This window comes from Neoarius graeffei, chromosome 13 (assembly GCF_027579695.1).
Source record: "Neoarius graeffei isolate fNeoGra1 chromosome 13, fNeoGra1.pri, whole genome shotgun sequence".
Lineage (NCBI taxonomy): Eukaryota > Metazoa > Chordata > Actinopteri > Siluriformes > Ariidae > Neoarius > Neoarius graeffei.
In genome coordinates, this window is record NC_083581.1 from 54151445 (window position 1) to 54295623 (window position 144179).

The 144179-nt window shown below is 41.3% G+C and overlaps 1 protein-coding gene and 1 long non-coding RNA gene across 2 annotated transcripts; one reads left to right on the forward strand and one right to left on the reverse strand.

Annotated features, from left to right (window-relative positions):
• The first annotated feature begins 10754 nt into the window (after positions 1-10754).
• ntsr1 (neurotensin receptor 1 (high affinity)) lies at positions 10755-93831 on the forward strand. Its single transcript, XM_060936889.1, has 4 exons — positions 10755-11420; positions 48501-48702; positions 67068-67152; positions 93585-93831. Exons 1-4 carry the CDS (start codon positions 10755-10757, stop codon positions 93829-93831), a joined length of 1200 nt encoding a protein of 399 aa, XP_060792872.1.
• Positions 24345-27236, reverse strand: LOC132896174 (uncharacterized). Its single transcript, XR_009655954.1, has 3 exons — positions 27153-27236; positions 25970-26065; positions 24345-24683 (listed from the first exon to the last, which is right to left on the reverse strand). It is a non-coding gene; the product is annotated as an uncharacterized LOC132896174 (long non-coding RNA).
• Positions 93832-144179: the final 50348 nt, after the last annotated feature.

A 144179-nucleotide genomic window follows, 5' to 3' on the forward strand; every position in this document is an offset into this window, starting at 1 on the left:
TTTTTAAATAAACATTATCAAATCTGGAGCCTTTAAAGGCATTTTTTTAACTCTGGCTTTTTTGTTGTTGTTCCTCTTGTTTCCTCTGGTTATTTAACGATGGTGTTGTGATACAGGCTCATCCAGAAGTCCTTGCAGTCTGGAAACAGTTGAGAAAAAAGATGTTTATAAATGTAGCTATAAAATCTCATCTCATTATCTCTAGCCGCTTTATCCTGTTCTACAGGGTCGCAGGCAAGCTGGAGCCTATCCCAGCTGACTACGGGCGAAAGGCGGGGTACACCCTGGACAAGCCGCCAGGTCATCACAGGGCTTAGCTATAAAATGTAGAAATAAAATACAAACTGTGCTTGTCAACTAATCTCTACATACCAGTGCATATAATATCATTAAAGCTAGCTTGATACCTAACCAATGATTTAGTATGCTAGTGAGAAAGCCAATATAGCTCAGAGTAGGTACTACACACTTTTAAATTGTGGAACTTTGAACTCAAAGTTTCCTTTTTAATTGTCTGTATAAAATGTTTATATTCAGAAACCTACAATGTGGTTATAATAATGACATGATGCTGAGAATTGACCGGTTTAACTTGTGGCCACAGTAAAGGGAAATGGCTAACAACAGCCAAAAGTATATTTGCTTAATTAATCCTGCAACTTTTGAGGGGGAAGGAAATATCATGTCCTTTTGAAGATAACCAGACAAAGAGAGCCAAAGAGCAGAGGCAGTTTGCTGCTCATGTACCTGGGAGGGAGAGGTAGCTTTCACAATCAGAGGAAAACAGAGCTAGCACACAGGTGAATTAGTTCATTTATAACCTTTTATTACATGGAATTTGTGAAAAATACTGTGCTCCATTAAAAAAAAAACATAATGAAGCGTTTCACTTATGACAGTAGCAGCAGCAGGGCTGCCAATATTCACCTATTTGATGGTGAAGATTTATATCAACAAGTACAAGAGCAAGGTTCTTGACCTTATAATATACAAAACGTCATTCAAGATTCACTGCTGGGTGTACAGTGAATAAATTAAGTAATTTCTATCTAAACCCATAATCACACTGTTTAAATACTGTATTTGGATTGCATATGTGCAGCACTTAATCCAATCTAACATGTCAAATGTTGATAAATTGTATCATTATTACTAAAGATAATAGAGTCCTCTGTTCAAAGACTACAAGAGGATAAATGCTTATTATAACCTGCTCACAATTTCTTGTTTGTGGCAGTCAGTTGAATGCTTACTATTAAATGAGCCACAGAAATAAGCTGGGTCCTTATCTAGAGGATAGTGCTTGTCTGAAATTAGACTCATTAATTGAAAGTAAATAAAAGACAATGTCCTATGATGGTGTATTTGTTTGTGTGTGTTCTTTGCGATTATTAATTCAAAAGAAATTAGAAAGTGTACCCAGCTTCATTGTGTTAATGTAAGCTTTCCTTGTCTATCTCTATAGCTGCCTTAAACCTGCCTGAAGAAGCCTTAAACCCTCTCAAAAATTGTAAACATGCTTGACTTTCTGTATATCCTCCTGACTACCAGGGGGAAAAAAAGTTTTTAAATCTCTATTTTTTTTTAACTTCCCCAATTGTTTGAAAGGGAATGAGGACATTGACAAGAGTTTTTATGAAAAAAAAGTTTTTATTTTTAAGATATAACATGTTCTCTACAGTGGACATCGGAATGTCATACATGTGAAATAGTATGATAATCACAATCTGTAAATGAAAATACAAACAATTCCACTTACAAATGAGTCACACTTCTATACATGAGTGAGACATCGAACATCAGGTTTTTTTTGTTTATATTGTGATCTTTGATGTATTTCTGATTGATTCATGGGGTATGATATTTCAAAAAGCAATTCCCCTTCTTTGAGACACAAAGGAATACCTTGCACTTGGTGCACATCACATAGGTTTTACTTTTGCAACCAGATCTGCAACACCTTGATGCATGTGTTTCATCTACCATCTCCGGGAGATGGATGGCCCCATAGTATCTCAGAGCTGCATTTGGCTGTGGTTTCCACTTTTGACGTGGGGGAGTGTAGTCATCCTCACTGTCACTTGCAACTCCTGCTTGGGCCCGAGTAATCAACTGCTCACCAAGGAACATTTTGAATTCAAGAAACTTCAGTGCTTTCTTTCCCAGAATCTGGCAATCAGTTTTGTACTGAAGCCATGCATTGGTGACTGCCAGATCAAAAAAGTGGAAAATTGCATGCACTGTCCATTTCCGACTGCGAGTGGCCATCCTGTAGAAGCTTAGCATCCTGTCAGCCAAGTCCACGCCACCCATATTAGTGTTGTATTCAACAAATGCCTGTGGCCTTGACACCTGGACAAACCTTTTGCCTTTCTTAGACCATCTCCTGTGTGTGTCCTCCGGCTCGATGCCATAGGCAGTTGATGCCATGGCCACTGGCTTGTTATCCATCCACTTTAAGACGGCGACTTCAGGAGGACTTTGTCTGACCACCATCTCCGATGCCCCTCTTCCTTTCTTTGTGAAAGGCCTGTCCGCTATGATGTTGCAATCATTTGGAACTCTGTTGTTCATGAGAGTTCCAGTACCGGTCAACCCTTTTGCATTCAGGATTTCCAGGAGGTTCACGCTTGTAAAGAACCTGTCAAAGAAGAGGTGCGTTCCTTGGGGAACAGATTCTGCCAAATGAAGGACAGCTTGTTCTCCAATGCCCTGTCCTTCTGTGACTCTAAAGGTGGCTTTGCCTTGGTAGACCACAAAGTCTAGGATCAGACCATTTGGTGTTTCCAAGACAAACACCTTCAATCCAGTCGGGTATGGTTTGCTTGGTACATACTGGCGAACTGGGCAGTGACCCGTAAATGGAACCATTCACACTCACACCTACGGTCAATTTAGAGTCACCAGTTAACCTAACCTGCATGTCTTTGGACTGTGGGGGAAACCGGAGCACCCAGAGGAAACCCACGCGGACACGGGGAGAACACGCAAACTCCACACAGAAAGGCCCTTGCCGGCCACGGGGCTCGAACCCGGACCTTCTTGCTGTGAGGCGACAGCGCTAACCACTACACCACCGTGCCGCCCAAATGAAAAATGTTTTCTGTAAATTGTAATGTATTTGTATGAAAATATAAAGTCAATGTGTACATTGTAGTCTTGCTCCATAGTGGACGACAGCTGGACGAAGATGAGGAGCATTCGACATCTTCTTGCTCCTCTGCCTGTACTCGCCCTGCTTCACCTTCATCCTCAGAGCTGTCTGAATCCTCTGCTTCACCTTCAAACACCCCACCTTGCTCTTCCTCATCAGACAACTCAATATCTGAGTTTCCCTCAACAATTTGCAGTAAAATCTTCTCTGCCTCTGATAGTGACTCCCTGCCTTCTGATTTGCAAAAAATACAGAACAAAATAGAAAAAGCAACTACAAATGTCCACTACGGAGGACATTTCTTAAAAGGGGAAAATATTGTGGTAAAACATGTTACATTAACTAATAAATTGATTTAATGTGTTCTTAAGAGGTTCATGTAAAACATAATACCAATATTTGAAGACAACATTTGTTAAGTTTAAAGTATTATGCACGCACTTTTCCTTTGACCATAAAATGCCTTTGTGGTGAGGGAAGCCATTTTCTTTGCAGAGGAAAAGGAAGTTCCCAAAACCCCACCCCTACAAATGAGGTATCATTTAAAAGTTCTAAATGTCCTCTTTAAGGCACAGTAGGAGTTAGCTCAGTACTATGTAAGGGGTGGGAGATATTCAGGTTTACAAATGTCCTCCAGAGAGAACAAATATATTTTATGGTATCCCTAAGACAAGATCAACTGTGATTTACATAGAGAAATACTGCCAAAAAACATGTTCATATTCTAAATTGCTTACTTTTTTTTTTAACAATGAACTTACTCTTCAGTGTCTCCTCCATTTATGCAAAAGAAACCCTATTCCTCAGGTATTTCAGCCAAGGGGGAAGCAGAGAAGCCTTTTATTAAGAGGAATGTTTGAGAGTGTATTCAATTTATATCTTTTTCTATTAATGAATTCAACAATCTTCTGTGCCTTTCTTTTTATGTAAGCACTGATGTCTTATATGCACAAAAAAGCAGACAGAGAGAACATTGAATCACGGCAAGTAATATCATATCTATTTGATATGCATCTCCATGAATAAGAAAAGACAGACAGACATACATTAAAGGCTGACATAAGAGGGGAAAATTACATGTTACTGTAGAACAAGACACATTAGAGGCCTCTTCGCTGAACTGGCAACTGGCTGGATCCAAGCCTCAGGGTGTTGGATTTGTGCAAGCAGCTTTTGCTGTGATGTGCCTTTGTCATTAAGAGCCCATTGCTTTGTTATGCAGTGGACTTTCTTTTTGTTGAGGATCATTAACCTTTGTATGTTATAATGTGAGAAAAAAATGAGTTAAGTAGTTCATTCCAAGCTGTTGATTTTTTTCAAACTTACATATGAATTAGTTTTACATGACAGGTTTTAACACAAGTGACACTATGCTCATTTATTCTCCATAAATCATGAAGGGAATTTAAGGGTTTTTTTTAAACAATTTTTTCTTTAATGGAATCATCCTCCATGGAATCCATTAAGTAAATATTTGTGATGCACTTAGTGATGCTGATGCTAATTTGTTGGTTAGTGCTGTATTTTTGTCATTCCTCCAAGATGTTAGTTGTTGTGTGCTGCACTGACATCACAGCAGGATATGCTTGTACAGTTACAGTGCCCTTTAATAATTTCAATTATCTCAAACGTAAGGGATAATGTTTCACATAAGGGTTTTGCTGTTAGCTCCTAAAACAAAAGAGTAAGAGCAACTTTTTTGGTTCATCATTTTCCACTTGCATTCAGTGTTATATGAAGGAGAAATACAATGTAGAAGTAATGGAGACAACAAACTTTGGACTCAATGCTACAGACTGCAATCCTGAATTTGAGGCACAGACCTGGCTTGGCTACATAGTAATCTATGAGATGGAATACATGATGGAGTTAATGGCAGTCATAACATCAAAGCTGAAGCTTTGGTACCTTATCTGTTTTAGGAGAGTGCACGGATGAGAGAGCTGGACAAACTGCAGCACTGTTGCATCTTTAGGTAGAAATGAAGCAAGGGCTAAATCCCACTAGCACAGCTATCAGCAGGTAGTCAAATGGCATTGGGGTAATGTAGAAGACCACTAAGCATAGGAAATAGACCAACATGTCATTGAAACAATTTTCAACTTAAAAAAAAGTCAACTCTGAATTTCATTACAAAATAAATTTGATGCCACAGAAGCTTGCATGTTAATTATAAAGATTAATATGCAAGTTGTTTTTGCGGGATTTTTCCTTTAAGAAGTAACCTGAAAGCATACATTTCATTCTGAAATTACAAGTTGGAGGGTGCTTGTTTCCACCAGATGTCTGATAACTTTTCTACTTTTTCCCTCTTTTGGTCTCTAGGTAGTGTTCTTACACATTGATTCTTTCCACACTCCTGACAGATAACACATACCCATTTTAACTTCACATTGGCCGATTCATCATTATTGCACATAATAACACACATTTTATATAATCAGAAGAAAGTTCAGGGTTTTTTTTTTCAAAGCCATAGTCTGTGTCCTTCTGCCAGAAAAGATTCAAGGACTCGGCAGTGAATGAGTTGTTTCTCCTCAGTACTGTAGGGTTCAAAAAATGTATCTCAAAAACACAGTTCTAATTTAATTTAACCCTAGGACACAATGCCAAATTAGCTGTCCATTAGAAGACACTGTATCACGGTTTTAAACTATATTCAAGAGGAAGGTTGAGCTGTCTAAAAAAAATGCATTACACAAGAAACAAGTCTTTCATTTGAATTGGATATATTGAATTGAGGCCACGTAATAGATTACTATTATGTGGCCTCAATTCAGTATATCCAATTCAAATGAAATATGGTAGAGGGGGGCAGGGGGGGCACCCCCCCTAAAATTATGTTGGGGGGTGCAGCCCCCCCAAGTTACGATGGGAGTCCTTTGACTATTTACAAGGAAGAAAAGGTGAGAGTAATGTGAATAAACAGCCCGCTGCGCACCTTTGTTTTCCCTTATTAAATCCCGCTGTGTCCCTTCATCCTAGCACCCCGGCGCCATCCCTTTGTACTGTAGGTTGGTAGCACCCATTCACACCAAAACCAATGCAAATTAGCCTGGCCCTGATGTCACCAATTGCCTCTGCTTTCCAGGATTTTCCTTATTTGGCTTACGCAGAACTGCAAAACCCATCACTTTTAGTAGACAAGCTGATTTATGAATATTCTGTGGACTAATTAACCCCTTTCTGTGGCAACTGTCTAAACATGTCTGGTCTCCTTGGGTACTCACGCCAAAGCGGGGACCCTGTGACAGCAAGGCTATGACAATGTCACTACATTTGTATCTGATAACTCATGTCCTGTCTGGATGGCTAGATAGCATTCACGAGGCAAACAAGCAGTTTTGGCTGCCCAAAAACTTGATGCTGCTCTAGATCTACATGAATTTGCTTGCTGCCCTGACCACTCACTGAAAATCAGTATGAAGAGTTTCAGACAAATATCCATTGCAAACTTTTTGGGCTTGACAAAGGCACCCAAGTTGCTTGATGATAATGAGGTAAGTTTTCAGTATACATTTTTTTAGCATCCCAAATCTCATCTCATCTCATTATCTCTAGCCGCTTTATCCTGTTCTACAGGGTCGCAGGCAAGCTGGAGCCTATCCCAGCTGACTACGGGCGAAAGGCGGGGTACACCCTGGACAAGTCACCAGGTCATCACAGGGCTGACACATAGACACAGACAACCATTCACGCTCACATTCACACCTACGCTCAATTTAGAGTCACCAGTTAACCTAACCTGCATGTCTTTGGACTGTGGGGGAAACCGGAGCACCAGGGGGAAACCCACGCGGACACGGGGAGAACATGCAAACTCCACACAGAAAGGCCCTCGCCGGCCACGGGGCTCGAACCCGGACCTTCTTGCTGTGAGGCAACAGCGCTAACCACTACACCACCGTGCCGCCCACATCCCAAATCAAATTTTGCAAACCAAGAAATGAATTTACTCCCACTGAAAGACTAAAGGAAAGACAGTTATTAGTGTGCTTGCTCAAGCACACAGCAGCCTTCGGCTGCTGTGTGCTGCACACTATTGTTCTTAAGTTTACTTATTCTGCCTTATTCCGACACGTTTTTGGATCCACTACTCCTCCTAGGGTGTTCGAGATAGAGATACCGTTCCAACTCTGAGACGTCTGGCCCGAAGTGGTGTAGTGTGCTTGTATACAGCTTTTGGATCAATGCACCCATTCTCTTGTTGTTTTTCTTTTGTTTTTTCCCATAGATAATGAATAGGACTCATGAATCGAATCGTCCTACTCGGACACGCTCCATCGCAGATGCACCAAACCTCATGTGATACTTCAGGCCAACTCCCCCGACACATACATGCAATCGGTTCTGACCCGCACTCATATTTTTCCTTTCTTTTTGCTCATCCCTTTTTCCTCCATAGGCTTGCATTGATTTTTTGCCCCATTAAAAATGAATGGTGTTTCAGGAGGAAAAACTTTCACTCTCCATCAATTTTTTTAACCAAGTGACCAAACTTCAAGAAACTTCACTTGATGCCTCAGGCCAAGTCCCCGTACAGATCCATCCCCTCATCTGAGGCCTGCACTCATCTTTTCCTTGGTTTTCATGCATCTCTTTTTACCTCCATAGGCTTCCATTGATTTTTGGCCCCATTCAAATGAATGGAGTTTTGCTCAGTAACACTTCACCACACATCCACCAAACTTCATATGGCACCTCAGGCCAAATCACCCATCACACACATGATATCGGTTCTGACCCACACTCATCTTTGTCTTGCCTTTCATCTGTCCATTTTTCTCCATTTTGCCACTAATCAATGGAAGCTTGACTGAGTCATTCCTCCCTTCCCCCATAGGTGATGATGCATTTGGCAAGGATCTGCTCATTTGAGACTTTGACAGCAAATCAACTTCAACTCAATGGCCACTTTATTAGGAATACTTATATGCACACGATAGCAATTAGCATATAAGCATTCACATTACCATGCTAGCTGTTAGCATGCTACCCATTACAATATCATACCTGCTGTTAGCTCGCGAGTTGTTAGCATGTTCACCATTAGCATGTTATCATGAGAGCTGTTAACATGTTAGGATTAGCATGGTAGCATGCTAACTGTTAGCATGTTAGCTGTTAGCATGTCACCCTCAGCGTGTTAGCATGCTAAAAGTTAACATACTATCCATTAGCATGTTAGCCTGTTAGCTGTTAGCATGATAGTTGTCAGCATATTAGCCTTAAAAAGTGTTATAATTTTAACAAATAGCATGTTAATCATTAGCATGTTAGAATGCTAGCTGTTAGCATGTTATGTATTAGCATGTTATCTATTAACATGTTAGCATTAACATGTTAACATCCTAGATTTTAGCATGTTAGTATGCTGTTAGCATGAGAAAACTAAGGGAATGTAGTTTTTCCAATTTACCAATACAGTCCCATATGTCATTCATACATGCTTCAGTACACCTATATCACACAGTTTTGATTTTAAAAATATGCAATAAACAAACAAAAATTCATTCGCACCTGATCTGGGGTCACAATCGGTCATTACCAGTCAGTTGGATTTCCCGGGAGCTGACAGCAGTGCTTGAAGGATCGGGAATATTACTTTCATGGGCTTATTCCTCGGTCAAAACAGGATTGCCGAGAGATGTGATCGGTTTTTAGGTATTATTACGTGTTTATTCAAAATTTCCAAGGCTATTTGACCTAATCACTGAAATATTTGACAAGCACTGTGTGAAGTTTTGTCATGATACATGTTGACAGTAACCCATGGTAAAAGGGTGTTATCTTCTCAACGATACTAAGTAGACGTAATTACGTTTTAGTATCATTGGTTCTGTTTCATATAGAAAAAAATACATGGACGAAATGTACTCTAATAGAGACATTAAACTTAGCTTTACTCCACCAAAATTTTCTTCTCAAAATGCGGGAAATAGCATTTTAGAGGGTTACAAATTCCAAAATTTCTAGGAATCTAGGGGGTCCGGGCATGCCCCCAGACCCCCCTAGATTTGGCACGCCTTTGGCACGCAACATGTCACCCCCCATCCAAAACTTCTGCCGCCGCCTCTGAATATTAATAATTGTAGGTGTGGTTTAACTTAAGACAGTGTGGAGTGTGGTCATGGCCCAAGCAAACTGATTAAATTAGACATGAGGCATTCTGAGGAGATGTAGCCATCAGACGAATACCAAATCCCATCTCATTAACACACATTATCACTGGTCCAAGCCACACAAAATCATGCATATAATGCAACATTTAGATTATTAGCATCACTGCAGCGGCATGATGGTTAGCACTATCGCCTCACAGCAAGAAGGTCCTGGGTTTGAGCCCAGCAGCCGGCGAGGGCCTTTCTGTGTAGAGTTTGCATGTCCTCTCCGTGTCTGCGTGGGTTTCCTCCGGGTGCTCCGGTTTCCCCACAGTCCAAAGACATGCAGGTTAGGTTAACTGGTGACTCTAAATTGACCGTAGGTGTGAATGTGAGTGTGAATGGTTGTCTGTGTCTATGTGTCAGCCCTGTGATAACCTGGCGACTTGTCCAGGGTGTACCCCGCCTTTCGCCCGTAGTCAGCTGGGATAGGCTCCAGCTTGCCTGCGACCCTGTAGAACAGGATAAAGCAGCTAGCGATAATGAGATGAGATGAGACATCACTGCAGCTGCACGGTGGTTAGCACTGTCGCCTCACAGCAAGAAAGTCTGGATTTGAGCCCCGTGGCCAGCGAGGGCCTTTCTGTGTGGAGTTTGCATGTTCTCTCCGTGTCTGTGTGGGTTTCCTCCGGGTGCTCCGGTTTCCCCCACAGTCCAAAGACATGCAGGTTAGGTTAATTGGTGGCTCTAAATTGACCGTAGGTGTGAATGTGAATGGTTGTTTGTCTCTGTGTCAGCCCTGCGATAACCTGGCGACTTGTCCATGTACCCTGCCTCTCGCCCATAGTCAGCTGGTATAGGTTCCAGCTTGCCTCTGTAGATAAGCGGCTGCAGATAATGGATGGATGGACATCACTGCACAGTGTAAGGTGCAGTCCAAGTGACTGGAGTGTCATGATTTTGGCAAAAAAAAAAAAAAGTCATTATCCTTTCGGTAACACTTTACAATAAGGTCTACAAATGCGTGTGTGTGTGTGTGTGTGTGTGTGTGTGTGTTAAAAAGAAGCCTCACGATTTCCCGCTTTCTTCTTCCACATGAATGAAAACTATATTTTGTTTGTAAAAAAAAATCTAATTTAGTTTGATGTTTGCCTATTTAAGGAACGTTGGAAAAGATTAAATGAAAAAAAAGAATAGTACGCATAGCTCGTACTATAGAGGTTTTATTATTATAATTATTATTATTATTACGTCAATCAATGCACATACGTCACCACTCGCCGTCTGATAAGTCTCCCGCCTCCACGCGCGCGGGATATAAACGCGCACCAGGTTCAGTGCGCTCGGGCATCTGAGAGTCGAGCGCAATAACCCGCTCCATTTCCCGTTACCCTTTGAGAAAAGCTTTTAGCATAATTACTGCATTTTCTGTGAATGCCTCGTCTGTTGTGGAGTAAGTCCAAATTCCTGCTAAAGTGAGAAACCGAAGTGAGAACAGGATGGATCCGAATGGCACGCTCACAGAGCTCGATTCCCTAAAATTGCGCGTCTTGACGGAGCAAGTGGCGCGCGCTAACAGTTCGGCACCGCTTCGCCATAACAAGACAGATTCCACTTCTCACAAAGACTTGGACGTGAACACGGACATTTACTCTAAATTGCTCGTCACCGTGATTTACGTGGTTCTGTTCGCTATCGGTTGCCTCGGGAACTCTATAACGTTGTACACCCTGCTGACAAAGAAGTCTCTTCAGAACTTGCAGAGCACCGTGCACTACCACCTGGCCAGCTTGGCAGTGTCTGATCTGCTCATCCTGCTGTTCAGCATGCCCGTGGAGCTCTATAACTTCATCTGGGTGCACCATCCCTGGGCTTTTGGCGCAGCCGCGTGCAAGGGCTACTACTTACTGCGTGACGGCTGCTCGTATGCCACGGCTTTCAACGTGGCGAGCCTGAGCGCCGAGCGCTACATGGCCATCTGCCATCCATTTAAGGCGAAAAGCGTGATGTCGCGCAGCCGTACCAAGAAGCTGATCAGTGCCATGTGGGTCGCTTCCTTTCTACTCGCCACACCTATGCTCTTTACCATGGGCCAGATGAGTGTGGACAGTGAACTCATATGCACCACTATCGTGTCCTCGGTCACAGCCAAAACCGTTCTTCAGGTGAGCAGCTAAAAATTTTGGACCCAGCAATACTTCATTCATTCATTCATTCATTCACTAATCCAACCATTGATTCATGCATAAATGCATTTATTATTTGTCATGTTGTCATTTATTTTTAGTTCATAAATATTTTAGATATTGTAACTTTTTGGACATACGCAAAGGTGAATTCAGGTATATTTGGGGGATCAGGCAAATTGGGAAAGTATAACTAAGCATTTCTTTTCTGATCCGATAATTGAAAGCCAAAACGTACATCACTAGCCCCTTACAGTGGAACAGTCTGATAGAGATTCAATAATAAATCTGGCCTCATTTAAGCGGGTGCGTTAAGCTGACAACTGAAACCTTGAGGTAGGAAAAACTGCATATGGTTTGGCGATTTTTTTTAATTATTGTTTATAAGGCATATATGCATAAGATATAGCTTACTACTTTCACAAAATAAGCATAAAATTGGTCATGGATATTGTTCATAATCTAAAAATTTTCAGGCAATAGTTGGGTCTTAAAAGGGTCTTCTAGTGAAATAAAACACTAACATTAATCTAATCTAAATATGATACATTTATTGCAAAATAGAATGGCACCAAGAAAACAGGAAGAGATGTAGAGAAGCAGAGAGAGAGAGAGAGAGTCATCCACAAAAGTAGTATGCTGAGATTTTTTTTTTTTACCTAATTTACTGTGTTCATATATGATTTTAGAGTTGATGTGATTTTTGGCTCAGCCTTTGGCTGAAGCCTATAGAGGCGCCTGGCACCTGTCTGTATGTGTATGTTTACAGTGCCTTGCAAAAGTATTCATACCCCTTGAACTTCTTCACATTTTTCCACCTTACAACCATGAACTTAAATTTTTTTTATTGAGATTTTATGTGATAGACCAACACAGAGTAGCACATAATTGTGAAGTGAAACGAAAATGATAAATGGTCTTAAAAATTTTAAACAAATAAAAATCTGAAAAATGTGGTGTGCATTAGTATTCAGCCCCCTGTCCTCTGATACCTCTAAATACAATCCAGTGCAATCAATTGCCTTCAGAAGTCATATAATTAGTTAATAGAGTCCTACTGTTTGTAATTTACTCTCAGCATAAATACACTTGTTCTGTGAAGGCCTCAGTGGTTTGTTAGAGAACACTGAAGAACAAACAGCATCAGGAAGACCAAAGAACTCACCAGACAGGTCAGGGATAAAGTTCTGGAGAAGTTTAAAGCAGGGTTAGGTTATAAAAAAAATATCCCAAGCTCTGAACATCTCAAGAAGCACTGTTTAATCCATCATTCAAAAATGGAAAAAGTATGGCACAACTGCAAACCTACCAAGACATGGCCGTCCACCTAAACTGACAGAGCGAGCAAGGAGAGCACTGGTCAGAGAAGCAGCCAAGAGGCCCATGATCACTCTGGAGGAGCTGCAGAAATCCACAGCTCAGGTGGGAGAATCTGTGCACAGGACAACTATAAGTCATACACTCCACAAATCTGGCCTTTTTGGAAGAGTGGTAAGAAGAAAGCCATTGTTGAAAGACAGGCATAAGAAGCCATGTAGGGGACACAGCAAACGTGGAAGAAGGTGCTTTGGTCAGATGAGACCAAAGTTGAACTTTTTGGCCTAAATGCAAAGCGCTATGTGTGGCGGAAAACTCACACTGCTCATCACCCTGCACACACCATCCCCACTGTGAAACATGGTGGTGGCAGCATCATGCTATGGGGATGCTTTTCTTCAGCAGGGACAGGGAAGCTGGTCAGAGTTGATGGGAAGATGGATGGAGCTAAATACAGGGCAATCCTGGAAGAAAGCCTGTTGGAGGCTGCAAAAGACTTGAGACTGGGAAGGAGATTCACCTTCCAGCAAGACAGTGACCCTAAACATACAGCCAGAGCTACAATGGAATGGTTTAGATCAAAGAATATTCATGTGTTAGAATGGCCCAGTCAAAGTCCAGACCTAAACCCCATTGAGCATCTGTGGCAAGACTTGAAAATTGCTGTTCACAGATGCTCTCCATCCAATCTGGCTTAGCTTGAGCTATTTTGCAAAAAAGAACGGGCAAAAATTTCAGTGTCTAGATGTGCAAAGCTGGTAGAGACATACCACAAAAGACTTGCAGCTGTAACTGCAACAAAAGGTGGCTCTACAAAGTATTGACGCAGGGGGTCTGAATACTAATGCACATCACATTTTTCAGATTTTTACTTGTTTAAAATTTTTAAGACCATTTATCATTGTCGTTTCACTTCACAATTATGTGCTACTCTGTGTTGGTCTATCACATAAAATCTCAATAAAAAACTTTTAAGTTTGTGGTTGTAAGGTGGAAAAATGTGAAAAAGTTCAAGGGGTATGAATACTTTTGCAAGGCACTGTAACTGAGTTTGAGCATGTTTAAGAATGTAATTGGCATGCCAGCTTCAGGTAGCGGTTCCACAGTCGCAGTGTTGGGCCACTCTGTACTGACTATGTAAGTGCCATGTTACATAACCACAGTTCATGATGTCAGCCTCTGTGGCTGAGCAGCCTAGAGCAGGAAAGGAGCAACTTTTGCAATGTCGGTTCAAATCCTGGTGTCGCCATAAAAGGCTGAGCTCAATTTTCTTTGGCTGAAGCCTATAGAGACACCTGGCACCTGTCTGTATGTGTATGTTTAACCATGTTTAAGAATGTAATTGGTGTGCCAGCCTCAGGTAACAATTCCACAGTCGTGGTGTGGTGCGACTGCGTACTGGCTATGTAAGTGCCATGTTACATAACCGCAGCTTGTGATGTAATCCTCTGTGGCTGAGTGGTCTCGAACACTATCAAAGAAAAGAACAAATTTTTAAACTTTGGTTCAAATCCTAATGTCAAAGTAAAAGGCTGAGCTCAGACATGCAGGGGTCTCTCGTTTTTGTAAATCCTGTGTTATGCTGCTACTGCACAAAAGGAATTATAAAATATTGCTCACCTTTTAGTGGTGGTTTTCAAACTGTTATTTTTACTTCATCTGTTCAAGATGAATTTTAGAAAAAAAGGATTGATTATGAATTTTGAAAAAGTATTGAAAATGTTTTTAAAGGAACAGTCCACCGTACTTCCATAATGAAATATGCTCTTATCTGAATTGAGACGAGCTGCTCCGTACCTATCCGAGCTTTGCGCGACCTCCCAGTCAGTCAGACGCAGTCAGACGCGCTGTCACTCCTGTTAGCAATGTAGCTAGGCTCAGTATGGCCAATGGTATTTTTTGGGGCTGTAGTTAGATGCGACCAAACTCTTCCACGTTTTTCCTGTTTACATAGGTTTATATGACCAGTGATATGAAACAAGTTCAGTTACACAAATTGAAACGTAGCGATTTTCTATGCTATGGAAAGTCCGCACTATAATGACAGGCGTACTAACACCTTCTGCGCGCTTCGGCAGCGCATTGATACGGAGCTCAGATATCAATGCGCTGCCGAAGCGCGCAGAAGGTGTTAGTACACCTGTCATTATAGTGTGGACTTTCCATAGCATAGAAAATCGCTACGTTTCAATTTGTGTAACTGAACTTGTTTCATATCACTGGTCATATAAACCTATGTAAACAGGAAAAACGCGGAAGAGTTTGGTCACATCTAACTACAGCCCCAAAAAATACCATTGGCCATACTGAGCCTAGCTACATTGCTAATAGGAGTGACAGTGCGTCTGACTGCGTCTGACTGACTGGGAGGTCGCGCAAAGCTCGGATAGGTACGGAGCAGCTCGTCTCAATTCAGATAAGAGCATATTTCATTATGGAAATACGGTGGACTGTTCCTTTAAGGATGCTGCTGTTGTTGTTGTTGTTACTGTAAGAATTGAATGAGAGAATGTTGCATAGGCAAATGTCTTAATATAATTAGTACTTTGGAGATGTCATCAAATTCTGCTATTGACATGATTTATTGATGCCATGAATGAGTTTGCGCCAAATAAATACTGTTTTAAACATGTAATTAAGGATGTAAACTAGAAGGGCACTAGGTAGAGTACATACCTCCACTAAGCCACATATTCAGATTTGCATCAAAACCTAATGGATTGTTCCTTGGCCCATGGCCCATTTTTCCTCAGAATTTCATCAAAATCTGTTCACTACTTTTTGAGTTACATTGGGAACAGACAACAAAATCCTGCATCCACATACATATCTGGATCCTGAATCCACATGCATATCCAGCTTTGCATCAAAATCTAATCAATTGTTCATTGGCCCATGGCCCACCTTTCCACAAAATTTCATCAAAATCTGTTCCCTACTTTTTGAGTTACATTGGAGACAGACAAGCAAACAAACAAACAAACAAACACAAATCAACAAACAAACAGAGGCGAAAACATAACCTCCTCCAACAAAGTTGCTGAAGGAAATAAAACTCAACCCGGGAAATATATGTGTCCCAAATAACCAAAAATGCTGTACCAAGTTACCAAAGATGTTATTAAAATGTTTTAATGCATAACTATTGTTATGCTACAGATAATTGCTTTATCTGTAACATATACTTGAGTAATTGTTAAATTATTTTGTACACAGATGTACGTCTGTCCTATTACGTTATGACAGGTGTATTTTAGCTCATGAAATAATTAGAAACTACAAGGTTAGTTATCTTCAATATATGTTTTATCAAAACTATAGGTGTGTAACATTAACATGCATACAACGTCTGTCAATATTGAATTTCAAATTTTGACCCCTTTGTCCTCTTTATATAGCACTAAAGCAAATTATGAGCCATGTGCAGTACAATGCTATGCAACATCAAGCTGAGGTAGTTGCGGTGAAAATGCTAAAAATATAATATAAATATGTATAAATACAGAAATTATTAAGAAATCATGTATTTATGTGTGTATGTATAAATAGCACTAGGACAATTCAATCTGTATCTGAATTGGTTTAGTGCTCCAAATATTCATAAAAAATATGAATATTTGGAGCACTAAACAAAAACCAGCTAGGCTAATTTACTCCACTCCAACCCTAACCAGACAGTTTCTAAGGATGCTATAAAATGCATTGCAACAAAGAACGTGGTCTTTATCCCATGAGATTTATATTTATAAAATTGAAACATATCATTTATAAATATAAAATATAAAAACCTTACAGGATATAATGTATTCATATTCAGTTACATCCCTAGAATATGGCATATTTCTTGTATATTCACTAAAACATAACTTTGCACCAGGCACCTTCGCAGGTAGATTACGTGGGCAGCTTGCATCCCTGCTCTCTTGCTCTCAGTCTGTACAAAGGCCCTCTTTCTCGGTATGTATAGCAATTATATTTTTTTAAATTAAATTATATGGCCTCTAGCTGGCTCACAATGTAAAGAGGCATGCTGAGAGTGTGGTCTAAAAACTTGCAAATGGCGTCTCATTCCAGGCTGTGCCATTGTCCAAGTACACATCAGCTAAGAAATGTTTGGCAATGCCCTTGCATAAATGCTTGGATTAATCAGTGTTTGGAAGACCAGCTGTTCATTATATACATGAAGAAAATTAGTGTAATTTGGATTGCTTGAAACAGCTCAACATTAAGGGTGGTTTTGCACATAGTTTTTTTAGCAGAGCTATAAATAAAGATACAAATTTCGTTGTCCGGTGGTCAAGTGTTTATGAGATACGTTGCCTTGCACTTACAGTCAGGTACCCTGTGGTGGTACACGTACATTATTCATACGGAGCTTCATACTTAAGAGAATATGGTAATGCATCGATCGTATTTTTGATGGCTTTGCGAACATACAATGTCCATATGAACGATGTACATGTACCACCACAGGGTACCCAATGGTAAGCACAAGGCTCATAAACACCTGACCGCCAGACAACAAAATTTGTATCTTTATTTACATAAGATAGATGGGGTTTCATCCAGCGGTTATTTTTAATTTGCTTTTTAAAAAATAACATGGGATTATTTACTAACACATTGTATGGAAACTATTCATGAATTTCAAAAAGAACTAGTTAAAACAGTTTTATAAGTTCACTAGCTTACTGATGTATTTTGGCGATAGACAGATGTAAGTACAGAAAGAGTTTATTAGTAAGCTCGCTAGCAAACAGTTCCAAAACGTCAGACAAAGACAGAGTCGAAAAACAGGCAATGGTCAAGCGAGGCACAAACAAGATATCACAGGGAAAGATGAAGGAATAAAATCCCAGAACAAAAACGTGAGTCAAAATCAGGAAATACAAAATGCAAAGCTTTGTAACATCAGATACAGGGTACAGAGTGTATACATTATAAAGTCTGTGTGTTACGGAGAGTCCTTATAAGTGTGAACTGTGATAGCTCTCTGATCAGGTACAGGTACATGGCAATTAGCCTGAATAAGATTCAGCGTGAGTTGCCGTGTGGTGTAGGCCGCACACTCCAAGCACCAACATGCGTGGACATGACCATGGATTAAAGTTTTCCGTCGTGTGACGGATTTCCGTCAACTGAACTCTCCCAAGGCCAAATGTGAGGTTGGTGCTGATCCGAGGAGAATTAAAATGACGGGTGGTTGGGTAGAGATTGGGTTATAATACTGATGTGTTGCAACACCATCAACTATCAGCAGGGTTTATTTAACTTTTTTGTTTTTGAGCCATGCTTTGTGTCGTTCATTTCCTATGTTTGATCATGTTTAAACGTTCGCTGTCTACGGTGCGGCATTAAAAAAACATGCGCTGTCAAAATTGGCAAAATACATTCCCATGTGCTTGGCGTGCTTGTGTCTGACCATTTCTGTTTTGTATTAAATTAAATCTTGCCAAAATGACTTAGTTCAAACCTGGACATATAGAAATAGAGCATGTTAAAAAAAAAACGAAAAAATAAACCCCGGAAAGCCTGCTCCTCTGCTTCAGCCAGACTTGAAGACCCGACGGTGCAATGCTTGCAGACTGTCAGAAGTAATTAGACCTAAATTTATAGCTAACAAATCAGCAGACGCCCCAACAATTATTATTTTCGTTAGGCCAATGTGTAAGGTATGTTAGAACCGTGCCTTATAGCCAGGGCTTAATTTGAGGGGGAGCAAGCCGGAGCGCGCTCCGGAACCTCGGACGTTGGCTCCGGCAGCTATTTACACTGGATCCGGTGATCCGCCACCTCTCTTGACTATGTAACAAAATAAAAATAATAATAATAATTAAATAAATAAATGCAAGTTTATTTAGTGTTAATGTCTGATTTTGATATCTGTCTTGTTGATGATTTCTCTCATGAAATGACATCCACAAAATATCTGTTTGTATATTATGGAAAAGGAGGGTGCACACTGCCATTCTAGAGGGCATTTGACCGTGTAGCGTGCGTAGCCTATGTCTATGTTTTTCGCTAGCACAGGGGGAAAATGCAAAAAAAGCAAGAAAGTTTGCTGAAGTTTTTCAAACCATCCGGACAGCCGGATCCCAAACGAGCTAAGCTTGCGGTGGACGGTGGTGGCCACAGAGAAGGTAGCAGCTCAGTCAGCAGGAATGTCGAAGATCAGGGAGATCATGGTGAGACAGCTAAGGTAGGGTGACCAGACGTCCCGGTTTTACCGGGACAGTCCTGATTTGGGGTTGTGTGTCCCGAGTCCCGACAAAAGTCTGTCGGGACACGGATATGTCCCGGTTTTCGCCACTCGCGACATTTGCGACTGAGCAGCATGGGAATCATTAGCGGAGAAATGTCTGCATTTACTATTTTGATGAATTGACAGGAATCGCAAACTTTCCTGGTTACTGCCCCCTGGCCCTGTGGCATGGGTGTTTATTTAGCCACATTATTCCAGACAACAGAACGTGTTGCCATGCAACAATAAAATAAACATTAACTGGCGCGAATGTTCTTGTCTAGCAGCTAGCAGCAGTAATGCCGCAGCAATTATGCCGAAAAGAAAATGTACCTTTTCCAAAGGTTTACAGGGCACCTACCCCTTCCTCCGAGAGGTGCAGAACAATGCGCACAAAGCCTACTGCACACACTGTAATGGCCAATTTATGCTGACAATGCAGTCCTCGCAGATGGCGTCGCAGATGGCGTCTGCGAAGCCCCCCCCCTTCGTAGATGCTCTGCGCGCACCTCCCAAAAATTGTGACCACCGCAGAAGCCTCGCAGACAGCGTCGCAGACAAGAGGGCTCTGATTGGTCCACTCTACATCCGCTGTACACGCACTTCCGCTTCCCTACTTTCCCGGTTTGTTTTGTTTTCACTACCGCCATTTTTAAAAACACGAGCGAAGATGGAGCAGCACGAAGAGCGGTTAATCGAGGAAGTACGTACACCTATACGACTCCAGTTCTAGTCATTATAAGTAACCGGAGGATAAACACTCCACTAACCACACCCACCAACTACTCCTAGCGATTTCGCGACTTCGCGCCCCCTTGCGTTGTGGCGGTGAATAACATCACGCACGCCTATTACTCCCCGCTCAACGATAAATTACAACTGTCTGCGAAAAGCTATCTGCGAAAGCCTTGTCGCAAGAGCATGCAGAGGCCTTAAGTGCTTTGTTCTTGTACTGAGTTGGGTAGCCTATGTTGCAAATGCTGTGCACTCCTGTGGGGGCTTTCCTCGGGCTGTCGCCCCTCTCCTCCTTTACTGCTGTTTTGTTTGAGTGTATATTTTACGGAAGCCGCGAGAGGCCCTTCATATAATCTTTTTTTATTCACCTTATTATCCCGAGATAACGACATAATTAATTCAGGATCTCAAGAAAACAACACAACTAATTCGAGATCTCGAGAAAACAAAACCGTTATTTCATGATCTCAGCTGGATCACTGTATCTCCGTCGGTAGAGACGAAGCCGGGCCAGTCTTCTGCGGAGGGTGCTGCGGACTAATTTTGAAATTATCCCTTATTAAAAGACTTAATGCAATCTCTCCCTGTGTCAACCCCTGATCAAAATATTGCCTTATTAGGTGATCGATTATTCCAGACATTCTATTGACCGTCAGCATATCACAAGTCTCTTGGCGCACCTGAATGAACCATTTCTCAGCTGTTTATTCGAGATCATGAAATAATTGGTTTGTTTTCTCGAGATCTCGGAATAACGGTTTTGTTTTCTCGAGATCTCGAATTAGTTGTGTTGTTTTCTCGAGATCCTGAATTAATTATGCATGGATTAAAGAAAAAAAATTATTTGACTGAAAATTTACGGGGGGGGGGGGGGGGGGGGGGGGGGGTGTTATGGGTGGATTTCGATGAAATTCTGAGAATGGTTAACTTAGAACTGATAACTTTATTATCAATTAATTAATGGATTAATATTCAATTTATTGCACTTTCTTTCTATTGCTTCCGTATATTATTTTTTGTGGCAAACCACACAAATGCAAGCGCCTGGAATGTTTAGGTTTTTGCACCATGAACTAAATGGCTTTCTGTTTTCAGCTATTTCATACAGCCAAGCCCACCTCCACTTGTTTTTTTTATACCTTTATCGATGGCAGACACATCAGTGCCTTCTTTCATGTAAAGCGCATCCATGCTGCCGAAACCGAAAGCAGAATGACATGCTCCTCTATGCTCGACGTCAATATAGAAAAAAGTTTGGATCCTCGCTTAAATTAAAATTATAATTTGACCTTACTTTGTGTTGAATACGACTTCAAAAACAATTCAAGATTTTATTAAGAGAAATATTGTGGCCAACACGAGTGTTAAGTTACCTAAAAGATCACGTGAAGTTGGCTGCTATCTACTTTGCGTTCGTTCTCATTTTCCTCCACCATTTCATAGGCCAGAAACAGATGTTTTGACGTAATTTAACTTAGTAGGCTATGATTATTATTTAACCGTAGTCTTCTAGACATTTTGACTGTTTGGGGCATTGAACGCTGGTGTACGATTTTCAGGGAATAAAGTTTAGCGCATGTCGGAACATCATTGCGCTCACAGCCTCCAACTCCTCAAACGTCCTTTAAATTGTGATATAACGTAGGCTATAAGGCACGGTTCTAACATACCTTACACATTGGCCTAACGAAAATAATAATTGTTGGGGCATCTGCTGATTTGTTAGCTATAAATTTAGGTCTAATTACTTCTGACAGTCTGCAAGCATTGCACCGTCGGGTCTTCAAGTCTGGCTGAAGCAGAGAAGCGGGCTTTCCGGGGTTTATTTTTTTTCGTTTTTTTTAAACATGCTCTATTTCTATATGTCCAAGTTTGAACTAAGTCATTTTGGCAAGATTTAATTTAATACAAAACAGAAATGGTCAGATACAAGCACGCCAAGCACATGGGAATGTATTTTGCCAATTTTGACAGCGCATGTTTTTTTAATGCCGCACCGTAGACAGCGAATGTTTAAACATGATCAAACATAGGAAATGAACGACACAAAGCATGGCTCAAAAACAAAAAAGTTAAATAAACCCTGCTGATAGTTGATGGTGTTGCAACACATCAGTGTTATAACCCAATCTCTACCCAACCACCCGTCATTTTAATTCTCCTCGGATCAGCACCGACCTCACATTTGGCCTTGGGAGAGTTCAGTTGAAGGAAATCCGTCACACGACGGAAAACTTTAATCCATGATTATGTCGTTATCTCGGGATAACAAGGTGAATAAAAAAAAGGATTATATGAAGGGCCTCTCTCGGCTTCCGTAGTATATATTCTCAAATCACTTGTCTCTTTTTTGTTTCTGTTTAACATACCATTCTGACAGTTTGGCCATATTGCTGTGTTGAACAGCTTGTTGCACCTTCCATTAAAGTGTTCACTTTTGTACACATCTTCTTGCTTTATTCATTCAGTTGTGGGGAATGGTTAGTAAGGTTGATTCTGGCCTAGGCTATGTTGAGGTCACATATCTACTTTTTAAGTTCATGCTGTAGTGCATACAATTTTAGAGATATAGCCTACATGTGCATATGCATTCTTCTTGGTGTTCTCACAAACAGGTGAAATAAATCAGTTTAAATTTGGCCTATGGACATAGCCTGGCCTATTCTCAGCCATTACAAAATCTGTTGTCTGACCATAATTTAACTGATCTGTATACCACTATGCTACTAGATAACAAAATGCCTGTTTGTTTTATTTCATGTGAGATGTTGATAAATGTGAGCTTCAACAAAATGATAAGAGCACCTCTCTGAGTGTCACGTTTACGTAAAAAAAAAGGTGTGCGTGCACGAGCATGGTCACGCGCAAAAGTGTCCCGGTTTCAGACTAGGGAAATCTGGTCACCCTAAGCTAAGGATGACAGTGAAGCTAGTGACCTGCTAGTGCACCAGTCAGAGGGAATGAGGAGCGGGAAGGTCTCGTTACTGATGACGGTGAAGCAGCAAGTGGGGAAATCTGGACCAAAGAACAGTTTAAAGAAAAACAAAAAACGTATCCATGATATGTGGACTGAGATATGTGTAAGTAAGATGAACTTTATTATTCTTTGCTGTGCTAGTTAATATCGATATTTTGCTGAGCCTTGGTGTTTTCGTTGTTAAATTTAACGTGGCCAAGTCATGTTTGCAGTGTGCAAGTCTTTGAATGTTTGTTTTCATGCTGCAGAGATATCTATTTTTCAAGGACTTGGTGTATGTTTGTGTTTGCTATTTTATCCGGGTACATCCCAGTCCTTCACTGGCTTTAGTGATATTGTCTTGCTTTGTTGACTAAATACAGCATTAAACATAGGAATTTGTACTCTGTCCGGATTTGGTGTGACTAGTGTTATTACAATACATGCCCAGAAGCGCCCCCCTCCAGGGGCGCAGATAGGATTTTTGAACTGGGGGGGACTGAGCTGTCAGCAAATGATTCCATTTTGTGTATATATATATATATATATATATATATATATATATATATATATATATATATATATATATATATATATATAAAATATACTACCGTTCAAAAGTTTGGGGTCACTTTGAAATGTCCTTATTTTTGAAAGAAAAGCACTGTTCTTTTCAATGAAGATCACTTTAAACTAATCAGAAATACACTCTATACATTGCTAATGTGGTAAATGACTATTCTAGCTGCAAATGTCTGGTTTTTGGTGCAATATCTCCATAGGTGTATACACTGTAAAAAAAATATTTGCTCAGTTTACTTGAAAAAGCAAGGCAACCCATATCAAGGGTTTTTTGGAGTAAACTCAACTAAGAAATCAAGAAATGTATTTAAGGGTTTTTCCAAGTATGCCCAACAAGACGACAGAACTTGTTCAATCAATTAAATTAAAATATCTTTTTACTTGTTTTTCCAAGTATGCCCAACAAGAGGACAAAACTTGTTTAATCAATTAAATCAAAATATCTTCTTACTTGAAAAATCATTTTTACTAGTTATTTTTGTGACTTAAAAACTAAAGTTATGTTAAATGATTGTCACAACTTAGATTAAAAAGTAGGGGGAAAAAAGTCAAATAGACAATTCATGTGCACAACCATTTCCTTTATTTTAAACACATACTAACAGTATGCAAAAAAACATGCACTGGGGGTTTCAAACCAGGTAAAGTGGAAAGGCAACTGGGACATTCTTCCAAATGACTCTTACTAAATTTGATCAAAACAGTTTCAACACATTTCACTGAATACGCTTAAAAAATACGCTTAAAAACACCCATCACAGAGAGAGAGACTTTCTGTATAACCTCAAAAGTGTATCTCAGGTTTTTGAATTGATCAAAATAGTCTCAAAACACACATTTTAGCACATACAGGACTTGTAAACATAAGCAGTTACTGTATACACAGTGGTGTGACCTGTAGTATTTAGTAAATAAACCTTAAGCCCTTAAACAATTAACAAGTAAAAATCCGTATAAAACAATCAATTAACTGTTCAACAAACCAACAACTGTTCAACAACCGCCTCTTGCCCTCACCTGACTTGCAGCTCCGAGAGAGAGAGAGAGAGAGAGAGAGATAGAGAGAAATGGACTTGCCACATTAGCGCAGACATTTCTGCATTTTACCTCGGAGTGATTGAGCTCGTGCAGAGCAGCAGTGTGCTCCCATGTCAAGGAAAACTTTCTGTAAAACCTCAAAAGTGTATCTCAGGTTTTTGGGGTATTCCATGTTGATGCAATACAGCAGGCCAAACAAGTATGCGACTGCTGAAGGAAGGTCCTTTATGCCCTGAACGATGACACTCTCTTCCAAAATCACGCCAATGTTGATGACCGTAGGTAGGGACGTAACGGATGCTACATCATCCTCAAAGACTGTCAGTATGGCAATTTTTACACCTTTGGTGTAATCCTCCTCTTCATCTGTGTCCTGAGAGTGTGCAAAGACAGAAGACATTACTGAATGTGTGAATGAAATTCACTGCTCCAATAAATAAAGGGAACACCAAAACCATGCAATGCAACTCCAAGTCAATCATACTTCTGTGATACCAGCCAGTCCAGTTAGTAATGAAGCAACGCTCATTATGAATCCATTTTGAGCAAATTTAACAAGCAATGGGTAGAAAGTAGAGGTAATAACCAAAATACACCCCACACAGGCCATTTCTCTTTTTTCATCCTTTCTGGCTGATTTTTTTGGTCACATGTGCATTTTGACAGTTTCACACCCTTGTAGGTACCACGTGACAATCTCCTTCACCCACTGAATTTGCTTAGGTAGTGCTCTTCATCCAAGATGACACAATGTGTGCTGCGGCAAGAAGGTTTGCTGTGTCCCCCAGCACAGTGTCCAGAGCGTGGAGGAGATGCCAGGAGACATGCCAGTACACCAGGGAACGTGGAGGAGGCCATAGGACGGTTTACAACCCAGCAGCGGAATTGCTTTCTCCTTCCTTGTACCAGGTGGCACGGAAAGAGCACTGCCAGAGCCCTGCAAAATGAGCTTTGCAGGCCACTAATGTGCATGTTGATGCTCAAATGGTCAGAACCAGACTTCATGAGGAGGGTATGAGGGCCTGGTACGTGAGGCCTATGCTCACAGAGCGGCACCGTATGGAGCGATTTGCATAAATGAGAGAACATCAAAATCTACATATTCTTGCATTGGCACCCTGTGCTCTTCACAAATGATGTTGCAGGCAGCATACCATTCTCCATGGCATCTCCTGACGTTGTCATGTCTGTCACATGTGTTCAGTGTGAACTGCTCTCATCTGTGAAGAGCACAGGGCACCAATGGTGAATGTGCCAATCTTGATGTTCTATGGTATATGCAAATCAATCCCTACGGTGCCACTCTGTAAACATAGGAACCACGTGTGGACACCAGACCCTCATACCCTCCTCATGAAGTCTGTTTCTGACCATTTGAGCATCAACATGCACATCAGTGGCCTGCAAAGCTCTTTTTGCAGGGCTCTGGCAGTGGTTTTTCTGTGCCACCTTGCACAAAGAAGGCGATAGCGATCCTGCTGCTGGGTTGTAAACTGTCCTATTGCCTCCTCCACGTCCCCTGATGTACTGGCATGTCTCCTGGCATCTCCTCCAAGCTCTGGACACTGTGCTGGGGGACAAAGCAAACCTTCTTGCCACAGTGCACATTGCCCAACATTATCACATGTTGAGAGTATCAGAGAATAAATTGATTCTTACCAGACATGTCTTGAAAAGATTTGATGCATCCTCCTTGAGGTAAATGGGCAATCCTTCCAAGGCCACTCTCCTCCTATGTTCTGCTATCGCCGTCACCTGGGCACACAGAGATACAGAATTTATTTAGTGGCATGTCAGTGAATATTGTTATTCATTTAGGCCATGTCAGTAAACTGTGTTTAGTAGTAAGCAACTGGACTTCTGTTTGGAGCTTTAAAGTTGTTTCATTCATCCGAAAGGGTTCTTCAGTACTGGCTAGAAGTGAAGATACCATTCGGATGTGAAGTGAAGCATCTTCCAGACCCAAAATGAAGTCCAGTTGTTTACAACTATGCTCTTTTGAACACTTAGTGACATTAGCTGGTACTCCCCACTGAAGACCACCTGGCAGGGTATTAAAGCCAACTACATGAAGTATCCACTATCAAATTGGATGTTTTAAGAAATCCAGCATCAAAATATGATGGCTGTATTGGGTGTGAGGCAGCAATTCTAATTCTGTACACAACATAAATCTGTGGAATGCATTTAGTCTTACATTCAAAGCTTCTATATGAAATTCCAGAAAATGTAATTGGATGAACTTTACAGCAAACAGTCAAAAGAGAGCCACTGTGATTGGTCCTCTCGACAACAACGAACTACTTCCTTGTTCTAAACCATCACCCCTCACATTTCTGCAGATTTGTTAGTATATCTTTTCATGGGACAACATTAAAGAAATTTCACTTTGACACAATGAAAAGTAGTTACTGTACAGCTTATATAACCGTTTCAATATATTGTTCACTCAAAATAATTAAAAATACAGCCATTAATGTCTCATCCTCTGGCAAAATCCTATGTAAAATGCATGGTAGAAACGGCTGACTTTAGGTCTCTGGCTGTATGATTTTTGTGCTTCCTGCTTTTGTGATTGGCAAAGTTGGTGAACTTATTTGTTTTATAGGCACAGCCAACAAATGGACATGTTACAAGTTCACCACTCTTCAAATGTCTTCCGAGATGGCTAAAAAATGCACTTAAACTGCAGACATCTTTGAAAGCACAATGCTCACAACTGAAATTTGATGTGGTGTGAATTGTATGGGTTTTTTATGGTAGCGTGAAAGATGAGATTTTAGAGTACTTGATGAGCGGAAGGTGCACACACAGTCAGGATAAAGGCAAGGCCAATTCTTACCTTGATGACCCCCTCAGTGTCTCAGGAGATAATGTTTCAGCAGGGTCTGGACATCCGGGTGGATGAATTTACACTCTCTGCATTGCATCACGAAAAAACATGGGGAAACTAGTTAGTTTAATTAAGGCGGTTAAAACCCAACAATGAAGAATAAAAACATCTGACTATCAACAGAATCTGGAGCAAAACCATTCAAACAATTCAAATATAATACTTTTATAATTTACAGTACAGTTTTGGCGTTTTAAGTGTTTGGCAGTCGGAAAGCATTAGCAGGAAACACTGCCATCTTAAACATCACACATTGCACCTAGCCTCATTTCATGAATGTTAAAATAGCCTGCTTTTTGTTGATGAGGCTTATGTGAAGTAGGAAATGGATCGTAAGCTTGCCATACTTCTGTTATATTGGTATGGTGACCGAACCGAAATTGTTGTAATTATTATAATTAAAGTAACACTATTATTCTGCAAGCACACTCACTAAACTGCGAACCATGGGACGCACAAGCTTTCAATGGCGCCACATTTGCCTAAAATGCCCAGACATTAAGGTCCTGACTAACGTCGGTGAAATAAACAAGTAGTCGGTCTCCATTGTGATAGAACAAACAAGCATTTATGTGCCACCTTTTCCTGCTCTAAGAGTAGAACCTAGACATAATACGAGTCCCGTTCGTTTATGCTTTTCTAATTTAGACTGAGGCCAACGTTAATTAAGCTAACGTCGAGGGAGGGAGGGAGACCTTCCACGCTAACGACAAGTGCAACCCACGTTTTCAATTAGCTACCTAGAGCCTTCAACAGACCCTTTTGCAGCAGGCAATATAACAGTTGTTTGAATCAACATGAATAAAGTGTAATTACAACTGAACATAGATGCCCTCCTACACATCAATAGTCAATATATCAATAAGCCTCATCAACAAAAAGCAGGCTTTTAACATTCATAAACTGAGGTAAAACTAGCCGGTCATTTCAAAACGGACTGTACAAGGATATAGGCTAGATAAGTTTTGTACTTCACATAAAACGGTGCAATGTGCAATGTTGATTAGTTTATCGATTATTTTTGAGTGGTAAAAGATTAACCTTCGTTCCTGATGATTACGCGAGGGATGAGCTTCTGAATTTGATCCACTTCCAAAAGCGTGCGTGGAGTTGTGTCTCTAGTGCCCCTCGAGCCGCTTCGGACGTTATCAGCCCCTGGCTCGGGGAAACCCTGTTGCGTGCCCCGTTTTTTCCAGACAAGTTGAGCTCACTTAGTTATAGAAGTCTCCAGATGAATACATTCAGAACTTGATATGACAACTTCTTATTGCGAGTTAATAGTGTTTTCTTGTCATCTTAGTTCTGTTTACTCATATCAACGTGTGGGCAGAAAAAAATGAAGTTCTATTTTTTACAGTGTAGAGGCCCATTTCCAGCAACTATCACTCCAGTGTTCTAATGGTACAATGTGTTTGCTCATTGCCTCAGAAGGCTAATGGATGATTAGAAAACCCTTGTACAATCATGTTAGCACAGCTGAAAACAGTTTAGCTCTTTAGAGAAGCTATGAAACTGACCTTCCTTTGAGCAGATTGAGTTTCTGGAGCATCACATTTGTGGGGTCGATTAAATGCTCAAAATGGCCAGAAAAATGTCTTGACTATATTTTCTATTCATTTTACAACTTATGGTGGTAAATAAAAGTGTGACTTTTCATGGAAAACACAAAATTGTCTGGGTGACCCCAAACTTTTGAACGGTAGTGTGTATACATGTTATTTCACCTCCCTCACTGCCATCACCAGGAACTACCTGCAGGCCAGGACAATGATAACATTTTAACATAGCCTATGGAAATCCAAAGTTTACACATTATCATCACGCACAGAAATTGCAAAACTGCAAAACTAGTTTTAAAACCGCTAAGTTCCAACTGTTAAACATAGCGAGAGGCTGGGCTACGTGTGTGTGTGTAAAGTGTAAACCAGTGCATCCTGACTTTCTAACTATGCCTGTGTGTTGCGTGAGCGGCAGTCAGTCAACAACTCTTCACAAAGTTTCCTTATGAAACAATATGCTCGCTGAAATTATGGCAGGGAACGCCAGATTAAACATTAAAACTGCCTTCTGAGCACTGTATCTACAGGCTACCACCGAGAGAAGGAGGCTACCAGAAAGACATCACTCCGTACGATTTTACTTTCACTACGACATTACTTTGAACAGACTATCAAAAAATTGCAAGGTGATATGATAAAGTAAGGCACAGTTTACTTACAGTCTTTTTTTTTTTTAAAAACGATGCAATCGTTTTCTGCCTTTTGGCACCCTTCATCATGCCGTGTTGGGGTCCTGAACTAGGAGCTGTCCCCGATATGCCTGTCAAACTTGTTGTGGGTAACCATAGCAACCAAGCTCGAGCTCGCAACCTGTGCAGTCTGCGCAGTTGCAACTATGTATGTACTGCTGTGCACCTCAATAAACCGAATGGTAATTAGTCTTTTGATTTTTCCGTGAGGTTTGCCTTATGCAAAGAAAGACAGCATAGACGTTTTTTCCTCCCTATAAGTGGGGGGGACCGAACGAGGTGAATTTAAATCTGGGTGGGACGAATCCCCCCCCCCATCCCCCCCATCTGTGCCCGTGCCCCCCTCTTCTTTTTTTTTCACACCGGAGCCACTCATCCTCTGCGCTCCGGGACCTCCCACTTTACAAATTAAGCACTGCTTATAGCCTACGTTATATCACAATTTAAAGGACGTTTGAGGAGTTGGAGGCTGCGAGCGCAATGATATTCCGACATGCGCTAAACTTTATTCCCTGAAAATCATACACCAGCGTTCAATGCCCCAAACAGTCAAAATGTCTAGAAGACTACGGTTAAATAATAATCATAGCCTACTAAGTTAAATTACGTCAAAACATCTGTTTCTGGCCTATGAAATGATGGAGGAAAATGAGAACGAACGCAAAGTAGATAGCAGCCAACTTCACGTGATCTTTTAGGTGACTTAACACTTGTGTTGGCCACAATATTTCTCTTAATAAAATCTTGAATTGTTTTTGAAGTCGTATTCAACACAAAGTAAGGTCAAATTATAATTTTAATTTTAATTTAAGCGAAGATCCAAACTTTTTTCTATATTGACGTCGAGCATAGAGGAGCATGTCATTCTGCTTTCGGTTTCAGCAGCATGGATGCGCTTTACACGAAAGAAGGCACTGATGTGTCTGCCATCGATAAAGGTGTAAAAAACAAGTGGAGGTAGGCTTGGCTGTACAAAATAGGTGAAAACGGAAAGCCATTTAGTTCATGGTGCAAAAACCTAAACATTCCAGGCGCTTGCATTTGTGTGGTTTGCCACAAAAAATAATATACGGAAGCAATGGAAAGAAAGTGCAATAAATTGAATATATTAATCCATTAATTAATTGATAATAAAGTTATCAGTTCTAAGTTAACCATTCTCAGAATTTCATTGAAATCCACCCATAACCCCCCCCCCCGTAAATTTTCAGTCAAATAATTTTTTTTTGCTTTAATCCATGGACATGACAGTTGGACAGTTGACAGTTGTAAGCAGAAAATTGTTTGACATATCAAGTTTGAAATATCAAGATTGTAGCTCTAACTTTCAGTTCTTGCATTCAGTTAGGGAGGATGTTTTCCAGTAGGTTTTTTCCCGAAGCATTTTATCCTGCTGTTTTGTTTTTTCATAGTGGGCATTGTATCTTTTCATTGTATACTTTTTTAACCTAAACAATTTCTTACTCTGCACACTCGTGCAGACATCCCAACCTGCAGAAACTCATTTCAGGGAGGTGTTGTGACCCCCCCGCCGCTGATGGGAAAAAAGTCATGCGCCCCCCCCCCAAAAAAAAAAATAAATAAAATAAATAAAGATGCACATAACAGGGGGGCGATGTAACTTCAACAAATTTTAATTAACTGCTAGCATGTTACAGAGCAAGCCATATAAAACAACACTTATGATATTTCCTTTCATTTTTGCTTTTACATGAATAGAACACAACTTTTTCAGTAACTATTTACATAGGTTGGACATAGCCAGAACGTAGGCCTACTTCCATGTCTTTTCCATGTTAGGATCCAATTTCCTTTCATATCTTCACATGAATAGAACACTGTTTTTTAGCCTAAATGTAGGCCTATTCCTTTTCGTGTGACTTTTGCAGGGTTTCATTGTATTTTGATGCTGCTTGCTTTGCAGACTTGAGCAATTTCCCTGAAACTTCAAGCTCATAGTACTCTGTGTCAATGAATTTGTTGATTTTACAGGACATCAGGTTCACAAGAGTTTGTGAGACATCTGACACCTGAATTCAGTTTTGATGTGACGCACCAAACTGAATGCTCTCTCCACATCACAATTGGAATTAGGCAGAACCAACAACACCTTCATTAACTGGCAGAGCTCCTTGAATCTGACCTGCCCTGAGCTTACTGATTTTACCTTGGATAGCTTCCCCCAGAACTCATCGATTGACAAATTCTTGTAATTTGGGACCAGTGCTTCCAAATTGGTAGAGGTATATTCCAGGACTTCCAAGTGGAGTTGTTCTCTGGCATCTGCCTTCATCACATTAGGGAATCTCTCAGCCAAAGTCAAAATCTGCTCTCGTTTCATATCATCTTGGCTCTCTGGATTAACCACTGACAGATTTGTCAAGATTTGGTCTCTCATTAGGAACTTTTCCTTTACTTTTTGGAAGCTCCTGACATAGAATGCTCTGGCATCTTTGAAGAATTGCTTTGTCTTGTAAGGGGGGAGGGCTTCCTCACTTAGCAAGTGCCTCTTTGTCAAGAACCCAACAAAAAGCTCTTTATCTTCACAGTGGATTTCAGGGTTACTCACGTCTATCTCCTGCACTTTCTGTTCTCTCAACACCTTTGGCACAATAAATCTGCTTGCTATGTCATGCAGGAGCTCTTCAACACTGTCGTTTAATTTGAAAAGAATGGGTGCCTTGTTTTGAAAAATCAAATTAAATTTGTCAAAACACTGTGTGACATTGTGGAGAAAGCAAGTGTAAATTTTCATAACTGGGTCTGTCAGCCTCTTCTGAATATCACAGGACTTCTGATTCTCACTATGTGATTCAAAATAAGAAGTAAAGGCAAGCCATTGGTTAAGTAGATGGTCCAAACATTTTCCCAAAGAAAGCCATCGTGTAGGGCAGTGCTTTTGTACTCTCTGCTGGGCTACATTACAGAAGTCCTGAAACTATTTAAGTTCCTCTCTTCTTTTTGAACTTTTCTCAAAGTAGTAGTAGATGTCAATTAGCAATTCTTCAGGTGACATTGAGAGCTCTTTAGCAGCAGTTTTGGCACATATGTTAACCAAGTGACTAGGACAGCCAACACTGTATATATGTGGGGCCTGTGCTTTCACTCTTGATAAGACAGAGTTGTTTTTGCCAATCATAACATTGCAGTTGTCACTGCTGAAACCTATGCAATTAGACCATTCAAGGCCTTTTTCATGCATGGATGATGCAATGCAGTTGAATACATTTTCAGCTTTGGCATCATTGCACACTGGCATATCCACAAATCCACCTGTCCCCTTATCCTGTGCTTCACTGTAGTACCTAACTAAAATAGCACATTCTCTCTCACACATGATGTCATTGCTTTCATTAACCAAAGTACTGTATGGCCTTTTTTCTGTCCAGATTAATTTGTACACATCCTCTGAACATTCAGGTTCCAGTGCCAGGTTCATCATAGCTGCTGTCTTAGTGGAGGAGCAGGCATAATTTCTTGCTATTTCTGAGTCTGGAAACATCTTCCTAAATAACTTGCTAGTGGGGCGGCATGGTGGTGTAGTGGTTCGCGCTGTCGCCTCACAGTTAGAAGGTCCGGGTTCGAGCCCCGTAGCCAGCAAGGGCCTTTCTGTGCGGAGTTTGCATGTTCTCCCCGTGTCCGCGTGGGTTTGCTCCGGTTTCCCCCACAGTCCAAAGACATGCAGGTTAGGTTAACTGGTGACTCTAAATTGACCGTAGGTGTGAATGGTTGTCTGGTGTCTATGTGTCAGCCCTGTGATGACCTGGCGACTTGTCCAGGGTGTACCCCGCCTTTCACCTGTAGTCAGCTGGGATGGGCTCCAGCTTGCCTGCGACCCTGTAGAACAGGATAAAGTGGCTAGAGATAATGAGATGAGATGAGAACTTGCCAGTGTGCCTACACACATGGAATGGCACATTATGTTCAACAACAAAAGATGTGAAATACACCTCAGCTGTAGTAACCTTCTCAATGAGTGCTTTTCTGATGAAAAGAACTGAGATATATTGGAGCAGCCTTCCCTGCGCTTAGCCTCCCTAATATGTTGTGCTCCCTAAAAGATATGAAAGCATATTATATTATATTATATTATATTATATTATATTATATTATATTATATTATATTATATTAATGCAAACTGCTTATTCATACATTGTTACTTTACAGAAATCTTCAATATGTTTGGTCTTTTCATGACAGCCTGTTGTAGACCTAAATATAATGCACATGAAATGACACTCCTCACCTCAACATGTCCTTTACAATCATTTAAGCCACCATGGGCAATGCTGAAATCATTGTTGCAAACCAGGGCCGTGCAAAGACCTTTGGAGGGGCAGGGGCTCAACATTCAAAAAAGGGCACTTGGAACAAATTTTTCAGACAAGTTAACTTTTTATTCAAAACTAAATTTCAATTGCAACTGAACATTCTGTGTGTGTGTGTGTGTGTGTGTGTGTGTGTGTGTGTGTGTGAGATCCATCTAAATCCTGCAGTATTCTTCAAAGCAGCAGTCTTCGGTTTGCCATGTTCTTGAAAATGTCTATGACAACACTGTATTCAATATGGATATCTTTCTCAATTGCCAGCAGAAGAAGGTCTGACAGCCTTTCTTCATGACAAAGGCTGCAGAGTTTTGTCTTCATAGCTTTAACTTTGAAAAGGAACGCTCTACCGTTGCAGTTGACACAGGTAGTGTTCCATATATTTTCAGCAGCTCAGCCAGCTCTGGAAAAACCAAGTTGGCATTGTTCTCCTTGAGCACATGGATGCCACACTGGGGAGGCAAGAGTAGGAGGAGTGAAAGACTTTAAGTTCCGTCAGTAATTTCTCCTCTTCCTCAATCTCATAAAACTCACAAAGCTTCCTGACAGATGCTAGTGCTTCTTCTGGACTTTTCCGTGTTTGCCAGTTGTTTTGTTCAGTGAGGTGTTGCAAAGCACTCAACACTTCCCATGTAGTATCAACTGGACAGAGATCCACTGCCTTTTGCTGCCTCCCGCAGCTCCTTCTCTTTCTGCTTCTTTATCCTCTCTTTCCTTGGCATCTTTGCATAATACAGGCTTTCACTTATTTAGAAAACGTTTCCCTATGTTTTAACTCAACTAACCTAAGCTACTATAACATAATAGTCTTGATAGAATATGTTGTGGACGTCATCATTCAGCCTTAAGTTTTCGAAGCTGCTAGAATATGTTATTAACGCCGTCGTTCAAACTAAAGTTTCCGAATCTGCCGCATTAATGAAATGGATGGAGCAAACGGTTTAAATATAGCCTAGGCGGCTTCATTAAATGATAAACAACCCTACGCATTTACTGTTGTGTTCTAAGCTGCACAATATTGCATGTTCAGATAAGAAATGAAAGGAGACTTTCAGTGTGACCTTCCCATGCCGTTCCTCGCACCGTCTCCCACTGTCAACCGCCTGCATGCGCTTTCTGCACAGAGGGTCACTGAATGCATGACGTCACGGATTGATGCCCGCATTTACATAGAAAAACGTTATTTTATAAATCTATAATTTCATATATTATTGTCAAATTGTAGAGAATATTGATGTTGGAGCTAACTTATCTTTTACAAATATTAAAAAATAAATAAAAACAACAAAACAGTCCCTATGAAAAGGGCACTTTGGACAGCAAACAGAAAAGGGGCAGGGGCTAGAGCACCTGTAGCACCGGTTCATTGCACGTGGGTGTTGCAAACAGTACATCACGCGAAACTGTCATTATTTTTGACCCTTATTAGACCGGGAGATTCTTTTGTGTAATCTGAGGTGAAGTGGGTTTTGCATTTTCGTTTTTTGGGGTGCGTGCTCTCTCTCTACCATGACGATCCTGTAGGCTGCACTGACTGAACTGAAAATTCGGTCCTCGAGAGAAGAGATAAAAGCCCGCCCACACTGAAAGCTGATTGGCTTATTGTGCTGAGTAAACCAATCAGGATGCTCTTTGTCTAGCATTCGCTACATGAACAGGCACACACACAGTCTTTCTCGCACTCCGTCATATGCACACATTCTAAGATGCGCGATGCAGACATTACTGTTTCGCTTGCACGCTCTTGCTCGCTTGCTCTAGATTCCGGGAGATATTCTCCAATTTGCGGGCATCAGGGAGCCACTATCAATATGCGGGAGACTCCCGGAACTTACGGGAGACTTGGGATGTCTGCTCGTGTAAACATAGTCATTATATATCTCATCTCATTCATCTCATTATCTCTAGCCGCTTTATCCTTCTACAGGGTTGCAGGCAAGCTGGAGCCTATCCCAGCTGACTACGGGCGAAAGGCGGGGTACACCCTGGACAAGTCGCCAGGTCATCACAGGGCTGACACATAGACACAGACAACCATTCACACTCACATTCACACCTACGGTCAATTTAGAGTCACCAGTTAACCTAACCTGCATGTCTTTGGACTGTGGGGGAAACCGGAGCACCCGGAGGAAACCCACGCGGACACGGGGAGAACATGCAAACTCCACACAGAAAGGCCCTCGCCGGACCCGGGGTTCGAACCCAGGACCTTCTTGCTGTGAGGCGACAGCGCTAACCACTACACCACCGTGCCGCCCGTCATTTTATATATATATATATATATATATATATCAGATCAGATCAAGTTTTTATTGCAGACTCCAACGTCCAACATTGACATTTAAAAAAAAAAAACAACATACAATACAAATACACAACATACAGTACAGTGTATCAGGTACAAAATCACCTCGTATTAAAAAGTACTGGCACAAGTTCATTACTACAAAGGATACATACATTAAGAAAAGTACAATTATTAAAAACAGAATTAAATATCATTTTACCCCTCCTACAATAGACACAGATACCAGTGTTTCCATATATAGGATTGATATCTTACAGAACTGCACCTAGGATTGGTCAACTCTATAAGGAGATTATTCTGGGACCCCTGCAACCTGCCTATGAATTTATACATCAGTCCTCTCAGGGTGGCCTGAAAGGTGGCTACCCTTACTTCACAGAACAGCTTGCTGGCACTACTACCCCTGGGCTTCTTAAGCAGGATTCTAAGACAATCGTTATACGCAACCTGAAGTTTGCGCAGACTCTCCTTCTTATACCTTATCCAGAGGTGAGCTGTGTACATAGGGGTGCAGTATGCTCTGAACAAGTTCACCTTCACCTCATCAGAGCAGTAGTAAAATTTTCTCACCAACACATTGGCTTGGACATACAAAGTCCTTCTCTGTCTAAGCATATCAGCATCATCCTCCATTTTATCATTAATGATATGGCCTAAATATTTAGCACTGGAGCACACAGACAAGATTTGCCCAGATAATTGGAACGGTGGAAAGTTAAGGTGTTTATCCTCCTTGGTCCTACATATCATTACTATGCTCTTCTTAGCATTATACTTTATGTCAAACTTGACCCCATAGTCTGAACATATATTGAGGAGCAGTTGGAATCCTGCACTACTGGGAGATATAATAGCTAAGTCATCAGCATACATGATATGATTGATTAAGGTGTTCCCTATTATACACCCTGTTCTGCATTCTCTCAGCTGCCTTGACAGGTCATCCATGTACAGGCTAAATACGCTTGGGGATAGAAGCCCACCCTGTTGCACCCCATTGCCTACTTTAAAGGGAGAGGATAATACATTACCCCATTTAACCTGCATAGTTTGCCTGTCGTACCAATATGCCAAAATACGTATTATGCATCTTGGGACACCCCTTTGCTCCAACTTAGTGAAGAGTTTATGATGGTTCACTCGATCGAACGCCTTAGAAGCATCAATAAAGCCCAACAGCATTGTTGACCCCTGCCCTCTGTATTTTTCCACAACTTCTTTTAGTGCATAAATACACATATCCGTACTGTGCTTACTCTTAAAGCCAAATTGGTTATCAGTAGTGCAGATAAGGTCCCCAAGTTTGTAAATTAAGACCCTTTCTAGCACTTTAGACAATATGCTGGCCAGAGCAATAGGCCGATAATTGTCCATACTCCCTACCTTGCCAGCCTTGTCTTTAATAACTGGAACAAGGACAACGGTCAGCATAGAATCTGGAAGGATGCCGTGTGTCATCAACCCTGTAAGACATATGGATAGTAACACTGCTACCCTAGGGCTAGCTAGCTTCAGGTGCTCTGCAGTGATATTATCCAAACCACATGCTTTGCCATCAGCTAGCTGCTTTATAGCTTGGAAAATCTCAGAGGGGCAGATGTGTACCACCTCCTCCTCTATATTACCTGTACAGTAAGGTTCACTTTTAATGCAGTTGAATAGAGCAGCATAATGCTGCCTCCATAGTTCTGTAATGTTTTCCCCACCGGATACCCCTTCAATGTTACATGGCAGTGGTGTTTTCCCCCTATTTATGTTTTTGACTTCTTTCCAAAAACCAATGACATTATTGTCAAGCAGTTCCCCAGCCATGAGGTCTGCTCTCAGGGCTTGCTCATGATTACCCACATAACGCACTGCATATTTGTATCTTAGATTAGTTGCCTTTTTATGTTCTAAAACAGGCCCCTGCCTAGGTCTACCAGCCATAACCCAGGCCTTATGGGCCGCCTTAGCTTCTGCATGGGGGCCAGCAACATACCTGTTCCAGCCAGGCTTAATGTTCTTAGCTTTATTAAAATAAGTGAGAAGCGGTTTACTAGCCTCTACTAAGGCATCCACAATACAGTTGTAAAACTCACAGAGATCAACACAATGATGAATGTTCTTACAATTAACATTGGTGCATAGAATAGCATGCATAGGCAGTTCTATTTTACTCAAGAGCGCATCTGATCTTCCATAATACAAAGATACATCCTCTGAGGAAAGTTTAATCCAGTCAACCTTTTCCCTATTTCCGATATTGTCCTCCCTCAAAGTCTCAGGGAGGCTACCAGTGTCTAGTACAATCTCTATAGGGAAATGATCAGTTGTGGTTGCATCATAAAGTACTTTCATATGTTCCAGCGTGGCATGAGCATCCGCAGTGCATATCACATGATCAAGCCAACTTGTTGTTTTGTGGGCCTCACTATAGTAAGTGAAGCTATCCTCAGGTAAAAGCAACTGACTAGATAACACCAGTTTATTTTCATCACACATCCTTAGCATATGTTTAGCAAAAGGGGAAGAAATATCAGAAATATCTGCATTCATGTCTCCCATTACAAAAACAGTTGTGCAGCAGTTATCGGCAATAAAACAATTGATAAATGCCAGTTTACAAACATATTCATCATCATTATGGCTAGACTCATACGGTGTATAGACATTCAAAATAATAAACTCCCTGTTGTACATCCTGACCTGGAGCCCAATGCACCAGTCAGTTTCCAGTCTGACGACATTAATTACGGAGTCAAGCTTTTTATGCCACAGGATGGCCACACCCCCCGGGATTCTCCCCCTGATGATACTCTGGGAGAGATCCGTGGTCGACTCCCCCGCACCGTGAAAATCATCATGAATACAGTTCAGCCCTCCCAAATCCTGTTTGGCGAGGAATGTCTCCTGCAAACATAAAATATCACAATTTTCTAGGAATTTATCCACCTCAGCTCGTCGGGCCCTGTCCCCTGCACTGTTCCCTATGCGCAAACCACGACAATTATAAGAGACAACCCGCATGGTAGCTTAGGAGGATGTAGCCACAGCTTCATTATTCCCTGATTGCAGCAGTTCATCCCCCCCCACAGGGATTTTGTCAGAGGAGACTCTATGTCTGCGGGGTTCAAAGTACCTCCTAACATACACCCCAGCAGGCCAGATGTGGGGACTGTACATGTCGGCCACCTCTTTACAGTCTGCTGTGACATGAAATGAACCGTATCTGCTCCCATGCGATTCTATCTTCCTACATGCCACAGACTCATTAGCCAATTTCTCAGACAGATAGCAGCGCAATGTTTCGGCATCTACATCCGGAGAGAATCTAGTGGCAAATATACTCACTCTCTTCGTCGTGATCACAGAGATGCGACCCTCTGCACCTGTGCCGATAATTCCAGGGGGCCTCTTTCTTTGCTCCCGTTTCCCCCGCACTAGTGCGGGTCGCTCCTTAGGTGTCAACTTTTTGATTCCATTCCTCACGACAACACTCCACGACTGTGACTCGGCCGGTGTAAGTGGCTGAGTACTCTCTGTAGCCGCCAGAGCGGGAGGGGGTAGCGCCATCTCTGCCTGCTGAGCGGGATCTGCCTTCCTCCATACCTGAGAGGTGTCTGCCCCAGCCGGGTCCACGGAGCAGCTCCTCTCCACCGCGGTCATCCGTCGGCTTACAGCATCAGTAGCTGCTGTCAGATTTTTGTACACTTCAGCCTGTGCCTCCATAGTCCTCCGCAACCCAGCGACCTCACTGCTCAGTTGCTCTACTCTCCTGAGCAGGGCCGATGCGTCCATACTGCCAAAGCCAACAGGTGGTAGCTTGTCCAAACGGTGCGAGACAAACATAGGCATGTTTTCCCCAAACTCATTAAACAAGCTCAAGCATGCTTTCACGTTTTTAGCGTCCTTGTCTTTTCCCGTATGATTAATTTTGCGTTGCGTTGTTCTCGAGCACACTTCAAACAGGAAGGCCTTCGATTTTGCAATCCATTCCGATGGGAAATTGTTTGTAGCCAACAGCACAATTTCATTGTGGTCAAGAGTCCTCATTTTGTCTGAGATAAAATTCAGGAACTCATCCACCACAATCATCTTCCCACACTGAGTTTTATAAACTTTAAAAACTTCAGGTTTATCACCTAGACCAGCAGTGATTTCTCCTGACACACTGCCATCCGCCATCTTGAAAAAGAGCCTGCTTCTAACCTGCTTCATTATATATATATAATGGCATGCCGTTCAGGAAATTAATCTTTGAATATATTGAATGAATCCCCGAATATATTGAATGAAACATTGAATATATGGAATGAAACTTTGAATATATTGAATGAAACTCTGAATATATGGAATGAAACTTTGAATGAATCCCCGAATATATTGAATGAAACTTTGAATATATTGAATGAATCCCCGAATATATTGAATGAAACTCTGAATATATGGAATGAATCCCCAAATATATTGAATGAAACTTTGAATATATTGAATGAAACTTTGAATATATGGAATGAAACTCTGAATGAATCCCCGAATATACTGAATGAAACTTTGAATATATTGAATGAAACTCTGAATATATGGAATGAAACTTTGAATGAATCCCCGAATATATTGAATGAAACTCTGAATATACTGAATGAATCCCCGAATATATTGAATGAAACTTTGAATATATGGAATGAAACTCTGAATATATTGAATGAATCCCCGAATATATTGAATGAAACACTGAATATATGGAATGAATCCCCGAATATATTGAATGAAACTTTGAATATATTGAATGAAACTTTGAATATATTGAATGAATCCCCGAATATATTGAATGAAACTCTGAATATATGGAATGAATCCCCGAATATATTGAATGAAACTTTGAATATATGGAATGAAACTCTGAATATATGGAATGAAACTTTGAATGAATCCCCGAATATATTGACTGAAACTCTGAATATACTGAATGAATCCCCGAATATATTGAATGAAACTCTGAATATATTGAATGAATCCCCGAATATATTGAATGAAACTCTGAATATATGGAATGAATCCCCGAATATATTGAATGAAACTCTGAATATATGGAATGAAACTTGGCTGACGTCATTAAGGCACTGCTGCCGTCCTGCAGCAGTAATGAGTCAGTCGGCTCGGGATTTGGTTGCGCGATTTTAAACAATAAAGACATTGTTAACACTCTGGCAAATGCTTGTGGTTTTATTAGTGTTTACTTCTTTTATGTGCAACGAAGCTACGGTGACAAAGTCATTTCCCTCGTGGATCATATTTGTATAATGGTATTTTCTGTATATAAAACTAATTTGTAAATTTTGTTTGTCGAGTTTTACAGCGTTTCTCAATATACTCTAATACTCCCCTCTGAGTCAGAGTTTTTCTTGGGACCTGTTGTCTGTCTGCCGAGCTGTGGGAGCGGGGGCAGAATACAGAGTTTCATTCCATATTCAAGGTTTCATTCTATATATTCAGGGATTCATTCAATATATTCAAAGTTTCATTCCATATATTCAAAGTTTCATTCAATATATTCAGAGTTTCATTCAATATATTCGGGGATTCATTCAATATATTCAAAGTTTCATTCAATATATTCAAAGTTTCATTCCATATATTCAAAGTTTCATTCAATATATTCGGGGATTCATTCAATATATTCAGAGTTTCATTCAATATATTCAGAGTTTCATTCCATATATTCAAAGTTTCATTCAATATATTCAAAGTTTCATTCAATATATTCAGAGTTTCATTCAATATATTCGGGGATTCATTCAATATATTCAGAGTTTCATTCCATATATTCAAAGTTTCATTCAATATATTCGGGGATTCATTCAATATATTCAGAGTTTCATTCAATATATTCGGGGATTCATTCCATATATTCAGAGTTTCATTCAATATATTCGGGGATTCATTCAATATATTCAAAGTTTCATTCAATATATTCGGGGATTCATTCCATATATTCAATGTTTCATTCAATATATTCGGGGATTCATTCAATATATTCAAAGTTTCATTCAATATATTCGGGGATTCATTCCATATATTCAATGTTTCATTCAATATATTCGGGGATTCATTCAATATATTCAGAGTTTCATTCAATATATTCAGAGTTTCATTCCATATATTCAAAGTTTCATTCAATATATTCAAAGTTTCATTCAATATATTCAGAGTTTCATTCAATATATTCGGGGATTCATTCAATATATTCAGAGTTTCATTCCATATATTCAAAGTTTCATTCAATATATTCGGGGATTCATTCAATATATTCAGAGTTTCATTCAATATATTCGGGGATTCATTCCATATATTCAGAGTTTCATTCAATATATTCGGGGATTCATTCAATATATTCAAAGTTTCATTCAATATATTCGGGGATTCATTCCATATATTCAATGTTTCATTCAATATATTCGGGGATTCATTCAATATATTCAAAGATTAATTTCCTGAACGGCATGCCATAATATATATATATATATATATATATATATATATATATATATATATATATATATATATATATATATATATATGTATTAAAATGAACCATACTCAGTCCCGTTAAAGTGTGTCTGAAAAGGAACTAGCTGCAAATAGCCTCAGTACTTTTGGTGTTCGTAATACCGGTGGACTCAAAAGAGGACTCAGTTATCTTTCTAAAAATTTTAGCACTGATGAGATCCCAAACCACTTGATCACACCATGACTTTTTTTTACCATAGTGCTAACAGCTGTATAACCCTGAAATGTCATACAAAATGGTTGTTTTAAATGATGCTATCATCTGCTGAAATATGATGATTTGTCTCCAAAAAAAATTCAAGAAGTGATTCTGATGTCAAAACGTCCATATTAACTCAGTACAGTATGCTTCAGTCCAGTACAATTGCCTGAGGGTCACTTTAGTGGGATCGGAATTATAAGTTGTGTTCACATGTGCACAGAAAATGCTGAGTCATTGACCTGAGACCACTTGGAGCACTGAAAAGGACTAAGTGTGAAAATACCCTTGAATGCTCATCTCATCTCATCTCATTATCTCTAGCCGCTTTATCCTGTTCTACAGGATCGCAGGCAAGCTGGAGCCTATCCCAGCTGACTACGGGCGAAAGGCGGGGTACACCCTGGACAAGTCGCCAGGTCATCACAGGGCTGACACACAGACAACCATTCACACTCACACCTTTCTTCAAATTATGGTAACAGGGTTGGAGCAGTGGGGAGAGAGAGAGAGTGTGTGTGTGTGTGTGTGTGTGTGTGTGTGTGTGTGTGTGTGTGTGTGTGTGTGTGCACGCGCGCATGCACCATATTCCCCCAGATCCAAATTGCTGCTCCCTGAAGTAGGCTCAGAGTGCATCATGGGAATACAGACAGTAATTAGGTACTAGGGTAGCATTCTTCAATCATATCTGCAAATCCTATCCTGCTTGGTTGGAATGAAAACCTGCAGCCACATCAAACCCTACACTTTTTTTTTTTAATATCTGACTTTTCTTAAAATGAAAAAAATATACAAATGTAAGTATAATTCGTATACTTGACATTTTTCAAGTACTGAAAATCCTTACTTTTTTTGTTTCCCCAGTAGACCTTTCATTTGTTCTTCTCTATTTTTGAATAGGCGTATTATTCTAGAGTTACAATATATGGTCAAGTGTTTGTGGACAGCTGACCATCACACCCATATGTGCTTTTTGAACAATCCATTCTAGATTTAGTGCCTCTTTGCTGTTATATTACCTCCATTCTTCTGAGAAGGATTTACACTAGATTTTGGAGCATGGCTGTGAGGATTTGTCCATTCACCACAAGACCATTAGTGAGGTCAGGCACTGATGTTGGGCAAGGAGGGCTGGGGTGCAGTCAGCATTCCAATTCATACTGAAGTTCAGTGGGGGTTAAGGCGAAGCTTTGTGAAAGCCACACAAAATTATTCCATTCCAACCTTGGCAAACCATGTCTTCATGTTCCTTGCTTAGTGCACAAGGGCATTCTCATGAAAGTTTGGGCTACTTTCCAGTGAAGGGAATTTGTTACGTTAAGCAAATCATCCTATACAATTGTGTGCTTCCAAGTTTGTGGCAACATCACGGCACACCCCAAGCATTTGGCTTACCTTGATCCGAGTCAAAAATTTCACATAAGACAAGAGACTTTGGAACAGCCAAAGTCCACATACAACAAAAAAGCAAAAGAAAGACATAGCTGATGAAAAGTCTGCCAGCAGAGAAATTACACTTACATCTTTGCTCAAAAATAGCACTCTATTTGTCATATATATTTAGTCACAAGATTATTTCCATTCCTTTTCCATTCTGGTATATCTCATGAACTGATATCAAAGTGGACAAACAACTGATATCAAATGTGAGTATTCATTTGTGTATAAAGTGCTCAAGGTAAGCTTCAGAAGCCAGAATCTCCTCATGTAGATGTGTATTATGTGTTTTTTGTGCAGTGCTGCTTGCTGCCTAACAAGTAGCTGATGGTAATAATGATGCTAATGAAGTGTAGTCCTGAGAGTCTGCTGCTCTTTCATGTCTTATATTTCATTATGAGCTCAATGTCATAAGACATCACCATGACTGTGTCTGCATTTGATGTCTGAGGAAGATACATCTGACCATACTGTCCGTCTGTAGATACAACTCAAATGGAATTGTATTATGCGTAAATGTTGCTACAGATTTTTATTCATCATTTACAAAAATGACAGATTGAAACCAGGTCACTACAGAATTACAATTATGAAAATACAGCGAATGTTAACTCAATTGTTGACACCTAATATGAACATGCACATGACTGTAGTTAGACAGTTAACTACAGCATAGTAAGGAATAGATAGAGCAATTAGGGAAGCTGTCTAAATTATTCTTTTGAAGTCATCCACCTAAGCTCTTGTAGTGAATATGTTGGCTGAAAAGGAAAGAGGGACACAGGGGAGCAGTCAGTGTTGTAATTACCTTCCATTATATTCTTAGCTGCCATGTTGAGTGTGATTGAAATATCAATGGAGTAAATGTCATGAGAATGACCTAGATGTGAAAGAGGGAATGAGTGAATAATGAAAATTACTGACTGTATGAATGAGAAAGAGAGTATTAACATTTGAATATATTAATATTTGAATTGAGAGTACCTCTATACTGTATATAATACTGTTTTGCAGAATTTGTCATTGTACAGAGTGCTGAAGTGAAGGCATCTGCACATGATCTGAAGTCGTTTGAGTGTAATCAGAGTTTTTGAGTTTCTTCCTTCATCATATCATATACAACCCTCAACCAAAATAAAATTACAAGAATAAACATCCATCTTAAGGAAAGCTAAATGCCATTTCTGGCCTCCCAATTTAAATATCATTAACCTTTATGACAATTTCTGTCTACTTCCTCTTGAATAATTATCTAAAATCCCACTAGATATTTTTCACAGCCTGTGAAATGGACTGAAACTATTATTAGATAATTTGTGGTACTCCTTTTGTGCTTACTTTTAATGCGTTGTTAAGTTTCTCCATCATTAAGTCAGGGGTTGCATGACTATGCATTTTTATTAGTCAACCAGTAATTCAAAAGTAGTCAACTAATCTCTTGCATAGCCAAAACAAAAATGATTCAGGACATCAAATAAGATCCGTACTTGATTGTATCTCACTCGCAATAACAATCACACTTGAGTGATTATCATCCTTATTATCTCAAAAGTCATCATTCCCCATAGAAGCATTGCCCATGGAATTAATGGGAAATGTGCAGGGAATACGTCAGAAAAAATTATGTAATGTAAAAGCAGTCAACAGAATCAAGAACCATAATAAATCAAAGAAGTTTACAAGATACAGACTCGTTCACGCTCAGTGACCATTTGTTAGGGTTGTGGTGGATCCGGAGCCTATCCCAGGAACACTGGGCATGAGGCAAGGATACAACCTGCATAGGTCACCAGTCAATTGCAGAGCACTACAAACGTACAGTGGTGCTTGAAAGTTTGTGAACCCTTTAGAATTTTCCTATATTTCTGCATAAATATGACTGTAAGAGACCCTACGTGTGGGTGGAGCACAGAGGACGGCAGGACAGAGATCAGGTTTTATAAATTGGCTTTATTGCCACACTTTTCAGTCTAACAATAATTTTCACCGCCACACACAACCGGCGTCTGGTTCAGGGTTGAGCTCCCTCTGCTCTCGCTCTCCCTCCTGATATAGGGCGCAGTCACTGGGAAGACACACAAACAGGTTAATTGCTCTCAGGTGACGTGATTCTGCCACTTACCTTCCCTGACTCCGCCCTCCTGTCACAGACCGGCGCTTGACCACGCCCCCGCTGCCACAATGACCTAAAACATCATCAGATTTTCACACAAGTCCTAAAAGTAGATAAAGAGAACCCAATTAAACAAATGAGACAAAAATATTATACTTGGTCATTTATTTATTGAGGAAAATGATCCAATATTACATATCTGTGAGTGGCAAAAGTAGGTGAACCTTTGCTTTCAGTATCTGGTGTGACCCCCTTGTGCAGCAATAACTGCAACTAAACGTTTCCGGTAACTGTTGATCAGTCCTGCACACCGGCTTGGAGGAATTTTAGCCCATTCCTCCATACAGAACAGCTTCAACTCTGGGATGTTGGTGCGTTTCCTCACATGAACTGCTCGCGTCAGGTCCTTCTGCAACACTTCGATTGGATTAAGATCAGGACTTTGACTTGGCCATTCCAAAACATTAACTTTATTCTTCTTTAACCATTCTTTGGTAGAATGACTTGTGTGCTTAGAGTCATTGTCTTGCTGCATGACCCACCTTCTCCTGAGATTCAGTTCATGGACAGATGTCCTGACATTTTCCTTTAGAATTTGCTGGTATAATTCAGAATTCATTGTTCCATCAATGATGGCAAGCCGTCCTGGCCCAGATGCAGCAAAACAGGCCCAAACCATGATACTACCACCACCCTGTTTCACAGATGGGATAAGGTTCTTATGCTGGAATGCAGTGTTTTCCTTTCTCTAAACATAACGCTTCTCATTTAAACCCAAAAGTTCTATTTTGGTCTCATCCGTCCACAAAACATTTTTCCAGTAGCCTTCTAGCTTGTCCACATGATCTTTACCAAACTGCAGATGAGCAGCAATGTTCTTTTTGGAGAGCAGTGGCTTTCTCCTTGCAACCCTGCCATGCACACCATTGTTGTTCAGTGTTCTCCTGATGGTGGACTCATGAACATTAACATTAGCCAATGTGAGAGAGGCCTTCAGTTGCTTAGAAGTTACCCTGGGGTCCTTTGTGACCTCGCCGACTATTACACGCCTTGCTCTTGGAGTGATCTTTGTTGGTTGACCACTCCTGGGGAGGGTAACAATGGTCTTGAATTTCCCCCATTTGTACACAATCTGTCTGACTGTGGATTGGTGGAGTCCAAACTCTTTAGAGATGGTTTTGTAACCTTTTCCAGCCTGATGAGCATCAACAACGCTTTTTCTGAGGTCCTCAGAAATCTCCTTTGTTCGTGTCATGATACACTTCCACAAACATGTGTTGTGAAGATCAGACTTTGATAGATCCCTGTTCTTTAAATAAAACAGGGTGCCCACTCACACCTGATTGTCATCCCATTGATTGAAAACACCTGACTAATTTCACCTTCAAATTAACTGCTAATCCTAGAGGTTCACATACTTTTGCCACTCACAGATATGTAATATTGAATCATTTTCCTCAATAAATAAATGACCAGTTATAATATTTTTGTCTCATTTGTTTAACTGGGTTCTCTTGATCTACTTTTAGGACTTGTATGAAAATCTGATGATGTTTTAGGTCATATTTGCAGTAATTTCTAAAGGGTTCACAAACTTTCAAGTACCACTGTACACACACACACACACACACACACACACACACACACACAGACCCATTAATCTCCCCATTGATTTATCTTAGCCAGTCCACCTACTGGTGTATTTTTAGGAGGTGGCAGGAAACCACAGAACCCAGAGGAACCCATGTGGACATAGGGAGAACGTACACAGAAACTCCCCATGGACAGTATCCCAAGCTCAGGTTCAAACCCAGGCCCCTGGAGCAATGCTACCCACTGCATGCACTGGCCATGCATAAGAGAGCTAGAATCAGAAAATGTAACCCAAAACAATATGCATAAAATATTGGGCAGAATTGGAGTTTAAAGGCTTAATAATGAGGGCAAAACAAGCTAACAAGATTTGGTCTCATTGGTCTTAACATTGAACATTTCTGGCAAGCTTTCTATCCAATGTGACTGAATAACCTAACTATCTTTCAAAACAACAGTGTCTTTCCCATATTAAGGAACCTACATCTTTTATTACATCTCTTTTTCTATCCCATCAGGTGAATGCATTCCTGTCATTTGTTGTCCCCATGGGTCTGATCTCAGTGCTGAATGGAATAATTGCCAGTCAACTTCTGCGTATGTTTCGTGAGGCAGCTCAGGACAACCGTGTCTGCCTTGGTGGGGGTAATGCCACTATGCTCAGCGTTGCTGTGGAACCCAACCGTGCCCAGTCCCTGCGCCATAGTGTTATGGTGTTGCGTAAGTAACAGTCAAATGTCTATGGAATGTACATACGGTAATGCTTACACTGAAAAGAAAGTACACTCTCCTACCATTCTCTGTTTTTATTATCAGGGGCTAAATAACAATTGTGTGGTCTTCAACAACTTCTAAATCAAACATAACCAAGAACCTCAGGAAATAACAAACAAACAAAAACAAACAAACAAAAGCAGAAAACACCTCGGGAAACAACAAGAAACACAAGAGAAATGTAACAGATAGACTATGGGACTATAAACAAAAAGCACATGAACTGAGCTCAGAACAAATTAAAAATGTGCCATTCAAAGGGTGATATTGAGTTTCATAGAATATTAGGTTCTATAACATCAAAAATAATTATCAAAATAATCAGGTTCTCTATAGGTATCTCTACAGTTTCTCTATACAGTGGTACTTGAAAGTTTGTTAACCCTTTAGAATTTTCTATATTTCTGCATAAATATGACCTAAAGCATCATCAAATTTTCACACAAGTCCTGAAAGTAGATAAAGTAGATAAAGAGAGAAAGATTTTGGAGATCGGGCCGAGTTTTGGCTCAATCGTGCATCTCGGATCGTGTAGTATACATGGGGTAATGACAAGTGATTAACACCTCACGACCTCCTCCCGATCGATCGGATGAAAAGCAAACCTGTTTGAAATCCTGAGCATCGGATCCGAGCATCACATCCGAGCATCGCATCCGAGCATCGGATCGTATAGTGTGAGAACAGGAATCATAAGCTGTGTGCTGTTTACCCCTGCAATTCGCTCGTACAGTGTGAGCAGCAGCTGAATACCGCGATTGAAAAAAATCGCACAGTGTATGCCCAGCTTAACACATGCGGGAAAAGCAAAGGTGGGGGACTCATCATTTATGTTAACAACCACTGGTGTAACCCGGGATATATCTCCATAAAGACAGTTTTATGTTGCCTGGACTTGGAGCTGCTAGCCGTTAGCCTGCGGCCATATTATCTGCCGAGGGAGTTCAGTCACGTGATCACCATCTGTGTTTACATCTCTCTGAGGGCAGATGCAGCCGCTGCATGTGAGGGGATTCACTCTGTCACAGCAAGGCTGCAGACACAGCACCCTGAGGCATTTATGATCATTTCTGGGGACTTTAATCATGCTACTTTGGACTCTACTTTGGCTGCTTTTTACCAGGCTGTGGATTGTCCAACAAGGAACAACAGGACAATTGACTTGCTGTATGCTAATGTGAGGGATGCATACAGAGTCACACCCCTCCCCCCACTAGGGAAGTCTGACCACAACCTGGTTCTTCTACAGCCGAAGTACACCCCCCTGGTTCAAAGGCAGCCTGCAACAACTCGCTCCATCAGGAGGTGGTCCCCTGAAATGGAAGATGCCCTCAGAGACTGCTATGACATCACGGACTGGGATGTGCTGCTTAGTCCACACTGTGAGGACATAGAGGGGCTGACACACTGTCTGACAGATTACCTCAACTTCTGTGCAGACGTGGTCTCACCCACTAAGACTGTATGGTGTTACCCTAATAACACCGGTAACACAATGTTATTAGGGTAACACAGGAAGTCAAAGCTGTCCTCAACAGGAAGAAGGCCGCCTTCAGGAGCAGGGATAGGGAGGCGATGAAAGCAACACAGCGGGAGGTGAAACGTTGCATGAGGGAAGCTAAGGACAGCTACAGGAGAAAGGTGGAGCAGAAGCTGAAGGAGAGCAGCATGAGGGAGGTCTGGGAAGGTGTAAAAACCATCACAGGCCACAATACAAAGACCAGAGTCGTTGAGGGGACAGTGGAGAGGGCGAACGAGTTGAATGACTTCTTCAATCGGTTCAACCAGCCCACGTCCCCTCCACCCTCTCCCTCACTGCAGCCATCTCTCCTTCTTCCCTCAACACACCTCCCCCCAGTCATCACAGCAGCCCCCTCCTCCCCCTCCTCCCCCACCTCAGCACTGACTCCTCTATGCATTACTGCAGACCAGGTCAGAGGTCAACTGCGGAAGCTTCACCCCAGGAAAGCAGCAGGCCCGGACAAGGTGTGTTCACAACTACTGAAGACCTGCGCTGCTGAACTGGGTGAACCACTCCAACGCATCTTCAACCTCAGCTGCAGCTACGGAGAGTGCCAACCCTCTGGAAGACATCATGTATCGTTCCAGTTCCCAAAAAGAATCGGCCCAGTGAGCTGAACGACTTCTGACCGGTGACGCTCACTTCACATCTGATGAAGACATTGGAGTGGCTCTTCCTCAGCTTCCTCAGACCCCAGGTACAACATGCCCAGGACTGTCTGCAGTTTGCGTACCGGGCAGGTGTTGGTGTGGAAGACGCCATCCTCTACCTGCTACACCGAGCCCACTCGCATCTGGATAAGGGAAATGGCACAGTGAGGATCCTCTTCTTGGACTTCTCAAGTGCCTTCAGCACCATCCAACCCCTACTGCTTCAGGACAAACTGAACAGGATGCAAGTGGACCCCTGCCTGGTCACCTGGATCTCCAGCTACCTCACTGACAGGCCGCAGTACGTCAGGCTGAAGGACATCACATCTGACACTGTAATTAGCAGCACCGGAGCACCCCAGGGCACGGTGCTGGCCCCTTTTCTCTTCACCCTGTACATTGCGGACTTCTGCTACAACTCGGAGCTGTGTCACATTCAGAAGTTTGCCGATGACACAGCCATCGTTGGGTGTATCAGTGACGACAGAGAGGAGGAGTATAGGAGCCTGGTGAGGGACTTTGCTGTGTGGTGCAACAGGAACCATCTGCAGCTCAACACCTCGAAGACCAAGGAGCTGGTCATTGACTTTGGAAGGTCCAGACCAAGGTCACAACCAGTTCTGATCGAGGGAGTCGAGGTGGAGGCTGTGGATTCCTACAAGTACCTCAGGCTGTGGCTGGACAGCAAGCTGGACTGGACTTGCAACACCAAACACTTATATGGGAAGGGACAGAGCAGGCTATACTTCCTTAGGAGGCTGCGGTCCTTTAACATCTGCAGGAAACTCCTGTGGATGTTCTATCAGTCTGTGGTCGCCAGTGTCCTGTTTTACACCATGGTGTGCTGGGGGGGCAACACATCCAAGAAGGACACATCCAGGCTGGACAAATTGATCAGGCGGGCCGGCTCTGTGGTCGGCATGAAGCTGGACTCTCTGGTGACGGTGGCAGAGAAGAGGTCTATGGACAAACTATTGAACATCATGGACGATGCCAGTCACCCTCTGCACACCGTCATCAGCAACCAGAGGAGCCTGTTCAGTGACAGAATGCTCCTTCCTTAGTGCAGGACGAACAGACTCAAAAACTCCTTTGTCCCTTATGCCATCAGACTGTACAACTCCTCTCTTGGGGGGAGGAGGGGTAACAGGAGGACAGAGGACAGGAAGGAGCAGTAGCCTAGCCTAACAATAAGCAATACCGGACAATGTGCAATATAATGTGCAATATAAAGTGCAATATCTTTCCTGCTCCCCCCCCCCCACACACACACACACACACACTTACCCTAACCCCACTTCTCCCCCCTTTCCCCCTCCCCCTCTTCCCCATATCTTATTCTTTTATATTTGTATATGTAAATACTTAATTTATTTTAATTTATCTAGAAGTTTTCTCTATTTCTTTTCTCTGTTTATCTGTAATGATGCTGCTGGAATCTTAATTTCCCTGAGGGAACCCTCCCAAAGGGATCAATAAAGTTTTATCTAATCTAATCTAAGTACCAGACATACAGTGGGGCAAAAAAGTATTTAATCAGTCACCAATTGTGCAAGTTCTCCCGCTTAAAAAGATGAGAGAAGCCTGTAATGTTCATCATAGGTATACCTCAACTATGAGAGACAAAATGAGAAAAAAAAATCCAGAAAATCACATTGTCTGATTTTTAAAGAATTTATTTGCAAATTATGGTGGAAAATAAGTATTTGGTCAATAACAAAAGTTCATCTCAATACTTTGTTATGTACCCTTTGTTAGCAATGACAGAGGTCAAACGTTTTCTGTAAGTCTTCACAAGGTTTTCACACACTGTTGCTGGTATTTTGGCCCATTCCTCCATGCAGATCTCCTCTAGAGCAGTGATGTTTTGGGGCTGTCGCTGGGCAACACGGACTTTCAACTCCCTCCAAAGATTTTCTATGGGGTTGAGATCTGGAGACTGGCTAGGCCACTCCATGACCTTGAAATGCTTCTTACGAAGCCACTCCTTCGTTGCCCGGGCGGTGTGTTTGGGATCATTGTCATGCTGAAAGACCCAGCCATGTTTCATCTTCAATGCCCTTGCTGATGGAAGGAGGTTTTCACTAAAAATCTCACGATACATGGCCTCATTCATTCTTTCCTTTACACGGATCAGTTGTCCTGGTCCCTTTGCAGAAAAACAGCCCCAAAGCATGATGTTTCCACCCCCATGCTTCACAGTAGGTATGGCGTTCTTTGGATGCAACTCAGCATTCTTTCTCCTCCAAACACGACAAGTTGAGTTTTTACCAAAAAGTTCTATTTTGGTTTCATCTGACCATATGACATTCTCCCAATCCTCTTCTGGATCATCCGAATGCTCTCTAGCAAACTTCAGACAGGCCTGGACATGTACTGGCTTAAGCAGGGGGACACGTCTGGCACTGCAGGATTTGAGTCCCTGGCGGCGTAGTGTGTTACTGATGGTAGCCTTTGTTACTTTGGTCCCAGCTCTCTGCAGGTCATTCACTAGGTCCCCCCGTGTGGTTCTGGGATTTTTGCTCACCGTTCTTGTGATCATTTTGACCCCACAGGGTGAGATCTTGCGTGGAGCCCCAGATCGAGGGAGATTATCAGTGGTCTTGTATGTCTTCCATTTTCTAATAATTGCTCTCACAGTTGATTTCTTCACCCCAAGCTGCTTACCTATTGCAGATTCAGTCTTCCCAGCCTGGTGCAGGTCTACAATTTTGTTTCTGGTGTCCTTTGACAGCTCTTTGGTCTTGGCCATAGTGGAGTTTGGAGTGTGACTGTTTGAGGTTGTGGACAGGTGTCTTTTATACTGAGAACGAGTTCAAACAGGTGCCATTAACACAGGTAACAAGTGGAGGACAGAGGAGCCTCTTAAAGAAGTTACAGGTCTGTGAGAGCCAGAAATCTTGCTTGTTTGTAGGTGACCAAATACTTATTTTACTGAGGAATTTACCAATTAATTCATTAAAAATCCTACAATGTGATTTCCTGGATTCTTTCCCCCCATTCTGTCTCTCATAGTTGAAGTGTACATATGATGAAAATTACAGGCCTCTCTCATCTTTTTAAGTGGGAGAACTTGCACAATAAGTGGCTGACTAAATACTTTTTTTGCCCCACTGTATGCTCATGAGGCTATCGCTAGCCATCAGCCACTTAAAGAAAATCTTGAAAAATATAATACAAATTAGCCAAAAATATATTTCTTCTTTTAATTTACTGTAATGTGGTTAATCAATTTGAAATCCTAGTGCTAGCCTGCTATTCCCAATGACAATTCTTAAGAATGCGCAAATCCTGAGTAGGCACACAACACGTTTGTGTGTATGTATATATGTGTGTGTGTGTGTGTGTGTGTGTTCTAATATAAAACTGGACTAGTATTCCAGTACTTACTTCTCTAAAGGTGTGTGGTCATATGACCATTGAGCTCTCATTAGCACATCGAGGGCTGATACCTTCGTGATACTCGGTTCGATAGGACTCTCTCCAGCACCTTCCTCTTCTAATTCTACAGTCAGATACCTGCAGCCAAAATCTCGAACTAATGTTACTGCAGGCATGTTAAGCATGGCCCTGGTTAAATCGCTACTTTCTCTCTGTGAACCAAAGATCATTTTGATCTTTTCATTGTTTATCTTCAACACAGTTGAAAAAACCTCCATGATCAGCACGAGGTTTATACTGTCGTAAAGCGGTCGTAAATCACCCCGTAGAATTTACAACATTCGAATCTAACATTCAAGTGAATACGCAATGTCGTAAATAGTTTTGTTTTCTGACTTGGCTGAAGTGGATATATACAACACAAGCTGTCATTTGTATTTACGATTTTTCCTTTTTACTTGTGACAAATAGGATCTAGTACTGGGGATACAATGCTGTTACAAGAAAAATATGTGACCCAAAAATTTTGTCATTTCTTTTTGTACGTTTCGGCAGTTCAAATAAAAATAAAAATACACACAGACTTTTTTTTCAGCGGTAGTATTTAACTGCCGTCGGCGGATCCGTCATCCGAAAAATCTAAAATGAGTCGCCTAACTTTGGGGGTTGGAAGGTGGAATGGATTAGTCAACACTTAAACTGTGTCTGAGTATTGAAAATTAATTGAAAGGCTATTTCATAGCTGCCGGTTTTGTAAGAAAAAGCTCTACTCTCACTGTAGTCTTTATTATTATAGGCACCAATAAAGTGCCTGCAAGATCGAAGCTGATATGACAAATCATAAAAGGCCAAGATTACGCTCAGGTAATGTGGGGTAAGACCATTCAGTGCAAATGGTGTCAAGATTGCCAGACTGTATCACAGTGCGTTTAAAGGCAAAAGAAAATGCTTGCTTTTCTTTTGCATTATACAAACTGTTTCAGCTGTGAAAGTACTTTTCTGAGACAGGCTCCTGAACCACCCTGCTTTTTACTATCTGTATGAACCACTGCTTTCATAAATTTCCAGACAAAAAAATAAATAATAATAATAATAATAATAAAGACGGGGCGGCACGGTGGTGTAGTGGTTAGCGCTGTCGCCTCACAGCAAGAAGGTCCGGGTTCGAGCCCCGTGGCCGGCGAGGGCCTTTCTGTGTGGAGTTTGCATGTTCTCCCCGTGTCCGCGTGGGTTTCCTCCGGGTGCTCCGGTTTCCCCCACAGTCCAAAGACATGCAGGTTAGGTTAACTGGTGACTCTAAATTGACCGTAGGTGTGAATGTGAGTGTGAATGGTTGTCTGTGTCTATGTGTCAGCCCTGTGATGACCTGGCGACTTGTCCAGGGTGTACCCCGCCTTTCGCCCGTAGTCAGCTGGGATAGGCTCCAGCTTGCCTGCGACCCTGTAGAAGGATAAAGCGGCTAGAGATAATGAGATGAGATGAATAATAATAATAATAATAAAGACGGGGCGGCACGGTGGTGTAGTGGTTAGCGCTGTCGCCTCACAGCAAGAAGGTCCGGGTTCGAGCCCCGTGGCCGGCGAGGGCCTTTCTGTGTGGAGTTTGCATGTTCTCCCCGTGTCCGCGTGGGTTTCCTCCGGGTGCTCCGGTTTCCCCCACAGTCCAAAGACATGCAGGTTAGGTTAACTGGTGACTCTAAATTGACCGTAGGTGTGAATGTGAGTGTGAATGGTTGTCTGTGTCTATGTGTCAGCCCTGTGATGACCTGGCGACTTGTCCAGGGTGTACCCCGCCTTTCGCCCGTAGTCAGCTGGGATAGGCTCCAGCTTGCCTGCGACCCTGTAGAAGGATAAAGCGGCTAGAGATAATGAGATGAGATAATAAAGACAGGCTTTCAACATTCAAACTGTGATTCAGCTACAATGGATGAGCAAAAAAAAAATCCAACAGAAGCATTCAACAAAATAACTTTTTTGTGTGTGTGTGTGTGTGTGTGTGTGAGAGAGAGAGAGAGAGAGAGAGAGAGAGAGAGAGAGAGAGAGAGAATCAACCAAAGAGGGAAAATAAAAGGGATTATCACACAGACATTACACAAAATTATTTCGAGCCTCCATCACAGCCTATTATAGCAGCCCCATACTTAAGAGAATATGGTAATGCATTGATCTGATTTTTGATGGCTTTGACTGTACAATGTCCATATACTGTATACAGAGTGCAAGTATCATATGCACTAATGTGCACCCCACCACCACCATCACAGATGCTGGCTTTTGAACTGCACCCTGATAACAAGCCAGATAGTCCCTCTAGTCTTTAGCCCAGAGGAGGTGGTGTCCGTGATTTTGAAAAATAATTTCAAATTTTGATTCATCAGACTGGGGCGGCACGGTGGTGTAGTGGTTAGCACTGTCACCTCACAGCAAAAAGGTCCTGGGTTTGAGCCCAGCAGCTGGCGAGGGCCTTTCTGTGTGGAGTTTGCATGTTCTCCCCGTGTCTGAGGCCCTGTCCACACAGCAACGGATTCACGTGAATCTGATAAAATTGTTTATCGTTTTGGCCTGGCGTCCACACGGCACCGGCGTTTTGAGTGCCCCAAAACAAAATCTTTTGAGAACGGGTTCCAGAGTGGAAAAATCTGGCAACGGCGCCGTTGCGAAGTCGTCTGGATGAGTAGAACGGATTTGTTTACGATGATGTCACAACCACATGACTGTCAGTGCTTCACACCGGGTAGAAGTGTAACGAACTCGATGCGAGTTGTCAACAAATCCTATAACTTGGTTCATGAAACGTGCTTACAAAATATTTTCACTGTGAATATTTATTGTGTAATGGTGCAAAGTGAGAGAGAGAGAGAGAGAGAGAGAGAGAGTGAGAGAATAGTCCTTAGGGCAGAGTCTTTAGTCCAAACACTGCGGAAGTACTGAGTATAACCAAACCACGCACCGCCCGTGCACTTTCCAAAAACAAAACAATCCCGCCAGCAAAAATAGGAAAAAAAAAAAGGAGCGTTCTCACCTCTTCAGATGTTGGTTTAAGTCCAACAATACATTCCTCAAAAAGGGCGTAGAAGAACAAAGTAATCCATCAATGTGTAGCATTCAATTTAGTCCAGACCATTAAAGAATTCTGGAGGATATCAGAATGTTGGCGTACCGGCTTCCATCTACCCCCATTCATTCCTCTTTCCGCGTCTTTCGTTTTACGCTACTGATTAATAATCAAAACTTTATGTGGCTGATGCTACAGAAGAAGGGGTTTATGCGCATGCGTCTACTTCTTCTATTGTTCTGGTGTCTCCGATGGGACCGTCTTACAGCGCACGTAGAGGTGTGGCATGTGTATTGCATCGTTTTCAGCAAGCGTTGCGTTGCCATATGTACCTGATATTTTACTGATCCGTTGCCCATGTGGACGCGATATTTAAAAAAAAAAATCTCGTTGCCGTTGTCGTGTGGATGTAGCCTGAGTGGGTTTCCTCCGGGCGCTCCGGTTTCCCCCACCGTCTAAAGGCATGCAGGTTAGGCTAACACAAGGCAATACTATTAAAATAATATTAATATCCCTCACAGGCCCCCCCTGTCAGTGCCAGGCCCTTAGAATCGTCCTAACTTCCCCCCCAGCGGCACCCCTGCTTGACAATATGCGTTTTGCCAAATAAGAATGAAATCTAATTCTAAAAACTTATTCAAAATTATTAAAAGTCCACTTTATCTCACATATAACTGTTTTTGTATGTATTTGACAAATAAAGCCACAAAGTTTTTGACAGAAAAAGACACATTTCTATGAGAAAATGAGAATCATGTTCTCCTTAGTAACTGACAGTTGAGAGATGTAAACAAACAAAGAAACTTCCACATAGAAACTTTAGTTTAATAATGTTTAGTCAGTGGTCTTTAAACTCTTTTAAATTTTGATTGACTTTTTCATTCATTATCAAAGTACCCAATTGTAAATAATAAAAGATAATATACTTTAAGCTTACTACTTTATTAAAGACATTTGTAAAACAAACCTGGAAGTCGACTGTAGCTGAACTGGTGCACTGTGTTAAATTGTTTGGAAGGAAGCTCGGTGACTAACATACGGGCTACATCAAACATGGTGGTTTCAAGATGGCAGAGTGGCGTAATACAATTGCTTGTATTCGATCTGAATCTCAGCAACTTTAATAAAGAAAAAACCCATCAAGCATCTTTAAACATGATCAGTAGGTATTTATAATAAATATTAAATGTTCTTACAACTTGTGAAAGGACTTTAGGAGTTGTGCTAAAGACGTTTGTGCTAAATGACCATAAACCTCACTGAATGCCATTGACTAAGTGCTGTATAATTTCCCACAAAAACACTTCCCTGACAATCATAGGCCACAGATCACAGTTGTGACACAGATTTCCCAGCTTTGCCATCTAGCAGATGCACTGATCCACAGTAATATAAATCTGAAGCCAGTGACAGCTTGTAATTACAGGCAATCCATGGAGAAGGCATTCCTTTTTGCAGGGTCACAAAGTTCTAGAGACGTTTTTATCCTTCTCCATTGATTGACTGTTTCCCTAAATTGAATTCAGCCTATATAAAAGCCCAATAAAAGCCTGAGGTCTCAGTAGTACAGGGTAAGCCAAAGGCTCTCTGAATAGTATTTGCTCCCAGCAATGACCTGCTTGTAATGTAGGCACTTACTTAGGGTACTGAAAAGAGATCTCTCAACTGAGGAAGAAGATATAGACATCAGAAGATATGCACACTGTCTATAGTCCTCAACAAGCTAGCTCAATCCACCTGTCATCTCTGTCTGTTATTAACAGTAAGTTAATAATCATTAACTGTCCTAAACCAAGAACAACATAGCCTGCATGAAAAAGCACAAAGTAGACCAAAAAAACCCATCACTTCAGTACAAGACTACACCACTGCTAAATCGACGTGCTTGCTATGCTCACAGACTGTAGCTGTCTGTGTAAAAGCAAATTATATTCTTTGCCACAAGAAATTCAAATAATACAAATTGGTATTTATAGCCTGATATTATTTGGTAAGCACATATTTTTAAACTGTCAGACTAATAATAATGTGTTGGTGTGGGATTCAACTTCATATTTTAAAAATGACAATCTGAAAATCTCTCTGTCTACTTGTATTTCTCTCTCTCTCTCTCTCTCTCTCTCTCTCTCTCATGTATATATCTTTGCTCACAGTCACACTTCACTCTTCTTGAGGTGAATGTGGTTGTAGAAATGCTGCTGATAGTTGTCTTCAGTGTTCCAGCTAGTTTATTTTACTAGGGCACTGCGCCCTGCCTTCCAGAACATGCGCCCTGCCCTCAAATACCAGTGCCACACCCATATTTATATGCACCCTACTCATAATTTTCCAGAACTTTCCAAGCGCCGGCACATACATTCCACCACAGAAAGTGTGCCCTAACGAGTGTTGCCGACTTGCAATGAAAGTAATGCATGTTGACCAATCACAGTACACTGTTAGCATGGGATCATAGACATGCTCTGTTGACCATTTTGTCGTATTACAATAACGAGTCAGTGCAGCAGGGTACATTTGAAAAGCAGTCATGCTTACAAAGGTGTGGAAGAAAAAAGAATTGGTAAAAGCAGCAAGGGGCTCACAAAACCAAGCATCTCTCTTTGCCAGAACTTAAGTAGATCTAAAAGTTGAGGACTAAACAAATTCAATCAAAAGTTAGGACCAACAGATCTAAACTCTAGATATAGATCTATGTTAAAGCTAGTCACTCATGATAATAAAGAGAGAGGAGAAGAGGTGTAGAGAGTGGATTGGCTTTTTCCGGAAGAGGAGAAGAGGCGGAGCGAGAGGATTGGCTTTTTCCGAAAAAGGAGAAGAGGCGGAGCGAGAGGATTGGCTTTTTCCAAAAAAGGAGAAGAAGTGGAGCGAGTGGGTTGGCTTTTTCCAGAAGAGGAGACGAGGCGGAGAGAGTGGATTGTGCGTGTGGAGCCAGAGGGGTTTTTTTTTCCGGAAGAGGAGACGAGGCGGAGTAGTGGTTAGCGCTGTCGCCTCACAGCAAGAAGGTCCTGGGTTCGAGCCCCGGGGCCGGCGAGGGCCTTTCTGTGTGGAGTTTGCATGTTCTCCCCGTGTCCGCGTGGGTTTCCTCCGGGTGCTCCGGTTTCCCCCACAGTCCAAAGACATGCAGGTTAGGTTAACTGGTGACTCTAAATTGACCGTAGGTGTGAATGTGAGTGTGAATGGTTGTCTGTGTCTGTGTGTCAGCCCTGTGATGACCTGGCGACTTGTCCAGGGTGTACCCCGCCTTTCACCCGTAGTCAGCTGGGATGGGCTCCAGCTTGCCTGCGACCCTGTAGAAGGATGAAGCGGCTAGAAATAATGAGATGAGATGAGGAGACGAGGCGGAGAGAGTGGATTGTGCGTGTGAAACAAAATCAAGCAGTCAAAGAAGAAACAGACCAGCAATGCTCAAGCAAAAAGGAGAAGATTGGAGGCAAGCATTTTTACTTTTGCTTGCAATTGTCAAGTCAAGAATCCTGAGGGATCCTGTACAATCATTGTGAGAGCAGCTGAGAGGATCATTGGTGTCTCTCTCCCTTCTCTAATGGATATTTATAACTCCCGCCTCACCCGCAAAGCCATCAGGATTGCAGGTGACCCCACCCACCCATCTCACAGCCTCTTCAGCCTGCTGCCGTCGGGGAGGAGACTGCGGAGTCTCCGGGCCAAAACCAGCAGGCTCAAGGACAGTTTCTTTCACCAGGCAGTCAGGAGGCTCAACTTCCTCCCTGTTCTGCCCCTCCTCCCCCCTCTGCCCCCTGTCACAGATTCTGCTCGCACACCCCCCTGCCCCCCCTTCAGCATCTGACATGTCATCCTCACAGTCCCCCCCCAAACACACACACACACACACACACACACCTCATCGTTCATTAACACACTGAACTCAGGGACCGCACATCTCACTTTACCTCGCTCATTTGCACTATTCCGCACTACCTCATCTTAACAGCTGCTAGTTTGTTTATACTGCTTATTTCATGTTTACCTGCTATACCTCAAGTGCCCTTGACTGTTTGTTTATTTGAACCAATTTGTGTGTGTGTGTGTGTGTGTGTGTGTGTGTGTGTGTGTGTGTGTGTGTGTGTGTGTGTGTTTATACCGTATGAGTGTTTAGTCTACGTCTAGTTCATATCTAGAGTGTTTATACTGTTTATATTGTCTGTTTGAGTGTTTAGTCTTTGTCTAGTTCTTATCTAAGTGTTTACACTGTTTATATTGTCTGAGTGTTTAGTCTATGTCTAGTTCTTCTTATCTAGTGTTTATACTGTTTATTTATACTGTTTATATTGTTTGTCTGAGTGTTTAGTCTATGTCTAGTTCCTATCTAGAGTGTTTATACTGTTTATATTGTTTGTTTGTTTGTTTCAATTATTCTATTTTTATTTTTATTTATTGCATTGCCTGTTTGCACTGTGGGTCAGAAAGGACTGAAATTTCATCTGTGCTGTATGTCGAGCATGTATAGCATATTTGACAATAAAGTTGACTTGACTTGACTTGAAATGAGACAAAGGGATATTTTCTCGCTTAGAGTAGGCTATAAATAGTATAATGCCGCGGATGGCAGGCTAATGTGGCCTACTGGCGCACTGTCAAGTAATCGTTACCTATATCCACTAGGGAGGGCGGTTTAATTATTCTTCAAAAGGGCTCTTATTTAGTATTACGACAAAAGTAAGAATTGATCATAATTACCAGGATAAATCATTTGGGCACGAGTCTTGTTGAGGTCCGGGGGCACCGCGATCAGAGTTGGCCGAGTCGCTGTCCGATTCCGAGGCCGCACGGTCAAACCAGTGAGCCACATTCACCAATTGCTTTGCAACAGCCATAGGTTCATACATATATGGTTTCATCTCTCGATATTCAATTTGGAGAGTTCCTACTTCAAAATCACTATCGCTTTCAGACATTTTACACAACCTCTCACGACCAGAGTCCGTACACGTGTGCTCGGTTCGCAAGTAAACACAGAACTACTCCCAGTCTGTTTGGCTTAAATGATGTCACGACGACTGTCCCCTGGCGGTGAAAGCGCGCATAAGTGAGATGTAAATAAACTTTCAGAAACTGGGCAAAACAGTATATTTTAACTGTTTTATTCAATTTTAGGGTGCAAATTAGACACTAGGAAAATTTAATTCGCTTTTTGGGTCGTTCTTCTAGACAATAAAGTTGATATTCTACGTTTCACCTCCGACCATTGCCTATGACCTTTAAACTGGTTAACCCATCTTATAGTTGTAAATATATTTTAAGAACAGTTATATACTGTGACCAAAGATGTAACCAAAGGAAGCTGAAGAATCAAAGAAGATGAAGGGACAGAGAAGGTTTTGCGCTGAAATGGTTACATAGCTCATAGATGGTCCAGAGGTGGACATAAAAATTAATGACTACACAAGTACAACAGAGAGAGAGAGAGAGAGAGAGAGAGAGAGAGAGGTCACTGGTCATTTGCACATGCTAATAATGGAGCCACAAAGAACCACAATGCAATCCATTTTTTTAATATCTGTGTACTATTTGAATAGAAAGCTAATTTATAAGTGCTTTATGAATTATTCATGCTGTTTATCAGTTTAATGCCAAATAGCTTACTGAATGAATGTGATTCTGAAGTACACAAATGGACAAGACCAATTTAAATGGTTATAATGCTTAACCACACTGTAATCATTTCTCAAATATTGACACTAACCAGACGACATGAAGACACTGATTTCATCATTTTGATATGAGTGACAATGCAGACACAGTGACTACTGAGCTAAAGGTGAATTAGAACATTTATTTTGCATAATTCCCTGAGAATGTACTAATATTTTGATATTTGAATTGCTTTGTTTTAGAAGTTGTTCCAGAAAAGAGCATGGAGGGGTTAATTAACTTTCACCTCCATGGCCATTTCAATTCAATTACATAAGATACATTTTTCAGTTAGATCAGTACAAATCATGTTATTATTTTTACACCCCAGCTGGAGCTTTATTCCTAAGTGTGCTCTCCAAAAGGTATAGCAAAATATTGACATTTGGAAAGAAGCCTAGGTTTGTGGTTAACACAAGTTTGGGATAAATATGAAAGTCGGCAGTGTTCCGCAGCTACAGAAAGATGGCAGTATCACATGTGGAGCTACAGCTCGGTCAATCCCTTAAGATTTCTATCATGATAAATGATACCTGCTAAAACTGAGCAAATTCAGCAAAGTGTCAAGGGTAGAACTGAACAAAACCATTTGTTTCTTTGCTCTCAATTTATGTCATTAAATCACTTGTAAAAGGAAGGTGAATAGGAGTATATTTTGTTTGTCAGTTACAAATGACATTACTGCTACAAGTGATTGCAATAGATGGATGATGATTATGTACGGGGTGCTTTTTGTAAAAATCGCTTCACCTTTTGATGGGTGTCATTATTTTCATCCTTTATCACAATTTACAGACATTTGAAGATAAATTCATTCAAAAAACAGTACTCCGTTTCTTCACATTATTTCTTCTCATCTCATTATCTCTAGCCGCTTTATCCTGTTCTACAGGGTCGCAGGCAAGCTGGAGCCTATCCCAGCTGACTACGGGCAAGAAGCAGGGTACACCCTGGATAAGTCATCAGATCATCGCAGGGCCAATACATAAGAGACAAACAACCATTCACGGTCAATTTGGAGCCACCAATTAACCTAACCTGCATGTCTTTGAACTGTGGGGGAAACCAGAGCACCCAGAGGAAACCCACATAGACACCATGTAAACTCCACACAGAAAGGCCCCCATCGGCCACTGGGCTCAAACCCAGAACCTTCTTGCTGTGAGGCACCAGTGCCAACCACTACACCACTGTGTCACCCCAGGTGGAACCTGTCTTATTTCAACCTAATATTTAGGGTCTGGTGTTCTCTTTGCTATTGAAGTGTGTGTTGTCATCATGCCAAGATCAAAAGAGCTCTCTAAGGACCTCAGAAAAAAAAGGTTGTAGATGCCTCTGAATCTGGCAAGGGGTTTTAAAAGATCTCTAAATTATAAGAAATAACTCATTCCACTGTAAGGAAAATCATCTACAAGTGACGTAGATTTCAAAGAACTGCCAATTTGTCTAGGACTGGCTGCTCCATCAAATTCAGCCCAAGAGGGGTTTTTTTTGTTGTTTGTTTGTTTGTTTGTTTGTCTTTTCTGATGAGAAAAGTACTTTGCAGAGGCCTTTTTTAAGCTTTCTTAATGATGTCACGTCCCTCAAGGACTTATCTAACTTGTTCCAATCGTCTACAGCAAATTTTGTAGATGTCCACAAGCCCCAGTTTGTATTGGCTGCTATTTTTTGAATATCAGTAGGCTATTTGATGCTAAAAGAAGTCTCCAAGAACCCCAAAATTTCATCACTGGATCTGCAGGTAACTATTGTAGCTGTTAGTGTGAAAGTGCATACATCTACAATCAGAAAGAGATTGGACAAATTTGACCTGTATGGGAGGCATGCCAGGAAAAAGCCTTTGCTGTCCAAAAGGAAAGTTAAAGCAAGACTACAGTTTGCCAATGAACATATAAGCAAAGACCAGGCCTTTTGGAATAATGTGCTCTGGACAGACGAATCAAAGGTAGAGTTGTTTGGCCACAGTAAGAGTATACATATGTGGGGCAGACCAAAGATGGCTTTTCAGGTTAAGAACCTCATACCAAATGTGAAGCATGGTAGTGGAAATGTTATGGTTTGGGGTTGCTTCACTGCCTCAGGGACTGGGAAGCTTGTTTTCATTGACTCAACTATGAATTCTGAATCATATCAAAGAGTGCTTGAAGATACTGTAACGTGAGGCCATCTGTTCAAAAGTTGAAGTTGAACCAGATGTAAGTCTTTCAACAAGATAATGATCTTAAGCACACTAGCAAATCCACCAAGGAATTGTTCAAAAAGAAGAAATGGAGGGTTATGGAATGGACTAGTCAAAGCCCAGATTTGAATCCCATTGAAGTGTTGTGAGGAGATTTGCAAAGGGAAGTACATACAAGAAAACCCGCAAATATATTGCAACTGAAGGAATTTTGCATGGAAGAGTGGTCGACAATTTCAGCAAGCCAGTGTCAGAGACTGGGGGACAATTATGTACAACACCTACAAGAAGTTAATTTTCTTGTTGTTTTGGTCAAGTATTTCACCTTTATGTGTAGGTATTGTATCAAAGAGAGTGAAATGTTTGCTTGTTTAAATATGTTGAGAAAAGTCTACAATTACAATGGGATGTACTTATTTTTTCACATGACTGCATGTAAATGTTAAATGTTTGTTAAATGTTTAATGTTAATGGTTAAAGTTAAAAGCTAAATGTTAAATGTTTTTCATTTCAAAATTCACCACACATTCTCTACTAGGGAGAGAGGGGTCAGGCACCCTCTTCTTCCACAGCCATGCCTTTGTCATGTGTGCAAAATGATATTATGCACCATAGAGGGTGAAATATCCAAATCCCTTCATATCTTTCTTTGAGGAACATTGTTTTTAAACATTTCAACAATTACTCATGCATTTGTTAACAAACTGGAGATCCTCGGCCCATCTTTGCACCTCAGAGTCTAGACATTTCCTGGATACTGCTTTTGTACCAAATCATAATTACAATCGCCTATTGACATCTCCTGTTTCAAATCACATCATTATTTAATTGTTTTACCTCATTACTAGTCCTACATTTCCCCGTCCCAACTTTTTTTTTTTGGAATATGTTGCAGGCCTGAAACACAGGAATGGATATGCATTAACAAATAAAATGAAGTTGACCAGACAAAGCATGAAATATCTTGGGTTCATACTCTGTAATGAATACACATCAAAGTAAATTTAGGAATCACTGCTTTTTTATTTGCATTTTCCATATCCTCCTAACTTTTTTGATTTGGGACAGTAGTAGTAGTAGTAGTAGTATGAGCAAAAAATCTCTAACATGTGGACATATATTTAATATGCAAAAAGCCCTGAGAGTTACATTTACATTAATTAGCAGTTGATTCTCAGAAGCTGGAAAAGCAGCATGACTTCTCTGTTTTGGGAGATTATTTAAAATAGCAGTCTGGACATCATTATTATGGCCTCCATTAACCCTCTGAAGCAAACCTATTTGCTTTGCATAAAATATTGGCCATAAAAAATACATGAGACGAATGTGCCACTGATGGGCAGATGTATGCAGTGCCATAAATTTTACCATTCCTCATGATAATTATTTTTGTCAGCAATAAGAATATTGGGGGGCGGCACGGTGGTGTAGTGGTTAGCGCTGTCGCCTCACAGCAAGAAGGTCTGGGTTTGAGCCCCGTAGCCGGCGAGGGCCTTTCTGTACAGAGTTTGCATGTTCTCCCCATGTCCGCGTGGGTTTCCTCCGGGTGCTCCGGTTTCCCCCACAGTCCAAAGACATGCAGGTTAGGTTAACTGGTGACTCTAAATTGACCGTAGGTGTGAATGTGAGTGTGAATGGTTGTCTGTGTCTATGTGTCAGCCCTGTGATGACCTGGCGACTTGTCCAGGGTGTACCCCGCCTTTCGCCCGTAGTCAGCTGGGATAGGCTCCAGCTTGCCTGCGACCCTGTAGAACAGGATAAAGCGGCTACAGATAATGAGATGAGATGAGATAAGAATATTGATAATGAGTGTTTCACATGTGCCAGCAAGGTTCTTGTGAATAACTGCATTTAATCATTAATGTTTTCTTTCTAGGAGCTGTAGTTTTTGCGTTTGTGGTCTGCTGGCTGCCCTATCATGCCCGTCGACTGATGTACTGTTACATGACTGATTGGACTGAGTAAGTATTTTCAGGATCTGCACTGAAAATTTTGTTTGAAAACCTACATAATAAACATAATGTACATACATAAATGTCTTGAAGGATTGCTGAGTTATTACCTGCTGTTATTAACCAGCAGTGAAAACCATAACTACATGATCAAATACAGTGTTCTTCACAATTATTGGCACCCCTTGTAAAGATTAGTGAAAAGGGTTAGAAAAAAAATCTACATTTTGGTGAAGTAGCTTCATCTCACACTGAAAAAATGAGAAAACTCCAACCTTTAATTGAAATAATTTTTTTCAGGCAAAAACAATCCCTCATCAAGAAATAATTATTTTCATAATTATTTCAAAACCAGTTCACTTTATAAGTCATATAATTAGTTGATTAAGGTCTACCTGTGTGCAGTCAAAGTGTCACATGATCTGTTACATGATGTCTGTATAAATCAACCTGTTCTGGAAGGACCCTGACTCTGCAACACTACTAAGCAAGCAACATGGAAACCAAGGAGCACTCCAAACAGGTCAGAGACAAAGTTGTGAAGAAGTATGGATCAGGGTTGGGTTATTAACAAATATCCCAAACTTTGAATATGCCATGGAGCACCATTAAATGCATTATAGCAAAATGGAAAGAATATGTCACCACTACAAATCTGACAATAGAAGGCCACCCACCAAAACTCACAGACCAGGCAAGGAGGGCATTAACTAGAGATGCAACAAAGACACCAAAGATAACACTGAAGGAGCTGCAAAGATCCACAGTGGAGATGGGAGTATCTGTCCATAGGACCACTTTAAGCCATACACTCCACAGAGCAGGGCTTTATGGAAGAGTGGCCAGAAAAAAGTCATTGCTTAAAAAAACATGTTTGGAGTTTTCCCAACAGCATGTGGCAGACTCCCCAAACACATGGAAGAAGATTCTGTAATCAGATGAGACCAAAATTGATCTTTTTGGCCATCATTGGAAATGCCATGTGTGGCGCAAACCCAACACCTTGAGAACAGTTCAGTTCAGACAACTTTATTAGTCCCCAAGGGGGCAATTCAGTTCAAGCAGTTCCTGAACATCAAAAACACCAGCAGCAACAACCATGACAACAAGCAGCAGACAGGAGTACAATATGTCAGAAACAGCAGGCCAGTACATAATTGTATGGAGTGGCACAGTTAAGTAACAGAAAAATAAATAAATAAATAATGATAAATAAGTGGGCGGGGCAGCACGGTGGTGTAGTGGTTAGCGCTGTCGCCTCACAGCAAGAAGGTCCGGGTTCGAGCCCCGTGGCCGGCGAGGGCCTTTCTGTGCAGAGTTTGCATGTTCTCCCCGTGTCCGCGTGGGTTTCCTCCAGGTGCTCCGGTTTCCCCCACAGTCCAAAGACATGCAGGTTAGGTTAACTGGTGACTCTAAATTGACCGTAGGTGTGAATGTGAGTGTGAATGGTTGTCTGTGTCTATGTGTCAGCCCTGTGATGACCTGGCGACTTGTCCAGGGTGTACCCCGCCTTTCGCCCGTAGTCAGCTGGGATAGGCTCCAGCTTGCCTGCGACCCTGTAGAACAGAATAAAGCGGCTAGAGATAATGAGATGAGATGGGGAAATAAGTGGGCATACAGAGATGCATTGCACATACATGAATACAAAAGTTACAAAATATGACTACCGCTATCCAGGTTTAAAAGCCTAATGGCAGATGGGAGGAAAGATTTAGCGCATCTATTTATCTTCCTGATAGGTGCTATAAAACAGTGGCCTGAAGGCATCACCGTGAACCCAGAGGACAGGATGTGGCCATGTTAGGAAATTATTCCTTTAGCTTTATGGACCACCTGCCTCTCCCACAAAAAACTCAAATCCCTCTGCTGGACACCAATTATTTTAGAACAGACCTTTACAATGCTGCAAAGGCTGTTTTTGTCTTTTAAAGACAGACCACCAAACCAGCAGATGAAGGAGAAAGTATAAAAGACTGATAAAACATACACAAAATTCTGTTACAGACCTTAAAGGAGTTCAGCTTTCTTAATAAATGCATTCTTTGCTGGCCTCGTTTGACAATACATTCAGTATTTTTATCAAACTTCAACCAGGAATCAAACACAGTACCTACAGTGGGGAAAACAAGTATTTGATCCCTTGCTGAGTTTGTTGGTTTACCCACTAAGAAAGACTTGATCAGTCTGTAATTTTAATGGTAGGTGTATTCTAACATGTGGAGACAGAATATCAAAAAGAAAATCCAGAAAATAACTTTTAAATATCTATATTAATTTATTTGTATTTTATTGAGAAAAAGAAGTATTTGATCCCCTAGTAACCATCAAGAGTTCTTGTTAATACAGACAAGTTAGACTCTCCAAATTACCTTGTCACCTAAATTGAAGACACCAGATATCACTAATGACTTGTATAAAAGCCACCTGGCCACAGAATCAATCAGTTTGTCAGACTCCAAACTCTCCAACATGGGAAAGACTAAAGAGCTTTCTGTGGATTTAAGGGAGAAGATTGTAGACCTGCACAAGACCGGTATGGGCTACAAAACCATTAGCAAGAAGCTGGGCGTTAAGGTGACAACTGTTGGTGCAATTGTGCGCAAGTACAAGACTCACAACATGATCATCAATTGACCTAGGTCTGGGGCTCCAAACAAGATCTCACCTCGTGGGGTTTCCAGGATCATGAGAACGGTGAGAAATAGACCTAATACAACACAGGCAGAGTTAGTGGATGATCTTAAAGCAGCTGGGATCACAGTCACCAAGCAAACAGTTGGTAACACTTTACACCGCAATGGTCTAACATCTTGCAGTGCCTGCAAAGTACCCCTGCTTAAGAAAGCACATGTGCAGGCCCACCTGAACTTTGTCAATGAACATCTGAATGACTTGGAGAGTGACTGGGAGAAGGTGTTATGGTCAGATGAGACCAAAATTGAGCTCTTTGGCATCAATTCAACCCGTCGTGTCTGGAGGGAGAGACATGCTGCTTATGACCCCAAGAACACCATCCCCACTGTCAAGCATGGCGGTGGTAACATTATGCTTTGGGGGTGTTTTTCTGCACAGGGCACAGGGCTACTTCACCGTATCAATGGGAGGATGGACGGAGCCATGTACCGTAAAATCCTAAGTGAAAACCTCCTTCCCTCTGCCAGGAAGCTTAAAATGGGTCGTGGATGGGTCTTCCAGCAGGATAATGACCCAAAGCATACAGCCAAGGCAATCAAGGAATGGCTGAAGAAGAAACATATCAAGGTCATGGAGTGGCCCAGCCAGTCTCCGGACCTGAATCCTATAGAAAATCTATGGAGAGAGCTGAAGCTCAGAGTTGCCAAGCGACAGCCATGGAATCTTGATGATTTAGAGGTCATTTGCAAAGAAGAATGGACCAAAATTCCTCCTAATATGTGCAGAAACCTGGTCATCAACTACAAAAAACGTCTGACCTCTGTGCTTGCTAATAAGGGGTTTGCCACAAAGTACTAAGTCCTTTTGGCAAGAGGGTTCAAATACTTATTTTCCTCAATAAAATGCAAATAAATTAATACAAATTCTTTAAAGTCGATTTCTTGATTTTCTTTGTGATATTCTGTCTCAGCATGTTAGACTACACCTACCATTAATATTACAGACTGATCGAGTCTTTATTAGTGGCCAAACCAACAAAATCAGCAAGGGATCAAATACTTGTTTTCCCCACTGTAGGTACTTGTAAGTTTCAACAATTTCGACCTCGTTCCCATGAATTGAACTTGCCTTAGGTTTTACACCGTTTTTTCTGAAATCAATGACAAGCTCTTTTGTTTTTTTCACATTAAGGTCAAGGAAATTTTCATCACACTAGTTAACAAAATCAGGCAGGGCACTACCATGGTCCGACTCTGACCCTTGGAGGAGAGTCAGAAGTGCTGTGTTGTCTGAGAATTTTACCAACGCAACCCTGAGGGGAGCCTGTGTTTGAGACCACGACATCTGACAAAGCTCCATTAACTAAAACCTGCTGCTTCCTATCAGTTAAAAAGTTTAAAAGCAACAATAAGAACTGATCAGGTAAATTAAAACAAGAGGAGAGTCGTTGAATTAAAATATGCGGTTGCATCTTGTTAAAAGCTGAAGAAAAATCAGCAAATACGTCTCGCATGTGATTTTGGCTTCTCCAAGTGCTTGTAGATTTTGTCAAGAATGAGGAGTTTAGCATCCTCTACCCCCTTTCCAGCTTGATATGCAAACTATAAGGGGTCTAATTTGTCACACACTAAAGAGACAATCTCATCTTTCATGATTTTCTCAAATATTTTCATAATAAGTGATGTGAGAGCAACAGGCCTAAACTCAGTTAGTTGCCCAGGATTTTTTGTTTTGGGGATTGGAATTATTGTTGAACTTTTCCAGATGGAAGGAAGCTGACAATGATTGGCACACATCTAAAAGAGTGTAAAGAAAACTCCACTGAGCTGGTTAGCACAGTACCTCAGTGTGCACCCACAGACAGCATCAGGGCCAGCAGCCTTCCTTATGTTGGTTTTACAAAGCTGTAACCTGATCTTTGCATATCACAAAATCAGTTCGGGGTACAAGAGAATTCTTCAATGCAGAGAAATTCTGAGTAAAATCACAACTTTCGAAACAGGAAAAAAACAATTGAAAGCATTTGGTAACTCAGCATCCAATACTCATTTAATGCTGATGTGTTGCTTGGCCTCATCTTCCTGCTTGTTAATACAGGCTATTGATTTAAGTCTTTGCCAAGCTACTCTGATATTACCACCTCCACCATTCCTACAATGAAGCATGGTGGTGGCAGCATCTTGCTGTCGGGATATTTTTCATCTGCAGGGACAGGAAAGCTGGTCAGGATTGAAGGAAAGATGGATGGCACTACATACAGGGCAATTCTGGAAAAAAACCTGTTTGAGTCAGCCATAGGTTTGAGACTGGGACGAAGGTTCACATTCCAGCAGGACAATGACCCTAGACCTACTGCTAAAGCCACACTGGAGTGGTTTAAAGGGAAACATATAAATGTCTTGGAATGGCCTAATCAAAGCTCAGACCTCAATCCAATTGAGAATCTGTGGCATAACTTGAAGATTGCTGTACACCAACGCAACCCACTGAACTTCAAGGAGTTGGAGCAGTTTTGCCTTGAGGAATGGGCAAAAATCCCAGTGGCTAAATGTGCTAAGCTAATAGAGACATTCCCCAAGAGACTTGCAGCTGTAATTGCAGCAAAAGGTAGCTCTATAAAGTATTTATTTATTTATTTATTTATTTATTGGGGGGGATGAATACCTATGCACACTCCAGATTTCTGTTTTTTCATCTTAATTATCGTTTGTGTCACAATAAAACAACAATTTGCACCTTTAAAGTGGTAGGCATGTTGTGTAAATTGAATGGTGCTAACCCCCCAAAAATCCATTTTAATTCCAGCTTGTAATGCAACAAAACAGGATAAACACCAAGGGTGATGAATACATTTGCAAGACACTGTACACAGGTTTAGGAAGCTCATCTACGTATCTCTTCAGGAAATGACAGCCTCAGAGCTGTGATTCATCTGCTTTCTGGCATTTCTGTGACAGGCACTGTGGCTGTACATGAACTGAATGGAAGCTAGCAGGTGTTTGGCAGTTTTCCTAACAGTATTTAGGGCCTGGAATATAATTTTTGCATACTTTTTAGGGTTTCTGCCCATCCATTACTAATAGGTTCGATTGAAGACAGCTTGGGCATGAGAGCACTCTATACATTACATCACCTCCCCCCAAACTGCACATTAATGTGGATCGTTTGGTGGATCCAAGGACAAATTACTGTTTTTTATCAATGCCAGCATATGCTTGGATTTATTTTGACACTTGCACTGAGCAGCTTTAATTTTCTTCTGTGTTATTAGGTTGAGTGAGCTAGTTCTGATGATGGATGTAGAGATGTTTTAAGAGGAATAGAAAGTGCAATGAGCTTGATGTAAGATGAGCTATAACTCTCTAATGCCAAATTACATTTAAAATTGTATGATCTATAAATTTCAAATGCCTAAAATATATTTAATATGGTTCAGAAACACTTTGAAGTACAAGATTTTAATACTCCATATAGAAGGTCAGATAAGATATGTCGGCATGCTGTACTGTTATTTAATCTCATTTGGCTTTTTTTGAAACCACTCTCTCTTTAGAATAAAATGAATTGGAGCCTGACTGTTTCATTCATCCAGCTCAAAGCAGCAGATATATCAATTGGAAGACTATTTGGCAGAACTCTGCTGTGATCTACAAGGCACTAGAGAGAAGAGATGGATTACTGTCTGAATGCAAACTCAGCCAGTTGAAAATTAAGGCTAGATATATGTGTTTGTCTGTATTTGTGGCAGCATGCAAAGCTATTGATAAATGTTTGCTCTTCATTTTCTGAAGGTTATTTCTGTTTCTATGTGCTGAGGCAAGGTAGTGTGTAGGACACTGGAAAAAAAATGTCAGCCTCACCGACTTGCACAAACATATTTCATCTTCCAATTAAGCTGCTTTTATATCAGAATGCAAAGAAGCAATTGTTTTTCTTGTAACATGCAGAATGAAAGCCAAGGTATTAGCACTTAAGTTAATGAAATAAACATTAAATTAAATTAAAATCTGCCTGCAAAAGTTAAAGTTAAGCTAAAACAAATTAAAAGTCAAGCTAAACAAATTACAATTTTTTTTCTGCTGTGTTAATGCAATATTTAAAATAAAAGATGATGAGTGGAGTCCAATATGTCTACAGTGGTGCTTGAAAGTTTGTGAACCCTTTAGAATTTTCTATATTTCTGCATAAATATGACCTAAAACATCATCAGATTTTTACACAAGTCCTAAAAATAGATAAAGAGAACCCAGTTAAACAAATGAAACAAAAATATTATACTTAGTCATTTATTTATTGAGGAAAGTGATCCAATATTGCATATTTGTGAGTGGCAAAAGTATGTGAACCTTTGCTTTCAGTATCTGGTGTGGTGCCCTTGTGCAGCAATAACTGCAACTAAACATTTCCGGTAACTGTTGATCAGTCCTGTATACCGGCTTGGAGGAATTTTAGCTCATTTCTCCATATAGAACAGCTTCAACTCTAGGATGTTGATGGGTTTCCTCACATGAACTGCTCGCTTCAGGTCCTTCCACAACATTTTGATTGGATTAAGGTCAGGACTTTGACTTGGCCATTCCAAAACATTAACTTTATTCTTATTTAACCATTCTTTGGTAGAACGACTTGTGTGCTTAGGGTCATTATCTTGCCACATGACCCACCTTCTCTTGAGATTCAGTTCATGGACAGATGTCCTGACATTTTCCTTTAGAATTCGCTGATATAATTCAGAATTCATTGTTCCATCAATGATGGCAAGCTGTCCTGGCCCAGATGCAGCAAAACAGGCCCAAACCATGATATTACCACCACCATGTTTGACAGATGGGATAAGGTTCTTATGCTGGAATGCAGTGTTTTCCTTTCTCCAAACATAACGCTTCTCATTTAAACCAAAAAGTTCTATTTTGGTCTCATCCGTCCACAAAACATTTTTCCAACAGCCTTCTGGCTTGTCCACATGATCTTTAGCAAACTGCAGACAAGCAGCTGTAGGTGTAATTAATGATTATGTATATTTAGGTTGGTATAAGTGATCAATCTTTAATAATTAAATGGATTCAATCCCCTTTGAATCGTTTAATTTGACTCATTTGAATTGAATCCTACCATGAAATCAGTCTCATTGAATCGTTTGAAATGAATCATTCAAATGAATCATTCAAATGAATCGAATCAGTGAATCGAATCAGTGAACCATTTAGTGAATCATTTAGTGAATCATACCATTAATCCTGGTGCTTAATAATAAATTACCAAACAGCTAAAATGGTATCTTCCAAATTATTATTGATCACTTACCATATTACATAGATCATCTGCACCTTTTTGAATTCTTTGGGAGATTGGGCAACTTCAAAGTATCGAAACAGCAGACAGACACCACACAAAATTCCAATGATAATGTTTATTATAACAAAGATAAGTAAAAATAAAAGGAGAGGAAAAACAAAAAAAAAGAAATTTGAATAATTGAATGGCAACAGAATGAAATCTTCTATGAATAGAATGTTTGTGTGTGTGTGTGTGTGTGTGTGTATGAGCCAAAGGACTAGCTTTGGAGGTTAATTAGATGCAGGAATAATAGCTGCTCTATGTGTAGCCACGTGGTTAGCTTTGTGGCTAACCAGACAAAGAGATGCTAGCTAGCATGTGCTTCTTCAGGCCTAGTAGGCCACGTGTGTTAAAAGCTAAAGTTAAGGATTAAAAATACATTCAAACGGTCATCCGTGATATATATATATATATATATATATATATATATATATATATATATATATATGGCTTTAAATGTAGGCACAGGAGAATTTGCTATAAAGGTTGAATTGAAATCAGTACTTATGATTTTATTTGAACTGAAATACAGGCCTAGTGTGGAACAAAGGAGAGGAGGAGGGGTTGCCACGTGTCTCCTTTGTAGAACAAAGAGTTAGCTCTGCTTTGCTAGCTAAGCATGCAGTCAGGGCCTGTTTTGGAGACAAAGGCTCTTCCAGACCACTCACCCTTAGCTCTATAGTATTATCCAATGTGCTGAAATCTTGATGAGGCCAAGATATGTGTGAGTAATGAAATTAGGATGTTAGGAAGGAGAGAGAGAGAGAGAGAGAACATGCAAAAACTTATTGATTAACCAATTTTAAATCAACAAACAAATGATAGAGAACCAAAATTCAGTGTATATACTTCATTTAACTTCATATAACTTCACATTAAGTGAATAACTAATTCCTAAGACTTAATCTTTTGCCCAATGCCTGTTCTTACTGCAAAAAGTCTCGTCTTCTGTAGAGTAGGCTCGAGGAGCGCTTCGGTGAGGAGGAGAGGAGTTTCTTTCTAGAAGCTTCTTAGCTGATGAGAAGAAGAGTTCTTTTCAACACCATGCACGGGCTTAAGAAAGGGATCAGCCGCTTTTCTCAGCACCAATAAACTGCTTTTTGCTCGCAGTTGCGTACATCTTAAAAGAATAATTGAAAAGAATAACTGAAAACCGGTTTATAACTCGCTTGAGTTGAAGATCGCGTGTTTCCGGAGTCCACCGTGATCAAGGGTGGACAGAAGGGGGAAACGCGCTAAAACGTGTTTCTTGCAAGAAAGAGTCGTGCCTTCGGACGGTCCGATGGTGAGTGTCTCTTTTTAGGTCCGTTCTTCTTCAAGTTCAGACTCAGAGACAAAGAAAAACGGGGTCTTCCAAGTCTCTTATGTGATGTACGTGATCCCGCCCAGGCGTGACGTAGGTCAATGCGGAAGTTGGCTGGGAGTTGTAGTTCTTAGACACAAGATTGCGCATGGTACCTACATTCCACCTTTTGGTCTCAGGGGTATGACGGAGTCGTAGCACTGAGAGCACCGTATCGTACCATCGCTGTGTCCATAGTCCTTGAGGTAGACTTGTTCTGTACAGTTCATGGTGTCCTGTGAAGACTGTGTAAACTTGTGAGTTCCAGTGAGACAGTTGGAGGTAGAGACATTTGGGCATATAATCACCATAGGCACTTGGGCATATAATCACTATCTAACTAGATTAGGGTTACCTCAAAATTTAAACAGTGAACGCTACATATATTTCATTTCAGTGAACACTACATATATACTTCATTTCAGTGAACACTACATATATACTTCATTTCAGTGAACACTACATATATTTCATTTCAGTGAACACTACATATATACTTCATTTCCTACTCAAAGAAAATAATAAAACCAAAAAGAGAGGAAGTGGAGTAGAGAAAAGAAGTGTTAGTGTTTAGGGTCTTAAACCTAATCTTCTGGCAAGGTAACGGCAGCAGGTGGTTTGGCTAGAAAGCGTGCGCTACTATAGCCGAAACTGTCAGGGATGCAGACCCCTTTATCCAGCTTGGCGTATAGTGTCGCTATTCGTTTGTGTAGCATGCATGCGATGCCAGCGGAAAAGACCCAGCCACAGAGAAGAAGTCCCAAAACAATCAGACTTATAATAGACCCTAGGTCAGGTAACTCTCTGACCCGGTTTTGGGAGATTATGGTCGAAACTCCATTCTGACCTAAACTAAATTTCACCGTTTTGGTCCCTTCACCCAGCAGTTGCTGTTGGAGGGTGTCACCGATCTCAAGATCATAACCTTCGAATGCGTCTATCATCTCAATCTCCGAATCGTACCGGTCAGTACTAAGATGGTGTAGGGTGATGTCACCTATGTGAATGGTGGCTCCCTGTGGTACACTAAGGAACACCGTTTGGTTTGGGATTTTCATTCTTGTGGCTGTGTGGTGCTGGTTGTATGACATCAAGATTTCAGTTTTTGGAGTGTTAACAACCCACCGACTACCAGCTCTCTCTACTCTAGTTTCCATATCCTCGTCCTTTGTGGACATTTGACCTACACACTTTTGTTCGGGCACTTTTGCCCTCAGACCACGCAGGCGATCTGTAGTGTCTCTAATGAATGGGTTGCTTGGGCAGACACAGTGGATGTCTTTAGTGGAGGTGCACATCTCTAGGTTGGGAATAAAGTAGACAGAGGGGTCGTCGTCATGGTATGCTACCATGGGTGGTGTCTGTATGTGTATACGGACATTGTTTTTCCAGAAAACCACGTTGAGGACAGACTTGAGTCTATATATGTTGTTTTTCTCAATGATGGGTAGATTTAGTATGAAACCTATCTCTAAATCTTGTGGACTCACAAAAATGGGGATAACACTGCCAAGACTATAGGCCAGGTGTATTTGCGAGGAATGTATGTTAGTAGTAGTGGTGGATTGTAGTATATTCTCCACCAAGCTAAGGGGTGTGAGATACGATGGGACCTTGCCACTACTCAGGGAACTGATTGAGTCACCTACTTCTCTAAGCAGGTCTTGCATTAAATCCCTTACTACTGTGACATATTTGATCTCGTTCTTGATTATTTCGGCCAATCTGTCTACGGTTTGTATAGTGCTATGGATTAGATCAGTATGCATGTTAACGGTTAATATAGTTCCCTGCAGGGATTTGCCTAAGCCCTGCAGCTCTTCTTGTTGGGCAAGCAGTTTCTCTCGGATCTCTGGCATTTCCTTTTGCAAAATGCTAACTTCTCTTTTCAGCGTATTCAAACTGACTGTGTTGGCTGCAGAGAGACCAATAGAGAACAAGGACCCAATGGCAGATGCACTGATAATTAAACCCCCGAGGAACCTTTTCTGACGTGTTTTACCGCTCAGCTCTTCCTCGGTGACTATGAATTTTTGTAACTGTTCTAGCATATGGGTAGTGGTGCGTCTAGCGTGTCCAACTACATTAGATATCTCGCCATTTGGTCCGTTATCATCGATCGAAGGTATAAGTGACTTGAGGTGTTTGCGGTATACGGCCCATGGGCCTAGCCGGGCGTATACTCGTTGAGTGTGGATGCGACAGTTTGTAAGAAGGAGCCCAGGAGCCTCCTGCAGGATGATGCCAGCTGGGGGGCCAGGCGCCACCACCTCACTTGACTGACTCAGTTGTAGGGTGAGGAGGATGCACAGGATTCCGAGGGAGTCCATTCTGTAACATACAGAAGGGTTTACTTTATTGGGTTGTAAATTGTGATCGGGAGTGTTAGTGTACGCTTATAGACCCTTTTCAGTCACGTGACCTTCGTAAACGCGACCGCCATTTTGGACATGTAGTGGACTTCAGCTCGAATCAGTTTGAATGCGAGGAAGGCAACAAACGAAAAACATAAAAGAAAAAGGAGCGAGATGCAGAAAACACCTTCACTATCCAGCGACATAGGGCATTTACAGGGCGAGCAGAGGGAGAGATATTTGCAAAAACTGAGGTTAGCAGGCTTAGAGAACGACGTTTACCTGCTTCCACCAGGATTGTTCACTGACGTACGGAAGTACACGAAGCCCTCGTCTTTACCTGACTTCGGCCCACATGATCTGTATACCTATGTCGTTAAAAACCCATCACCATACACATACACGCCAATGTCAGGGGTTCCGGAGTGCGCTCCGGCTTGCTCCAGGAGTGCTCCGTCCGAGGTTCCGGAGCGCGCTCCGGCTTGCTCCAGGAGTGCTCCGGCTGAGGTTCCGGAGCGCGCTCCGGCTTGCTCCCCCTCAAATTAAGCAGCGCGCTCTGGCTTGCTCCCCCTCAAATTAAGCAGCGCGCTCTGGCTTGCTCCCCCTCAAATTAAGCAGCGCGTTCCGGCTTGCTCCGGAGCAAGCCGGAGCGCTCTGCTTAATTTGAGGGGGAGCAAGCTGGAGCGCGCTCCGGAACCTCGGCCGGAGCACTCCGGGAGCAAGCCGGAGCGCGCTGCTTAATTTGAGGGGGGGCAAGACGGAGCGCGCTCTGGAACCTCGGACGTTGGCTCCGGCAGCTATTTACACTGGATCCGGTGTAAATAGCTGCCGGATCATAATTACAGTAAACTAGTAAATACAGTAAAGGAAAAACTTGAGACTGAAAGGTTTTAACAGTCATCCAAATGACTGAACGTAAACATTGCTACAGTAACATACCAGCTACTATGTTGTTGACATTAGCTAGTCAACAATAGCTACTACAGAAGAACAAAGAGGTTACAATGGGTTATTTTAACCTATTTGGTTACACACTCGCCGCCACAGAATGTTAACAGCAATGTAATGCCTTTTCTGGCTAATTTTATTCGTCTTACCTCCAACAAAGTGGTCACTACACAAGCGTTGGTATGCCGAGGGCTGCCAATCTGTTAATGGCCGCTATCCATCTTCTCCGTCGGGATCTGATAAAATGATAAACCTTGCCTTGTTTGTTGATGGTTACTACATCCAGGTGCACAACAATATAGTGGCATGATGGAAGTCTTGCTGAAAGTAAAAACTTTCTTTGCTGCCGTTCCTCAATATTGGCTGTGGTAAACTACTGGTAGTACATGTCCAAAATGGCGGCCGCGTTTGTCGTGATGTCACGTGAAAAGGGTCCATAGGTGAGTGACTCGGTGTGCAAAGACATGAACTGAAGTTCATCGGAAATTTGATCTCGCGTGGCGCTTGGTTGATCGGCGTTCGCACTAATCTCATCGCAACGAGTTTGTTTATGTTTTGTGGGATCCAACGACTGTGGGATTTTGATTTGTGTGAAGCTGACTAAGTTTATGTTGCAGGGCTTGGTTGGGATTGGGTCGCCTTGTGAGAGCCGTGTCTGAGAGATGGTGGTAAAGACTTTAGTGCACGTGAGAGGCGCGTCTTGTGTGTTTGCCTTCGCCATCAGGGGGGGCCCTACATCCTGACCCTCGCCTGCTGTTTCAGAGGGATCTCCTCCCCCTTTCACGAGATATACCCGTGGTTCCTGGCCTAATCATGCTAACGGACAGCTTTTGTCATTTTTCTTGGGCTCTTTGGTTTTATCGGTTGAGGAATTTGACTGTTCCTGTAACAGTCTTCTAAATTCAGCCAAGCAGGCCTTCAAAGAGTCCAGTTCTGAGTGGGACTCATCAGATTGGTCCGAGTCACTGTGTCGGCTCTCTTTGCCCCTACATTTAGTGTTATGGTCGGAACGCTCCTGCCATCTCTGGTCAGAGCAGGGATGACGGTTTTGTTGCTTACCACTTTGTTCCTTATGACCATTCTCATCTGATGAGCAGTTGCCATGGTCACTGTGGCCTTTCCATTGGTCTCTCCTGGCCTTACCTTGCCGATTCTCCCACTCACCTTGGTGATGGCTCGGCAAGGGGCGGGCTGGACCGGGATTTTTCCAGGTGGGTCCCCCTTTTGGTGCTTCACCTCCTTCTAAGGTTAGCGGGGGCTTGTCCTCACCCTGGAGGCTAAGGACTCTGGGTTCATCATCGTTTCCGTTTGCGGGTTTGACGATGGTCTCCCAGGTCATTTGGGCTAGCTGCCTAGTTTCCTTCATCGAGTAGCAATTTTGCCGACACATCAGTGTGACTTGGGTCCGCACGCTTGGGTGGAGGTTATGTAAGAAAAGGGATTTGAAGCCCCTGTCTTTTTCTAAACCTGGTGCATTGCTACCCTGGAAGTAGGCGGTACGTAGCCATCTATAATATTCACGAGGTGCCTCAGACCATTTCTGTTTGATTTGTATTGCACACAACGTCGCGGAGGTTTCATCCGTGTACGGCGCATATTCTTCCCTCATGTAATTGCGAAGTTTTGAATAACTATCGCGAACGTTTGGTGGTAGTGTCTCTAAAAAGGCACGGACGCTGCTACTGGAGGTCTTCCAGACCAGTTTAAGCTTCTCTCTCATTGTGGCTCTCGGTAGGTCCATCAGGCATTGGTCAATTTCTCGTAAATAATCATTTACGTTGGTTCTTTTATTATCGGGATTGAATCGCTCGATATCTTTGGCAAGTAGGTCAGTTTGCTGTATGCGGAGGGCTTGGTGCGCGTCTTTACGCGACCCCCTTCACTCTCCTGAGTGCTCACTATCTGAGCTACTCTGGAATTGCTCCCGTTCCGCACGAGAGTCATAGTCTGATTCACCCGAAGGCGGATCAGGGAAGCTGTAGCGCACTGACCTAGGTGTGCTACAGGCCTGGGCTTGGGATGAGCGCAGGGTGACTCCATCCTGGCTAGACAACGACGGAGTCGTGTAGCGAGTTGATGGAGGTTGGCGGGACGCCTGGTGCTCGACCAGGTAATCCTTGGTGTCCAGTTCGGACGCCTCTTCCCGCTCTAAACTTTGACGCATGGTTGGGGGTCTCTCACGCCCCTCGTGCCCTTCTTTGGGGTTCTGCTCCTTGGCAGCCCTTCCGGCGCCTTTCTCAGCTTTCTCTAGCCTTTCGGCGCACTCATCAAGGGAGTCCTTCAAGAGGCTATGTTCCCTATATAGATCATTGACCTCGGCTGTCAGCTCGGCGTTGCTGGTGGTCAGTCTATCAACTTCTCCACAGAGGGATCTGATCTGTTGATCAGTATCCTGGAAGTGTAACAGGAATAGTTTACCTAGTGCATCTTGGACACTGATTGTTGTTCTCTTTGGATCTCTCATTTGTGCTATTGAGTTGATTATGTTAGCTTGGCAATCATGCCTACTCATGCCCCTAATGGTTGCCCTTTCGGAGTCAGAGCAGTGAAATGAGGTCTGCGATGACCTCAAAAAGAGACATGTCTTGGCCGTTGTCTTCAGTCTCTGAGGCACAAGGGGATGCTATTTTACTTAGATTGGGTATTGGGTAATTAACCAATCAATTAGTCAATTATCAATTAATTATTATTAATTAATTAATATTAACCATGTAATTAATTAATTAACAAGGTTTGTTTTGTTTAGAAATGTTCTCTTATCCTAAGTTATCAATAGGTTGTTAGAATTTGTGATATGGTTATCACACTCCTGTTAACCGTTTTAACACACCTGGGGATATACCTTAGCAGTTGCTCAACTGGTAGTTTATCTGCTGCAACAATACTCAAGAAGTCAACAAACCAATCGCCTCACACGGGGCACCAATTATGTAGGTGTAATTAATGATTATGTATATTTAGGTTGGTATAAGTGATCAATCTTTAATAATTAAATGGATTCAATCCCCTTTGAATCGTTTAATTTGACTCATTTGAATTGAATCCTACCATGAAATCAGTCTCATTGAATCGTTTGAAATGAATCATTCAAATGAATCATTCAAATGAATCGAATCAGTGAATCGAATCAGTGAATCATTTAGTGAATCATTTAGTGAATCATACCATTAATCCTGGTGCTTAATAATAAATTACCAAACAGCTAAAATGGTATCTTCCAAATTATTATTGATCACTTACCATATTACATAAATCATCTGCACCTTTTTGAATTCTTTGGGAGATTGGGCAACTTCAAAGTATCGAAACAGCAGACAGACACCACACAAAATTCCAATGATAATGTTTATTATAACAAAGATAACAAGTAAAAATAAAAGGAGAGGAAAAAACAAAAAAAAGAAATTTGAATAATTGAATAGCAACAGAATGAAATCTTCTATGAATAGAATGTTTGTGTGTGTGTGTGTGTGTGTGTGTATATGAGCCAAAGGACTAGCTTTGGAGGCTAATTAGATGCAGGAATGCTAGCTGCCCTATGTGTAGCCACGTGGTTAGCTTTGTGGCTAACCAGACAAAGAGATGCTAGCTAGCATGTGCTTCTTCAGGCCTAGTAGGCCACATGTGTTAAAAGCTAAAGTTAAGGATTAAAAATACATTCAAACGGTCATCCGTGATATGGCTTTAAATGTAGGCACAGGAGACTTTGCTATAAAGGTTGAATTGAAATCAGTACTTATGATTTTATTTGAACTGAAATACAGGCCTAGTGTGGAACAAAGGAGAGGAGGAGGGGTTGCCACGTGTCTCCTTTGTAGAACAAAGAGTTAGCTCTGCTTTGCTAGCTAAGTATGCAGTCAGGGCCTGTTTTGGAGACAAAGGCTCTTCCAGACCGCTCACCCTTAGCTCTATGGACCCTTTTCATGTGACGTCACGACAAACGCGGCCACCATTTTGGACATGTACTACCAGTAGTTTACCACAGCCAACATTGAGGAACGGCAGCAAAGAAAGTTTTTACTTTCAGTAAGACTTCCATCATGCCACTATATTGTTGTGCACCTGGATGTAGTAACCATCAACAAACAAGGCAAGGTTTATCATTTTATCAGATCCCGATGGAGAAGATGGATAGTGGCCATTAACAGATTGGCAGCCCTCGGCATACCAACGCTTGTGTAGTGACCACTTTGTTGGAGGTAAGACGAATAAAATTAGCCAGAAAAGGCATTACATTGCTGTTAACATTCTGTGGCGGCGAGTGTGTAACCAAATAGGTTAAAATAACCCATTGTAACCTCTTTGTTCTTCTGGAGTAGCTATTGTTGACTAGCTAATGTCAACAACATAGTAGCTGGTATGTTACTGTAGCAATGTTTACGTTCAGTCATTTGGATGACTGTTAAAACCTTTCAGTCTCAAGTTTTTCCTTTACTGTATTTACTAGTTTACTGTAATTATGATCCGGCAGCTATTTACACCGGATCCAGTGTAAATAGCTGCCAGAGACAACATCCGAGGTTCCGGAGTGCGCTCCGGCTTGCTCTCCCTCAAATTAAGCAGCGCGCTCCGGCTTGCTCCCAGAGTGCTCCGGCTGAGGTTCCGGAGAGTGCTCCAGCTTGCTCCCCCTCAAATTAAGCAGTGCGCTCTGGCTTGCTCCGGAGCAAGCCGGAGCACGCTGCTTAATTTGAGGGGGAGCAAGCCAGAGAGCGCTGCTTAATTTGAGGGGGAGCAAGCCAGAGAGCGCTGCTTAATTTGAGAGGGAGCAAGCCAGAGCGTGCTGCTTAATTTGAGGGGGAGCAAGCCGGAGTGCGCTCCGGAACCTCGGCCGGAGCACTCCTGGAGCAAGCCGGAGCGCGCTCCGGAACCTCGGACGTTGGCGTGTATATGTATGGCGATAGGTTTTTAACGACATAGGTATACAGATCATGTGGGCCGAAGTCAGGTAAAGATGAGGGCTTCGTGTACTTCCGTACGTCAGTGAACAATCCTGGTGGAAGCAGGTAAACGTCGTTCTCTAAGCCTGCTAACCTCAATTTTTGCAAATACCTCTCCCTCTGCTCGCCCTGTAAATGCCCTACGTCGCTGGATAGTGAAGGTGTTTTCTGCATCTCGCTCCTTTTTCTTTTATGTTTTTCGTTTGTCGCCTTCCTCGCATTCAAACTGATTCGAGCCGAAGTCCACTACATGTCCAAAATGGCGATCGCGTTTATGAAGGTCACGTGACTGAAAAGGGTCTATAGTATTATCCAATGTGCTGAAATCTTGATGAGGCCAAGATATGTGTGAGTAATGAAATTAGGATGTTAGGAAGGAGAGAGAGAGAGAGAGAGAACATGCAAAAACTTATTGATTAACCAATTTTAAATCAACAAACAAATGATAGAGAACCAAAATTCAGTGTATACACTTCATTTAACTTCATATAACTTCACATTAAGTGAATAATTCCTAAGACTTAATCTTTTGCCCAATGCCTGTTCTTACTGCAAAAAGTCTCGTCTTCTGTAGAGTAGGCTTGAGGAGCGCTTCGGTGAGGAGGAGAGGAGTTTCTTTCTAGAAGCTTCTTAGCTGATGAGAAGAAGAGTTCTTTTCAACACCGTGCACGGGCTTAAGAAAGGGATCAGCCACTTTTCTCAGCACCAATAAACTGCTTTTTGCTCGCAGTTGCGTACATCTTAAAAGAATAATTGAAAAGAATAACTGAAAACCGGTTTATAACTCGCTTGAGTTGAAGATCGCGTGTTTCCGGAGTCCACCGTGATCAAGGGCGGACAGAAGGGGGAAACGCGCTAAAACGTGTTTCTTGCAAGAAAGAGTCGTGGCTTCACTTCAGACGGTCCGATGGTGAGTGTCTCTTTTTAGGTCCGTTCTTCTTCAAGTTCAGACTCAGAGACAAAGAAAAACGGGGTCTTCCGAGTCTCTTATGTGATGTACGTGATCCCGCCCAGGCGTGACGTAGGTCAACGCAGAAGTTGGCTGGGAGTTGTAGTTCTTAGACACAAGATGGCGCATGGTACCTACACAGCAATGTTCTTTTTGGAGAGCAGTGGCTTTCTCCTTGCGACCCTGCCATGCACACCATTGTTGTTCAGTGTTCTCCTGATGGTGGACTCATGAATGTTAACATTAGCCAATGTGAGAGAGGCCTTCAGTTGCTTAGAAGTTACCCTGGGGTCCTTTGTGACCTCGTTGACTATTACATGCCTTGCTCTTGGAGTGATTTTGGTTGGTCAACCACTCCTGGGGAGGGTAACAATGGTCTTGAATTTCCTCCTTTTGTACACAATCTGTCTGACTGTGGATTGGTGGAGTCCAAACTCTTTAGAGATGGTTTTGTAACCTTTTCCAGCCTGATGAGCATCAACAACAGTTTTTCTGAGGTCCTCAGAAATCTCCTTTGTTCGTGCCATGATACACTTCCACAAACATGAGTTGTGAAGATCAGACTTTGATAGATCTCTGTTCTTTAAATAAAACAAGGATGCCCACTCACACCTGATTGTCATCCCATTGATTGAAAACACCTGACTCTAATTTCACCTTCAAATTAACTGCTAATCCTAGAGGTTCACATACTTTTGCTACTCACAGATATGTAATATTAGATCATTTTTTCAATAAATTAATGACCAAGTATTATATTTTTTGTCTCATTTGTTTAACTGGGTTCTCTTTATCTACTTTTAGGACTTGTGTGAAAATCTGATGATGTTTTAGGTCATATTTATGCAGAAATATTGAAAATTCTAAAGGGTTCACAAACTTTCAAGCACCACTGTATTGTTAAATGTGCTATACAAATAAATTGACTTGACTTAATTGTGTCACACCTGCACATGTTGGCTGACTCTCGCGCATGCTCTGGACAGCACACACTACGAACAGACTCACGCACGTGTGCCGCTAATGACTCACACTGGCACCGGATTAAGGCACAATCAGCACACATATATAAGGATGCCTAAGATTGACTTACTTTGCAAAGTATTGAGTTGTCGCAGCACTTTACCGAGCCGTGCTTTGCATTGATTTCCTGGTTTCCTGATTCCTGTTCCTAGTCTTTTGATTCTGCCTTTGTCTGTGCGGACAATAGTCTGTGCCTCGCCAAACTGCTTGTTTACCATTCTCAATTTATGCCTGCTGATTTGGATGATTTGCCTGATTGTCTAATTCTTAATAAATATTTTCTGCACCTACAACCCCAATTCCAAAAAAGTTGGGACAAAGTACAATTTGTAAATAAAAACAGAATGCAATGATGTGGAAGTTTCAAAATTCCATATTTTATTCAGAATAGAACATAGATGACATATCAAATGTTTAAACTGAGAAAATGTATCATTTAAAGAGAAAAATTAGTTGATTTTAAGTTTCATGACAACAACACATCTCAAAAAAGTTGGGACAAGACCATGTTTACCACTGTGAGACATCCCCTTTTCTCTTTACAACAGTCTGTAAACATCTGGGGACTGAGGAGACAAGTTGCTCAAGTTTAGGGATAGGAATGTTAACCCATTCTTGTCTAATGTAGGATTCTAGTTGCTCAACTGTCTTAGGTCTTTTTTGTCATATCTTCCATTTTATGATGCACCAAATGTTTTCTATGGGTGAAAGACCTGGACTGCAGGCTGGCCAGTTCAGTACCCGGACCCTTCTTCTACGCAGCCATGATGCTGTAATTGATGCAGTATGTGGTTTGGCATTGTCATGTTGGAAAATGCAAGGTCTTCCCTGAAAGAGACGTCGTCTGGATGGGAGCATATGTTGCTCTAGAACCTGGATATACCTTTCAGCATTGATGGTGTCTTTCCAGATGTGTAAGCTGCCCATGCCACACACACTAATGCAACCCCGTACCATCAGAGATGCAGGCTTCTGAACTGAGCGCTGATAACAACTTGGGTCGTCCTTCTCCTCTTTAGTCCGAATGACATGGCGTCTCTGATTTCCATAAAGAACTTCAAATTTTGATTCGTCTGACCACAGAACAGTTTTCCACTTTACCACAGTCCATTTTAAATGAGCCTTGCTCCAGAGAAGACGTCTGCGCTTCTGGATCATGTTTAGATACAGCTTCTTCTTTGAACTATAGAGTTTTAGCTGGCAACAGCGGATGCCACGGTGAATTGTGTTCACAGATAATGTTCTCTGGAAATATTCCTGAACCCATTTTGTGATTTCCAATACAGAAGCATGCCTGTATGTGATGCAGTGCCGTCTAAGGGCCCGAAGATCACGGGCACCCAGTATGGTTTTCCGGCCTTGACCCTTACGCACAGAGATTCTTCCAGATTCTCTGAATCTTTTGATGATATTATGCACTGTAGATGATGATATGTTCAAACTCTCCTCTTCCCATCATTACTTCTGAGAGCCGCTGCCATTCCAAGATGCTCTTTTTATACCCAGTCATGTTAATGACCTATTGCCAATTGACCTAATGAGTTGCAATTTGGTCCTCCAGCTGTTCCTTTTTTGTACCTTTAACTTTTCCAGCCTCTTATTGCCCCTGTCCCAACTTTTCTGAGATGTGTTGCTGTCATGAAATTTCAAATGAGCCAATATTTGGCATGAAATTTCAAAATGTCTCACTTTTGACATTTGATTTGTTGTCTATGTTCTATTGTGAATACAGTATCAGTTTTTGAGATTTGTAAATTATTGCATTCCATTTTTATTTACAATTTGTACTTTTGTTCCAACTTTTTTGGAATCTGGGTTGTACATCTGTCTCCACCACATGTCCCTGACAGAATATTTTACCACTACATGGATGTAGCAGAAGAGATCCGACACACCCCTCAATGCCATGCCCAGGTTTGCTGCTTCCTCTGCAAGCCATTTTGCAAGAGGGCACCATTTCCATTCACTGGAGCTCTCGTTTGGCAAGTAGAAGTCTTCTGCTCCCAGGATGAACAAATGGCCTCCATCCAGGTTGCTGGAAATTTTGTGAATAAATAGCATCGCGACTCCAGTCAGAGCTTCCCTTGAGGAACTGTTTGCGTTGTCACTGGGGGCATCCACATCGAGCCACCAGCTGCAGATCTTTTCAGCTCCTCTGCTCCTAGGGAAGCCACCGAAAACGAAAACACTGCCCACACCTCCGTGCAGTCCCAACTCTGACCGCTCTGCAACCCAAGAGAGCGCAAGTCTAAGCCCAGCAGCCACACCTGCAGACCAGAATAACTCCTTGTCAGCCTTGTCCAGCATCCAGTGTCACTTACCACCATGAACTCCAGAATCCAAGCCTTGGAGTCCGGTTGGTTCCCTCTCCAAGTTCGTGTTTCCCGGCAACAGCGGGTTTGTTTACACCCTCCATGCTCCCAAATTAGCCACAGGTCCAGCTCCTGTGTTGCAGAATGATGATGTCACCACCCAAGTACTCAATCTGACAACTCTCATTAACCCTATAGGTGTAGCTCCCTGTACATATTCTGGAGAGAGAGGGAGAAAAAGAAAGAAAGAAAAAATGCCTAATAATTTATTTATCTACTCTTCATGATGACGAAACTCAAAATATCAATAGCCTCATTCATGTCATGCCTTTACACCCTTTGCATTGGCATTTACTTAGCTAAATGGAGAGATAGGATTCCTCAGGCAGGCTCACCTTCAGCTGTCACAGCAGCCATAAACATTTCACACCTCGTCAGAGGCCCTTAGTTGGACCCTCCTTAACAACTGTAAACTGATTTCATGCTTCACCTCTTAGATGATTTTTGCTTGTGGATGACCCAAATTCAAAGCCAGGCTAATGTATCTCAGAGCTCAGCATATATTTACAAATTGGGTGGGTATTTCTCTATCTGAAAAGAAAACATCAAGCCCTCTCCAGACTATAGAATTTCTAGGCATCACCTTAGACAGCAACCGGATGCAAGCTTCACTGCCTCTTGGAAAAATCAAATTGCTTCAGAGAGATCATGAGAAGTACAGAAGGCAATAGTAATTTCAAAAAGGAAAATGTCTATGTTTGGTCATCTTAATTACACAATGCATGTTATTCCCCAGGGACGCGCCTTTATATCCAGGCTTCTTGACCTCTCTAAATCTGTAGAGAACTCCATGATAGGGTGAGCTTGGATACAGGCTGCAGATCTGAACGCTGGTTCTGGTCTCCATCTCTTGGGTAAATGGAACAGTATCTCATTCTTCTATAATGAAAACCTGGACTCTCCATTAGCAATTAAGTTGTTTCACAGATGCAGCCCCTTCCATTGGTTGGGTGGGGTTTTCAATAATCAGTGGTTTGCTGATGCATGGGCAAAAGAATTGTCATCCTCTCATAGAGCACCTATTTCAGCTGCTTTAACCTGCCTACCTTTGCTGCTTCCTCTGCAAGCCATTTTGCAACCCACCTCCACCCCAACTCCTCCCCTTTTATGCTGTCTGACTTTAAAGATTGAAAGATTCTTTATTGTCAATTCACTATATATCCAGGACATATAGGAGAATTGAAATGCTGTTTCTCTCTCACCTTACTTGTAAAAAACAGATCAAGATTACACAAAAAAATTAAGAAAACAATATATATAAATATTTATAAATATGGGCGGCACGGTGGTATAGTGGTTAGCGCTGTCACCTCACAGCAAGAAGGTCCGGATTTGAGCCCCGTGGCCGATGAGGGCCTTTCTGTGTGGAGTTTGCATGTTCTCCCCGTGTCTGCGTGGGTTTCCTCCGGGTGCTCCGGTTTCCCCCCACAGTCCAAAGACATGCAGGTTAGGTTAACTGGTGACTCTAAATTGACTGTAGGTGTGAATGTGAGTGTGAATGGTTGTCTGTGTCTATGTGTCAGCCCTGTGATGACCTGGCAACTTGTCCAGGGTGTACCCTGCCTTTCGCCCGTAGTCAGCTGGGATAGGCTCCAGCTTGCCTGCAACCCTGTAGAAGGATAAAGCGGCTAGAGATAATGAGATGAGATGAGATTTATAAATATAGATAATATAGATTAAAAATTAAGAAAAACAATATATAAATATAGATAATATAGATAACAATACACTCTAAAATCAATGTACAAAATAGCAGTAGTGCAAATACAGTACAATATCTAATGGAGAAGGTGCTAGAAGAGCAGCTTATGAGGTGTATATGAACAGTAGTGCAAATGAGCAATAGCAGCAGATACAGCATTAATGCTAATGTTTGTGGTGTGATGTGCAAATGGATGAGGTAGTTTTCTTGTGTGAATGAATGTGTTACAGACCAGGGGTAGGGGGTAGGTAGTGGACAGAGTTCAGCATCCTGACAGCCTGGTGGATGAAGCTGTTTAGCAGTCTTGTGGAGTGGGCCTGGAGGCTCCGGTACCTTTTCCCTGAGGGCAGGAGGCTGAAGAGTGAGTGTGAAGGGTGGAAGGTGTCACCAGCGATGCTGATAGCTCTGCGGGTGAGACGGGAGTGATAGATGTCTGTAAGGGAGGGCTGGGGGTACCAATGATCTTGCTGGCTGTGTTCACTATGCGTTGCAGAGTCTTCCGGCAGGAGGCACTGCAGCCTCCGTACCACACAGTGATGCAGCCAGTGAGGATACTCTCAATGGTGCCCCTGTAGAATAAGCACATGATGGGGGGTGGGACTCGTGCACTCCTCAGTTTGTGGAGGAAGTAGAGGCGAGTTTGAGTCTTCTTGGCCAGCGATGCAGTGCTGTTGGACCAGGAGAGGTCCTCAGCTATGTGCACCCCTAGGAATTTGGTGCTGCTCACCCCCTCCACTGCAGCACCATCGATGGTCAGAGAGGGATGCTGTGAGTGACTTCTCCTGAAGTCGACTACAATCTCTTTGGTCTTCTCCACGTTCAGGAAGAAATTGTTGACTTTACTCCACTCGACCAGTTGGCTCACCTCATTCCTGTAGTTGGCTTCATCGTTGTTAGTGATGATGCCCATCACAGTCGTGTTATCTGCAAACTTGATGATGTGGTTGGTGCTGTAGATTGGTACACAGTCATGGGTCAGCAGGGTGAAGAGCAGCGGGCTGAGCGCCCACCCTTGTGGGGCCCCTATGCTCAGCATGATGGTCCTGGAGGTGTTACTGACGACCCGAATGTTCTGTGGCATCCCTGTAAGAAAGTCCAGCACCCAGTTACAAAGTGAGGTGTCGAGTCCCAAATATCTGAGTTTTTATATTAGCTGCTGGGGAATGACTGTGTTGAATGCCGAACTGTAATCCAAGAACAGCATTCGCACATAGGTGTTCTTTGAGTCCAGGTGAGTGAGGGCTGGGTGGAGAGCAGTGGAGATAGCATCCCCTATGGACCTGTTTGGCCTATATGCAAACTGGAATGGGTCATGAGAGGGAGGAAGAATCAGTGTCAATTTCTGTATCATTGATGCCTGCTCACAACCCAGTCCAGGCCACCTTCTTCCATTGCTTCATGGTCCAGTTCTGATGCTCACATACCTATTGTAGGCACTTTCCTTGGTGGATAGGAGTCAGCATGAGCGTCCTGACCAGTCTGCAGCTACTCTACTCAGCCCATACAAAGCAAGCCATGATTCACTGTGCATTCTAACACCTTTCTGTTATAGCCAGCATTAACTTTTTCAGCAAGTTGTGCTACAGATGCTCTTCTGTGGTTCACTGATTGTCCTTCCTTGGACCACTTTCTGATAGATAATAATCACTGCATACTGGGAACACCCCCGTGACCTACAATTTTGGAGATGTGTTGACCCAGTCATCTAATCATTGCATTTGGTCCTTGTCAAAGAGGCTAAGATCCTTATGCTTGCCCATTTTTCTGCTTCCAACACATCAACTTTGAGAACTGACTGTTCACTTACTGCCTAACATATCCAACTCCTTGATGGGTGTGATCGTAACCATATACTGTTGTTCACTCCACATCTCTGTGCCTTTATAGTTCACTGTTTCAAGTCCCGCAAAAGCAGCCATCCTCCATTAAGGGGTGGGTGCTTCAGTCTTATACAGACCTTCTAATAAAAACAGTCTTTGCTGCTGCTGTCCCTGCTTTGGCCTTTCCATGCAGGCACATGGAAGGGCAGGGAGCTGCTCTCCCTGCCTCAAGGCTTTCCACATAGGCACATGGAAGGGCAGGGAAGTCCCTTAATCCATGCCCTTTCTGTTGCTGCCGCCCTCCCTGCTTTAGCCATTCCATGCAGGTTCATGGAAGGGCAGGGAGCTGCTCTTTCTGCCTCTAGGCTTTCCACGTAGGCATGTGGAAGGGCAGAGAGGTCCCAGACCAGAGCCACCTGCCAAATACAACTTGTTGCAAATATTGCAACATAAATAAAGTCCCTTGACAAAGTGGTCCTGACAGAAATGCAGGAAAAGGAAGAGTTCTTGACATATTGACTACACAAAATCATTTTATCAGTCTTAACACAGATGCAATCTCAATACAGCATACATATGAACTTCAGATTACTCATATATTACTCATAATGATAACCTTTCTAAACAATACGTGAGTGAATGACTCACATGTACACTGCAGCTTTGTCCTTGACCAAATGACCCCATCACCCAAGGACTATAATTATTTTACCAGAACCCCACTGCATGTGCCTTTTCTTGTAGCTGTATGCAGTCTTTTCTTCATGTTTTGGGTTTTAATTACATTCTTTATCAGTGGAGATGAAAAATAAATCTGACTAAAATCGAAATAAATGGTGTTCAAAATTGTTAGAAATTATGTTCTTTGACAACTTTGACAAATGTTTCAGGTTTACCACTTTAAACAACTTTAGCATTAGATTGGACAGTAATTGCACAAAGATATTTATGAGTATTTTAACAAGATTAACTCTGTGTGTGTGTGTGTGTGTGTGTGTGTGTGTGTGTGTGTGTGTGTTCTAGCACTCTCTATGACTTCTACCACTATTTCTACATGGCCACCAATGTGCTGTTCTATGTGAGCTCAGCAATTAACCCTGTCCTGTACAACCTGGTCTCAACCAACTACCGCCAGATCTTCTTCTCCACACTGCACAGTTTCTGCCTGCCATGTCAACGTAAGCAAACGCGCATGCTCACCAGGCACTCTACCAGCATCTCCAGTAACCAAACTTTCTCTACCAATGTCATTAAAGAGACTGCCTATTGATCAGTGACAACAGCCCATCACAAAGTGAGTGTAATCCTAGCAATGGTACTGTTATCACTTCTTATACTGTAGTTTCAGTTCTCAATGTGAGAGCCTCAGTGGCTCGAAAGAGCCAAGCTTGTTGCAGAACTAAACATAAAAATTTGTGATAAGATAACTTGATAAGTATTTAATGGTTCAGTTTTTAAAAATTGTGCAAATGCTGTATATACTTTATACTGTAAAGTATACTGTATAATTATAAAATATTGGGGGGAGGGGGGTTATTAGTGTATGTTTAGACTTGTTTTTTTTCCCCCAGAAGTCTTTTAGAAAATTTCGGAATCTATATAAACGTTGAAAAAAAAGAATTGAAATTTAAAGACTAAATACATTTCAAAAACATGGTTACTAATGCAGCACTGCAATTTAAACAGAGAGCAAAGAAACATCTAACAAAGGAAAATCCTATAGTTCTAGTGACTTGACTACAGCCACATTTCAGCTCACTCAAGTCCAGGTAATTCTGCGTGGCTCAATGCCCTTCTGCTTTGTAACAGGAAAAAAAAAAAGAGAATGAATGACAATAAAGATATTCCTCAACAGTTTAGCAAGTGCTATTGATGACTACTTAAAATCCCTGGTGTAACTAACAGGTAGTTTACTGTGAACATCATATTTTGACTTAACGTCCTTCTTTATTGAAACTATGCTACGTACAGAGAATGCTGCAGAGAGCCAAGTAACACATCATTAAGACTCTATTGAAGCATATTTATTAAATATATTAACTTAAAATAATATGGAATTTTTCCAGTAATGGACAAAAACAGATATGTGGCGCAAATAAGGGAGCTGTCATTCAAATAGACACGTGACCTGTCTAGGGTGTGTTTTCTGTTCAAAGAAGAGTATAATACATTGAATGAAGCAACCCGAGAGGCATGATATGGGTGAGCTACAATGCAAGAGACAGAGACGGACACTGTGAGAACGTTAATTTTGTTCCCTATAAAGGTTGTTTCTTGCTTGTTCAAGTATTGACAGACTGTTAGATTAGGAAAAAAGAATGAAAAGTGTCAAAAGGATATGAGAGCATGATTCATAAGTGTGTGTGTGTGTGTGTGTGTGTGTGTGTGTGTGTGTGTGTGTGTGTGTGTGTGTGTGTGTACAAAGTATGAATGTTTCTGTCTGTCCGTGCTGAACATGAACAAAGCATAATAATGCTAATTAAAATGAGTTACTTCAATGAGACATGAGCATGATGCAGTGTTTTAAAACCAAACTTTTAAATGACATCCTTGGCTAGCCACATTTGTGCTGTGAGAATTGTATTTCCTATACAGATTTGCACTAACCTCCAAAGGCTTTTGTTTCTTCACACTAAGATATTCACATTGTAATCACGTGTTACTTAACAATATGTGGTAAACTACTATACACTGTTTGAAGTGAATGTTGTGAAGTGTCTTATGTGAAAGTCATTAGGAAAACAAACAAATCGATTCATCAGTCTATTTGCTGAAACTTTAAGGATAATGTTCATAGGGCTTTGTGACACTTGCATACTGTAACTCCTTAATGACAACAGACAAAACCTACATAAATGTTAATAAAGGATTATTCCCATAGGCAACTGGTGTCATATAGTAGACTGCTTTAGTTTCTGAACAAACACCTGTGTGAACACAGAACATAGATTTTCTGTTTCATTTTATGGAATGACCTGCATTACATAACATTATGAAAACTGCCTCTATGGTTCAATGTACTTTTGATACATCATATGAGTCATAAAAAAAAAAACATTTTAACAGGGATATGTAGAATGTTTAGATCCATTGAAGTAAACCTCTTGAATTTAAATATATTTTAGATAATGTTCGGTTTTTTTGCTACATTACATACAGTGGCTGCCATTGCAGAGTGAAATCATTCATGCGTTCACTTGTGCTCATTAAAATGTCATTCTAGAGATCAGTCGTGGGTTTCCCAAAAGCCTCTTAATGCAAAGAGCATCTTAACTAGGAGACAAAGTGTTCATTGTGCTACTCACTCTACCATTTAATGATAATCTTTGTGCCGCGATGCTTTTGGGAAACTCAGCACAAATCCATTAGGCAGATATAACTAATCTTATTAATCAATTGCAATTTCATAATGATTTAACATTATCTAAGCTGTAGACTAATAATTATGTTCTGGAAGGAAAATGTAATGCATTTCTGTTTATGCAACTAACAATTATTGACATGGATGGTGATAGCAAGTCAATGCAATTGAGAAAACTGAGGTCTTATTATGTGTTATTTATTCACTGTCAGTTTCACCTGTGATTTATATAAAGTGTATTTTATGTCATGTAGGATTATTGTGATATGTCCTGTATAGTTAATTATGCTGCTGTCAGAGTAATGCATGAGAAATTTAATTATATTTTGTAAATAATGTAAATGAAGTTAGAATTTGAAGCCTGCAACACACTCAAAAAAGTTGGGACAGAGGCATTATTACCCTTGTGTTACATCACCTTTCCTTTTAATAAAATTTTCTAATCATATCGGAAGCGAGGATCCCAATTGTTGCAGTTTTGCAATTGGAATTTTTGTCTAATCTTGCTTGATACAAGACTTCAGCTGCTCAACAATTCATGGTCGCTGTTGTCTGATTCACCTCTTCATGATGCACCATACGTTCTCAATTGAGACAGATCTGGACTGGCAGCAGGCCAGTCAAGTACATGCGCACTCTGTCTACGAAGCCACATTGTTGTAACCCATGAAGACCGAGGCCTGGCATTGTCTTGCTGAAATATGCATGGACTTCCCTGGAAGAGACATCCCCTGGATGGTAACATACAGTGGTGCTTGAAAGTTTGTAAACCCTTTAGAATTTTCTATATTTCTGCATAAATATATCCTAAAACATCATCAGATTTTCACACAAGTCCTAAAAGTAGATAAAGAGAACCCAGTTAAACAAATGAGACAAAAATATTATAACTGGTCATTTATTTATTGAGGAAAATGATTCAATATTACATATCTGTGAGTGGCAAAAGTATGTGAACCTCTAGGATTAGCAGTTAATTTGAAGGTGAAATTAGAGTCAGCTGTTTTCAATCAATGGGATGACAATCAGGTGTGAGTGGGCACCCTGTTTTATTTAAAGAACAGGAATCTATCAAAGTCTGATCTTCACAACATATGTTTGTGGAAGTGTATCATGGCACAAACAAAGGAGATTTCTGAGGACCTCAGAAAGTGTTGTTGATGCTCATCAGGCTGGAAAAGGTTACAAAACCATCTCTAAAGAGTTTGGACTCCACCAATCCACAGTCAGACAGACTGTGTACAAATGGGGGAAATTCGAGACCATTGTTCCCCTCCCCAGGAGTGGTCAACCAACAGAGATCACTCCAAGAGCAAGGCGTGTAATAGTCGATGAGGTCACAAAGGACCCCAGGGTAACTTCTAAGCAACTGAAGGCCTCTCTCACATTGGCTAATGTTAATGTTCATGAGTCCACCATCAGGAGAATACTGAACAACAATGGTGTGCATGGCAGGGTTGCAAGGAGAAAGCCACTGCTCTCCAAAAAGAACATTGCTGCTTGTTTGCAGTTTGCTAAAGATCACATGGACAAGCCAGAAGGCTATTGAAAAAATCTTTTGTGGACGGATGAGATCAAAATAGAACTTTTTGGTTTAAATGAGAAGCATTATGTTTGGAGAAAGGAAAACACTGCATTCCAGTATAAGGACCTTATCCCATCTGTGAAACATGGTGGTGGTATCATGGTTTGGGCCTGTTTTGCTACATCTGGGCCAGGACGGCTTGCCATCATTGATGAAACAATGAATTCTGAATTATACCAGTGAATTCTAAAGGAAAATGTCAGGACATCTGTCCATGAACTGAATCTCATGAGAAGGTGGGTCATGCAGCAAGACAATGACCCTAAGCACACAAGTCATTCTACCAAAGAATGATTAAAGAAGAATAAAGTTAATGTTTTGGATTGGCCAAGTCAAAGTCCTGACCTAAATCCAATCGAAATGTTGTGGAAGGACCTGAAGCGAGCAGTTCATATGAGGAAACCCACCAACATCCCAGAGTTGAAGCTGTTCTGTACGGTGGAATGGGCTAAAATTCCTCCAAGCCGGTGTGCAGGACTGATCAACAGTTACCGGAAACATTGGGTTGCAGTTATTGCTGCACAAGGGGGTCACACCAGATAATGAAAGCAAAGGTTCACATACTTTTGCCACTCACAGATATGTAATATTTGGATCATTTTCCTCAATAAATAAATGGCCAAGTATAATATTTTTGTCTCATTTCTTTAACTGGGTTCTCTTTATCTACTTGTAGGATTCGTGTGAAAATCTAATGATGTTTTTGGTCATATTTATGCAGAAATATAGAAAATTCTAAAGGGTTCACAAACTTTCAAGCACCACTGTATGTCTCTCTAAAATCCCAGTATATGCCTCTGCATCAATGGTACCTTCACACACATGCAACTTACTCATGCTGTGGACACTGATGCACCCCATACCATCACAGATGCTGGCTTTTGCACCTTCCTCTGATAACAATCTGGATAGTCATGTTTACTTTTGGCACAGAGAACACATCGTCCAGGTTTCCTGAAAAAAAGCTGAAATGTGGACTAATCTGTCCACAGTACATGTTTCCAGTGTCTTTCAGTCCATCTGAGATGAGTGCAGACCCAAAGAAATTGGTGCCATTTCTGCATAGACTTGATGAATAGCTTCCTCCATGCATAATACAGTTTCAGGTTGCATTTCTGGATGCAGTGGTGGACTGTGTTAAGTGACAAGGGTTTTTCAAAGTACTCCTGAGCCTAGATTAGGGGTGGCACGGTTCACAAAAGTCGCGGTTCGGTACGTATTGCGGTTTGAGGTCTGCGGTTCGGTACGTATTGCGTTTTTTTTTTTTTAATCTTAAGTACTCTGTATTTGGGCATATAGCCTACTATTTACCTTAAGTAAACATAGTTTAGGATACAGCATTTAAGAGAGGTTAAAATTATAGTTACAATGAAATAATCATGCACAAACTGAGTTTGAGTTGACATAAGCACATTTTATGAACAATCTCTGATGAAAAGCCAGGTAGTATTTTGAAACAGCAAGAGGGAAGACATGGATGATTTCAACAGCTTTTTTATTTACTACAGTATTTATACAAAGTGTCAGGAGTGTTTGCTGCCATGTTGTGGCATCTAGAGGAACCAGGTGTCTTTTGTCACATACAGAGTTTTCATAATTGGAAGAAATAAAAATGAGTTCTTAAAGCTTACTTTTGAACAGATGTGTGTGTTAAAACTTAAACTTTTATGTGGCGACCAACCAACCACCTATATACAAAAACCGAATCAAAAACTCTTCTAATCCCTGAGAGTGAGGATGTATTTTTTCACTTGAAATTAAAGTGCAGTGTTTTGAAACGTATGGCTGGATTTCTTATCTAATTTTAAAGTGCCACTGTATTCTTAGAACGATTTATAACAAAATACACACACAGCCAATATAAAATATTGCAATAAAACCAATCACTGCACTGTTTAAAACAAACCTCCCCTCCCCTCGCCAGAAAAAAAAAAAAATCTAGTTCGCCCATTATCCTGTGTCATTCTGAGATGCGCAGATAGACAGTAAAGGGAATTCCGAATTCCCTTTACTGTCTATCTGCGCATCTCAGAATGACACAGGATAATGGGCGAACTAGATTTTTTTTTTTTTCCGGGCGCCGCGGTACGCCGGAAATCCGGCGCGGCGCCGGAACGCTATCACCGAATCGCGCGAAAGAGAACCACGTGGTTTCATACGGGCATTCGGCTTTTTTTTTTTGGCGAACGTCTTAAATAGGGGTACCGCGGTTTATACGCGTATTGCACCGCAACAGGCGTATCATACGGTTCGGTTTTTTTCCCATAACCGTGCCAAGCCTAGCCTAGATGGCTATATTTGTCACATTAGCATGATGGTTTCTCAGGCAGTGCCGCTTGAGAGCTTGAAGGTCACATATATTCAACAGTGGTTTCCGATCTTGCTGTTTACGCACTGAGATGTCTTTGAATTCCCTGAATCTTTCACAATATTATGTACTGTAGATTTTTGAGTACCTAAATTCTCTGCAAACTTGCACTGAGAAATGCTGTTTCTATTTTTGACTAACAAGTCTCTCATGAATTTTGGCACAAAGAAGTGAGCCACGACCCATCCTTGCTTGCAAAGACTGAGCCTTTGGTGCATGCTCCTTTTATCATGATCATGATACCCTCACCTGTTACCAATTAACCTGCTTATTGTGGAATCTTCCAAAATGGTGTTACTTGAATATGCTGTAAATTTTTCAGTCTTATTTTGCCTCTCTCCCAACTTTTTTTGAGTGTGTTACAGACATTAAGTTCTAACTTTGCTTATATTTACAAAATATAAGCAACATTGAGTAAAACTATTGAACATCTTTTCTTTGTACTTTTATCAGTTAAATAAAGGTTCATATTAATTAGCAAATCACAGATTTTGGGGTTTTATTGCATTTTGGAAAATATCCCAACGTTTCTGGAAATGGGGTTTGTAGAAAGTGACTCCATTTTTATTGTTCTGTCTAGGTACTTCAGCTCAATGCAATAGAAAACAAATGGTAATGTTTTCTTTTACAGTGCTCAAAGTTCTAGGTAGGTAAGTGTGTAGATCTGGTTAATTACTTTGGTGTTAAAAATGGTGTGTACAAGAACAGATTAACTATATTTGGATGAAATATCTGACAGGTTCTAGATATTAAAGGGGAGGGGGACTTGTAGAATCCATGCCAAGGCACACTGAAGCTGTTCTGGCAGCTTGTCTGTATGTCTGTCTGTCTGTTTGTTTGTTTGTTTGTTTGTTTGTTTGTTTGTTTGTTTGTTTCCCACTTATTTTAAAACTAACATAGTCTGCCCCTGCATCTCTCTGCCCAGGAAATGCAGCTGAACCTGAAATGTTAAAGAAAGTGATCATTCATACTGTGCTTTTACTAGGTCCTTAACATGAGGGAAATACACTAAATTTAGTGAAGAAAATACAATGTAACTACTGGAAACATTAAAAGAAGCATGCCTACCTTGTTCATACCTGGTTCCATGGTTCATTTTTCCCCCATAACTTGGGCTTTGGAAATGCTATTGTTTTACACTAAAATGATTAACTAGTTCTGTGGTGTTTATGCTTGCTTGGTTTATAGCTAGAATGTGTCTGGAATTTCAGTGAAATGTAGTTAAACATTCTTGGTATTTCATCTCATTCTCATCTCATTATCTCTAGCCGCTTTATCCTTCTACAGGGTCGCAGGCAAGCTGGAGCCTATCCCAGCTGACTATGGGCGAAAGGCGGGGTACACCCTGGACAAGTCGCCAGGTCATCACAGGGCTGACACATAGACACAGACAACCATTCACACTCACACCTACGGTCAATTTAGAGTCACCAGTTAACCTAACCTGCATGTCTTTGGACTGTGGGGGAAACCGGAGCACCCGGAGGAAACCCACGCGGACACGGGGAGAACATGCAAACTCCACACAGAAAGGCCCTCGCTGGCCCCGGGGCTCGAACCCAGGACCTTCTTGCTGTGAGGCGACAGCGCTAACCACTACACCACCGTGCCGCCATTCTTGGTATTTGCATTACTCAAAATAATTACTCAGTGCTTTAGAGTGTGCACCAGACATTCCCAGGCAAATATAGAAAACTATAAAAGTATTTCCAAGAAATTACCTAAGATGTTAAAGTGCAGAACCTCAGCTTTTCTTCAAATGTTGATCCAAATTGTAAAAGTTTATTTTAGGGAGAACATACAAACAGTAATCTCTAGTGGTCTTGAGTATGAAAGACAATTGTGTTTTCATTTGTTTTTGCTCTCAACATATATTATTTGATCTGATCTCATAGCACTGAGTGATTGTGTGTGTGTGTGTGTGTGTGTGTGTGTGTGTGTGTGTGTGTGTGTGTGTGTGTGTGAGAGAGAGAGAGAAAGAGAGAGTAAGGTTAGACTCACATGAAAAAACAAGTACAAAATCTAGAGAAATCCATTCTCCTTGAATGAATATCCATGTGTATTTTGAAATAAAGCTCATGACATCAAAGCAGTGGTCATACATTTTCACCCTGCTAATTTCTTGTCCAGTGTGGAGCAAAATCAGGGGAATACCTCATCAATCAGGCGAATGATAGCTACACTGTAAAAGAAAAGTAACAAACAAATAAATAAACAAATATATCAATCAATAATTAGAAGAATTCTTGCAATTTACAGTAAATTACTGGTAAAAAAAAAAAATTTATTGCCCTGCAAAAGATTAGTTACAAAACACCTATAGCTAAAGGTGCTCCTGAAGGTACTAATTAACTGGATCAATTGTGTTAGGATTGGAATTAAACCCTGTGTCACATCTCCAGGAATACATGTGACCATTGCTGGTTCAATGGACTATCAAAACAGGCTGACATTTTCATGACCAAGAAAAACTAAACAATGTCTATAATTAAATACTAGTGTATCTCAAACAATTAGAATATCATGAAAAAGTTCTTCAGTCTGCGCTTGAAGGTGGTCAGGGAATTGTCAGTTCTGACCGCAGTGGGAATGTCATTCCACCAACAGGGAGACAGACAGATCAAAACCACTGAGCCAGCCCAACAAGGCCACAGATAGCTTGTATTGATTTAACAACTTCTACCACTGAATTAATTCCACTAAACGATTGCACTGAATCAGTGAAAGCTACTTGAGTGAGTTGTGCTGGCTCAATGGCTAAGGTTTTGAGCTAAAGATAAGAAGGTTGTCTGTTTAAATCCCAGCACCACAAACCAGTCTTGACTGGGTCCTTGAGCAAGACCCTTCAGCTCAGTTGTATCCTGCATTAACTAAAAAGCAAATATCCTGGGTTATGTGTTGAGAGAGAGAGGTTAGACTCACATGAAAAAACAAGTACAAAATCTAGAGAAATCCGTTCTCCTTGAATGAATGTCCATATGTACTTTGAAATAAAGCTCATGACATCAAAGCAGTGGTCATACATTTTCACCTTGCTAATTTCTTGTCCATATATGATATTACAGTACTTTAATGCAAATATATTTTACAATTGTTTAAGATAAATTTTACAGTACCTTATTGGCAGCCCAGGTTGCCAATATATATTGTAAAAGCTACAGTAATTTTTTTTTACAGTGTGGTTAATGGGGTCCATGGAACCTATCGGTACAGTATATTCATGTCTCTAACACCCATTACAATGTCAAAAACCCAAAGGTGCTAGCTTTCGTCACATCATTAACTGCAGTGTGCTACAAAAACTATATATTATTTTAAGATTTCTGACCTGAAAATCGTGGCTCAGGTGGATAAGGTGCCATACCATAAATCTGGGGACCTGGGTTTGATTCTGACCTGAGGTCATTTCCTGATCCCTCCCTGTCTCTCTCTCCTGCTTGTTTCCTGTCTCTACACTATCCTATCCAATAAAGGTGAAAAAAGACCAAAAAAAATCTTTAAAAAAAAGAACCACCACACAGAGACATCTTCAGGAAAGGGGCTACAACTGTTGCATTCCTAATACCAAGCCACCAGAGACAACGTCAGAAGTGTCTTACCTGGGTTAAGGATGGAAAAAGTTGGATTGTTGCTCAGTAGTCCAAAGTACTCTTTTCAGATGAAAGCAAATTTTGCATTTCTTTTGGAAATCGAGGTGCTACAGTCTGGATGAAGAGTGGAGAGGCACAGAATCCAAGGTATTTGAAGTCCAGGGTGAAGTTTTAGCAGTCTGTGATGATTTGGGGTGCCGTGTCATCTGCTGGTGTTGGTCCACTGTGTTTTATCAAGTCCAAAGTCAACACAGCCACCAGGAGATTTTACAGCACTTCATGCTTCTATCTGCTGACAAGCTTTATGAAGATGCTGATGTCCTTTTCCAGCAGCACTTCGCACCTGCCCACAGTGCCAAAACTACTACCAAGTGGTTTGCTGACCATGATATTACTGTGCTTGACTGGCCAGCTAACTCGCCTGACCTGAACCCCATAGAGAATCTATGGGGTATTGTCAAGAGGAAGATGAGAAACACCCGACCCAAAAAATACAGACGAGCTGAAAACCGCAATCAAAGCAACCTGGGCTTCAATAATACCTCATCAGTGCCACATGCTGATAGCCCTCATGCCATGCTGCATTGATGTAGTATTTCGTGGTAAAGGAGCCCCACAAACGTTTTTGGAATTGGAGTTGTAGTTTCATTGTATTAATTTATTATTATTACAAATTCATAGTTTCAAATCCAGTAAGTTCATGCATATGAAAGTTAGGAAGAGTGAATATTTAGCAAGGGCTGGGCTATATAGTGTTAGTGTGTGAATAACTAATAAAAGGTATTAGTTCTCTTCTAATGAATGTTAAAACATAAAAAAACCTCTTTGACAACACCCAACAGAGGGCAATTTTACAGTGTATTATTCACACTGCTTTTCCAACAGTAACTCAAACACAGTGGTTTACAAAAGTACTGAGCAACCATAGCTTGATTATATGTGGCTACTGTTTGAATAAGACCTTGGAAGCCTCAATATGCTTCTTTGTCAAATCAAAGAACCAGCAAAAGTATTTTTAACAACAAAATTAATCAATGTAAAAATATATGTTGACCCTGTCCAAACTCCACACCAGAACGAACATTGAAAACTGTCTTAAATATGGCTTGAAGCTTGTGAGTTTCGGGGGCAAAAAAGAGTAGAGGTGATTTATATGGCTCAGACAGCATGTAGCACTGATTCAATGTCTCTGACCTTTAACTCCTACCACTCTGCTGAATATATTGACCTTCACTTGAAAAATCACTCATTTGCTAATATGCCAACTAGGGACAACACTGGCATTCAGACACTGGCTAAACTAAAACTAATTCAGGTTGTGTGCTGAAGCTGAAAGGCCATCAGATATCAAATCCCATCTCTCTTGTGGGGAACCCACTTAGGTATGTAAAATGTGCAACAGTACTAAGACCAAGCTGCTGTAATTAATTTACATCAATATAGGTTTAATAAATTAATATGGATAAAGTTACGCTATACTGTTTGAATCTGAGTTTTAAAGCAATATTTTCCTGGGGATAACTGAGCAATAGGAGAATGTCTGTGTGGAATGGAAGAAACAAGGAGGAAACAATAAACAGTCTAAATGATGTCATGCTCATTGTTTTGAATGTGAGGAATGTTTAGTGTTTAGCATTTAGGTTATTCAAAAAGGTTATATAAAATTATTTATAAAGCAATACTGGAGGGGACAAATACAGTGGCATTGTGCATAGCATTGCCATTGCACAACTCCAGGGTCCCTGGTTTGAGCCTGAGCTCAAGTTTCTACCTGCAGAGTTCTTCCCATGTTCATGTGAGTTTTCTCCAAATTATCCAGTTTCCTCTCATCAGCCAAACAAAATTATTTTAAAAAAGTAAATCATGATCTGTCTATTCATAAAAAATATTAAATTATGTTCTCTCTCTTCTATTCCATGTAAAGACCATAATATGTAACCTTTAATGTCACCTCACATGTTTTGAAATAAGCCTTTCATTAAATTGTGCAGCACTGCTTTAGAAAAGACTTGCGCAGTGCTTATAAAGATCTTATGAAGGTACCCTTCAAATAATGTATTATGTTTTCCATGAATGTAAAATGTGTTCATTAAATACCTTAAAGCATTCAGATTTGATCAATACTTTTGTAATTACATGAGAATTTTAAGCACAAGTAATCATTGTGTTGTGGTGAGCAGAAAAGCATTTCACCATGCACAAAACATTGAACATTGAGGTGGATGGTCTATAACAGCAGAAGACCACATTAGGTTCCACTCCTCTCAGCCAAGGACAGGATTCTGAGGCAAACATGGGCACAGACTTACCAAAACTGTACAGTTGAAGATTATAGGGGGGGGGGAAATCACCTGGTCAGTTTTCAACTGTCTAGTTTCAGTGCCCACAATAGTCTCAGATCCTTGTTCTTGGCTCACAGGAGTGCAACCTGATGTGCACTTCTACTGTTGTAGAGTATCTATCTCAGGGGATGGTGGACTCTCCTCTTTGGCAAACATCACTGCAGTGACCCGGATATACAGATTCCTCTGTTACAACATTTGAAGGATCTGCCCCTTCCGCACCATCTATGGTCCAAGCACTTATCCTCTCCCATAACTCTCTCCACGCTGGCCTCCCAGTGTCTGCCACCAGACCCCTGTAGCTCATGCAGAATGCTGCAGCCTGCCTGGTCTACACACTCCCTCATTCCTCCCATGCTCCCCATCTGCTCGCTGCCCTTCACTGGCTGCCTGTTGCAGCTTGCATCAAATTTAAGATGTTGGTGCTAGTTTACCAGGCGGTCAAGGGGTCAGGTCCAGCACACCTCCAGAAACTGATCCGACCCTACACGCCAGCCAGGGGTGAGTTTCCTGAAAGCCTCTTAACGCTAAGAGCATCTTTAAGTGCCTCTTAGGATACATCTTTAAGCTAATGTGGTTTTCCCAAACAGTGTCATAGCCAAAGTAGTACTTTAGTTTACTCTTAACTTACAATGGACCTGGATCACTCTTTCACAACAAAGAGCATCTCACTCACAGCCGAATACACAGAATTCGCATGTGCTTCTGAAGGACTCTCACAATGAGTAGGAGGAAACTGGTGTTGAATATGCTGCTGGTCAATTATTCAATAATTTTCCATTTTTTTTTGTACATTGCAAGTACAATGAGTTAATTATTAAATAAATATACATATAGAATTGTGAATATGTTTCAATATGTTATGGAATTATGTATGGATATGGTCATGTCACATTGATATCACCACATTTTAATCACATTTAACTCAATTAGGCAAGTGATTATCTAATTTAGTGTCATAATTGAGACAAATTGCTGCACCTGTAACATTGTGTGTGTGTTTATGTTTATGCAAAAGTCTTAGGCACATGTAAAGAAATGCTGAGGAAATGTTTCAACATTTAAAAAATACTATAAACAGCAGTAAGCCATAATGAAAAAAAAGCCATAATAAATTTTAAAAATAGTAGTCTCAGGTACCATTAATGCAGTTTTATAAGGAAAAGCTGTAAAGAAAGAAAGCACAACTTTTATTCATCACACACTTGTGAAATTCCTTTCTGCATTTAACCCATCTGAAGCAGTGAACACACACATGAGCAATGAACACATATACATACCCAGAGCAGTGGGCAGCCATGCTAACAGCACCCAGGGAGCAGTTGGGAGTTAGGTGCCTCACTCAAGGGCACCTCAGCCCAAGGCCGTCCCATATTAACCTAACCACATGTCTTTGGACTGTGGGGGAAACCGGAGCAAACCCATACAGACACAGGGAGAACATGCAAACTCCACACAGAAAGGCCCTCGCCAGCCGCTGGGCTCGAACCCAGAGCCTTCTTGCTGTGAGGCGACCATGTTAACCACTTACACCACCGTGCTGCCCATATGAGCTATTGGTTTTACTGAGCATCTTGCAGAACCAGCCACAGTTATTCTGGATACTTTGTCACACTTGCTTCTTAATTTTGCAGCAAAACCCAGTAGCCTTCATTATGTTTTCTTTTTAATCTGAAAATTGGTCACTATGCTGCTCAGACACAATTTTTTTCTGTAACCTTTAATTTTGTGATGGAAAATGAATGTTTAGAACTCTAAAATGTTTCTGTACTGACTCGATAATGTAGAAGTCATAAAATAGAAATCTATAACAAAGTTTATATGAAAAAATAGGGTGCCTAAGACTTTTGCACAGTACTATATATGTGTGTGTGTGTGTGTGTGTGTGTGTGTGTTAGGTCCATAAATATTTGGACAGAGACAACATTTTTCTAATTTTGGTTCTGTACATTATCACAATGAATTTTGAACAAAACACTTCAGATGCAGTTGAAGTTCAGACTTTCAGCTTTAATTCAGTGGGTTGAACAAAATGATTGCATAAAAATGTGAGGAACTAAAGCATTTTTTAAACACAATCCCTTCATTTCAGGGGCTCAAAAGTAATTGGACAAATTAATTAATTGGAAATAAAATGTTCATTTCTAATACTTGGTTGAAAACCCTTTGTTGGCAATGACTGCCTGAAGTCTTGAACTCATGGACATCACCAGATGCTGTGTTTCCTCCTTTTTAATGCTCTGCCAGGCCTTTACTGCAGCGGTTTTCAGTTGTTGTTTGTTTGTGGGCCTTTCTGTCTGAAGTTTAGTCTTTAACAAGTGAAATGCATGTTCAATTGGGTTGAGATCAGGTGACTGACTTGGCCATTCAAGAATATTCCACTTCTTTGCTTTAAAAAACTCCTGGGTTGCTTTGGCTTTATGTTTTGGGTCATTGTCCACCTGTATTATGAAACGCCGACCAATCAGTTTGGCTGCATTTGGCTGGATTTGAGCACACAGTATGTCTCTGAATACCTCAGAATTCATCCGGCTGCTTCTGTCCTGTCACACATCATCAATAAACACTAGTGACTCAGTGCTACTAGCAGCTATGCATGCCCAAGCCATCATACTGCCTCCGCCGTGTTTTACAGATGATGTGGTATGCTTTGGATCATGAGCTGTACCACGCCTTCACCATACTTTTTTCTTGCCATCATTCTGGTAGAGGTTGATCTTAGTTTCATCTGTCCAAAGAATGTTCTTCCAGAACTGTGCTGGCTTTTTTAGATGCTTTTTTAGCAAAGTCCAATCTAGCCTTTTTATTCTTGAGGCTTATGAGTGGCTTGCACTGTGCAGTGAACTCTCTGTATTTACTTTCATGCAGTCTTCTCTTTATGGTAGATTTGGATATTGATACGCCTACCTCCTGGAGAGTGTTGTTCACTTGGTTGGCTGTTGTGAAGGGGTTTCTCTTCACCATGGAAATTATTCTGCGATCATCCACCACTGTTGTCTTCTGTGGGCGTCCAGGTCTTTTTGCATTGATGTATCAAACTGTAGATTTTGCCACTCCTAATATTGTAGCAATTTCTTGGATGTGTTTTTTCTGTTTTCGCAGCTTAAGGATGGCTTGTTTCACCTGCATGGAGAGCTCCTTTGACCGCATGTTTTCTTCACAGCAAAATCTTCCAAATGCAAGCACCACACCTCAAATCAACTCCAGGCTTTTTATCTGCTTAATTGAGAATGACATAACGAAGGAATTGCCCACACCTGCCCATGAAATAGCCTTTGAGTCAATTGTCCAATTACTTTTGGTCCCTTTAAAAACAGGGTGGCACAGGTTAAGGAGCTGAAACTCCTAAACCCTTCATCCAATTTTAATGTGGATACCCTCAAATGAAAGCTGAAAGTCTGGACTTTATGTCCATGTCTATTATATAACTATAACTTGAATATGTTTCAGTAAACAGGTAAAAAAACTAAATTTGTGTCAGTGTCCAAATATATATGGACCTAACTGTGTGTGTATATATATATGCAGAAATGCAGAAATATGGGTTTGTTTCAATCCACTGGAACACTATAGTGATGAAGCCATCCAAGACAGGTACAAGCTACCCAGAGCTGAAATCCTATCTTTGGAATTTCTCATACGGGGATAGTTGCAATGAGGTACTTGTCGTCATTTTTTCCCTCACCCCAGCAGTCCAGCTTCTGACAGCTCTGCGGTTCTATGCCACTGGGGAGTTCCTGCAGATGACTGGGGAGGGCCATGGCCTCAGTGTGGCTCCTGCATCCAAGGCTGTGCATTCAATAACAGCAGCACTCCTGTGCCATTGCCACACTTTCATCCAGTTTCCAAGGATACAGGAGGAGATCCAAGAAACCAAGTAGGGTTTCCATCAGTTCACAGACCAAGGAATTCCTTGGCTCATAGGAGCTATAGATAGCACCTTGATCCCCATCCGTCTGCCATCCTGTGATGATCCTGTCTTTGTGTGCAGGAAAGGGTATGCTGCCCTGAATGTGCAGGTTGTGTATGATGCATACGGTATGATCACTGATGTCGGTGCCAAATGGCCTGGCAGCACACACAATTTGTTCATCTGGGCAAACTCATCTCTCTGCACCCTGGCCAACAATGGGGGATTTGGAGGTGGATGGCTACTTGATGACAGTGGTTATCCCCTCCATTTCTTCCTGCTCACCCCTTTTGGCAACACACAAAGTGAACCAGAGGAGAGGTACAACACCACTCATGCTGAAGCCCGGAATGTGGTGGAACAGACCATCAGGGTGTGGAAAATGCACTTCCACTGCATCCACAGATCCTTGGGGGGCCTCAGATTCTCCCCAACCAGAAGCTGTGCAATGGTAGTGGGCACTGCAATGTTGCACAATATTGCAACCAAGGCCAAAGCACAGATTACAGCCATGTAGGAAACAGAGGAGCAGGAAATGCAGGAACAGCAACATGTGGTGCCAGAGCTAGTACCAGAACAGAGGCGTGATGTCCAACATCAGGCAGGAGTTGATGCCAGAAGGCATTTAATTTTGAATGTTTTCAGTTAAATTATTTAACCTGCCTGAGACAATAAATTTAGGTTTCTGTTATTTTGACTGGTTTCTTTACTGCCTCCATCAATGACTATTTGCAAACCATTTTCACTTCTACACTCATGTCAGGTTGAGTTTACTTTATTTGCACCCATAAGTAGATTTGGTTAGCAATTAAAAATAAAAGGCACCCATTGACACAGTTGCAGATACAACAGACAACAACAGATCAAACTAGATAAAATATGATAAAATATAATAAAGTGCTCCAGTGTCAATCAAAATGATAATACCTGATGAATATCAATTAAAAACACTAAAATATACAACCAAACCCTAAAATGAGAACAAGCTAAAAACTATGAGAAAAAAATATGAAGTACATGCTCCAAAATTCTCTTGTGCAATTTTTCTACCACTTGTTTACCATGGTGATGGCGGCTGAAACAAAGTTATTTTTAATAGCACTTTGTTTCACACCTTGGGACTAAAAAATGCCATCCAGAGGGGAGAAGCTGAAACTTATTGTGCAAAGGGTGCAAGTTGTCATTTAAAATGATATTGGCTATCTGCTGTAACTGTCCAGTATACAGGGACATCAGGTTCAGCTGGGACTCACCAATCAGCTTATGCTTCACCATTTCACAATTTGATTAAGAGAGTTCTTGTTCTTTACAGAGAGACTTCCAAACCATGACACCAAAGAAAATGATGAAATTGATTCAATTCAGTAAAAGCATGATAAAATGTTGCATGGCTTAAATATTGTACTTCGGCCTTGACTTCATCATTAATGTACAATGTAAAATTTCATATTAAGCTTGGTGGTATTATAGGAAGTGGCTAATTGTAGGATTACCCAGGTGTGTGATAAAGGAATATTGCATGTCAAGTTCTTAAGAACAAAGCAAAAATAAATAAAAACATTTCCCAAGTGAAATGAAAAGATTTATTGACCAAAGGAAAAGGCATCAACATGCCTTTTATATTTCATCTGAAGTATGCTCACCAGCAGGTGCAGCATCTACAGGAATAGAAGAGAATACTAGCATTCATGATTATATGAAAATGTCCCTAAACTATGCAATTACAGAAATGGGTTACCTGAGGGCAGAATAATGGGCAATGAAATAGAGGGCCTCTGAAACTGTGCCTCTGCCAGCTCCACTTGTCTGGCCAGGGGCGCAACTACCCACTTTTGGGGGGGTATGCAGCAACAATTTTGGCGCGCGCACACACACACACACACACACACACACATACAGTGGTGCTTGAAAGTTTGTGAACCCTTTAGAATTTTCTATATTTCTGCACAAATATGACCTAAAACATCATCAGATTTTCACACAAGGCCTAAAAGTAGATACAGAGAACCCAGTTAAACAAATGAGACAAAAATATTATACTTGGTCATTTATTTATTGAGGAAAATGATCCAATATTACATATCTGTGAGTGGCAAAAGTATGTGAACCTTTGCTTTCAATATCTGGTGTGACCCCCTTGTACAGCAATAATTGCAACGACACATTTCTGGTAACTGTTGATCAGTCCTGCACACCGGCTTGGAGGAATTGTAGCCCATTCCTCCGTACAGAACAGCTTCAACTCTGGGATGTTGGTGGGTTTCCTCACATGAACTGCTCGCTTTAGGTCCTTCCACAACATTTCCATTGGATTAAGGTCAGGACTTTGACTTGGCCATTCCAAAACATTACCTTTATTCTTCTTTAACCATTTTTGGTAGAATGACTTGTGTGCTTAGGGTCATTGTCTTGCTGCATGACCCACCTTTACTTGAGATTCAGTTCATGGACAGATGTCCTGACATTTTCCTTTAGAATTTGCTGGTATAATTCAGAATTCATTGTTCCATCAATGATGGTAAGCCGCCCTGGCCCAGATGCAGCAAAACAGGCCCAAACTATGATACTCCCACCACCATGTTTCACAGATGGGATAAGGTTCTTATGCTGGAATGCAGTGTTTTCCTTTCTCCAAACATAACACTCCTCATTTAAACCAAAAAGTTCTAGTTTGGTCTCATCCATCCACAAAACATTTTTCCAATAGCCTTCTGGCTTGTCCATGTGATCTTTAGCAAACCAGATGAGCAGCAATGTTCTTTTTGGAGATCACTGGATTTCTCCTTGCAACCCTGCCATGCACACCATTGTTGTTCAGTGTTCTCCTGATGGTGGACTCATGAACATTAACATTAGCCAATGTGAGAGAGGCCTTCAGTTGCTTAGAAGTTACCGTGCGGTCCTTTTTGACCTTGCCAACTATTACACGCCTTGCTCTTGGAGTGATCTTTGTTGGTCAACCACTCCTGGGGAGGGTAACAATGGTCTTGAATTTCCTCCATTTGTACACAATCTGTCTGATTGTGGATTGGTGGAGTCCAAACTCTTTAGAGATGGTTTTGTAACCTTTTCCAGCCTGATGAGCATCAACAACGCTTTTTCTGAGGTCCTCAGAAATCTCTTTTGTTCGTGCCATGATACACTTCCCCAAACATGTGTTGTGAAGATCAGACTTTGATAGATCTCTGTTCTTTAAATAAAACAAGGATGCCCACTCACACCTGATTGTCATCCCATTGATTGAAAACACCTGACTCGAATTTCACCTTCAAATTAACTGCTAATCCTAGAGGTTCACATACTTTTGCCACTCACAGATATGTAATATTGGATAATTTTTCTCAATAAATAAATGACCAAGTATAATATTTTTATCTCATTTGTTTAACTGGGTTCTCTTTATCTACTTTTAGGACTTGTGTGAAAATCTGATGATGTTTTAGGTCATATTTATGCAGAAATATAGAAAATTCTAAAGGGTTCACAAACTTTCAAGCGCCACCGTATATACACTACCATTCAAAAGTTTGGGGTCACCCAGACAATTTTGTGTTTTCCATGAAAAGTCACACTTTTATTTACCACAAGTTGTAAAATGAATAGAAAATATAGTCAAGACATTTTTCTGCCCATTTTGAGCATTTAATCGACCCCACAAATGTGATGCTCCAGAAACTCAATCTGCTCAAAGGAAGGTCAGTTTTATAGCTTCTCTAAAGAGCTAAACTGTTTTCAGCTGTGCTAACATGATTGTACAAGGGTTTTCTAATCATCCATTAGCCTTCTGAGGCAATGAGCAAACACATTGTACCATTAGAACACTGGAGTGAGAGTTGCTGGAAATGGGCCTCTATACACCTATGGAGATATTGCACCAAAAACCAGACATTTAGTAGAATTTAGCTAGAATAGTCATTTACCACATTAGCAATGTATAGAGTATATTTCTGATTAGTTTAAAGTGATCTTCAGTGAAAAGAACAGTGCTTTTCTTTCAAAAATAAGGAAATTTCAAAGTGACCCCAAACTTTTGAATGGTAGTGTATATATATATATATATATATATATATATATATATATGTGTGTGTGTGTGTGTGTGTGTGTGTGTGTGTGTGTGTGTGTGTGTGTGTGTAAATGCACATTTTACAGTTCACTGAAGTTTATTTAAACATATCTCACTATAACAACTGAGGTATTCATAGCACAAAACATTTACATTTACACAATGTCCAGAACACCAGTCAGGGTGTTAAAAGGAAAAAGTAAGAAAATGGAGTATAACAAAAAGTAAGATATTTCATCTTTGACCCAAATGTAGTAGAATTCAAGTACCAAAATGCAACTACTTCAGTAAAGTACAAATCTATTTATCATATCTGAATTTATTATGGAAATGAACTAATCTGACTTTCTGTTACACAAGCCAGAGTTAGCTAGCTATCCATGAATGGTGATTGCATAATTAGGTGCTTGTCCGACCGACATTAACGATCTTTGCATTCACGCAGGCACCACATTTCAATCAATTTGACAAACAGGTACTAAATCCTTGCCCATAGCCTGTGTGCATCAGGCTCAGCTATGCAATATACTAAATCGCTATACAATTTCAGCTAGCCAGGCCAGTGGAGCACTATCTAGTCTTCTGTGAACTTCATAGCCTAATTCCTGACCCTGAACACAAGATCTGTTTCCATCATAGTCCATACCCGCTACTGTCTTTCATCCACATCAACATTTTTTGGCACATCCCCTCACATGCCTTCTCCTTTTCTTTCTTTCTCTTCCTAACTTGGGCACCTGATAACTTTTTCGCTTTCTCCATCCTGCCTTAAACAATCACTCGGTCTATGGGCGACAGCTACTGTATGGAGCGCTCAGCAGCGCCCCCCCCCCCCCCCCTTCTTCCACGGTGAGTAGCCTAAGCTGTGGAAAGTAAAGGGACGTTGGACGTTTCTTTACTATTTTAAGCAGAATATTTTGAGCATAGCCAAGAGTTAAAAGCACAAGAGTAGTTTTAAAACACAGCATGATAAATTTTTTGTCCCTCCCTTGTTTTGGCGCCCCCCGGCGGAGCGCCCATATGCACCGCATATAGAGCATACCCCGTTTTTGCGCCACTGTGTCTGGCCAACAGGTCTAGTTTTGTCCGTTTAAGGGCCATCTGCTCTTGATGATGCCTCTCCCTTTGGTCATGCCTGTCTCAAAGCAACTGGAGCCACTCCTTCTCAATGTAGAGCTGCTCCTTCTCAATGTTGAGCAGCTCCCGGGTGCACTGACACTCTAGGCCAGCTATACTCTGGCTGCCTGCAACCAGGATACTGGTCAGCTGAGAGGGTCCAGGGGATGAGGAGGCAGTGGGGCCATGGGGGGGGGGGGTGAAGGGGGGGGAGACACTGCAGTCTCAGGAGGGGGAGGCAGGTGATAGTGCAGAGACCTCCTTCCAACAGACATCAATGCCTCCAGCTATGCCCTCTGTGGCTGTTTGCCTCAGTATTGCAAGGACACATTCTTCCTCTTGGGTCAGGGAAACCACATTGGACATGCCACCACTGGTCACCCTCTCTCTCTCTCTCTCTCTCTCTCTCTCTCTCTCTCTCTCTCTCTCTTTATCTCTAATCCCCACCTCTTAGCTTGGCTGGAATAGTCCTGCCACTTCTTCCTGACATCCTCTGCACTCCTTCACTGAGTGCTTTAAGTTTGTGGCTTGACATAAGCCTCTTCAGTATTGTTGCCATGTGTTGCTAGGGAGGGTTATTTATTTGAGAAGGATTAAGAAATACATAGACTATACATGACCTTGAGGAGAGGAAAGAAAGAGAAGAGATTAATGCTGAATCACTGTACACATGAAGCTTCAATAAAATCCATCTATATTTTCCAGTGTTTTTATGTTTGCCTGCATCTCTTTTCTGAACCATTCCATACCTACACCCGCCCATTATGTTATCACAATTTTCTGTCTAATTCTAGCACAGTATTTATATTGGAACATGGAAATAAAACAAAATTATGCCCCTTTTCCACTACCCTTTTTCAGCTCACTTCAGCCCGACACGGCTCACGTTTCGACTACCTTAGAACAGCACGACTCAGCTCGCTTCAACCCTGCTTAGCGCCCAAAACTCGCACGGTTTTGGAGTGGGGCTGAAGCGAGCCAAACCAAGCTGAGTGAGGCTGGGGGCATGAGCAGACACTCCCCTGTGCACTGATTGGTGAGGAGGAGTGTCCTCACATGCCCACACATGCCCCACGGGCACGCTGGGATCTGTAAACCCGGAAGAAGAAGAATTACGAATTACGAGAATTTCTGAAGCCTTATGCGCCTCGCCTCATCTATACGCTCTTGCCAGTATCTGTTGGCGTTGTCGGTGACAACAAGCCACAGCACCAAGACCAGCAACAATAACGACTCCATGTCCTCCATGTTTATTGTTTACTATCCGGGTCTTGAGACTACCGCTTAAAAGATCACTGATGTCACTGTTTGTGCCGCTTAACGACATCACGTGACGTCCACCCACTTTCGCTAACTCCACCCAATGTGTCCACCCACTTCCAGCCAGCACAGTTCAGCGCAGTTGTAGTCGAAATGCAACTTCAATAGCCCCGCTCAGCTCGACTCAGCCCAACTCAGCACGGCACGGCTCAGCCCAACTCAGCCGCATTTGTAGTGGAAAAGCGTCATTAGATGAACTAAAAATGTGTATTTCTATAAGATCTAGGTTACTACTCTGTTTCATTATGCAATGTAAATTATAACCCTCTGACAAATAACATTTAGATTCAATTATTTGTTATATGACAAAATATTTATATTTTATTATTTTGATATGACAAAAAAAGTTTATATTTAATTAAGCATCTGTAAGTTTGTTTTTTTTTTGCTGCTTTGTGGCATTGTCTATTGTTAAAAATGCTACACAAATAAAAATTCAAGTGAACCAAGAGAAAAGGCAAAAAACACTATGTGTGGAAAAGATACAGAGTGTGAGGTGTGCACATATTGTGAATAAGAGTCTCTACATAAGCATTACGTGGATTGCAACAGCTTTTTAGTTTTTGGAATATTTCAGGGCTATTTAAGCAAGATTATTCACTGCAGAGTTCAATTTACACCCAAAGATGTATTACACTACAGAAGTATTTAAGCTGCCCTGGGGCCGGCGAGGGCCTTTCTGTGCGGAGTTTGCATGTTCTCCCCGTGTCCGCGTGGGTTTCCTCCGGGTGCTCCGGTTTCCCCCACAGTCCAAAGACATGCAGGTTAGGTTAACTGGTGACTCTAAATTGACCGTAGGTGTGAATGTGAGTGTGAATGGTTGTCTGTGTCTATGTGTCAGCCCTGTGATGACCTGGCGACTTGTCCAGGGTGTACCCCGCCTTTCGCCCGTAGTCAGCTGGGATAGGCTCCAGCTTGCCTGCGACCCTGTAGAAGGATAAAGCGGCTAGAGATAATGAGATGAGATGAGTATTTAAGCTAGTGTTAATTAAAAACTGTTGTACCTTTGTCAAGCACTACAAAAAAGAGTTACATCCATAAATGCCAGTTAAAACTTTGCTGTGAAAGAAAGAAGCCTTATGTTAACTGTGCCCTGAAGCACGGTTGACTTCTCAATACTCTGAGGCATCTGAGATGGACCATCATACAGTGGAAACATGTATTGTGGTCAGATGAATCAGGATTCCCGGTCTTTTTTGGAAGAAATGGACGCTGTGTGCTCCAGACCAAAGACAAAAAGGACCATTCAGAATGTTACCAGCAACAAGTCCAAAAGCCAGGGTCTGTCATGGTATGGGTTTGTGTCAGTGCCCTTGGCAAAGGTAACTTACACTTCTGTAATGCCAGCATTAATGCAGAAATGTACACTGAGATTTTGGAGCAGTATATGCTGCCTTCAAGACAACATCTTTTTCAGGGATATTTCAACAAGACAATGAAAAAACACATTCTGCACACATTACAAAGGCATGGCTGCAGAAGAACAGGGTGTTTGTCTCCTCTGTCCCCAAAAGAGAATGTGTGGCGATATTTGAAACAAAAAAAAATGACAGTGATGACACTGTACTGTTGTATACCTTAAGACCTGTTCGCAGGAAGAATGGGACAAAATAACACCTAAAGCACTTCATCACTTTGTGTCTTTAGTCCCTAAACATCTTTTAAGTGTTTGTGAAGATTCTCAATCATCCAGGTCATAGTAAACTGTGGGTGGTAGAAATGGGCAACTGGACTTGCTTGAAGATTCTTGAAAACGTTTCACCTCTCGTCCAAAAGGCTTCCTCAGTTCTGTCTGACTAATAGGGAGTATCAGATATTTATCCTCTCCTGGATCAGAATCAGAATTCTGATGACCCGCTCATCTAAGGTGTCATTGAGGCATCATGTTGGTGTGGAAAGCACCCCCCTCCAACCTCACCAGCCAAGAAAGGAGGGCTCTTACAGTGCTTCAAAGAGACCGGAACATCACCATCCTTCCTGCTGACAAAGGGAGATGCACAGTGGTGCTAAATACAGCGGACTACCACTCCAGGATGACCAGTCTCCTCAGTGATATAACCACTTATGAAACATTGAGGAGGGACCCCACAAGTGGTTACAAAAGGAAAGTTGTTAGCTGTTTGCAACAACTAGAAAAGGACCAAGCCATCAACCGATCTCTTTACTACAGATTGTACCCTGGGGAAGCCGTGCCTCTCATATACGGACTCCCCAAGATTCACAAAGAAGGAGCTCCTCTCAGACCTATTATCAGCAGTATAAACTCGGTCACATATAACATTGCTAAACACCTAGCCACCATCTTGGCTCCTCTGGTTGGGAATACACCATATCATGTCAAAAATTCCCAAGATTTTGCTTCTAAAGTTGCAGACCTCAAACTAGATTCAGATGAAACCATGGTTTCCTACGATGTCACTTCTCTGTTCACCTGCATTCCCACCACAGAAGCAGTTGAATCTGTAAGAAAACGACTCCTTCAGGATAGCTCCTTACTGGATAGAACGAAACTCACCACGGATCAGATTTGCACCCTGCTTGACCTCTGCCTGACTACCACTTGTTTCCAGTTTAATGAAAGTTTCTACAGACAGAAGCATGGATGCGCCATGGGATCACCAGTGTCCCCTATTGTAGCCAATTTATACATGGAGGAAGTGGAACATATAGCTTTGACCACTTTTGCAGGAGTTGCTCCCAGCCACTGGTTTAGATACGTGGATGATACCTGGGTTAAAATCAAAATCCAGGAGGTGGAAGCTTTCTCGAAATACATCAATGCAGTGGATAGCAACATCAACTTCACTTGGGAGGATGTCAGTGGGAATAATCTAGCCTTCTTGGATTGTGATGTACACATTAGACAAGACAGAAGCCTTAGTATCGAGGTCTACCGGAAACCCACACACACAGACCAGTACCTACTTTTCGACTCTCACCACCCACTGGAACATAAATTGGGGGTCATTAGGACCTTGCAACACAGGGCTCAGAACATTCCTACAACATTAGAGGGAAAAGAGAAGGAGCAGAATCATATCAAGAAAGCACTTCAGAATTGCAGTTATCCCAACTGGGCTTTCCTAAAGAGCATAAAAAGGAACATAACTGACAAGGATGATAACAGGAACAAACGCAAGAACATCATTCCCTACATTTCTGGTCTATCTGAGAAACTCAGGAGGATCTTCTACAAACACAACATTCCGGTACATTTCAGGCCCAGTAACACCCTGAAGCAGAAACTGGTCCACCCTAAGGACAGAATACCCAGACACAAACAGGACAGCGTAGTGTATGCAATTCAGTGCAGTGAGATTTGCACGGATTCATATATTGGTGAGACCAAACAACCGCTATACAGGCGCTTGGCCCAACACAGGAGAGCCAGCTCCTCAGGCCAGGACTCGGCTGTCTACATTCATCTTAACAACAAAGGACACTCATTTCAGGATTGTAATGTACGCATTTTAGCCAGAGAGGATCGTTGGTATGAGCGAGGAGTTAAAGAAGCCATTTTTGTCAACCTGGAACAGCCATCACTGAACAGAGGTGGTGGTCTAAGACATCATTTGTCAACCATCTACAAGGCAGTATTGGACACTCTTCCCAGACGGCTAGGTGTACGCCAGGACCCAGCTGTTTTCAGTGACTCACAGGAGGACAGAGAGAGTCAGATTGCCATTGATCACCCTAATGGACAATCCTTTGATCACCCTAATGACTCGCCGTTCACACCCAGCCTCCAGTGACCCACACCAACATGATGCCTCAATGACACCTTAGATGAGCTGGTCATCAGAATTCTGATTCTGATTCTGATCCAGGAAAGAATAAATATCTGATACTCCCTATTAGTCAGACAGAACTGAGGAAGCCTTTTGGACAAGAGGTGAAACGTTTTCAAGAATCTTCAAGCAAGTCCAGTTGCCCATTTCTACCACCCACACTTTTAAGTGTTGTGAGAAGGAATGGTAACATTAAAAAGTAGTAAATGCTTTACTGTCCTGACTTTTTTTGAAATGTGTTGCAAAAATCAAAATTGAAATGTGTTCATTTTGGGGAAAAAAAACCCACAATAAAATTAATGAAGTAAAACATCAAATAATGTGCTGTTGTATTGTTTCGAGTGCAATAAAGATCAAAGATTATTTGCAAATCATTGTTTTCAGTTTTAATTTCAATTTCAACATACTGTCCCAACTTTTTCTGATTTGGGGTTGTATATAGGCCCAAGCTACAAAAGTCAAACATTGCTTTTGTCAACCTCAGAGTCAATTTTCCAAGAGTTTTATCTATTGATACACCACAAATGCACCAGTTGTAGCACACATGGGAGATACATTTCAACATTTCTATTTCTGTGAATGACTTTTTTAAAACTGTGCAAACATCCCCAGGGACTACAAAATAAATGAGATACATCAGCACAAACTAAAATGTAAACAAAATAAATTGAGCGTTTTATGAACATTAATGAAATCCTTATAGCCTGGTCAATAAGGCACTGAGCCACAGCATTGTGTATACGGTATGTTTCTTCTAATGCAGTAAAGAGGGTCATCAGAAGGTAATGATGCTAGATTACATGTTGTGTATACCCGTTACATGGGGTGCATTACATGGGATGCAATTCAGTGATGCATCCCAATTGAAGTTTTCTCCTCTCATCATAATACTTTATTTTGTACAATTGGAGAACAAAAAAAAAAGCCTGGTCTTTTAAAACTGTGTTCTTAACATGCAATGTTAAGAATGCAATGTTGTATAATGTTACTGGATTAAACATTGGTTCATATAAAAACATCAGCATTTAATGTGGACAATAAATAAGTAGACCTGAGTAATTAGCATATTCAAATATTTTTAGACCCATTTTCATTGTTGAGCAAGTTCACAGTTAACAAGAATTACAGTGGTGCTTGAAAGTTTGTGAACCCTTTAGAATTTTTTATATTTCTGCATAAATATGACCTAAAACATCATCAGATTTTCACACAAGTTCTAAAAGTAGATAAAGAGAACCCAGTTAAACAAATGAGACAAAAATATTATACTTGGTCATTTATTTATTGAGGAAAATGATCCAATATTACATATCTGTGAATGGCAAAAGTATGTAAACCTTTGCTTTCGGTATCTGGTGTGACCCCCTTGTGCAGCAATAACTGAAATTAAACATTTCTGGTAACTGTTGATCAGTCCTGCACACCGGCTTGGAGGAATTTTAGCCCATTCCTCCATACAGAACAACTTCAACTCTGGGATGTTGGTGTGTTTCTTCACATGAACTGCTCGCTTCAGGTCCTTCCACAATATTTCAATTGGATTAAGGTCAGGACTTTGACTTGGCCATTCCAAAACATTAACTTTATTGTTCTTTAACCATTCTTTGGTAGAACGACTTGTGTGCTTAGGGTCGTTGTCTTGCTGCATGACCCACCTTCTCTTGAGATTCAGTTCATGGACAGATGTCCTGACATTTTCCTTTAGAATTTGCTGGTATAATTCAGAATCCATTGTTCCATCAATGATGACAAGCCATCCTGGCCCAGATGCAGCAAAACAGGCCCAAACCACGATTCTACCACCACCATGTTTCACGGATGGGATAAGGTTCTTATGCTGGAATGCAGTATTTTTCTTTCTCCAAACATAATGCTTCTCATTTAAACCAAAAAGTTCTATTTTGGTCTCATCTGTCCACAAAACATTTTTCCAATAGCCTTCTGGCTTGTCCATGTGATCTTTAGCAAACTGCAGATGAGCAGCAATGCTCTTTTTGGAGAGCAGTTGCTTTCTCCTTTCAACCCTGCCATATACATCATTGTTGTTCAGTATTCTCCTGATGGGGGACTCATGAACATTAACATTAGCCAATGTGAGCAAGGCCTTCAGTTGCTTAGAAGTTACCCTGGGGTCCTTTGTGACCTCGTTGACTATTACACGCCTTGCTCTTGGAGTGATCTTTGTTGGTCAACCACTCCTGGGGAGGGTAAAAATGGTTTTGAATTTCCTCCATTTGTACACAATCTGTCGGACTGTGGATTGGTGGAGTCCAAACTCTTTAGAGATGGTTTTGTAACCTTTTCCAGCCTGATGAGCATCAACAACACTTTTTCTGAGGTTCTCAGAAATCTCCTTTGTTCGTGCCATGATACACTTCCCCAAACATGTGTTGTGAAGATCAGACTTTGATAGATCCCTGTTCTTTAAATAAAACAGGGTGCCCACTCACACCTGATTGTCATCCCATTGATTGAAAACACCTGACTCTATTTTCACCTTCAAATGAACTGCTAATCCTAGAGGTTCACATACTTTTGCCACTCACAGATATGTAATATTGGATCATTTTCCTCAATAAATAAATGACCAAGTATAATATTTTTGTCTCATTTGTTTAACTGGGTTCTCTTTATCTACTTTTAGGACTTGTGTGAAAATCTGATGATGTTTTAGGTCATATTTATGCAGAAATATAGAAAATTCTAAAGGGTTCACAAACTTTCAAGCACCCCTGTAGCTCAAAGTTCAGTTCACACTAGTTCACATTCATACTTCACAGTCCCAAAAATGAACTAGTTCACGTTCACATTCAATTCTTCCTCATTATTTTAATGATCTTTTCTGAATCCAAAGTGAAAATTTTGATCAGCAATTAAATTATCAAATTTCACCTACCATTAGAAAATTATTGGGGTCTACTTTATTGATATGAGCAAATCAGTAGTGTTACAACCAGTGCTTTGCTGTGCATCACCGTAAGAGAACACTGGTCAAGACAAGGAACATGCGAGATAATCGAGACGGTCACGTAATAATTTTCCACAATGCAATCTTGAGGCATCATAACACATCGTATTTCATATCACAATATTAAAGTTAAAATTTTGCTTTTTAACCCTACTTCTGGTGTGTGAGCATCGTTCACTCTTGCCAGATGCTCATGTTCACATTCTTTAGTTGTAAACCGAGTCATTCAGTTCACCGTTCACTAAAAACATGAGCAAGTTCAATGAGCAGTACTCATTTAGCGCATTCATATACTGTAAAAAAAATTATGTAAAATTACAGTAAAGTACTGGCAGCAGTTTCGCCAGCAAAGTACTGTATTTTTACAGTACTGATACTGTTAAAAATAATTACAGGAAGTGCCTGTATTCAACAATACAGTATTTGACTGTACATATGCAGTATTGTTTTGTGAAATTACAGCATGATACACTTAACTTTTCTGTAAAATTTAGGCAAGATACTGTAAATTTATTGTACTGTTACCACAACCTAAATTGCAGTACAATGCTGTTTCTGGAAATTACAACAGGATATTGTGTAATTAATGATGTACTGTACATTTACAGTAATAGATTACTTTCCCCAGTAACAAGCCCTTTTTCTGTTCCAATCACTCCAACACAATTTAAACAATGCACATTTATTAATACAATTAAAAAACATTAAATTTTTACACATAAACATCTTGAAAAAGTTGATACATACCATTGCAAGAATCATAGAACAAAGCAGTGCATATGTATTTGTTAACATGAAGTAAAATTTGAAAAATACTATGACCAGAGACCAATTGGAAGGACTGTAAAAATCATCAATCGTCCAACAAATTTAAATCTAGGTTGTCAGCACTGCTTCCAAAAACCAAATCTTTATGCCAGAAAATGTAGTATTTTGCTGAACTTAACAAATACTAACATGTACCATTAATTATACAAAACTACTGAGAACAAAAAAAAAAATGTCTGCATATGTGCGCACCTTTAAGTCGAGCACCTTTCCTGGTGCAGTCCATAATGTTGTGTATTGCTAAGTACATCTAGTGAGATCATGTGTGTGTAAAAAAAAAAAAAAAAAGATTCATTCTGTGAATATTCATAGCCATGTGTACTGGTACAACAATGTGAAACAATGTGAAAGTTTCTCTTACATGTTACATGAAACTGCTAAGAACAAAAACTAAAATGCTTGTAAATATGTGTAAGTGCACACCTTTATGTCTAGAAACCTTTCTGTCAAAATCCATAACATGTACCAATACATATGTAACATTATGCAAAACTGCTGAGAACAAAAAACTAAATATTTGCATCCATGTGCACACCTTTATGTCTATCATCTTTCTCTCAAAATCCATAATACCATGTACTGTTAAGTCCATCTAGTCAAATCATGAGTGTGTGCATCAACTTTTCTGTCAACCTCCACAATCACAAGTGTATGCGTTTTCTCATGCATGTTACGTGAAATTACTGAAAACAACAAGCTAAATATTTGTGTGTGTGTGTGTGTGTGTGTGTGTGTGTGTGTGTGTGTGTGTTAGCTACATTTCAGTCAAAATCCATATCCAGTGTGTGCGCACGTGTTTGTCTCTATAAATTTCTCTCAACTTTTCCTTTTTTTTCTTTCATAAGTACTGTTGAAAATGAAAAGCAAATTGCTAAATGTTTATGTCTATGTGTGGGTTACGTTTCCGTCAAAATCCATACTAACTTGTACTGGTGCATACGTAAAACTATGAGAATCCAAGTCCATCAGTCCTTTCATGTGAGTGTGCCTGGGTGCATGTGATACAGTCCTCTCAACTTTTCAAGATCCAAAAAGGGCAAATCCATGTAAATGTCAACCTCACCATGCAAAAATAAAGCAACATGTAATACATCAAAACCACTCCCAGAGATATCACCTAGGCCTGTATTTTACAGATGTGAATAAGTTGAACCAATTTGTAACCAACCTAATATGTCACTGTCAGTCTTTCTTTCTTATAATGTAAACCCCAAGCTAAAATCAACTTTGATCATGTACAATTCTATATTATTGCCACAAGCCACAGAAATGTATGCTAAAATCCACAAAACAGCAAAACAATAGCCATCCTAAATATTATTTAAGAACTTTGATAGTTTTAGCTGATATTTAGAGAGTTTTTCAAAGGGTTATGGTGGTTAAATTGCTGATTTTCTAAACATATGCCATGTCTATTTCAGACGCGTCACATCCATAACGGAATTTCGTCACATCCATAACGCTGACTTTTCCTTCCGAAACTCTGCATGAAATACAAAATATTTTAAACAAAGATTTTTTAATATTCACCTTGGACCCCTCTATCAAATGGATATCTCCATTTCGACATTAGGTTTACAATTTCACAGAGTTTGATAAAAATGTACAGTCACCCAAGAAAAGTGATACTTTTTCTGTCACATCCATAACGCATCTTTTATTGGCATTTTCTGGCATGCCCTAGATGTACTATGGGAATTGTTCTTGTTCTATCACTTCTCCAGTATGGTACAGCCTTAAAATATGCAACACCTGTTTAAATACTGGGAGACAATAAAACATGCACTGGGTCATTTGTTGCCATTTTGAGTTCAAGTGTCACGTCCATAACGCTGGAATTGCTCAAAATTAAAATTATATGTACCTAAATTTAAAGTCCATTAGTGCTTTCATGAGGGAGCACACTCGTAAATTTAAGGGCTGGGTTTTTTCTGTACCAGTTTTCCAGTGGTCTTGCTGGTCACTGTTCTTGTCTTGCTCTTCATGCCACGTTCTGGATTGATTCTGATGAAACATCTTCAAAAATACCAATAAAAAGCTGTTTTAGCAGTCATTTATCCACAACATAGTGAGGAAGCTTTCTGACCTGAACTGCTTGGCAATATTAAAAACATTACAAATTTGGTATGCTACAGTATATGCCATATATGACTTCACTGAACCATACCCAGATAATTCCATGATATGAGAGCTTCTGTTGATTCAGTAGTGAAATAGTAAACATGATATAATCTTGATCATACAGTCATGCTTGCCGAACCTTAACAGAGCCTTCTAAAACAAAATTCTGAATGACAGCCATGTTTACCTTTGGATACATTCCAGAGTGGATGCAGCCTCATCCTGATACTCCAAGTTAAACACATAGTAGCAGGCAAAAAGAACAGACAGTCCTGTGAGGAATAAGGACCCTTCACATATAATTCACCCCTCGGTGGAAACCATCCACCTGCTCCCTGCATTGCTTTCTGGGCCTGAAACACAAAATTAACGAATCCATAACGTATCAAGTGCAGCCTCCCTGTAAGCATGTGGCTGGTTTTTAAAAGTCAGACTATGAAAAGACAAACGCTCAAGACACACAATCCCTAAAATTAACCAACACCACTAAAATAATAATAGTAATAGTCACCAGAGGCCACAAGCAAAGTTTATCCTGTTGAGCTTATATGATCACTACAATTACATCTTGAAAGAATAACCTGATTCTAACATGGTATGTTTCACCAATTGGTATGTCTTAAAGAATGTCACTTATTTATGATTTATTTTTTCTTTTTACCTGGAAGAATCAGTCTTGGGCTGCTAGGCAGACATCTGCAGCTGTTGCTGACATCTACAAAAATGAAAGCAGAGACAAACACAAATACATTTTAAAATTAAATATGACAACTGATTAAAATATTAAATTTCGCTTTTAACTTCATACATACATCTGCCTCAATGAAGAGAGCATCCATCTCTTCCTTGAAGTGCATCATCAACAAGTGCAGGGTGCTTCTTGGAGTGCCATCATGACCAGACAGAACAGCCCTCAGTTTGTCATTTGTAGACTTCAAGTCGAAGTAATCTGTTATAGCCCTGCCATGTTCTTCCATGCCCACCTCCATTTTTCGAAGAATCTGGACATCAGTGAGTGTTTCAAAATGAGCACAGATGCTCCATGTTGTGAAGAGGAAAGGGCAGTCAGACCTTAGCTGCTCAAGGGATGGTGCTGGAATGGAATTGATCATTTTTCTCTGAAGATAGTACGTTGAAGAAAGAGCTGTCTGCACTTCAGTGCGGTCCAAACCTGCCATACCCTCATGGGAAAAAAATTCCATCATCTTTTCTTTCAGAGCCTGTAAAGACTCCAAAGTTTCTCCTGAAGGCATCTCTGGCTGCCAACGTGTGCAACCATAGCAATCAGTTGGCCCTCAAGTTGGATTAGTCTCATCTTTCTTTATTCTGTGCCTTGCCAGTGTGTTATTACGATTAACATGTTCCACTCTGACTTTTACTTGTGCTAGAAGTGAAGAGTGCCCCCCCCATCATTGTTTGTCCATCATCGAATGTATCAGCAAAGGACTTAGGGTATTGTTTGACTATGCCCTTGAGACACTGGGCTTTTGTAGGGTTTTCCTCATGTTTTCTCATGTCATCAACAAGCAACCTCACCATTTGGCGTCTGTCAGCTGGTGATGGTCTCCTCCCTTTTGAAATGGCAGAATTCACACCAGGAGGCATTTTTTCCCATGAGACCTGGAAGGTCTCAGGCCAGTCTCTTTGTGGGTTTGAAATGGTAGACGATCCACTTGGTCTAGGGTCGGGTAGAGGGGACTGAGGATGGGTTGTGCTTGAGGAAGAGGGTGAGGACTGCTGGCCTGTGGGAAGAACAGGTGGTGTTCTCATTGGACTTAGAAAACATTTGGGAGAGATCACCTGCATTAGCAAGAGGATGCATTTTCCACAGTTGTCCACCATTTTCTTGCCAAATGGTGTTAAAAGGCCATTTAACGGCCAAAAAACCAATCGTCAGCTAATAAACAATCGCCATGCTCAACATCAACCCTAGTGCTTCTATTTTAATTTTTCTGTATTCATTGTTATACCATGTTATATTTTTAAAGGAATGTCAGGCAAGCCTGCCAAAAAACATCATTACATCTTTCATTATGCGGTCATTGTACAATCCATACAAAAAATAGCCTGTCAAATTACGTAAATTATATATTCATGTCCATGCATGTATGTCTCCTACAAATATTACATATCGTAAGTGCCATATATTATATATATACCTAAAAGGGCCACTTTATGTCTGGTCTGTGTTTTCTGTCTTTCATGAGTGTACAAAGTAGCATAACCTACCTATATGCTTCCAGGCCTCCACGAGTTTCCTGCACTGGATAGGTGTAGCAAGGTCATCTAGGTCCTCTTCCCTTATGTACTTCAGATCACGCACACCACTCACTCCTAAAAATTGTATCTTGAGGAGTAAAGCCACAATTGTCTCTTCTGGTAATGCTGGCAGCACGTCTATGATGGCAGGTCTGACCTCACCTTCATCAGTCATCTTGAGCAGGAAAAGAATGATGCAGAGCAATCAATGACAGACCTAGGATTCTATATTCTGGTAAAGGATAATAGTCCAACAAATTGGAGTGACTTAAGCAAAGATATTTAGGATCTGGATCATTGAGTCTATGGACACCTTGATAAGACAGAATGGCACTGCTCGGTAAGAAAATAAACAACACAGCCATTGTGGATAAGAATTAACTTTATCCTCCCAAAGACTATTCCATCGTCATCTTTTGCAACTATGACACATACAGTTAGGTCCATAAATATTTGGACAGAGACAACATTTTTCTAATTTTGGTTCTGTACATTACCACAATGAATTTTGAACAAAACAATTCAGATGCAGTTGAAGTTCAGACTTTCAGCTTTAATTCAGTGAGTTGAACAAAATGATTGCATAAAAATGCAATCCCTTCATTTCAGGGGCTCAAAAGTAATTGGACAAATTAATTAATTGGAAATAAAATGTTCATTTCTAATACTTGGTTGAAAAACCTTTGTTGGCAATGACTGCCTGAAGTCTTGAACTCATGGACATCACCAGACGCTGTGTTTCCTCCTTTTTAATGCTCTGCCAGGCCTTTACTGCAGTGGTTTTCAGTTGTTGTTTGTTTGTGGGCCTTTCTGTCTGAAGTTTAGTCTTTAACAAGTGAAATGCATGCTCAATTGGGTTGAGATCAGGTGACTGACTTGGCCATTCAAGAATATTCCACTTCTTTGCTTTAATAAACTCCTGGGTTGCTTTGGCTTTATGTTTTGGGTCATTGTCTATCTGTATTATGAAACGCCGACCAATCAGTTTGGCTGCATTTGGCTGGATTTGAGCACACAGTATGTCTCTGAATACCTCAGAATTCATCCGGCTGCTTCTGTCCTGTGTCACATCATCAATAAACACTAGTGACCCAGTGCCACTGGCAGCCATGCATGCCCAAGCCATCACACTGCCTCCGCCGTGTTTTACAGATGATGTGGTATGCTTTGGATCATGAGCTGTACCACGCCTTCGTCATACTTTTTTCTTGCCATCATTCTGGTAGAGGTTGATCTTGGCTTCACCTGTCCAAAGAATGTTCTTCCAGAACTGTGCTGTTTTTTTTAGATGTTTTTTAGCAAAGTCCAATCTAGCCTTTTTATTCTTGAGGCTTATGAGTGGCTTGCACCGTGCAGTGAACCCTCTGTATTTACTTTCATGCAGTCTTCTCTTTATGGTAGATTTCAATATTGAGATGGCTACCTCCTGGAGAGTGTTGTTCACTTGGTTGGCTGTTGTGAAGGGGTTTCTCTTCACCATGGAAATTATTCTGCGATCATCCACCACTGTTGTCTTCTGTGGGCGTCCAGGTCTTTTTGCATTGATGAGTTCACCAGTGCTTTCTTTCTTTCTCAGGATGTACCAAACTGTAGATTTTGCCACTCCTAATATTGTAGCAATTTCTCGGATGGTTTTTTTCTGTTTTCGCAGCTTAAGGATGGCTTATTTCACCTGCATGGAGAGCTCCTTTGACCGCATGTTTTCTTCACAGCAAAATCTTCCAAATGCAAGCACCACACCTCAAATCAACTCCAGGCCTTTTATCTGCTTAATTGAGAATGACATAACGAAGGAATTGCCCACACCTGCCCATGAAATAGCCTTTGAGTCAATTGTTCAATTACTTTTGGTCCCTTTAAAAACAGGGTGGCACAGGTTAAGGAGCTGAAACTCCTAAACCCTTCATCCAATTTTAATGTGGATACCCTCAAATGAAAGCTGAAAGTCTGGACTTTATGCCCATGTCCATTATATAACTATAACCTGAATATGTTTCAGTAAACAGGTAAAAAAAACAAAATTTGTGTCAGTGTCCAAATATATATGGATCTAACTGTAGGTTCTTTGTGTAACTGGTCCCCTTCACTGTGACCTCATTAGTTACGACAGTGTTTTTGGGTAAGAAACCAAAATCGGTGACACATTCCTGGATTTGGTCATTGTAGTCATCTGCAAAAAAATCTGTGCATTTCTTGACTACTATTTCCTGTGGAAACATATTTGACGCGCTGAGATATGCTTGCAAAAGCTGGTGCCTTTCAGCAAGAGTGAGACAAAGATTCTTAAAATTATGAAGCTTGTGAGCACACTGTTTAAAATATGTGTGCTTGCTCTCAAAATGGAGAGTCCATAACCAAATTAAAGGGCCAAATCGTACAATGAGATCAGGATAATGAGAGATGTAATGGTGTTTTGGTTTGAGAGGATGCAAAGGAAATGCCAGCTTTCTGAGCTCTAAGTAATCCTCTATAAGAACTCTCAGGTAAGCAATCTGACTGTGAGTAATAGTTGGAGCACATGTCAATTCAATAATCCGCTTGAGCAGCAGCATTAATTGCCATATATCATTGCTCAAAGGGCTGTCAATCTTGTCTCCAATCAAGAGTGGCAGAACTCTGATGAGACACCAATTTTGTGCTGCATGTCCTCCTGTTTTGTCACTGGCAGGATTTACATCACAAGGTTTGTTATTAGCGTCACTGCTAAGATACTTGAAATTGCAGATTTGGTGGTTGAGTTCAGTGTAAGTAAACAATTTCTGTTTTGTTATCAAATCACTGAAACACAATGCCAGGTCATACGCTACAATGCCTTCGAAGAGGTCGTGGCCCAGGCATGGGGGCAAACCAGGTTGACACACATGATAAAAGTCAAGTCCGTTGAATACAGAGTCAAATTTAATGCCTCTAGAGGAAAGTAAATTGTACAAGCCTCTGTTGTGTACATCTGCCTTGTATGATTTCTCAGTTCTTCTGCTGGCCCTGGCCTGTGGTGTTGACAAAAAGGCATTATGTTCTACATGACAAAATCTGCAGAAATAGGAGCTCGTGCTGAAATTCTCAGTAAAACCCCCTATGCTGTATGACCTGAGGTTATCTCCTATGATGGCACATATAGTACCTTTACACACCTGCCCATCTGACATGCTTATATCTTCTGTCTCCAGCAATTTCAAGTCTCTGAGTAGCAAACTAAACACTTTGTCTTGACCAAAGTATTTAACATCCTTTTCACGGCACAACAGAGCAAGCTGCATTTGGTCAACAGTCAATCTAAAGTGAGGTGCTATATTAGCACAGGTTAAATACACTGCCAGGACTTTATGTTTTTTCCTCCCTGACCCGAGTGGATTCACCACCTCAAATACATCTTGAAAAAGAAGAATTCCCAAAGCATTAGCTGTCTGAAATAATGGATTATGGTCTATATTTGTGCCATGCCATATATCCTCCAAGATGTCTCTTTGCATCTGGACCTGCTGTCTATATGTGGGCACTTTTGTGTAGAAGGAATTTAAGAGATTCATTTATTGGCACATATTGTGCAAAACACTCTTTTCCAGACTCATTTTGGCCAAGATACACTGGTACTGGCTCAATATAGTTAAAATGAGTTTTGAATACAGTTTTCCTTGTTTGATCTGTCCTTAACAAACCTGTGTTGCAGGACCTGAACAAGTCCTCTGATATAACCACATCCAGTATCTCTTTTATCTGATCCTCATTGATAGACAATTCAGACAGCTTTGTCTTCAGCTCACTTAGCAACTGAGACTGGTTAATATCATGGACTCCCTGAAAATCCTCGATTATGCATTGTATAAGAGATGCTGGAAGACGATATTTAGCCTGCAACTTCAAATAAAACAAAGCCAGATTCTGAAAGTAAGTCAAACGGTCTTCACTCTCAGGAAAAACATCACTTTGGTCCTGAACGGAATCAGAATCACATTCAGGTGCCTCTGGCTCAACTGAATGGTGAGGCTCAGATGCTGCAGCATTTTCTGCAGTAGGTCGTACAGTTAAGCATTCAATTCAGTCGCGTTTATGATTTCGGGACACGTGAAGAAAATGTAGAGGTCACAGCGAAGGTTTTCCCACATCCCCTGAAAGGACAAGAGACAGTCCGTCCCTCTCTTATGTGGTGTTTAACATGTGCAACTACAAATCGTATATCAGTGCTCTGTGTGCAGCAAAAATTGACATTACACTGAAGAGTCACACTGGCTTGACTAGTGTGCTCATTCCGTCGTTGGTGGTTGCGATAGATATGGGACTTAAGGTTCGACACTTTTTTGAAAGACTGTATACAGTCTATGAGCGGGCAAGCGAAATTGGCATTAGGTACATTTTGGTGCAATCGCATGTGGCGTACATACGCATATTTAGTTGAGCATTCGCTATCGCAATATTGACAGGGGAACATTTTTAACTAGCGCTCCAAAATTAGATGATCTAAACGTGTCATTGTAAAGAAAGTTTACAGTAAAAGACATGTTACAATGTCTACTATGATGATCATACTAATCTAGCCTAATTCACCGTATGAACTAGGCTATGCAGTTAGCTAGTGCACGTATGCTAACTTATGCGGTTACTAGCAGTTAGCTAGTGCAAACATCACCTACAGGGAAGCTTTGCCTATATCATCTCATCTCATTATCTCTAGCCGCTTTATCCTGTCCTACAGGGTCGCAGGCAAGCTGGAGCCTATACCAGCTGACTACGGGCGAAAGGCGGGGTACACCCTGCACAAGTCGCCAGGTCATCACAGGGCGTGCCTATATCATTGAACGTAAAATTGAACAAATTGACACAAAAAAATTCTGCGATATAAGGATAGCTAGGCTAAAGGGTATTACATTATGATTTTAAAATTACCACCCCTGCATGGAAATTAGTCACAGTTACACCTGTACTAAAATACATCCCAAACCCCTCCACACACCCCGCTCCCTCCCTCTGTCTTATCCCCCACCCCCTTTTACCTTCTCTCTCACGACTTTTCTTTAGGTTTATAAAAATACTGTCTATGATAAAAAATAAATGAATGAAGGCTCATCGAATGAAAGCTGAAGGAGAGGCTCGTTGCACATCCACCTCGTGCTGCCAGTTATAAGAACAAGAATTGTCTGTAAAATCAGTTATTTTAATATTCTTTTTACATACATGCTTTGCAAATAACAGGTTATTCCTGTATAATCAGACATTTCAGCAGTTTGAAATTGCACGTAGTTTGTATAACCCAAAATGCATTAGTTTTCCCAGTCCTTTGTTGTATTTTACAGAATACAGAATCTTCCTGGTAAAAAATACCTGTATGTTTACATCAATTTTTAACAGTGTACACAACACTACCTATATTACTACATCTACAACTAAAATAATATTTGAAATAAAGATTATTTGGTAGATAGTTTATTTTACAGTACTTACAAATGCTAACATAAATTGTATGCTAGTAAAAATAATTTAAGCATGTCCAAAATACTCTGGTCTACATCTCTACAAATATAGTATTAGTGCATTTGTAGTTAACCTGGGGCCTTGTATGAGATTGCTTGTGTCTTTTTCTATCCATCCATCCATCCATCCATCCATCCATCCAAATTTTGAGGAATAAATCTTATATTGCTCAAATTAAACCTGTTCAGTTTCATTTGCCTAGACTATGTACAACCCTGATTCCAAAAAAGTTGGGACAAAGTACAAACTGTAAATAAAAACGGAATGCAATAATTTGCAAATCTCAAAAACTGATATTGTATTCACAATAGAACATAGACAACATATCAAATGTCGAAAGTGAGACATTTTGATATTTCATGCCAAATATTGGCTCATTTGAAATTTCATGACAGCAACACATCTCAAAAAAGTTGGGACGGGGGCAATAAGAGGCTGGAAAAGTTAAAGGTACAAAAAAGGAACAGCTGGAGGACCAAATTGCAACTCATTAGGTCAATTGGCAATAGGTCATTAACATGACTGGGTATAAAAAGAGCATCTTGGAGTGGCAGCGGCTCTCAGAAGTAAAGATGGGAAGAGGATCACCAATCCCCCTAATTCTGCACCGACAAATAGTGGAGCAATATCAGAAAGGAGTTCGACAGTGTAAAATTGCAAAGAGTTTGAACATATCATCATCTACAGTGCATAATATCATCAAAAGATTCAGAGAATCTGGAAGAATCTCTGTGCGTAAGGGTCAAGGCCAGAAAACCATACTGGGTGCCCGTGATCCTCGGGCCCTTAGACAGCACTGCATCACATACAGGCATGCTTCTGTATTGGAAATCACAAAATGGGCTCAGGAATATTTCCAGAGAACATTATCTGTGAACACAATTCACCGTGCCGTCCGCCGTTGCTAGCTAAAACTCTATAGTTCAAAGAAGAAGCCGTATCTAAACACGATCCAGAAGTGCAGACGTCTTCTCTGGACCAAGGCTCATTTAAAATGGACTGTGGCAAAGTGGAAAACTGTTCTGTGGTCAGACGAATCAAAATTTGAAGTTCTTTATGGAAATCAGGGACACCGTGTCATTCGGACTAAAGAGGAGAAGGATGACCCAAGTTGTTATCAGCGCTCAGTTCAGAAGCCTGCATCTCTGATGGTATGGGGTTGCATTACTGTGTGTGGCATGGGCAGCTTACACATCTGGAAAGACACCATCAATGCTGAAAGGTATATCCAGGTTCTAGAGCAACATATGCTCCCATCCAGACGACGTCTCTTTCAGGGAAGACCTTGCATTTTCCAACATGACAATGCCAAACCACATACTGCATCAATTACAGCATCATGGCTGCATAGAAGAAGGGTCCAGGTACTGAACTGGCCAGCCTGCAGTCCAGATCTTTCACCCATAGAAAACATTTGGCGCATCATATAATGGAAGATACGACAAAAAAGACCTAAGACAGTTGAGCAACTAGAATCCTACATTAGACAAGAATGGGTTAACATTCCTATCCCTAAACTTGAGCAACTTGTCTCCTCAGTCCCCAGACGTTTACAGACTGTTGTAAAGAGAAAAGGGGATGTCTCACAGTGGGAAACATGGCCTTGTCCCAACTTTTTTGAGATGTGTTGTTGTCATGAAATTTAAAATCACCTAATTTTTCTCTTTAAATGATACATTTTCTCAGTTTAAACATTTGATGTGTCATCTATGTTCTATTCTGAATAAAATATGGAATTTTGAAACTTCCACATCATTGCATTCTGTTTTTATTTACAATTTGTACTTTGTCCCAACTTTTTTGGAATCGGGGTTGTAGTTTCTGAGATATTTACATCTCAAATAATATGAATTTTTTGAAACACCCTGTATATTTTTGGTATCTTTGTGACCATTGTTGCAATGGTGCATGGTGGCATTAATGTTTATATATATATATATATATATGCACACACACACACAGTGTATGTATATATATATATATATATATATATATATATATATATATATATATATATACACACACACACAGTGTGTATGTATATATGTGTGTATATATATATATATATATATATATATATATTAGTGCTGTCAAAGTTAACGCGATAATAATTGCGTTATACGCGATAATAATTGCGTTAATTGCGTGAGATTGCGTTAACGCCATCTCAATTTATCGCGATTTAAAAAAATAGTGCCGTTAACGCAAATTCTAATTTGGCCCTGCGAGTCACCCGTAGTTCCTGTTGAGGCTTGTCGCGCGCTGCTTCAATAAGAGTACGTGTGAGTGATGGAGAAAGGCATAGACATATAAACATCCTCGCCACCATATTGGATGGGGCAAAGCCAAGAATAAAGATGCCTCATTCATGTGCTGCGTTTAACTGTACCAACAGGTTTACCATCCAAACGAGATCACATGGGATTACCTTTCACAGGTGAGACTGGAAAAATACTTTTCAATACTGTTCCTTCAGTCTTCAGTTTCCCAGCTCATCTCCACTGGGTAGGTGTAGAGTTATAAGCAGTGAGAATTAGATAATACAGTGCTACACTATGATGAACATTTTTGAACGTATGATGAATGTTTTTATTTTTGTTATGTTTTTTTCTTCTTTTATGGCAAATACTTCTCTTCAAAAGAAACTAATGAAGAGTAAAATAAATTTTTTTTTTATTTTCACAGTGATATGCACTTTATTTTTCATCCCTTGGTTTTCTCATCTAATATGGAAGTTATGGCTGTCAGTGGCTGTGACAAGACGTGTTATGCTCTGCAATAAAAAAAAAAATAAAAAATATTGGTACAAAGCAAGCCCATTCACTTTTTTTATGCTGATAAGAGAATTACAATGGTTTTTCATGTGACAAAAATGTGCGATTAAATTGCGATTAATCGCGAGTTAACTATGACAGTCGTGACATTAATCGCGATTAAATATTTTAATCGCTTGACAGCACTAATATATATATATATATATATATATATACATACACACACACAGTGGGGCAAAAAAGTATTTAGTCAGCCACCAATTGTGCAAGTTCTCCCACTTAAAAAGATGAGAGAGGCCTGTAATTTTCATCATAGGTACACTTCAACTATGAGAGACAGAATGGGGGGAAAGAATCCAGGAAATCACATTGTAGGATTTTTAATGAATTAATTGGTAAATTCCTCGATAAAATAAGTATTTGGTCACCTACAAACAAGCAAGATTTCTGGCTCTCACAGACCTGTAACAACTTCTTTAAGAGGCTCCTCTGTGCTCCACTTGTTACCTGTATTAATGGCACCTGTTTGAACTCGTCAGTGGCGTGCACAGATAGACACGAGGTGGTGCTCAAGCACCTGCCCCTCTGCCCTCTGTCCAAAAAAGTGCCCTTTTGAATTTTTTTTTACAGTTTACTGAGGCCAATGTCGACATGATCTTTTAGAAAAGCCGCGGCATTAAAAGCGTGTGTGAAAATAATGCCCGATGTGTGCCCCCTCCGCACACACACCGGACCTCTGTCTCTCTTGCTCTGTCACGTGAACAAGCGTGCAGTGCATTCAATGTGAGGTTGCAGCAGCATAGCGTCCTGGAAGCCACGGCCTTGTCGTAGCGCAGACAACACATCGGGCAGTCAGTCAGCTCTTCCCCTGCCCCACCAGCCAGGTAACACATGAATCGAGTGAAAATGTATTGTTTGCCCTCTAAGCCCAAGCTGTAATTATTTTGTCGTGAAGTAGCCCGTCGCATACAGAAACAACTGCACATAAGTATTATATTTTTTGCTAGACCATTTTCAGATTTAGGAAAACAAAATTTTCTTTTTCTAGTTTGTTCAACTAGAGATTCCTGGCAAAGTCAAAAAGCCTTGATGTAATAAATTAGCATTAAGTGGTTGTTTTACACCTTTAAAAACTAAAACGGGTCAGTGGCGACCCGAACACAAGAGGAGGGTTAAATCTCAGACTTTTATAATAAGGTGTTCCACATGTGCAAAAAAGTGCCCTTTTTCCCCCCAGAGCACTTGCCCCCCAAAATGTCTGTGCACGCCACTGGAACTCGTTATCAGTATAAAAGACACCTGTCCACAACCTCAAACAGTCACACTCCAAACTCCACTATGGCCAAGACCAAAGAGCTGTCAAAGGACACCAGAAACAAAATTGTAGACCAGCACCAGGCTGGGAAGACTGAATCTGCAATAGGTAAGCAGCTTGGTGTGAAGAAATCAACTGTGGGAGCAATTATTAGAAAATGGAAGACATACAAGATCACTGATAATCTCCTTCGATCTGGGGCTCCATGCAAGATCTCACCCCGTGGGGTCAAAATGATCACAAGAACAGTGAGCAAAAATCCCAGAACCACACTGGGGGACCTAGTGAATGACCTGCAGAGAGCTGGGACCAAAGTAACAAAGGCTACCATCAGTAACACACTACACCGCCAGGGACTCAAATCCTGCAGTGCCAGACGTGTCCCCCTGCATAAGCCAGTACATGTTCAGGCCCATCTGAAGTTTGCTAGAGAGCATTTGGATGATCCAGAAGAGGATTGGGAGAATGTCATATGGTCAGATGAAACCAAAATAGAACTTTTTGGTAAAAACTCAACTTGTCATGTTTGGAGGAGAAAGAATGCTGAGTTGCATCCAAAGAACACCATACCTACTGTAAAGCATGGGGGTGGAAACATCATGCTTTGGGGCTGTTTTTCTGCAAAGGGACCAGGACGACTGATCCGTGTAAAGGAAAGAATGAATGGGGCCATGTATCATGAGATTTTGAGTGAAAACCTCCTTCCATCAGCAAGGGCATTGAAGATGAAACGTGGCTGGGTCTTTCAGCATGACAATGATCCCAAACACACCACCTGGGCAATGAAGGAGTGGCTTCATAAGAAGCATTTCAAGGTCATGGAGTGGCCTAGCCAGTCTCCAGATCTCAACCCCATAGAAAATCTTTGGAGGGAGTTGAAAGTCCGTGTTACCCAGCAACAGCCCCAAAACATCACTGCTCTAGAGGAGATCTGCATGGAGGAATGGGCCAAAATACCAGCAACAGTGTGTGAAAACCTTGTGAAGACTTACAGAAAATGTTTGACCTCTGTCATTGCCAACAAAGAGTATACTGTATAACAAAGTATTGAGATGAACTTTTGTTATTGACCAAATACTTATTTTCCACCATAATTTGCAAATAAATTCTTTAAAAATCAGACAATGTGATTTTCTGGATTTTTTTTCCTCATTTTGTCTCTCATAGTTGAGGTATACCTATGATGAAAATCACAGGCCTCTCTCATCTTTTTAAGTGGGAAAACTTGCACAATTGGTGACTGACTAAATACTTTTTTGCCCCACTGTGTGTGTGTGTATATATATATATATATAGTGTGTACAGGTAGCCGTCGACTTACGACCGATCGACTTTACAACCGTCTGGTTATGACTGGCAAGTGTTTCCCAGCTGAGCTAGCTGAGCATACGACAGTTTCCGCCCCAGCTCCTGGCAGCGCCTCTCGCAGTGTTGCCAGATACTGCTGACGTTTTCCAGCCCAAAATATGTTCAAAACCTGCCAAAATGCACTTGAAACAGTCCAATCTGGCAACACTGGCCTCTCGCCGCATACAACAGTTTCCGCCCCAGCTCCAGGCACATGCGCAGTCTGTCTCACGCTCCCTCGCACACTCCGTCATACAGTTTCCGGCCCAGCTCCTGGTTTATGAAATGAGCAAATGCTCCCGCCAGCCTGAGCGCTGCAACAGCTGATGATGACGTATACGACCCACAGCCAAGCACCAGTGATGCCAGCGGTCACTAAATTTTGTATTTTGCTATGTTTTACATTTGTATTTTGGTATGTTTCAAACTAAAAGGTTTTCTATTTTTCCACACCTGTATTTCGTATTTTTGGTTTTGCACATATTAAACGAATTGTACTGTACGCAGTGTAGTATGCAGTGTTTGACTTAACCCAAATAATGAGCCAAGGTACTGAAATAAGAAAATGTTGATAAAATAAGACTTTAAGATGATTACAATATCATTACACATCACAATATACTTACGTTCATTTAACATAGGCCGACTTACGACCAGATCAGTTTACGACCGGTCAGTCGTAACCAAACGCAGTTGTAAGTCGACGACTACCTATATATATAATATATGTATATGTATATATATATGTATATGTGTGGTGCTTATGCACAGGGTGTGTTTGTGCGCTGTAGTGTTGTAGCTGTGTGCTTGTCATTCAGCTTCCAGCTGCAGTCACCATCTAGCTTCACGAGCAAAAAGAGGGGCCAAATGTGTAAGCCCTCTCCTGATGGTTTTTTTTACGGCTGCCACACCAAGACTCATACAGTGCCTCCTCGTGGTGCACCATGGGTAACGCAGAACTGTGAGAGGTCTCGGAACAGGTCTGAGCCCCAGAGGTGCAGTGTGCAGGCCCACTGGCGTGTGGACATCCCCTGCCACTCACCAATCAGCCCCCTGCTGCCTTGTAGGGTATACCATTAGTGGCAAAGGCTAGGAGAAGGAGACTCCTAAATCAAACCCACCTGCTGCTTTGTAGGTTGTGCGTCCTTACGCAAAGGCTAGAGGAGTAAACCCTGAATGACAAATCAGGATAGGATGGACTCTTCAGCTCAATCTAGCAACCATCTTAGGAGGAGGAAGCTCCAAAGTCAAGTCCCAGTAACTGCAAGCTACTGTGAGGGCAGTCCTCAGAAGGAGGATCCTGGCAAGCTGCTGCGCCACCACCCAGTGGATGCACGTTTCGGCTCCCATACCTGTATCTACTACTGAGTGTCTGGAAGAGAGGGTGATGCTGGGATTGCACACCCCACCGCCACTTTAATCCATCACTTTGCCAGCAATTCTTCCTGCCATTTCATCTTCATCCTCATCCTTCATCCTCATCCTTCATTTTCAAGTCCTACGGCGAGGGACAAGTGGCGACAGAGGCAGGGAGAGGATGCTCCTGGGAGCCTCTAGTCAGAAATCCACACGTATGGTGGTCCCGGTGTGATGGTCATCCAGGGAACGACCCGGAACAACGTCCCTGCTCATATCCTGCCAGGATAACAAGGCAGCCTTATTCAGGGATAGCACTGCCTTCTCCCGGTGGAGAGGGGGGTATAAAAGAACCCCCAAACAAAGCTTGTTCCACCTCGACTTGGCTGTTGACCGCAGCGGCCTAGTCATCCATTCCTGTAGTAGAAACAGAAGCACGACAATCAATCTGGCAGCATGGAATGTCCACACGCTGCAAGACAATGCAAACAGCCTGGAACGAAGAACGGCCATCATGGCACAAGAACTTCTGCGCTACAACATAGCCATTGCTACTTTGAGTGAAACTCGTCTACCAGGAAGCTCACAACTCACTGAACATGGAGCTAGATACACCTTCTTTTGCTCTGGAAGACCTGAAAATGAACCAAGGCAAGCTGGCGTTGGCTTCGCCATCAAGAATTGCTATCTCAAGCTCTTGGACTCAGTACCACATGGAGTGAACGAGAGGCTGATGACACTTCGCCTAAACCTTGATAGTGGTTATGTTACCATAATCAGCGTCTATGCACCCACCATGGCTCACACCAATGAGATGAAGGAGCAGTTCTACAAGGAGCTAGACAGTCTCATCCAAGCCACCCCTCACTCTGACAAGCTTGCCCTACTTGGAGATTTCAACACCCATGTCAGCAGAGACCACATAGCCTGGGACAAAATCATCGGTCACCATGGCACCGGCAAAGAAAACTTCAACAGCACACTCCTAACCATTTGCTCACAATGCCACTTGAGTATCACCAACACACTGTTCTAACAGCGCACTGTGAAAAAGACTACCTGGATGCATCCTCGCTCAGGCCATTGGGACCAAATCAACTTCGCCATAGTCCTCCAGAGGGATGTCAGAGAAGTTCACCTCACCAGAGCCATGATGGGCTCAACCTGCCTCTCTGACCATCACCTCCTCCGCACCTGTATAGCCTTCTCCTTCAAACCACCATGATGCAGGTTCCGCTCAGCACCAACCAAGAAGCTGGACGTTCGCAAACTCTCTTCCCCATCAGTGTCCCTCCAACTTCATGAGAAGACTGAAAACACACTCAACAACATCAGTACTGAATGACTATCAGTGGAGGAACATTGGAGGACACTAAGAGATGCTATTTATCAGTCTGCAGAGGAAGTACTGGGTTTTGCAAAACGCTTACACCATGACTGGTTAGATGAAAATGATACCACCGTCTGCAACCTCCTGGATCATCTTCACCCAGCTCACATCAGCTACATCACAGAGAAGACATCACAAACAAAGAAAGGCACTGTGGCAGTTCCTATGTATGGGCGGAGCACAGAAGACGGCAGGCCAGAACTGAGTTCCCAAAACTCTTTTTATTTTCAGCTTTTCAGCTTATTTAAACACTCTCACACATTCAGACACACGCACACACATCAGCCGTCTGGTTCGGGAGAGAGCCCCTCTGCTCTCGCTCTCCCTCCTTAAGTAGGGCACGGTCACTGGGAAGACACACAAACACAGGTTAATTGCTCTCAGGTGTAGTGATTCTGCCACTTACCTTCCTGACTCCGCCCTCCTGTCACAGACCAGCACTTGACCACGTCCCCGCTGCCACAGACACGTACCTCAGACTGAAAAGAGAAGCACAAACTGTACTGAGAAAGATGAAAGGTCATTGGTGGCAAGACCGAACTGCTGATCTACAAGCAGCCTCTGGCAGGAAAGACACTAAGGCCTTTTATGACGGACTGAAAGCTGTGTATGGACCTACCTCCAGAGGTAGCACACCACTATACACAGCTGATGGACAAACCCTCATCAAAGACCAAGCTGGCATACTTTCTTGATGGGCTGAACACTTCAATGGAGTCTTGAATCGTGTGTCAACCATCTCAGACGATGCCATCTCACAACTTCCCCAGAGACCCATGCATCAAGAACTCGACAACCCTCCCACAGTAGCCGAAACTATCAAGGCCATCGAATAGCTCTCTAAAGGAAAAGTGGCCAGCGCTGATGGGATACCAGCAGAAATCTACAAGAGTGGAGGAGACCTCTTAGCAACTAAGCTGTGTGACCTGTTCGGTTCAATCTGGGAGGAAGAATCTGTCCCACAAGATTTCAAGGATGCACTTATCGTGCACCTCTGCAAGAATAAGGGAAACAGACACAGTTGTGACATAGCTGGTAAGATACTTGCGAAAATCATCATCAATCACCTCACCAACTCCATTGCCAATGAAGTCATCCCAGAGAGTCAATGTGGGTTTCACGCCTCGCGAGGCACAACAGACATGCTCTTCTCAGCCAGACAAGTGCAAGAAAAGTGTGTAGAACAAAACAGAGAATTGTTCATGGTTTTTGTAGACCTGACAAAAGCCTTCGACTCTGTCAGCCAAAAGGGCCTCTGGAAAGTTCTCACCAAATCTGGATGTCCAGCACGAGTCACCAATATCATTTGATCCTTCCATGAAGGCATGGTTGGTTGTGTAATCGATGATTGCTTGGTCTCAGCTCCCTTTGAAGTCAGCAGTGGCACCAAACAAGGATGCATCATGGCTCCCTTGCTGTTCAGCATTGTCTTCTCTGCCATGCTGCACATTGCTTTCAGTGAGTGTGACACAGGAGTGATGATTCGCTTCAGGAGCGATGGAAGCATCTTCAACTTAAGGAGACTCAAGGCAAAAAACAGAACCTCTTCCATGCTGCTCCGTGAATTACTGTATGCGGACGATTGTGCTCTGATTGCTAATTCCTTCGAAGATGCTCAGCACATCGTTGATGCCTTCTCAAGAGCATGCACCCGATTTAGACTCACAGTCAGCATCAACAAGACTGAAGTGCTGCACCAAATAGGACTTGGATCACTTCCTTCTACTCAAACCATCACTGTGAATGGAGAACCACTGAAGTCCATGGAGAAATTTTGCTACCTTGGAGGAATCCTAGCACAGAATGCAAAGATAGATGATGAGATCACCCCACGCATCAGCAAAGCTAGCTCTCCTTATGGTCGTCTCCAGCACTGTCTTTGGTCAGATCACAGCATACGACTGAGCACAAAAATTCAAGTGTACAGGACAGTAGTTCTAAGCACATTACTATACGGCTGCGAAATGTGGACACAATACCGATGCCACATAAAGAGGCTGGAGCAATTTCACCAGCACTACCTTCACAAGATCTGCAACTTGACATGGAAGGACAAGGTCCCGAACACCACCGTTTTAGAGCGTTGCAACATCACAAGCGTGGAGGCCTTCATTACCCGAGCCCAACTGCGATGGTCAGGACACGTCACGTGCATGGGAGAGGAGCGAATTCCAAAGGCCCTTATGTTTGGGGAACTGGCATCAGGCAGCCGATCCCAAGGAGGACAACACAAGCGCTATAAAGATGTCCTGAAAGCCACTCTGAAGGCCTACAACATCGATCTTTCATCTTGGGAGAGGAAGGCCCAAGGCCATGCCCAGTGGCACAAGATCTGCCAAGATGGCTGCAAA

What these genes read in the sequence shown, in the direction of transcription:
- ntsr1 (XM_060936889.1), top strand. Translation starts at nt 10,755, where the DNA reads ATGGATCCGAATGGCACGCTCACAGAGCTCGATTCCCTAAAATTGCGC. An exon ending in CAGCCAAAACCGTTCTTCAG is followed by an intron (nt 11,421 to 48,500) that starts GTGAGCAGCTAA and finishes CTATCCCATCAG; the next exon opens with GTGAATGCATTCCTGTCATT. An exon ending in TACATGACTGATTGGACTGA is followed by an intron (nt 67,153 to 93,584) that starts GTAAGTATTTTC and finishes TGTGTGTTCTAG; the next exon opens with CACTCTCTATGACTTCTACC.